We start from the raw sequence: 144179 nt of genomic DNA on the forward strand, positions 1-144179 counted from the left end.
TTATAAATTTTATTAGTATTTTATTTAAATGTTGAATTATTTTCTCTATTAATATTATTTTTAAATATTTTATATTTCATTATTATTATTGTTATTATTATTATGATTGTTATTATTATTATGATTATTATTTATCATATATAAAAGGTTGTAAATTTTAGAAAAAATCAAAAGTTATTTGGTAATTGCATTCTTCGTTCCCTCAAATCACATCAGAGATAAAAGTTCACCTTTCTCCCTCAAATACTATGCCTTAAAAAGAACAGGCATTTAAAGCTTGGCAGTTACTTATACGTGATAAGTGCCATTTAAACGAATTCACTAAACTTCCTTGCTTAGAAATGACTGTTAATTTAGAACTAAAACACTTCAATTCTAACAGTTTTTTAAGATCGCGAGAACAAAAACCAATAAAACAGTTGTAAAAAGCTTTCCTGTACCATATATGTTTGAAAACAAATTACAAATTTCTAATTTCGAAATTACATATTTAATAAAAAAAATTATAGAATTTGACCGAACAAACAAAATTAAACCGATGATTTCTTGCTCACAACTGGAGTATTGATCATCCATGGCATCATTCAGTTTTAATTCAAAACTACACATCAAAGTAAAAGAAAGAACATGACTTAAACTTAAGTAATTATACATATAATGAAAGAAGAAGAAAAAAAACTCTTTAAAATAGTGAAAATAGTTTATCTACATACTAGTCCAACATGGTGCCAACGGCAAAAAACATGTACTCCCCTTTCTGGTAATATTATTTTAACAAATTTCTACAACTGAAGAGAAATTAAACTATATAATATAAATTTAAAAAACCTAAGAAAAAAATTGTATACATTAAGCACAGCCGCCCAGGACATAACTCACCATGCCTTATTTTATTTTGCTTTTCCCACACATCTTTTTGGAAGCAATCATGTTTGAAATACTTTTGGTATTAAATGTGGTTGAGGTGTAGAAATGCAGTGAAAGAAAGTACCTCAAACATAATTGCTGAAAGATATTGCTGAAAACAAAAATAAAAGAAACAGGACATGATGTTTCTCTCTGTACATTATCGCTGAAAATCACCTGGATTAACTTGACTTGGATCAATCACAATTCCATTAATTGGTCCTGGCCGGTTTAAATATCTACGGTTTCTTGCAGAAGGTGAGGATGGTAATTGAAGGCCATGAGGACTAGGAACCTTCTGCGAGTGGCCAGCAATGCATAGGGTCCCAGTATCATCTTGCTCCCAGTAAACTTCTACCATAAACCCTGTTGGGTTTTCCTCAGTCTCTGTTCCTGGAATTCCCACAAACCTAGCTCCTATGGGAATCTGCATGTTTATTGTATTGGTTAGCAGAAAAAGATTAGTTGCAACTCATATTGAAATGAAAAGGGTAATTTCTGCAGCTTTGACTATTGTGATGTGGTATAATAATATACAAGTATTTTATATTGGCTGTTTCAGAAATTCATAGAACCAATTACAACTCAACGCTTTTAGAGGTATATGCCTCGGGGTAAAAATTTGAAGCAAAATACTGTTCCACTGACCTGCACAGATTCCCCAGATGTTAAGGTCAGGGTTGTTAGCCTCCCTTCAGCTGTAGCGTTTTCTAGCTCTGCTTGTCTTGCAATATTCAAGAAAACTTCTTCGAGAGTTGTAAGACCAAGCTGGATGTCAGAAATGCCAAATTCTTCTTCTCTATCTTGGAGCTCTGAAAAGAAATTCTGCTTGGAAAGCAATAGGAATATAAGACAATGTATCCCATATAATTAAGCACGATTTGTGTTCATGTCTGCTATTCCCACTAATATATAGGTCACACTGGTGCAGTGGAGCCTGCCTGTTTCTACGTTACCTAAACAATATTCTGCTTTCTATCAAATACATGTAGTATGAACACAAGATTGTAATTGCAACTTATATGTCCACGGGGAATGTAAATATAGGTGTTATCCTTGATTACAATCATAAACTGTGACATTAAAGAGATACACATGATTCATTTTATATATTTTCTAGAAGAAAGGAAATATTTAGGTAACCAAGAACGTATTCCCAAACTATTAAAACAGAGCAACAAAGAATTTGTTAAACAATCTGTCATTTATAATGAAGTATTGATTTTCTCTGGTAAGACACTAGATAAATTAGCTAAAGTCTATTCAAATTAATTATCATTAAGTTCACCAAGTTTGAAACGGACTAAAGATACAGAAGCTTACATGGTCAGCAAAACCAGAGTAAATATTGTGACTCGGCAAAAATTTCAGACAATGGGGATTAATTTAAAATAGGAAATTCCAATAAAGTTCTGTTTCCATGCCAATCGGTATTTAAACAGTTAATAATATCCAAACCCTGTCTTAGAGAAATTTAAAGGAGATGGACGAAGCCAAGGAAAGAAAGCTTACTGTTAGGAGCGCCTCTCTGTCATGGGGAATCACAAAAGTTATAAAGTTATTGGTCTCCTCTTTTGGCTCTACATTTAAATACTGTCATAAATAATTCAGTGGTTAAAAACCAATACTAGTCATGGAAAATTTTTAAATCATTATAACAATTCATCTCACATTCTTAAAGAATTTCTTCACTTCCTCACGATGCTCTGTAGATATTGCATCACCATTGGTTGGACTGCGTTCAATATTGTTTCCATGGAAGCTGATGTTTGCAATAAAACCAGTACCAAAGCGTGATTTCAATCTGATTGAGGTGCCAATGCATCGAAGCCTTCCTTTTGCCATGATTCCTATGCGGTCACTTAGAATGTCAGCTTCTTCCATAGAGTGAGTCGTAAGAACAATGGCACGCCCTCTTTTTGCGTTTTCAATTATGTCCCACACGTGCCTTCTTGTTATTGGATCCATACCAGTAGTCTATGAAATTAAAATGAAAGATTAATCTTGTAATCATGTCAACAGAATATATGCATGAAAGGAAAATACTGTTGTACATACCGGTTCATCCAAAATGACTAACTTAGGGTCACCAATAAGCGCAATTGCAACACTGAGACGGCGCTTCATTCCTCCACTGTAACTTCCAGCTCTCACTTTGGCTGCATCCGTGAGTTTCACCTCTGATAATGAAGCCTGGATAATCTACATTTTTCCAGAAGAACTTGAATTAAAAGGAATGAGGAGTATTCGAAATAGCTGATGATAATTTCAAATATTTCACACACACATAATCATTTGTTGTACAGAACAATATCAGGCCTGGAGAAGACATACTGATTTTATGGAAGCTGGGGACAGGCCTTTAATAGTAGCAAAGAGTTGGAGGTGTTCTTGGCCAGACAGTGCATCCCATAGTATATCAAACTGCAGATTGGAATAATCAATAACAGGTGTCAGTCATCCGTTAATAGGAAGAGAAGAAAAATTTATTGTATTTGAAAATCATGTTGGTGTGTTGTGAGTATGAGAGAGAGAGAGAGAGAGAGAGAGAGAGAGAGAGAGAGAAACACCTGTGGACATACTCCTATAAGCTTTCGAATGTTTGACATGCCAATAGAACTTCTGATTGAATGTCCATAAATCAACGCTGTTAAAGAAAAAATTAGAAGTGTTAACATACTCTTTTTGACTTCTGTAACTTTGACTAATGAACATTCGATGTAGTAGTTAAAGAAGAGACACGGATAGAAAGTATCACCATCTCCGCTAGTTACTGGAGTTATCCCTGTCAAACAATTAATAGCTGTGGTTTTTCCAGCTCCATTGGGTCCTAGAAGACAAAACAACTGATCTTTTGCAAAGTTTACCCACAAACCCTGAAAATAATTTCAGAATAGCACATTGAACATCACCCAGATAAATCTCCAACATGTTGCCGTAAAGAAACATGAAATATCCACATCCAGATATAACATTAAAGTTGGGGAGGGGGGAGGAGTTCCAGGAAACAAAATATTGATAATCATGTTCCAAAATGAGGTCAAGATGAAAAAAATTCTGCATGTATGTAGTTTTCAAGACTATTCGATTGAACTACACCCATGCTACTATGGAAAAAGTTTTTCATAAACCAACAAATTCCAAGTACTCAACATAGGAGCCCTTTGTAGTCGAAGCATGGATACTACAATGCACAGACCATCTTTGCCTTCTTGTCCTAACTCCTGAGATTTCATTTCTAATGAGAAAATTTTGGCCTTATCACGAACTAACAACCCCAAAAAATGTTTCATGAAAATCAACAAGTTTTCTTCTAATCACCCCTAACTTCAAGGATAAAAAGTTTAACAAGAAATACTTTACCTTAACAGCAGTGTATGGAGCAGTCTTTGTACATTTGCAGCAGCAACCAATGTTACGCGTACCGGCATAGGTCTTCGCAAGGCCATGTATTTGAACAGCAATATTTGCATCAACCAGACCTTCAGCTAGTTGCTGTTTCACTTTGCTTTCTTCATCAAGCACATCTTCATCATCAGGTGTACTTATTTCCTGACGTGGGTTTGAACCTACACAACTACAAAGCCCACCCTCTATGGAAGGAAGATGAGGGACAAGGAAGTAGTGTTAAGCCATAAAGAGCTGGAAGGAAGAAAAAAAAAAAACCAAACCAACAAATTAATCACCTTTCACTTTCTGACCCCCTCTTCCCATCCAATAATTGGGATTTAGAAAGTAGAATATTGACTTCCTCACACCCGATGCATTTGGGATTATATTGTCAAAATAAATGGCCAGAACAAACCAGAGAACGAATGTAGCCGCAAGCCATTTATAAATATCATCCTGTCAATGAAAAGAAAAAAAATAGGGGATAACTGCAGTAAGACAACTAAGGCTGAAGGGAAGGAAGGATCAAAGCAAATATAGAACTATGTAGCAGAAAGAAAAAGGAAAAAGTAACCAAAAGGCTTCTAAAAATGAAGTGGTTTATGGAGTGGGAATTTAGAGGTCAAATCTTTGCATACAATAGTTAACACACAGTCTGAATCGGTATGAGGGCATTCTCCTCGTCTACTCCAGCTAACACCATTGTCTTCGGAAGTATCAACTGCTTCTGAAAGCACTTGTATACCTTGAGAAAAAGGATTGGGTGGGAATAACGACCACAAATTTCGTAAAGTTTTGGAGAAACTATTCGTGTAAGGAAATCCTGCTTGTACCACAAGCTGCAAACAGAAAAACAACAGACAAAGAACGTGAGCATTCACTTTCTGCTACTAAAGAAAACTTGTCTGCAAACTACAACCAAAAGGATTTACACCTGAGTCAAAAAGCCCACAATAAATATAGAGAATCCCATTGTTGTTGCCGAAGATGACTTCTTAATGAAAGCAGACAACATGAAGGCCAAGCCAGTCTAAAATAAAAAGGGAAGCCATATTACACATCATACAAATCTAAATTATGTAACACTGGAATGAATACCATAAATTTCTCACCATATTAAGTTCAAATAGGAAGAAGAAGATAAACAGGACCGCGAAACTGTTTTTCAAGAAAAAACTGAACTGGAACATCATTCCAAAGAGTACTATCAGGAGGGACGATAGGATTGTGACAACCGTCTCCCAAATCAGCCAGGACGACCAGTAAGCAAAGTCGTAAAGGCCCATCATTGTCATTGACTGCACGAACAAAGGAACAACAATTTCAATAATAAAAATATGGCACATTCATAGGGGATGAGCATCTGCAAAATTGATTTTATAAAATTAATGTTAATTTTAAAGTAAATTATTTACATTTGGATATTTTTATTCTGGAAACAAGTTAGTAATAAATTTCACCATGAAAATTCTTATCTGTCGCTACTGTTACTTGAAACTATTTAATTTGAAATCCCTTTTATGGTAAGAGTCAAAACACACCCATATTCATTTAAAATCATCGTAACTACTGTTTCAATACAATTTTAGATGATTCAAGTTGATTCAAACATCCACGTCCGTAAAATACACAGTAACGATTTTATACTACATCCGTACCTGGCGAAGTTTAAGCTCTTTCTCCGTCACCAAAGAGCTTATCTGAAGAACAAAATTAAACATAGCAATGGCGAGGAAAAACGCGGGACCAATTGTACCCACGGCAGAGAAAGGAGTCATGGAAGGGTGCGCGAATTCCCTCAGAAACACATTCCAACTGAAACTCGGGTCTGAAATCCCACAAATTCATCAATTAAATCGAACTAAAATTAAAAAAAAAAAAAAAAATCAACTCTGAATAATTTAATTTTGATACCTCCAATAAGGTGTCTGGCAATTTCCCTCTCGGCGGCAAGCTGAAGAGGAAGTTGAAACGACATAGTGGGGTCCTGATATTTGCCTCGCCACTGAAGACTGGTGGAGTTGGTCTGAAGACCGTAGCTTATAACGGTGTCGTTTAGCTGCGAGAAATGAAGCGCTCCGGGACAACTCATAGGGTTACTGAACAGCCACGCATCCACTTCGGTCTTGTCCTTGAACGACTTCACCTGCACGCAACTATCCGTTATTCGCGAATAATGAATTGCTAATTTCCCTATAAAATCGAAGATTGCGAAGAGAAATGGCGTGCCTTGGAGGGAGGGATGGGTCTGCCGGGGTTGTTGTTCATGATGCGGGTGACGATGGTTTGGAAGTTGGGATTTTGGTCACCGCTCCAAACGAAGTCGTAGCACGGGAGTTTGATGAAGAACTTGTCTTCGCAGGGAGTTATGGGCGGCGACGGTTGGGTGGGAGGGTCGGTGACGGTCTTGTAGGCGGAGGAGGTCGATGTCTGAGCCTTGATCGCCTTGTCGATGGCGAATATGAGGAAAATGAATATGAGAGGGGAAAGCAATTGCAGAAGACTCGCTCTCTTGTTCCGCCATGACAGTAACAGATTCTTCTTCAACAGAGCTCTGAATTGCTGCAACACCAATGGCAAACCGGTGAGGGTGGTCCTCATGGTTTGCGCGTGACTCTGTTCTCTCTGCGTCTGTCAGTCACTGAGTCTGTCACAAGCGGGTGATGAAGGAAAAAAATTGGAATGTGGAATATATAAGAGAGAGTAACGTTTTTCCTCTTTCAGTTTTGAGTTATGCAGGTGAAGCAACATCGTGAATCGTGATCAATTCCATAAAGAGAAAGCGCGGGTTTTCGTTTCACCTCGTCATTCTCAGAAAGGTACTTCCACTTTTGACACTGAAATGCACCCAAATTTACCACTTCTGCCATTGCGTTTTCTTCTAACAATATTTCTTGGTCTTTAAGTTTCTTATTATGTTTAAATATATGATTTTGGTGTCTGAATTTCTTTCATATTTAAATAACATATTAGTACTATTTTTTTTAAACTAATTTTTTATTTATAAATGCTGAATTTAAAAAAAGATTTATAGTAAAAAATTATAATAAAGAAGAAACTTTTTCAAATTAAGTTTTGATTGATAAGGTTAACGTACGTGTAACCATATTCTGTTAGTAGATATCGATTAATAAAAGAATAAAATATAGCTCCAGAAAGAGAGAGACAAATAGCTTTAGAAAGTTAAAAAGAAGATACAGAAAAGATTGAGAAAAAAGGGAAAATTAAGAATTTTAAAAATAATAATTAAATAATTACAATTTTAATTTATATCCTTAAATATGACATTTTTAATATTTACCATCTTGAAAATATCCATTCTAAATAAGAAAATCGGTTCCCACACTTACTAATCTAAATATTAAAAATTTACAATATAATTGTTTATATTATCTAAACTATTTTCATCATACGAAAAAAAGTATTTAAATAAAACTATTTTAATTTCTTAGTTTAATTAAACAATACTTAATTATTGTAGACATCTTAAAGATATATTTTTATTCTTTTAACAGGACTAAAACCTTTTAAATTAAAAAGATAAATAAATATTGAAGGTGTAACAATTAATAAAGCGTGTTTTTTATAACACTTTTCAGTGAAAATAATGTCTACTTTAACCGCATAAAATAAACTTATAGAATATTATTAATGTAAATTTTAATAGTTCGTAATTTATTACATATTTAGCATGTATTAAACGTTTAAAATTTTACTTTATATTTTTTAATTAATGGGACGTTTTAAATTATGATACTGTACTAATCAATAAAGAATTTAGAACAAAAATAGTAATATATCATTAATATAATCATACTATTTAATATATTCTAACAAATATTTTAATAATAGTTTATCACTTTTTAGCTAATATTCTTAAGATTCAAATAACCTTTTCTTTTAGCATCTTCTTTACATTTTCATGATATGTGAATTTTCCATTTTCATTCTCTTTTAGAGTAATAGTAATTAATGATAGGGCAAGTTAGTTGAAGTATAAAGTTAAAACTTATAATGATTATTAGTTGATTCAAATTAGTTCGAATCTTTCACACCATAGGAACTTCAAAACTTAATGACAAACTTCAAAATAATACATTTCCTATGAACTTATCGTTAAAATAATAAAAATACAAACGTAGAAAATAAAAAATATACAGTGAAATAACTAAAAGCTATTAAATAACTTCAAAAATTAGAATTATAGAATTATTTCATAAAACAATTTACAGCATAAAACATATAAAATTACATTACATGAATTTTTTAAACAATAATGAAAACATTAATTGAAGTTTATTTAGTTATATATATATAACATAAATATAAAAGGTTAACTAATTTTGTTTCATTATTATGAAGATGTTTTCATTTTGTTATTCTATTTTAAATATTTTTAATATAGTTATATTTTTCATAAAAATAAGTTAATATAATTTTTTTTCTATTATATTTCAAGATCCGTGTAACGAGTACCAAAGATGATAGAGGGATATAAGTATGTTTTATACAGGGGCATTTTGGTCATTTGGATGCAACACGGTGAAGGACAAAAATGTCATTCCGCATTGATTGTATAACAAGACATTGGAAGTGTTGGGCCAGGTAATTTGATGTGACAAAGAAGTGAGAAAACAAAATTAAAAAACTTAATCAAACGGGATTTTGAGAAATATAGTCAAAACTCAAATAGTTACGTGCTGAGTTTGTAAAACACCGTTTCTCACTATGTATTTAAAAAATTGAGGGCCAACAGGATTGAATTTAACACCTACAAAATTATTATTTTTGTTGACCATTGAGTTTTTTATTTATCACTTTCCAAAAATATTATTCTAGTTTATTAGGTATTATTTTCTTAAATAATATTTCTAAAAAAAGAAAAAACTGCAATGCATAAGATGTCTATACAGCCTTAAATTTGCAGTTTGAAAATTCAGCACGAAAAAAATAATGGCATTGCTTTATTTGAAATTTGCATGTTCCGAGAAACACACAAAGTTTCAAACTTAAGAAGATTCAACAATAAGATCCAATGGTTTAAAAATGCATTAGTCAAGAATTTACATTTAAAAAACTGCCAAATTATAATTCAATTGCAACTCTTCAAATTTGGGTCAGTCACAACATTTAAAATATGATTTAAATGATAAAATTGGAAAATAATTATTTTGATTTAAAATTTACTTAAAACATAAAATTGGAAAGAAGATGCGTACACCTAATAAAAAATCATCTTTATATAATAATAGAATAGATAAAATATTTTTACATAACCTTTAATCCAAAACATTATTATTTACTTCTCTGATCCTTTTTATGTAATTTTTTTTTCAAATTTATTCAATATATGGTTTTTCAGTTTTTTTTCTCGGTGTAGTTCTCATTTTTATTAAAAATAGTTAATATAATATTTATGTTAAATTAATACTAACACAGTTTATAAGATAACATAACATTTTAAGTGACACATAATACTAAATGATTAGTATCTCATTAAATAATTCAACCATATTAGACAATATCACATATCATTTATACTTTATACCGTCTCTTTTGAAAGACATAATAGTGTAAATGACATGTGATATTGAATGATCGATGTCATATTAGATAATCAAAACATCTTAAATAATGTCATGTGTCATTTACACGGTTACATTGTTACTCTCCAAATAATGTCAACACCGATTCAACAAAGGATTCATATGGATTTTAAAAAAATAAAAAAAAATAAAGATTTTGTTCAGACAAAAAAATTAAAATACTACATTAAATAATTCCATTAAAAAAATAGGACAAAAAGACTATTAAATCTATAATTGATTAGACTTTAGAAAATACATTTCCATTCATCACATTGTGTTTTGACTGGCTATTTGTAAAGAATAAGGGTGACAAAACGGATCAATCCAACTTGTTTTGACCCGACCTATCAATGGTTTGTCAAAAATGGATTGGGCCAAACTGACTTGTCAAGCAGAAAAGAGTTAATAATAATAATCCGTCCTGTACAAGATGGGCTAACAGGTCGACCCGTCACTTTATTTCCAAAATTTCAAAATTTGTTATTTTTAAAATTTATTTATACGTACATATAAATGAATATTAAAAGTATATTTAATGATGTAAAATATTTTTTAATTAATTAATTAATGTTTTTAATTAGATAAATTAAAATAATTATTATATTTATATGTTAAATTATTCTATTATATCTAATAATTAAAATTTAACTTGTAAATTTTAATGATTTAAATTATAATAATATTATATATCTACATATTTAAAAAATAAATAGAAAAAATAATATTATTTTTATTTTTATTTTTATTTTTATCTTTTAAGAAAAATGATTAACGTCGAAATAATTTGACTCGCATTTTATTCGTTAAATTGACTTAATGAGTCAGACTAGTACAGACTAATAAATTAAAATATTTAATATCACCGTCTCTTTTAAGATATACCGATGAATTAAAACCCATTTTACCATCTTAGGAGATAGATTGAAACCCATTTTACCAGGAAAAAGTACGATAAAAATTAGTTTTACTTCAATTGTAAATTTTTTGTGTACGTTCTTTTCGAGGTGGATAAAGTCTTGATCAAAGTCATATTCCTGATTGTTAAAATTGGTTATTGACTAAACAAAAAGTAACAATTGGACTTTTATCTTAATTTTGAAGCACTGCAAAAGATTAAAAATAATATTTTTTATATGTTAAACGCGTGCCTCATACAGTGTATGAGTGGTATATCAAAATTTTCTTTCTTCAAAATTCTTTGTTTCTTGTGGAAGAAGCATTTAGTGAATATTTTACTTATTGTTTAACTTTTTTTTAAGGTTAAATTATTCATTTGGTCTCAATATTCGTAAGGAAATATGAATTTGGTCCCTTAATTTTTAAAAGGATTATCCTGGTCCCTAATTTTGATATTTCGTATCAATTAAACCCCTTCCGTTTAAATGAGAGAAACGGCGTTAATAATCCAGTGACGTGGATATATTATGTCATTTATATTTACATACATTTGAAAACGATGTAAAATTTTTAATAGAAACGTGTCATCTGTCATATGTAAATACTCTATTGTTGATGTTCATCCCTCCCAAGTTCTGTGTGTGGAGTAAAAACTTTCGTTTGTGCAATGTTCATCTTTCACATGCAATGTTGGGGGAAATCAAAACCCAAATGCAAACAACATTTCTCGGAGAAGACGCGAAACCAATGCGAACACATCTACATCGCGAGAATCCTCCACCTCCGTTCGAAACAGAACAGCAGGCCACCACGACAAAAACCGATGTCAATCGCGCCACTGCAACAACCACCACGGTACCTGCAAAAAACCCGACCAAACAGACCACCGCGAAGCAACCCATCGTCGATGAGAACGCAACTTCAAGAAAGGGTTCAGTCTTCTTCATCGTGATTTGGTCGTGCTTAATGAAGAATAAGGGTTTGAAACCCACGCGAGAGATGAAAGGTTAAAGAAATTGGGGATTTAGGATTCTTCGAAACCCTCGAGAATCAGATTTGGGGATTATCCTGATTGGGGCTCACAACATTTGGTGACTGCAAATTCGAAATAGACAACCTAAGAAATATTTTTTTTTTTAGTTGATTCTAAACAAAGCATTCATTCATCTTCGTTCACAAAACTAATGTAGTCTCTCAAGTCACACCCTACTGTTTCATTTTCTCTTTCAATCAATTCTCTTATCAATCTATGACACGTTTCAGTATAATATATGAATATATCCACGTCACTGTGCTGTTAACGCCGTTTCTTCCATTTAAACGGAAGGGGTTTAATTGATACAAAATATCAAAATTAGGGACTTGGATAACACTTTTAAAAATTAAGAGACCAAATTTATATTTCTTTACGAAAATTGGGACCAAATGAATAATTTAACCTTTTTTTAATGTGCCGTTTTAATTTAGATGCCTTGTCGGCATCATTTGTTTATTTATACTACGTAAAAATAGAAGAATAGTTTATATAATGCATATTTGGTGTATTAATGTTCGTTTCTTTAGATTTTTGTAGACATGAGCGCAGAAGAAAAAGTGAAAATTTGTTTAGTAAATTTTATTATTGATCCTAAATAATGGGCACATACATGAAATTTGCAAGGATCTAATTCACCCAACAAATATCTATTTAAGAAACGAATTTGAGGTGCTTAATCTAAAGTGTTACGAAAAGAAATTCACTAAAGCCTAATTGTTCAACAGAAGTGTCAGATACCAGTGTCCTGCGTATAAATAATTAGAAAGTATAAAAAGATTTTAGGTTTTGAAGCAAAAGGAAAGCTTTTAATAAGTATATATTTTAGCATTAGAGGAGAGAAGAGAACCTTTGAAACCCTTGGGCCTAAGAGTAATGTTGTGTTTGGACTGAGGTGTAAATTGAGATTTGTTTATGATATATATATATATATATATATATATATATATATATATATATATATATATATATATATATATATATATATATATATATATATATATATATATATATATATATATATATATATATATATATATATATAAAATATGATTTTTATATATATCGGCGTAAATATAGACACTATCACGTCTGTGTTACGTATTTTTTAAATATGAATAATATTATATTAGTAGATGATAATAATATAATATTATTAAATTAATATATAAAATAAATATATTTAATTAAAAATAAAATCAAATGAATAAAAAAAATAATTGTTGATGAAAAAAAAAGAAAAAAAATAAACCGTTTTATTAAAAATAGGTAAAAATAACTTTAATTTTAAAAAAAAATTAATAAATAATTATATTATAAAAAGTATAATTGATATTATAAAATATGGACACAAAAGAGAAAATATCTTTATATATCGTTATATATATATATATATATATATATATATATATATATAATTAATATATAATTATTATAATAATTATAATTATAGTTATTATATATATATATATATATATATATATATATATATATATATATATACTCATTATTATAATATATATATATAGCAATTATAATCAATATTATTTTTATAATATATTTTATTTTTATAATATACATAAAATTAATATATAATTAATATATTAATTGTATATATATATATATATATATATATATATATATATATATATATATATATATATAAGTAATAAATCTATAACAATATACAAAGAGCACATCTCCTTTTGTGTATACATTTCGAAATTCCAATTTTACACTTAATTATTATTTTATTTTATAAATAGTTTAATCTTAACCGTTATTTAAAAAACCTCTTATGTCTTTAACCGTTATCTTCAAACCTTCTTTTCTGTACATATTTTATTTTTCAAATTTTACATTTAACAATTATTTTAAAAATTAGTTATATATTTCTTAGTCATCTTAACTCAAATTTCTATGAAAATTAAGAAAATGCGAACATTCGGCGTGACATCGCCTGTGTTTTCGCTAATATAAATAAATTAAATTGTTAAAGTAACATCCTAATTTTTAGCAGTCTAAAACAACTAATAAAATGTGATGTTTCATCCTAGTGTTCAAAACAGATAATATGTGTATAAAGTATATTAATAAAGTCTTACCAACAATAGGACTATGAAAATATAACCTTTATACAAACCAACTGAAAACCAAAAAGAGATATATACACCAACTATTCACTTACAACAGCTCCTACGACAAACTCCCCCAACCTAGAAGGTGACTCCTCATCCTCCAGAAGTACCTCTGAAACTGCTAACCATATATACTCCCACCGAATAGGTGATCATTGCAAAAACTAGGGATGTCAATTCGGGGCAGACTAGGCGGGCTGGCCCGTAGGCCTGCACAAAAAAATGCAGGGCGGGTTGGGATGTTGAACCCGTTAGCCTGCAATGGCCCGCCCTACAGCCCACGTGGGCTAAAGGCGGGGCAGGGCGGGCTGGCCCACTAACCCACTTACAAAATTACTCGTGGAGAGCATTAGATGAGACACGAAATCTTAACTATGACTTATTGTGGTGGAGAGATATTAGGAGATCATGTGGGGAAGGTACGAGAGAAAATTGGTTTAGTTGTAACATAAGTGGAACTTAGGAACAGGTAATAAAATCAAATTTTGGGAAGATAGATGATTATGTGAGATGCCTTAAAAGAAAAGTTTCCTAGGCTATATATGAATTCAATTGTAAAGGAAGAAAAATTAGGAGATGGCAGATTTTGGAATAGTGACCGATGGACATGGAACTTACCACGGAGGAGAGGGTGGTTTGAATGGGAGAGGAGTATGGTGACTCTCTTCATGTGTGAGATCAAAGGGAGAACTTTGAATAGAGATAGAGAGAATGAGTGGATACAAAATGATGGGGAAACACATGATTATATGGTAAAATATGCATATAAAAAGGTAAATAGTAGAATTAAAAAAGAGGAAGCATTTTTATACTACCTCTTTTGGAAAACAAAGTCTTACCAACACCCTTAATACTTCTCTAGGCACATGATTATTAATAAGATTGCCACACGAGAAAACTTACAACACATGGGTGTAGAACTGGATAGTAAAATGTACGTCATGTGTCAATCTTGCAATGAAACAATTTCACATTTATTCTTTACCTGTAGGATAACCACATACATATGAAATTTGTGCGATTTTTAGATAGAGACATCTTCTATGTCTCATAATAGTGCAAAGATACATTTTTATCAATTTGAACATCTTTGTTTAAATAAAAAGTCTATTACAACTTGGAAATGTATGTGGATGACAATAGTTTGAAGCATGTGGATCCATAGGACAACATTATTTTTAGAAATATAATAGCAGATGTTGGAGGAATTTTTTTTTAGTTGCACAAATTATAGCTTGGGCATGGATTTCTAATAAATATTTATCAACTAGTTTCTCATATCCTAAATGGTGTATGTATCCAACCACATATCTAAAATCGTTGCACTTTTAATCACATAAAAAGAAGCGATTCTAGTCATGTTGGTTATCTTCTTTGGTTTCTCCTTCATTGTATAATACATGTTTGTGTTGCTTTTATCTGAGTGGGTGGTGGTTGTTGTCTTTCTTTTTGGCAGAGATTCATTATCTGGGTCTTTAAACCTCTATGGCACCATTTTGCAGACTTGATGGACCCAAGTTCAACAACCATGAGTAAAAATGCGGCCCATGGAATAACTAATCTTTTCACTACTCCACTAAATACTTAGCTTTTGAAAATCATAGAGATATTAAATGACAAGAAAAAGGAAAGTGAGAACGACATCAATCATGGAGAATCCCACGGGAAGTTAGGTTCAATTGGAATGATATAGAGACAATTGCAACTTTAGATGCGATAAAGACTCTTGTCATTTGTTTGGCTATATCATATATGTTTTTTTGGCTGAGACTGTGATCATTAGGAATTCTTTGTGAGTCTGTGTCTTGTAGGAGATATTTTGTCTTCCATTTTGGACTTGTTAGGAGAAGTAATCATGAGATGAGTATCTTTATTTTATTCTTTTTATTTTTTGTTCTCTTTCTTATCTTGTCTTATTTTTTTTATATTTTTATATAAGAGTTTGGACTAGGGGTGAGCAAAAATTGTTAAACCGACCGCACCCGACCAATCCGATTGAAAAAATAGGTGATGGATCGGTTTGGTACGAATTCGGGTAAGATTGAATGATTTAAAACGGGTAAAACGGATACAAACGGTCTGATTCGGATCAAGGAAAAAAAATTGTCGATACCTGACCCAATCGTATTTTAAGAGTGAAAAATGTGAAAAACCTTGACGGTCCCCTATTTTTCATTTCTTCTCCACTTTCCTGTTAGTCATTCCTCTTTCCCATTTGTCTTTCCACTTACTTTATCCACTTCAATTCCTTCATAGAAGCAACTGCCCTTCCATTTCTTCTATGAAACCTTTAGCATCTCCAAAATCGTGTGATGCTCAAGTTTTGTGGCAGGATCCCGTTCTCCTCCTCCTAGCAAGGTCTTCAGCGGCGTCCACGACCCCTTATCACTGCCATGCCCACCGCGCGCTCTACCATTGTGGATCGAGAGAGAAGAAGAGAAAGAGTGGTTTGTGCGTTTGTGAATTTTAGGGTTTAGGTAAAGGGAGGCTTGAAAGGGGTTCGGTTGTTAGTAATGAGGTTAAATGATTAAATATTTGATTTTTGGTGTGAAGAAGATTTTGCTTCCTGCATCATTGTATCCATTTAATCTACTTTTGTGCATATTATGCTTGTTCAGTGCCATGTCTTTTGTGTGTGATTTCTAGGTTTTGTTAAGTGGATTTTGTTCATAAAAAATTCTTTGATTTTATTTTATTTTTGATAAATGTCATTAGTTTATGTCACGAGAGTAAGATTTTAAATTTAATCATTAACTTTTTAAGTAATTTAATATATGTCATATCCGAATAACCCGACCGAAATTATCCATATCCGAACTTATCCATATTCGATTAATTCGATAAATTAAACGGTTGGGTTAAATTTTGAAATCTAAAGTATGAATTACGTCAGATTGGACAAATCCGACCCGAATCCGACCCCTTCCAACCGCTGCTCACCCCTAGTTTGGACAATTATAATTTTTTAAGGAAATTACCGGAAAAAATGTTAATCAATATCATTAGTTCACGAGCCAATAAAAAAATTGGCATTGTTTAGAAAGATATTGCCCATTATATATTGTAAACAGTTTTTTATGACGTTAGTTTACGTGGCCATAGAAAAAACGCGTCAAGTAAAACGGAACGGGTGAATATCAACGTAACAGAAAAAGTCTACATGGGAAGTGTCATGGAACATGCTTCCAGTAGCAAAGTCAACATTCCTGTAAGAGGACACTCTAGTCATTTAACCAAGGCTATATCCGGAAGAAAAAAAATTCACGCGCCTTAAAAAAATTTAGCATTCACACTCCAAAATACACCATCGTTGAAAATAACATCAAGATTCAGGGACAAAACGGTCACACTGTACAACATTATATAATATATAAAATAAAACACCGTCCGTTTAAAGTTTCGAACAAGTGTGTGTATGTGTGATGTTCGACAGAGAAAATCCAGAAGCATGGCAAACGAACCTGCGAGCTTCTGGACTCAGGCAAACGCTCTCCTTAGAAAGAATTTAACGTTTCAGGTAACTTTTTCTGCGTTTTTGATTTGATGATTGAAACTTCGGAAGCACGTTTAGAAGCTAATTGAATTAGTTTGGGTTTGGTGTGCATTATTGATTATCAGTTTCTGTTATTGAGGTGAGTGTGAGATATTAAGGTGTGGTTTTCATTTTTTTTCAGAAGCGAAATGTTAAAACGAACGTTCGACTCATCATGTTCCCGTTCCTGTTGTGTCTGTTGCTGCTTCTGCTTCAACGCCTGGTGGATTCTCAATTGGACAAGGCAGAGAACAAGTGTGGGTGCGCTTGTGTGAGGAGAGTGGGGGACACGTGTGTGGAGGAGGAGTGCGGGATTGAGCATTCGGATTTGGACCAAGTAACAACCTGCGCCATTCCCAATCCTCCGGAATGGCCTCCTCTGTTGCAAGTGCCGGCTCCGCAGTACCGAGCTGTCAGAACGGACAATTTTCCCTTTTCCGATTATCCAAACGCCTCCTGCAGGAGGAATGGTTCCTGCCCTGTCACTATGCTCTTCACCGGGACAAATCAGTCTTTTGGAGAAAGTAAAATTATGAATTATTGAATTATATTGCTTTTTTTTTTTGTTTTTTTTCTTACTTAACCAACTCTTGCTTTTCTCTTTTGTAGTTATATCTGGGAATATGATCCCAACTTCCTTCACTGCTATAAACAGCTCTTCTGTTATGAGTAGTTTGGCAGCGAATGTGGCTGTGAGTTACTGTTTTAACATTTTACCATTTTCTGTTGGCTAAAACATTCTTTTTGTCCATTTTTTTTAATGTTTTTATCGCTTTATTATTAAATTTGGCTTAAATCATCATTTTTTTGTCTCTATAGTTTAGTGAATGTGTAATTTTATCATGTCAAAATTTGATGACTCATTTAGTCCAACATTTTAAAATGAAACAATTTTATTTCAATATTAATACTTTTTTATGAAATTTTAACAGAAAATGTTGACCTTTCCTTAACGGAGACAAATGGTAGTTATTTATTCATATAAAATGGTAAGAGTCATGTTTAGTATTAAATTTTGACACAGTTAAGAAAATGTTAAGATTTTCTGGTTGTAATTAGATGAAATATTTTGTTAGATTGATTGTTTAATTTTTGTAAATTTATAGGATTAAATATATTTTATTAAAGTTTTATAGATACCAAATTATTTAACGTGATTTCTGTTGTCTATAACATATGGTTTCATCTGTTTTCCGACTAACTAATAACCTTAGTGAGAAAACAAATAAGAAGGGTCACATTGCATATATTTGTCAATTAGAAGATTGTATTGAAAGTTTTAGTAAATGTTGGAAGAAGTAAAGAAAATTTTTAAAAATTGACAAAAAAAGGTAATTTAGAGTTTATTGAGTTTAATAGACGTGCATTATTAATGTAAACGTTTTAAACTATTTACCAATCATAAATATTATAAGTATTATAAAAATCGAAAGAGTTGACATAAATAATGATTTATACTTGCGTAACACCAAACGTTTATACATTGTTCGTCGTGTGTAAGCATTATTTATTCTTATTTATTTAGGTTCATATGTAATTTCATTTTGTCTTCAAAATATAGGGATCAGCCTCAAATACAGAGAACACCAATTTTCTGGAACCTGCTTTCTTTTCGGATCAACCTATTTATTATCTTCAAAGTCAGTGCACGCAGAACTCTACATTTTCCATTTCTTTTGAGCTATCCGCAGCAATTAGCAGAGAACAAGGTACGAGACATCCTTTTATTGGCAATGTAAAGTTTCATCATGTGATAATAGAAAGTGAATGAGTGTGCATAGCTGTGTTGCATACAGCTGTTAATAAAATTTGATAATCCTTTGTGTACTTTGTATCCATATATTTAATCAAGAAGGTGTGATGCTTGATAAAAAATAACTCGATAAACTTGTTTGGACATGTGTTTTTCAGCTTTCATATGATTTAAGTTCAGGTTTTTTTGTTCAAACAAGTAATTAGTAGTATAAAAGTTAAGCCAAACTTAACTTAGTGTGGAAGGGAACGGGGTAAATTTAAACCTTGTAATATTTTAGTGTGGAAGTTTAGTTATAGCATCATTAATAAATCGTTTGCTTGCCGAGCTATTTATTTAGTGATAACAGTCTTTCATTGCTGAATCGCCAAACTAGGAATCATCAAAAGAAAGTATACAATTTGTTTGCATAGTTACATATAATTGCAACCTTTGGGATGCTTTTCTCAGACACTTCTAATGAATGATCTTGTGCTCAAGAAGTGCTCCCAAATGATTTTGAATACGTTTGCATGTTGTATATGCTTGTCTTTTTCTTTTCTGGGTATGCTCAAGGCTTGCATATTTTGTTTAAAATTCTTGTTACTAATTCAAAATTTTGTTTTCCGCTGGATGTAGAGTTAGTATGCGCTGAGGGCTTGCGTTTATGGCGTAATAGTGCTACTGAAGTGAACAATGAGCTATATAGAGGCTACCGGAGAAGTAACCTAGAGGAACAAATCGAAGAGATAGCTGCAGGTAGGTATATACTTATATTTTTATTCACTGTTGAAAGCAATACTTATGTTGATATTCTCTTGACAGGTTATGATTTTTTGAATTCAAATGGAAGAGTGTTTAATGTCAGCATATGGTACAACTCCACCTACAAAAACGACACTGGTTCTACTGAAATTGCATTGGCGCGTATTCCTCGTTCTGTTAATTTGGTAAGAATCTAAAACTTTGTTTTCCAGTGTGCATCCTCTATGCTATTATCTATGATTGATGTAACATATTGTAACAGAAAAATATGTCTCAGTATATGAAACAACTTCGCGCTACTTGCAATATAATTCTCCATGCATTTCAAATTCGTAATTCAAATGGATAAAGTAAAAGCAATTATTCCATGAAGTATTTAATTGTGGTATTTTAGATTTCAAAACTGTATTATTGTAATTTGCTCTGTTTGCATTTTCCTACTTTTCATTTTAAGAACAATTGTGTCTTTATTTTTTAGAATATGATACCGTAGGACTGACATCTATTATCGAATGCAATCGCAGGTATCAGATGCCTACCTGCAGTTTCTGTTGGGACCTGGTACCAAAATGTTTTTTGAGTTTGTAAAGGAAATGCCAAAGCCTTCAACCCCAATTAATTTTGATTTGGCTTCTCTTTTGGGTGGTCTGTTCTTCACATGGGTCATCCTGCAACTTTTCCCTGTAAGTACATATGAAGAAATATATTTACAATGAACTACATTGTTCGTACCAATAGAAGTTAGCATATGAGGAAAGAACTGACATGGATTACAGAATGAGTTTTCATCTCACTAAAATTTGTGTTTAAATTAGGCTTCTCATTCTTACGTCTCCCCGTATCATTTTAGTATGAGTGTAAACATGTAAAGCCTCTTTTTTCTGGACAAGAATTGTTGCACTAAGAAAAATACATGATTTAAAGGCAACAGTTTATCCGATATCTGTTATGTCAATACAGAACAATTAGTTATATATAATGTGTTTTTTAAACTTGTGCATTTATTGATGTAGATTGCCTTGACATCGCTTGTATATGAGAAGCAACAAAAATTAAGAATCATGATGAAAATGCATGGTCTTGGTGATGGGCCATATTGGATGATTTCGTACGGTTATTTTCTTGCCTTATCAATTGTCTACATGCTGTGTTTTGTGATATTTGGCTCACTCATAGGTAAGAGTGCAACCAGTGTGTGTGACTATTTTCTTTCTGGAATTTTTTTCCGTTTCTCTTTAATACAACTGTTTGGTTTTTTTCAGGGTTGAATTTCTTCACAATGAATGACTACAGCATCCAATTCGTGTTTTATTTCATCTATATAAATTTACAAATTGCACTGGCTTTTTTATTGGCTTCCGTGTTTTCAAATGTTAAAACTGCTACAGGTTTGATGATTATATGCTATATCGTTGAATTAGTATTTTCTTCTATCTGATGGGATTACTGACTCATTTTTTTTTTTTTGTAATTGTAGTAATTGCGTATATAGGTGTGTTTGGAACTGGGCTATTAGCTGGCTTTCTTTTCCAATTTTTTGTTCAAGACACATCATTTCCAAGTAAGTAAAAAATATTAAAAAAAATTGTAAGCATCTTGGATCATTCATGTGGTTCTGGACATAAATTTTAGTATGGCTATTCGAAAGTATTGACAGAAATTATACCATATTCTATTGACATAAAAAGAATTGTATTTAAGCCAAATAGTGTAGGATCTTTGGACTTGTATTCGGTTTAAGTAGACTAAGATATTTGAAGTTGAATTGGGTCCTTATAGTGTAAAATGGTAGTGTAGGGTTGTAAATAGTTAGAGGAGTCTTGTTAGGATTTAAATTAAGTTCATCCACGCCCCATAGAAACCTTAGGCCGGTCACGAGAGAAGTTAGGCGCATCGAACACATGTTTAAATGTGTAAAGCATATGTAGACAAATGGAATTCTGATTCGAATTTATATCCAAGTAGATTTCTTTGCTATCATCTTTCTAACCTTCATTCTGGTCTGTTTATTTATTTTCAGGAGGGTGGATCATTGTTATGGAGCTGTATCCTGGGTTTGCTTTATATCGTGGGTTATATGAGTTTTCGCAATATTCCTTTAATGGTGACGCTTTGGGGACTGATGGTATGCGCTGGAGTAATCTGAGCGATAGCGCAAATGGCATGAAGGAGGTCTTAATTATAATGTTTGTGGAGTGGCTTCTGGTGCTTTCCTTTGCCTATTATATCGATCAAGTTTTGTCAACAGGAAGCAGAAAAAGTCCTCTTTTTTTCTTGAAAGGATTTCAGAAAAAGCCTCATTCATCTTTTCGGAAGCCTAGTATCCAAAGGCAGAAATCCAAAGTTTTCGTTCAGATGGAGAAACCTGATGTCACTCAAGAGGTAAATTGTTGTTTGCATTGAAAAGATTCATTAGTAATTTAGTAGTTTCTTTTAGAAATCAAGAAACCTAATATCCATCCATAGGAGGATTTCCCTAACTGGTTTCAGTAATACTAGTAGTGCAGTCGTCCAGTAATCGTTACAGCTTTAGTCTTTTATAAAATTTAAAAATGACTTATATTTTAATATTTCAATGAAATCCGTAATTTATCTCTAAATTAATTATTTTCTGTATCCCAGAAAAATAATGCATATATTAAAATATGTAATTTATTTTGGTAAAATTGTTTTAAAAAGTAATAAGGTTAAATATGTGTTTAGTCTACTCTAACGGGAAATTGGAGTTTGTCATTGTTCAAAACTTTGACATACTTTAAAAATGGTCATTTAAATCCAATTACGTTAAATTTTATTGACCTGAATGCGAGATTGGAGTTCATTATTATTTGAAACTTTGATACATTTTGGTCTTCATTTAAAAATGAATGGATATAATGTTTTGACTCAATTACGTTAAATTTTATTGACGTGTCAACCGTGTTTAATGCTAGCATTTGAGTTATTTTCACAGTTTGACACATTCTTGCTTCAATGTGAGTTGGGAACGCGTCAACAAAATTTAACGTAATTGGGTTAAAAGATTATTCATTCATTTTTAAAGTATGGAGACCAAAAGGTATCAAAATTTCAAATATTGATGAACTCCAATTTCGCATTCTATGTCAAAATAATTTAATATAATTTGGTTAAAATGACTATATCCATTTATGTTTAAAATTTGAGAACCAAAATGTATCAAAGTTTCGAACTTTGACGAATTTCAATTTCTTATCAAACTTTAGGAACTACAAAAAGTAATATATCTATTTTTGTCTGTGTGAAAAAACTTTAAATTAAAGTCGGTAGTAATAGATTATTCTTTGAATAAGTTAGGATTTTAATTTTTTAAACTCTGTGTACTGTTTCTAGGAAAAAAAGAATGACGATGAAGGTAAACTAAGACTATATCAGTTCGTATCTGTAGTCTAAATCTGAACAGTATATTTTTATTGGAAGTCATATCACTACTTGTTTCTTTTTTCTTCCACATTTTATTGTATTTAAGGTAGAGTCAATGATTATTCAGTCATAGTTAAAACAGTTTTGCATTGTCACAACTCAACTGAAATAATCCATAGTATGACTTTTAAAGTAATTAATGTAAAAATTAACAAATATAGCTTAGGATTAGATGACTATGTAATACAGTTCTATGCTGTCTGTGCATAGCCTTTTTCTCTTAAAAATAGGTTGTACCTTAGTGAATTTTTTTTCTCTTTTTCTCTTCAGAGGGAGAAGGTGGAGCAACTGCTACTTGAACCGACCATCAATCAAGCAATTGTATGCGACGACCTGAGAAAGGTCTACCCGGGGAGAGATGGTAACCCTGAGAAACATGCAGTGAGAGGGTTGTCCCTTGCTTTGCCTCAAGGAGAATGCTTTGGTATGCTTGGTCCCAATGGTGCTGGGAAGACTTCTTTTATCAATATGGTTAGTTAAATTTGATTTATCAGCAAGAAACGTTTTTTGGAAACTTCCTTACTTTTCTTTCCCTATCCCTTCCTTCCCCTTTAAATATAACCTGAATCTGAAAAATCTGTTTAGTTTGTCAAGAGGAAAGTACAATTTTAAAAGTACTTTGAAAAGAGTATCTTTATCTATGAAAATTGCCAATTTCTTGATGCTTAGAGATTTGAGTTTAGACATAAAAGTATATATGTATCTGATTGTTTTTCTCTGAAATCCTGTTACTATGCCACGAGTCCATTTTTTTTCCGTTTGTTTGCTCCTCAACTGACCAGCATGGATTGCTTATAGATGATTGGTCTCACGAAGCCAACCTCTGGTACAGCATTTGTTCAAGGTCTTGACATAAGAACTCATATGGATGGAATATATACTAGCATGGGTGTATGCCCACAACATGAGTAAGCTAAATTTCTTCGTATTTATATTTTTTAGTTTAATATTATATTAAATTTGTAAAAATTAAGAAATTTTATATATATTTTTCCTTTATTATTTTAGTTTGCTGTGGGAATCTCTGACAGGAAGAGAGCATCTACTGTTTTATGGCAGACTTAAAAATCTTAAAGGTTCAGCCTTGACAGAAGTAAGTCTATTTGAGATTGTGATTGCATAGAATGTTGGGATTCAGAATATCTTGCATCATAGTTAGAGCAAAGAAAGAAACATACAATTCTTATGTGACGAAAGCATTGGGTAGTTAAAAGTTTGGTCATTCTTTAGTGATATACAGTTCTTGTGTATTATGCTTGTATGACGTAAGTGTATGAAAACATCATGAAGAGTACTTTTGGTTTGTCAATTTTAAATGAAATTGAACTATGATATTAGTTTTATGCTCATTCCCCTTAATTATTCATTTTTTAAAAGGGCATAGATATTTAAAGGTCTTGGATTCAGTGTATGTGTAGATGCAAACTGAATCATTTTCTCTTAACTTTTGTTTCGCTATAAAGACAAGACTTCTGTAATTTTAACTTCCAATCTATTGATGCAGGCAGTGGAAGAATCGTTGAAAAGTGTAAACCTTTTTTATGGAGGAGTTGCAGATAAGAAAGCTGGAAAATACAGCGGAGGAATGAAAAGGAGGCTTAGTGTCGCAATTTCATTGATTGGAGATCCTAAGGTAGCTTTCTTTTCCATTCAATCTGTTTCACTAAACTAACTTCTTATCTTTCTCTAAATTATCTTTGCTATGTTTTCTTACACTAAATGTTTTATTTTTTTAAGGTTGTGTATATGGATGAGCCAAGTACTGGTTTAGACCCTGCATCAAGAAACAACTTATGGAATGTTGTCAAGCGTGCAAAACAAGATCGTGCAATCATTCTTACCAGTAATCTCACTCTCCTCTTGCTTTTTGAAGCACATATACAAGCTTGTTTCCTTTTTGTTTTAAACCGGTGGATGTTCCACGTCTATTAAAGATAAAATAATTTCATAATATATAACTGGGTGCAAACCCCACTTTACTACAAACAAACTAATTTTGTTAGGTTGAGTTAGACCTTAGTTGACTTCTTAACATAATATCGGAGTTGGAGTCATGATTTAGAGTTTATTCTAGCGAAATTTAGTGAAATCTTTATTTACATACCCTTTTCAGCACATTCCATGGAAGAGGCCGAAGTCCTATGCGATCGATTAGGAATATTTGTAGATGGAAGCTTGCAGTGCATAGGAAACCCAAAGGAGGTAACATTGCTTAATAATAACCAATAATGAATTTCATTGGAAATCCAACATGCCTTTGCTATGTTCACTTTCTGTGGCTCTCAAGTGACATTTTTTTATACTCGTTGGTTTATGACAGTTGAAAGGTAGGTATGGAGGAACCTACGTGTTCACAATGACAACATCTGTGGATGATGAAAAGGATGTAGAGAATTTGGTGCGAAGGCTGTCCCCAAATGCTAACAAGATCTACCATATCTCTGGAACACAAAAGTTTGAGCTACCAAAGGAGGAGGTTAAAATAGCAAATGTATTCAAAGCAGTTGAAACTGCAAAGAGAAGCTTCACCGTTTCAGCATGGGGTCTAGCTGATACCACATTGGAAGATGTCTTCATCAAAGTTGCACGTGGGGCTCAGGCATTTGACACCTTGTCATAGTTTCATACTCTGCGAGTACAGGATCAGTAGTGTGTATATATAGCCCCGAATTTTGTTTAGTTTTTGGGATATTCATATGTATTATTTTTTATTTGATGTGATTTTTTTATTATGTAAAAAATAATTTAATATATTATTTATCATACATTATAATTAAAAGATTAATTATATATAATTAAATATTTTAAACACTTTATCTTAATCATAAATATGATATAAACAATTTTTTTTTTTTTGTATAGGTAGAAGTCATGTGTCAGTTTATTTTTCTGATACTTATTAATGTGACTTAAGATATTATTAAGAGCAAAGTATACAAATTTTATGTGCAGTAAATAGAGAAATCTTTATTATATATTAATATATAAATTAATTTCCTGCTTGTAAGTTTGGTACATCCGGCATCCATCTTTTGTAAATTTTTTGCTTTAGTTAGATTTTCTGATGATTTATGCATGTGTGTGATATTTTCATATTTGATACGTTGTATACATAAATAAAAATTAGCGGCTGGTTCCAACCAAAAAAAAAAATGGTTTGTTGTTTTTCTTCTCAGAAAATTATGATTTGGGGATATGCATCTTAAGGTGTTACTTATGTTTTAAGAATTCGGAATACGTAGATGATCTCTTTTTTGATTGCAAGGTTAGTTATGTTATTTCTTGATATGATTGTACTGAATTGAAAGACATAAAGGTTGACTGGTTTTTACATGAAAAATGATTAATTACTCCAATGAATATTATTTATATTATAGTTGAGGCAGGTAAGGCTGAAAATCTATCTTCTACCAATGAAGAATAATAATATAGACGAGTTTGTTATTTTTAAGTCTTCAATATCAATATTTATGTTCGTAAAACTTTTAAAATATCTATAATTGTATGAAAACTTCTGGTTGGTTTTTTTAAGTGTGATGTGTGAATGAGGGTATTTCAATATCAATATTTATATCGCACTAACGGCTGAAATTATGGGTCTTTAAATTGTGATTAAAGGTAAGGAATAATATGGGATTGGGTCGGATACCCATAGTTTTTATTTATTATTTGTCTTAAAAAGATTTTTCTTATTACTAACTGGGTATATGTGAGTATTTATATATTCATGGGTTTTTCTCATACATCGTACTCATAAATGTATGTGAGTATTTTTATGTTTAATTTCTAAAAAATTAAATAAAATTCTTCAAAAACAAATTTTTAAAGTATAAACCTAAACAAAATAGTAATATTTTTTTAGTGCAATTTAAATCAAGTTACTTGATAAAATATGTGTTAAATATTGTTAACATAAAAATGAAAACTACGTCGTGGAAATCCATTGTCTTGAAAGCGAAATTCCGGTATGACCGAGGTGCAATTGATTAATATCGTTTGCTCCCTAAGATTAATACAACAACCCCTAACCCGTGTACTCGTGGAAGGAGTTTTGGGATGCAATAAGTCTATGTCTAATAATGCGTGAATCAAAGGTTTTTAAAACAATCCAATTTTGAACAAAAAATAACCGAAAAATAAAATAAAATATTGTTGAGAAAATGAATCCGAGAAAGAAGGAGAGCGTGATTCATGGAGAAAAACGATTTCTCATCATATAGTCATATCCCAACAATCCTCCACATATGACTATATGTTTAAAAAGAAAAAGAAAAAAAAGGACATTTTTTGGACAAAGGAAAGAGTTAAGTTACTTAAACATTAATATCTTTCGGTTGAATTAAGTATAGTGAAATGAGGTAAAGACATAACTAGTGAAAGTGAAATAATTCTTGATCTTCCAAAAGCTTAGGTTTAGACCCCACAACACATATTAATTCCTTAAAGTTTGTTATCCCGTGATACAATCAAAGCGCTATTAAAGGTCCTACGCTTATACCTTAGTTCCATGAGTGCTCTAGAGAGAAAATTTTGTATTCTAGAAGGCGGCCTACCTTCACACTCATTTACACAATAACTTTATCAAGTCCATCACCATAATAGAACACTCAACAAATAGAGCTATTAAGTCCTTTAGACTTATATCACAATGATCCATCAAGTCCTTTGAGGACCACTCAACACATAGAGCTATGGATTTAAGCACTACCATAGATATAGGGATGGACTGTAGTGCACCACACAATATTCAAGCCAAAGACTTAAGTCCCATCCCTTTAGAAGTCTCTTGAATGACTCTCGTACTCAACCCCTTTGTTAAAGGATCTGCTAGGTTTCTTTCTGATCTCACAAACTCTAGACAAATTACTCCATTCTTGAAAAGTTGTTTAACATCACCATGTCTGATGCGAATATGTCTTCTTTTACCATTATTCACATAATTTTTGGCAACTCCAATAGTGGCTTGTGAGTCACAATGCAATGAGATTGGTACAAAAGACCCCCATAATGGAATATCACCTAACAAGTTTTTCAACCATTCAGCTTCTTGACCTACTAGCTCAAGAGCAATGAATTCAGATTCCATGGTTGAGTGAGCTATACATGTCTATTTGGAAGATTTCCATGAAACAGCTCCTCCACCTAAAGTGAACACATATCCACTGGTAGAACTCACCTCATCATTATTTGTAACACAATTTGCATCACAATAACCTTCTAAAATAGTAGGAAACTTGCTAAAATAGCCTTCTAAAATACTTCACTTAAGGTATTTTAACAATCAATGAAGTGCATTCCATTGTTCATTATTAGGATTATGAGTTTATCTACTTAGTCTACTCAGAGCATAAGCAATGTCAGGTCTTGTGTAGTTCATTAGATACATAAAACTTCCTATAATCTTAGCATATTCCGCTTGTGAAACACTATCACCATTGTTCCTTTTAAGATTCATGTTAGGGTCATAAGGAGTTCTTACAAGCATTTAATCAAAATAGACAAATTTTTTAAGTATATTTTCAATGTAGTGTGATTGACACAATGACAAACCAAATTCAGTTTTCCTTATTTTAACACCAAGAATAACATCTACCTCGCCTAAATCTTTCCACAAATCATGCTCTCCTTCTTTCTCGGATTCATTTTCTCAACAATATATTTTATTTTATTTTCGATTACTTTCTGTTCAAAATGTGGTTGTTTTAAAAACCTTTGATTCACACATTGTTGGGCATAGACTGGCTGCATCCTTAAACTCCTTCCACGAGTGCACGGGTTAGGGGTTGTTATGTTAACCTTAGGGATCAAACGACATTAATTGATTGCAACTCGGTCGTGCCGGAATTTTGCTTTCACGACATTGGGTTTCCACGGCACAACTTTCATTTTTTTCATTTTGTGCTAACAATCTGAAAGCAAAAATCTTCTTTTCTGATCTTCTTCAACGAAGGTTGCATCTGCCTCTGTTCTCAAGTTGCTGCCTGATCTCTCCACGCTTGAACCTTTGGATGGAATCAACTACAGATGTTGGTCCTAGAAAATTTTGTTCTTCTTTGAAAAACTTGAGGTTGATTACGTTTTGTTCATTCTAGTTCCTAATGATCAACCGATTGTTCCTACTACTCCAACTGTTACGCCTTTAACGAACAAAACGAAAAAGGTTGATGAGGAGGCAAAGGTGAATTATGAGAAGGACAATAAAGTGGTCCAGGGTCATCTTCTTAACAACATGGTAAATGATCTTTTTGATATTTTTGTTGAACAAAAATATGCAAAGGAAATTTTGGATACTTTGAAATACGATGCTGGTAGAAAGAAATACGTGGTGGGAAAATGGATGGAGTTCCAAATGGTTGATGACAAGCCCATCATGGAGCATATTCACGAGTATAAGAACCTGGTTGTAGATGTGCTCAAAGAAGGCATGAAAATGTGTGATGTCCTGCAGGATAATGTTTTGTTGGAAAAATTTCCACCTTCATAGGGCGATTACAGGAACCATCTAAAACACAAAAAGAAGGACTTGCCACTCCATGAGCTAATAAGTCATATGAAAGTGAGGCTAATCGTCTGAAAGATAAGAAAAATTTTGTTTCTTCAATTTCAGTTATGGCTAACTTAGTTGAATCTTCTGTTGCTTTTAAAGACAGATATAAAGCCAAAGGAAATAAATTCAAAAAGAGTGGATACAAAAATATTCCAAAGATGACAATGGGAAGAATCAGAAAGCTAAGGTGATTCACTGTTTTGAATGTGGAAAACCAAGCCACATGTCGTACCAGTGTTGGGATAGGAAGGATGAGAAACCTGCTGGTAAGCCTAACAAATATATTGTTGGTCCTTTCACTTTTAGTGAAAATTGAAATTAGTCCCTCTATGAAACATTGACTCAATTTAGTCTTCAAACTTTAGAAATGCGTGAATTCAGTCTTTTTATCCAATTTGTGTAAGTTTATTTGATGTTTCAAATGTGTCAAACATTGTAAATAACTTAAATGCTATTATGAAACATAACGAAACATCAAATAAACTTAACAAAATTTTGTTAAAAAGACTAAATTTACACATTTCTAAAGATGGAAGACTAAATTAGTCTAAAATTTTCAAAATGAACTAATTTCAAATTTTACTGAAAGTTAAGAACTCAAAACATATTTAACCCATAAAATATTAACATAAATAAATTTAGTCTTTTTTAAAAAAATATATTTAAATGAGTTGTACCAATATATCAATCATAAAAAAAAATAATGTTTTACACAAATAACCTCAACTCTAAATGAGAAAATAGAAATATGTGAAATAAAATTTTAAATAATTCTTTCGTTAATAAAATGTTTTCACTAATAATTTTATTTTAATCAATTGAATTTTAAAAATATACTAAAATAAAATTCACTAATAATTATTAACCAATAATAATATCTATTGGTAAGATATCATGATATGATACTTGTATTCACCAGTGCAGTAAGGGCTTTCTGCCTCGATTATTTTTCACATTTTACCTCGGGTCTGGAACCGAGGCATATTGGGGCGAGACCAAAATGTACCCCTTTTGGCCTCGGTTATCACCCGAAGCCATATACCCACTTTTATGCCTCGGTTGTTTCAAAACCGGTGCCATATACCCAGTTTCACGATCGCAAAGAACCACCTTCCAGATGCCCTGCTGGTAAATCTCCGCCATCAGTTTCTTCGGCGACGATCCCCTCTCCACCACCTCATCTCCGCAATCATCACTGATAGAAGCCTCAATCCAGGGCAGATTCCATTTGAATGCCTCTTGTCTTTAACCAGCCTCATCAACCCAACCAAAAGACTATGGCTCCTGAAAATCTCCAACTTGAAATCCTTCCCTTCAATCAATGTCTCAATCAGCCGCGTGCAATTGATCTTCGTCTCAATTGAACCCTCATTCAAAATGTCCACCATCAAGGAAACCCTTGCAGGCTGCAATAGATTCCTCTTGGACTCACAATCAAGGTTCAAACTCACGAGAACACCAATGACCTCGGAGCCAATCGCATGGGAAGTAAAAGGACCGAGCAACGCCGACACCACGGAGACTCCATCGCCATCGACCAATGCCTTGCGGGTAGTGGCATGAGCACCCACCTTCGAAAATTGGATCTGGAATGGTAGCGTTGGAGAGTGTTTGGTACAGCCAGGGTCTGGGCATAGCTAGAGGCTACCGTGGCTGACATTCTAGCGCTCGTGGCGCCGTTGGAGCGGTGGGTGGCGGCGGCGAGCTTGAGCTTGAGGGCGGAGAAAGTGGAGCGGGGAAAGGAGACGGTGAGCGCGGGTTTCTGGGAAAGGGACTTTCCGGGGATTAGAACGTGTTTGGATTGAAGGGAAGCGGTGGGATGCTGCAAGGACGCCATTTTTGCAGAGAGAGAGAGCGCGCGAGAGAGAGAGCAAGGGGAAGGAGTTGCAGAGGCGCAGGCGCGGGGAAGAAGAATGGTTCGCGAAATTCGAACCCTAAATAAACCCTATGGCTTCGGTTGTTAGGGGAACCGAAGCCATAGACCCCCTTTTGGCACCGGGTCTCCTTGGACCGAGGCCAAACAGCTAACGTCCAACCACTTTTTGGCTTCGGGTCTTACTGGACCGAGGCCTATACCACTATTTGGCACCAGTTTTGGGCGAACTGGGGCCTATACCCCTTTTTGGCTTCGGTTATTTGGAGAACCGAGGCCTAAAACTTGGCTCTAATTGCAAAAATGCCACCGCGCCATTATATGTTTCGGTTCCTGGCCAACCGAGGCATATAAGGCAAGGTAAAATGAGAATTCTGCACTAGTGATTGATCTTATCAACAAATAAAAGAGTAATTAAATATTCATATTTATTCATTATTTGAAAATTGTTTATTATCTATGAAAAATTATCTATAAAATATTTTTCTTAAATAATTGTATTTTATTTACGAAAAATGATCGTAGATAAAATTAAAGTTCGTGAGTAAAAAAAATAAATTTTCATTAAAAATATTTGTTTAGCATTATGACATATAATTTTTTTACCATCCTATTAAAAGATAGTCCTAGTTATGGTTGAAAAGTGTCTAGAAGTTAGTGTTGCTTTATTTATTAATCCTAATATCATTTTTTGTTGAACCATTCATGCTCAAATTTTATTTTTAGGTGGTCAACATTTATTCCATGTTATATGATCATCATAATAAAAATTAATAAACACACTCTAAGCTAAAAAAATTAAAATATTTAATATATTACATAGTTTACATCTCATCAGGTACTCATCTTATCATGTACTACTTATTCCCTTTTGAATTATATATCAATTAAAATATCATTATAACAACAAGTGAAGACACGTACAGTTTGATAAAAAGAAGTAATAAAATTATTATTATTATTATTATTATATATTTTTATAATTATAAAATTAAATATAACTAATTTCTATAATTTTATTATAAATAGTTTTTATTTATTTTGGTAGATAATTTTATAATTAAAAAATATTAAGTTTAAAAATGGTCGGTTAAATTAAAAAAATGGTTACAACTAAAGTAATAAAATAATTATTTTAATTTAAAAAAACTTTTATTTAGAAGATATAATTTTAAAAAAATGTGGACATAAAAAAATATTCTTTTTATATAGATATATACATCTCAACATTAGTTAATAGTATTTTTGATATATATTGAAGGTTTTTTCTCAGTCGACATAAAAGTATTTTTTTTTTTAAATCTTCAATCTCAATGTGTTTTGTCTTGTTATTATGTTTCAAATGCTCATATCATATTATATATTTTATTCACATATACGATATTTTTTGGACCTTTTACACTATAATTCAACAAGTTGCATATATTAAAAAAATAATTAATTGTATAAAATAACATGGGATACATATGAAAATATTTATTGGAAAATACTTAAATTCTCTCCTCCCATAACAATTTTAAATTTTCAATCATCAAATAAACTTTTTTGTATCATTTTCAAGTTGACTTCATGTACAAATCCGAAAGTAACTTATAAATTATAACAAAATGGACCATAAACCTAGTGTTAATACTTAAGCTAAACAAATTCATTTCATTAGTAACTAATATAAACATTATACTTTTTTTTATTTGTTATCAAATTAAGAATACGTTATCAATGTTTTTCATTCCAAAGAATTAACTATTTTTGTTACAATAACCCTGTTTTATTGTGATAACAGGTTTTCTATTATCTCATAATAATGTGGATAACTACTGCTTTCATTAGTATTTATTTAACAACCCTAGCCACATAATACATGTTTATTACAAATAACTCAATAAAACATATAATACACATTTTATATTTTTGGAGTCCTTTATCGGTTTACTATACTTCTAAATCAATTTATTACTAATCAATTGAGGATGTCTATATCTAGGGATGTCAACGCGGCGGCTAGATAAATATCCGTTTCGTTCCAGTATTCATATCCGTCACAAGTATATGTTATGCGGGTATCCACATAATTTTTTAATATCCACAGGGTACCGGTAAGTATTTACAAAAAAATAAAAATAAATATTTAACAACATATTTCAATCGTAAATTCAAATAAATTACAATACATAGCATTCATAAATTTTAAACAAAGTTCAAATAACTCATTTAAATAGTGTTGAATGACAGATTACAAATAAATGAATTTTTTTTAAAACTAATTGATAAAAAAATAACTCATTCAAAATCAATATGTTAATATTTTAATTTTTTAATTTAAATTAGAGTATAGCGGGTACGGGTATCTATGGATACAGATACTATGATACCCGTACCCACCCCGTTATCATGCGCGTATTAAAAATATCCATACCCGTTACCCGCGGGTATCCATTTACAATATTTATTTCCTACCCGTTGTGAGTTTTATCCGCCCGGCAGGTACGGATTTTTTTGACATCCCTATCTATCTACATTAGAAATACTAGCGTAAACACAGGCGCTATCACGCCTGTGTGTACACATTTTTTGAATTATATTAATAATTGATGATATTGTAATGTTATTAAGTTAATAAACAAAATAAAAGTATATTTATAAAAAATAAAGTGAAATGTATAGAGAAAATATGAGAAAAATAACTGTTGATGAATAGTAGGAGAAGAAAAAGAAGGAGATAAGTAAATAATTTTATAAAAACTTGTAGAAGTAACCGTTTATTTTTAAAAATTTAATAAATAATTAAATTGTAAAGGGTAAAGTTGGAATTATAAAATGTGGACAAAGAGGGAATCTCCTTTATATATAGTTATAGATATTAAACTTTTGAAGGAAACCAGATCATAACATAAGAAGTAATATCAAAATTAAATATTATTTAATAACTTCTTTTCGCAAATATACGATATTAATAAGTTAAAAAGGTTAATAATTTAATCAATTAATATTATTAGTTTTTTTTTTGGATAATTTTAATATTTTTTTGTAAATTAAATTTCAATAATTAATGTGTAGTAAACAAAATAATAACAGTAATACTAAGTACAACAACAACAAATAATAATAATAATAATAATAATAATAATAATAATAATAATAATAATAATAATAATAATACAAATAATAAATTTTAAATTTATGATACACAAATATTTTTTCTAAAAGAAAAAACTATATCCGATATTAAAACTATAATATAAAACACTTATCTAAATTATATAATTATTATATTTATAATAAAATTATGAAATTTATTTATTTATTTATTTTATAAATAGTAAACTAATTATCTCAAATCTTTTGTCGGCTCTGCTTGTTGCTCTCGCGAAAATGAGAAGGAAATCGGTTTTTATAAGTTTAGAACATATATTAACCATTTCTTAATCTTGATAAATTTAGTTATTTCGTGTTATCATTATTATTATTATAAATAAAAAAATTATTTAAGTATGAATAAATTATAAAAAGTATTTCATGTAATATATTAAAAATTAAATTAATTATTAATTATTCAATTTTAAAATTTTGTTTTCATCATAGCTCGTGTTAACTCAATCAACTTCATCCTTTTCTTACTAAAGTTTTTGTAATTTTAGATTTTGTTTTTTTTTAATGATATGAAAATTTTAAAAATCATTAGTAACGAAGATTAATTTAGTATATTGATAACCTTAAAAAAATCAACTAAATTGAGTCGTTTCCTTTGTACGTGGCATTATATTATATTGAATAAGGAGTATAGTCTCTACATTCCAGATTAACTTTCGCTTAAGATTTGTTTTTTTTGAAGAAATAAATAAATGTAATATATTCTTTTCATTCTAATAAAATATTTATAAGATTTTCTGTTTCATCATTTTTATTTATAAACTATAATAAATACATATACGGAGGCTGATAAAGAAATTTGAAAAAAGATAAGGATATAAATAATAAAAAGGTAATCAAAGTTGTTTTAATTTTGAAAACCATGGTTAAATAAAAATAAATCCCTTTGAAAATACGATTCTTTTTTAAAGTAAACACCAGAAGAATTACATGTTATTTCGTGTAACTTATTCAAACATAAAATACGAAATTGGTAAAAAAAAAGTAGTAATATGTTGAGACCATTAAAAAAAACACCTAAATTACAAAGTAATAATATCTTAACTGCACTTACTTTATTTGTTAACTTAAAATTCTAATAGATATTATTATATTATCAAATGAGTTTTTAATTTGGTGTATTTTTTTTAGAATATCGTTAAATCGATAAAGTATTACTAAAATTGGTGAGTAGGGTTTACAAGTAGGAGTTAATATTATAATAACAGCTAACCCTTCTGTTTAGATTTTATTGTTTTTTCTCTGTATATATAGTATCCGATGTAGGACTACACAAGAACAACAAAACCAAGTTTAGCACAAATTACTTTTTTCATGAACACGATGATGAAGGTTTATCTCACGTTCTCTTTTCTTCTGGCGGTTCTGCTTGTTGCTCAAGCACATGGAAAAGAAAAGGAGATAGGGTTCTATCAGCTCAAGAGAGGAAATTTGAAGATGAACTTGACCAATTATGGTGCAACAGTGGTCTCCGTCATAGTTCCTGATAAACATGGTATGTTTTACACTGTGTTTTCGAATATCTGTGCTCTTTAAACAAATATCACATAGCTTCTTCTCTTATTTCTCTCCTCAGGAAATTTAGATGACATTACTCTCGGCTACGATGACATCGAGCAATACAAGGTATGATCAAAGTCTCAAGAAAAACATGTTTCTCCACCCTAGAAATTTGTATATAAAGTTGAAACTTTTTGCAGAATGATTCATGGTACTTTGGAGCACTTATCGGACGTGTGGCAAATAGAATCGGACATGCTCGGTTTACATTGCACAACCATACGTATAACCTACCTGCTAATGATCACGGAAACACACTCCACGGTATGCATACTTTATTTTTCATTTACAACAATAATGAAATTAAACATAACAAACATAACAAAACAATTTGTCGGAATGAAATACCAGGTGGTTTCACAGGGTTCGGTGATGTTATATGGACAGTGAAAGCCCACAAGGAAGACAGTTACATAACATTTACCTATGACAGTCAAGACAACGAAGAAGGTATATACATTCTTTGACAACTTAGTTATTGCTACATTACAAAATCTGAATGCTAACTTTTTTATTTATTTTGCTCTTCGAATCACAAATTTAGGGTTCCCCGGAAGAGTTGAAGTAGCAGTGACATACATGCTCCTCGGCAGAAACAAATATGTCGTGAAAATGATTGCGAAGCCAGTAGACAAACCCACACCAGTGAACCTGGCACAACACACATACTGGAATTTGGGAGGCCAAAAGAGTGGTGACATTCTGTCACACGAAGTTCAAATTTTTGGCTCAAAGATCACTGCAGTGGACAACAACCTGATCCCTACCGGAAAATTAGAATCTGTGAAGGGCACCCCTTATGATTTTCTTGAACCGAGGACGGTTGGAAGCAGAGTGAACGAGGTTCCTGGTTTGTATGACATTAACTACGTGCTGGATGGAAATAGTTCTAGGCACTTGCAGAGGGTGGCGACGGTGAGAGAAAATGTGTCTGGGAGGAAACTGGAGTTGTGGTCAAACCAAGTTGGTGTGCAGTTTTATACGAGTGGCATGTTGAATGCTACGAAGGGTAAAGATGGTGCTGTTTATGATAGGTATGGTGGCATTGCTTTGGAGACACAGGGTTTACCTGATTCTGTGAATCATCCAGATTTTCCATCACAGATTGTTCATCCTGGTCACACCTACAAGCACTACATGGTTTACAGATTCACAGCTTGCTGCTAATTTTAGGATTCGTTTGTTGTTAGGTTTATTCTTTTTTCTTCTTTATACTGTCAATGATATTTGTTATGGTTTCAAATAAAGGTTCTGTTTAAATTAGATGATCCAAGTGTGTTGTTTTATTTTTATTTTTATTATTATTTTTATTTATAGTGAAGATTTAAAATGGAATTGATTAGAAAACTGACTCAATTTTTATTCGTAAACTTTTAAGTCTGATAATAACATAATTATTTTTTTAATATTCTGAAAATTATTGAAAATAATCAGATTTTATATATTGTTGAGATTATTCTAAACGATCATAATTCGGTTTAAAACTCTTCATATCATGTCACAAAAAATTTAAAACTCTTCAATTATTTGGATTTGAACTATAAAGAGAGAAGTGTGACAAATATGTTAATCTTATTTTATTTACTAAAAACTTAGCGGAATAAATTTTTTAACCAAATTAGCTATCTACATGTGTAGGTTTGACTATTACCTTATATTGTACAAATGCTGTTAAAAGAATTATGAGAGGTAAAGAGTTTACAGTTGTAATTTACAAACTGGTTATAGTATATTATTTTGAGAATTAACAAATTTTTATATACACTTTATAATCATTATTAAAATTTTTAATTTCTCTTTCTCTATAAAATAAAAAAATTAAATTTTTTAATAACTAAAATATCCTTAAAAACAGATCATCAAACTTATGCGTGGTATAAAAAACCATTTTCGAAATCATTATTTAACAATCCCATAATACTCAACTTTTGACACTTCTGCGTAAGGAGAAAAAAATGGAATCAAAGAAAAAAAAAACATAAACGTTAGAGCCTAAATTTTCTACAATCAAATGACACATTTGCAAAACAAAGTTGTATATATAATTGATCACCGCCTAATCGATTATCTCCATGATAATAAACAGCGAATACATAAGCTAAGCGTTGTCTCGTTTTTGGGTGATTTTTTTATATATTTATATAGATAATAAAATGATCACGTAAAAATTATAATATATTATATTATTTTATTATTAATGTTAATAATTTTGTAAAAGTTAAATTATTAATATTTTATTAAAATATTTTTATATTGTAATAAAATAAAATAAAATATCAAATTAAAAAATAAAATTTTTTAATTAATTGATTTGATATTTTATTAATAGTTATGTTTTATGTTATGATTATGATAAAATAAACAATTAAATAAAAATATTCAAATAATAAATAAAATAAAATAATTTAAATTTTGGTATTTTATAAATTAATTTATTTTAATATATTCTTATTTTGAAATATTATTAGCATTGTATAACAATTTTTTAATTACAAAGTTACTTTAAATAAAGTTTATATATTTTTATATCAAATTTTTTTATACAAGAAGGTTATTAAAATATCGGTCCCAAATTTCGTCAAGTTTTGTCAAATAAGTCCTAATTTTGGTTTTGTATTCAAATAAGTCCCAATTTTCGTCAATTATGTTCAATTGGATACTTTTTTACTAACACCGTTAAAATGATTAACAGCCATAAACAGTGACTGCCACGTGTCATCTCGTGATTTTTTTGAATTTTTTTTAAATGTTCACGTGTCAACCCAGCAGCATGTCACATATCAAAGTTAATGTTCTATATTCAATTTGGTCCGTATATTTGTTGTTTTTGTTCAATTTAGTCCCAATTTTTGTTAACACGAACCAATTTGGTCTCTCTCCAAATTGAAACCAAATTTAATTTTTATATTAAAATTTACATTTTTTAATAAATATTTTTATATAATATATTAAAATTCACATTATTATAACTTTGATATAAAAATTAAATTTGGTCACAACTTCGATAGGGATAAAATTGGTCAATTTTAAACAAATTTGGGATTAAATTAAACAAAAATAACAAATATAGGATCAAATTGAATATAGAACATTAATTTTGACACATGACACACTATTGGGTTGACACATGGACATTTAAAAAAAAAAACATTAAGTGACACGTGACTCATGACCGTTAATGATTTAAACGGTGTTAGCAAAAAATGAACCAATTTATCAAAATTGACGAAAATTGGGACATATTTGAACATAACCAAAATTAGGACTTATTTGACAAAACTTCACAAAAATTTGGATCAAAAAGGTATTTTAACCCTACAAGAATTATTTTTAATAAAATTTAATATTAAAAAAATTACATCAATCAATAATACAATTAAAAAATTTCTCACTTTTCTTTTATTTTTTACTATCCCTTCAATACAAGCAGTCAAAAACTTTTCACCATTTTTCATTATTTTTTAAAATTCATTTTTTCCATTTCTCTCTCCATTTTTCTCTAGGATTCCTCCCTAGTTTTAATATGATATTTGAGTCCTCAAAATATTACCTCTTTTAATCATGATCACACACATTGCAATAACTAAAGATTATTTTTAATCGCTTAGTTTTTTAATGAGAGTTATTGTTTATTTTTTGTTAAGGTTCGTAATGTTTTTAATTTCCTTTCGAATTTGTCATTAATCTTGATGGAGTAAGCTCAGAAAAGGTATTATCTCTACTTGGTTAAATTTATACTGAAATCTTGTTATATTTGAATACTCTATTCTGCGATTATATATATATATATATATATATATATATATATATATATATATATATATATATATATATATAAAAGAAAAAATGGCCAAAAGCAGTAAAGGCTTGAACAGAGAGAAAAAAGGGAGAATGATTTTTCTTATTGGTTGTTTTGACGAAAGCTGAATATATACAGCATAGAGGTGGTACACCTAATTTGTTTCCAGAATCATCTCCTATGTACTACCAAATACAGCTGTAGAAACAGACAAAAGAAACCGTTATGCATAGGGTTAAATATTTCTAAATGGGCTGAGAGGCTACAAGCTTGATTGTGCTGTTGTGAGCTTTTGATTTGATTCTTTTTCTTTTAGCCCCTCACAAGCTGGAGATTTGAAGATATCAAGAAGCTCAAGCTTGGATAAATTGGAGTGAAATAGACGTGGAGGAAGAGCTTTAGTGAAGATGTCTGCTAATTGATGTGATGATGAAACTGGTAAGAGATGCATGAGACCAACAAGTAATTTTTTACGGACAATATGGCAGTCAATTTCTAAATGCTTCGTCCTTTCATGAAAAACTAGGTTGGCAGCAATGTGCAGTGCACTCTGGCTATCACAGTAGAGGACAGGACGTTTAGTAGTAGGAATTCTCAAATCTTCAAAGAGGAAAGAGAGCCATTGAAGTTCACAGGTGGCAGATGCAAGAGCCCTGTACTCTGCTTCTGCAGAAGATCGAGATACAGTAGATTGCTTCTTAGCTTTCCAAGACACCAAAGAATTACCAATAAAAAACAATAGCCGGTGATGGAACGTCGTGTGTCAACACATGTGGCCCAATCGGCATCACTGAATCCAAAAAGTTGTGTTGAAGACTTCCGACTAAAAAATAGACCTTTTCCAGGACATCCCTTTAGATAACGAATCACTTTGAAAGCAGCTTGCAGATGAATCTGAGTTGGTGCTACCATGAATTGACTGAGCTGTTGTGTGGCAAAAGTTATATCGGGTCTTGTGTTGGTCAAATAAATGAGACGACCTATTAATCGTCGATATGACAATGGGTCAACAAGAGGTTCACTAGAATCCTGATGGAGACGCAAGGAATCATCCATTGGAGTTGAAGAGGGCTTGCAAGCCATCAAACCACAATCCTTGATCAAGTCTAGACAATATTTGCGTTGACAAAGAGAAACTCCTTTGCTGGAATGAGCCACTTCTATTCCTAAAAAATATTTCAACTTACCAAGGTCCTTTATATGAAAGTGAGAGTGAAGTGTGGCTTTAATTTTAATAAGCTCAGATGTACAGTTGCCAGTAAGTACAATGTCATCAACGTAAACAATGAGAGCAGTGAAAGCAGATCCAATAACTTTGATGAATAAACTATGATCAGCATGAGCTTGAACATACCCAGATGACAATAGTAGAAGAGATAATTTGTCATACCATGTGCGGCTTGCTTGTTTCAAACCGTAAAGAGATTCTTTAAGTTTGCAGCAATGGTTCGATGGATGACCAGAAAGCCCCTCAGGAATCACCATATACACATCCTCTAAAAGTTCTCCATGGAGAAAAGCATTACTTACGTCTAGTTGTTGCAAGTCCCAACCGTGAATGGATGCCAAAGCTAAAAAAACTCTTACAGTAGCCATTTTTACAACAGGAGAGAAAGTTTCCAGATAGTCAATCCCTTCAATTTGTGAATATCCTTTAGCCACTAGACGGGCTTTGTAGCGCTCAACAGATCCATCTGGTCTTCTTTTTATTTTGAAAACCCATTTGCACTCGATGGGTTTGACAGAGGGAGGTGCAGGAATGACCTCCCAAGTTTGGTTCTCCATTAAGGCAACAATTTCAACTTGCATCGCCTCCTGCCAGTGAGGTTGAGTCATTGCCTCTTGATACGTTTTTGGTTCTTGCTCAAAATTGAGACACATCAAAAAATGGGAGTGAGAAGAAGACAGGTGAGAATAATCAACAAAATTTTGGATGGGATAAAGGATCGTTGAAGATGATTGGTGGGGAACAAGAGTCGAATCACTTGAAGAAGTATTGCAATAATAATCATCAAGATATCTTGGGCGATTGGTGACGCGGGTAGAATGGCGTGGTAGAGGTGATATTGGATCTAGGGTTGGAGCATTAGAATTTTGTGAGAAAGAGGGTTGGTGGTGCGGTGAGAGAGATGGAGATTTACTGGTTTGTGATGGGGAAGGCAAGATGGGATTGCAGTTGGGAGTAGGTGAGTTTGGGGGTATGTGAAAAGTAGGTGACTCAAAGAAAGGTGGGGCGGTGCTTGTTGGGCTGGTGTCATAGTCAAAGGTTGGTTTTGGGTTGAAATTATTGGGATTAGATTGAGGAGTTTGGCTGGATGGTAGAAAAGGGAAACACGTCTCATTAAATTGAACATTTCTTGACACACATATTTCTTTGCTGTTGATGTCAAAAATGACATAGCCTTTAGTGCCTGTTTGAAAACCCAAAAAAATCCCACGTCTAGAGCGGGCATCAAATTTTTGACGTGGAGAATTTGTGGATGCATAACAAAGACAACCAAAAATTTTAATCATGGAAAAATCAGGAGGTTCTTGGTATAATAATTCAAAAGGGGTTTTATTTTTTATAACAAGAGAAGGAACACGATTTATTAGAAAGACGGCATGTTTTATAGCATAAGACCAAAAATGCTTTGGGATATTAGATTGAAACATGAGTGCCCTGGCCACATTAAGAATGTGTTGATGTTTTCTTTCAACACGTCCATTTTGTTGAGGGGTATAAACACAACTTGTTTGATGTAAAATTCCTTTTGATGAAAAAAAATCTTTTTGGAGAAATTCTGGTCCATTGTCAGACCGAATACACTTTATGGTGGTTTGGAATTGGTTTTCAATCAAAGTAACAAAATTTTGGATGTGTATTTGGACCTCCCCTTTTGATTTCAACAAAACAACCCATGTGTAGCGACTAAAGTCATCAACAATAGTTAAAAAATATTTATGGCCATGAATAGAGAGTTTGGCAAATGGTCCCCAAATATCCATATGCACTAAATCAAAGGATTTGCAAGATCTATTAAAACTTGGAGAATATGACAAATGTTTTTGTTTAGCTAAATGGCAAATATCACAATTGTCATCAACATGCTTAGAAATGAAAGGAAAGTTCATATGCAAAATATTGAGACGATTTCCGGAAAGGTGTCCTAGTCTATAATGCCAAAGGTTGGTATTGGTAATTGGAGGGATGGTGAAAGTATTGATGGAGGAGACTTTAGGAGATGTCTGACTCTTGATAATGTCCAAGTGATAAAGGCCTTGTTGTAATTTACCCAAACCAATCATCTTCAAAGATCCCATCTCCTGTATGTAACAATTGACACCGGAAAAGGTTATAAAATAATTGAGACAAGAAATGAGTTTGGAAATTGATAGTAAATTAAAAGTAAAATCAGAAACGTAAAGGACATCATGAAGAACAAATTCAGGGGAGAATTGAACTGAACTAGAGAAATGTGAAAAAACAACATTTCCATTGGGTAATTTTATTTGGACAGGTTTGATTTTAGAGTAATGAAGAAAAAGGTTCAAAGAGGAGACAATATGATCAGTTGCCCCAGAATCAATAATCCATGAAATGTTGTTTGGTGAGTGTGTGACAGAGACGGTGTGTGTGTTGGACAGAAAGTGATAATTATGTGGTTGTGTGAGTGAGGTGGTGTAGAAAACAAGCGAAGTACCAGACTTAGAGTTAGAAAACTGTTGTGGGCTTTGTTGAGTGACTTGAGTGAGGTTGGCCCGTGATGGTTGGGCAGAGCTTGTACCATCAGTATCAAGAGGTTGTGACTGCAGGAGGTTGATTAGGGTTTGATATTGGTCCTGGGTCATGTGAAATCCAGAACCAGAGGAAGATCCAGCAGAAGTATTAGAGCCATGGTTGTTGACCTCTTGAGCGACATTGTTCACAGAGACAGTACCATCACGTGGATTGAAGCGAGGACGACCTGGGTATCGTGGATGACCTGGTGGATAGCCGTGTTTAGCATAGCACGTCTCAACGGTGTGACCAGTGCGGTGACAATATGCACACTTCTTGGTGGAAGTATTACGCATGTGAGTACTTGAGGAAACGCCGAGAGAGCCACCACCGCGTCCCTTTCCAGAAGACGTGGACCCCGAGTTGACAAAAATATTTGATTCTTCTGCGACAGGGGGAAGAGAGTGTTGGCGCTCTTGTTGCACAACCATGGAGAACACGCGAGAAATCGGAGGCAAAGGGTCCATGAGTAAGATTTGGGAACGAACGACAGAAAACCCATCCGCCAGTCCTTTGAGAAAACGAATAATAAAGTCCTGTTGGTGATAGGTCTTGGCAGAACATTCACATTCAGGGAATGAGCGATAATTATCAAGTTCTTCCCAATGAGATTTGAGAGAAGTGTAGTATTCGGAGACAGAAAGTGAACCTTGCTTGAGGCCATATATTGTTTCTTGGAGCTCTGCAATACGAAGAAGGTCACTCTGAGAAAAACGATCTCTGATATCATTCCATATGGCGGTTGCACTCTCGAAAAAAATGACACTTTGAGCAATGGGTGGAGATAAAGAATTAAGAAGCCAAGACATGATTAATGTATTGCAACGTTCCCAGGTGGTATGCAAAGGATCTGAATATAGGGGTTCAATAATGGCACCAGTGAGAAAGCCCATCTTATTTTTAGAGATTAAAGCCATACGAATGGCACGAGACCAAGAAGCATAGTTAGGGCCGGTGAGAACAGGGGTGATGTTGAAGGAATTAGGTCCTTCACTAGGATGTATATAATAAGGACTGGAGGGATTAAGACTAGGGTCCGTATTAGAACCAATAGACGGAGAGTGAACTTCGGACATGATAAAAGGGGAAGGTATTAGCAGAGCTCCAAGAGGAGCTCTGATACCATAAAAGAAAAAATGGCCAAAAGCAGTAAAGGCTTGAACAGAGAGAAAAAGGGAGAATGATTTTTCTTATTGGTTGTTTTGACGAAAGCTGAATATATACAGCACAGAGGTGGTACACCTAATTTGTTTCCAGAATCATCTCCTATGTACTACCAAATACAGCTGTAGAAACAGACAAAAGAAACCGTTATGCATAGGGTTAAATATTTCTAAATGGGCTGAGAGGCTACAAGCTTGATTGTGCTGTTGTGGGCTTTTGATTTGATTCTTTTTCTTTTAATATATATATATATATATATATATATATATATATATATTTTGCTTGAGTTGGAACTTACTTAAAAATCAATCTGATTTTTCTAGAGTAGATTGAGATTAATACGTGTATTGTGTTTGTAATTTCTTTGTTGCTTTATACAAATTCATTTGTTGATAATAGAAACCAAATTTTCTTATGGGGAAAATTGAGACAAAATGTAAGACCAGTGGTGACGTGAATCGGTATAATTTTTTGGGTTAAAAACGTTTTAGTTCCTAAACTTTGACGTTAAATTGGAATTGTTGAAAATTTTGATACACTTTGATCCTAAACTTTCAAAATGAATAGAGATATTTTAACCCAATTATGTTTTTTTAACAAGTCAAATGTGTTTCATGGTAGCATTTGACTTATTTACACCTCTTGACATGTTCTTACTTCAATGTCAGCTTAGAAACGCGTTTGACACATAAAAAAACTTAATATAATTAGGTTAAAAAAATTATATCTATTCATTTTTAAAGTTTGGAGACAAAAATGTATCAAAATTTTTAAGAAGGACCAATTCCAATTTCACATCAAAATTCAGAGTCTAAAAACATATTTAACCATAATTTTTTCTTTGATATTCATATTTCTTTATCATCTTTTATTGCTTTTTCAATTCTTGCATCAATTAAAATTCAAGAAAGTTGCATTCCAGCTTTTGTAATTTGAAAAAGATTTAAAGACGAAGTCTTATTTGATTTTTTTTTTAAAGTTAATTCACCCCTTCCTCCCTCTTGATTTAAGTCAACCTCATTTTTCTAATTCTATAAAATGCGAATAATTAAAAAGAAAAATACAGTGAAAGTGTTTTCAATGTACAATAAACCATAAAGGTATGCATAAAATATGTGTCATCAACTCTTGCATTTTATTTGATCAGTAAAAGAAAAAAAAATTACTATATAAGAGCATTGGGATATTCCAAACCTTTAAAAAGTACATATAATAATAAGCATTCCTAAATGTTTTACTCTAACAATACAAATTCCCAAAATAACAAATATCATGTATTTTGTTATCAACCAAACCCACCATCAGCATGCTCATATTAGTATACATATGAAAAATTGAAAAAGAAGATCCTACATCTTTTATGATATAACCAACCTGTTTCTACATTATATCTTTTATCTATTTTGAGTTTGTTGTATATGAGTGACTGTAGATAACTGTTCTCAGCCTAGATTGTTTCCTTGTTGTATATATTTGCTTTGTGTTGTTATGTGATTGGGTATCTTCTTTTAATTACTCTGAATAATTTAACTTCTAAGTTGTAAATTGTTATGGATTCGGTATGCAATTTTTTTTTGACTTATATTTGGTCTAAGTATAATAACATCCGTAATATTATGCAAGAAATTTCTAATGGATGTGTTGTGAAGGACCACTATCTCTCCCCTCTCTATACACTCTCTTCTTCCCCAACTCATATCACAGAACCACACTCCACTCTTCACTGTCTTCCTTCCCTCTGAACCAATTGCACAACCTTCTCTCTAAAGCAGTGCTCAATTTTTCCCCTTTTCTAATCACTCTTCCCATCTGTTACAGTTGCTGAACCCGGAACCAGGAGAAGAACTCCTCCTCTAGCTGAGTCATCTTCCCCTTCCGGTAAGTCAAATTCGGTTTTCCTCAATTCTCTCCAATTTTGGAATTTCTGGAGTTCAATGCTTACCAAAACCGAATTAGGGTCTTGTACTCACTCTGAGTTTATGGTTTTTCAGCCCCTTAGGTTGAGGATTTGAGGTGCCCTTGTGATAGAGTCTTGCTTGTGGTGATTTTAAAAGGTAAGGGAAGCTAACCGAAATTCTTTTCATTTAAGCCGTGAATTATGTTTTGTATGATGTTGGTGTGCTGAATTGATTGCTAGAAATGCATGTGCGAGTGTATGATCATTGTTGCCCTGAAATCAGTGTTCTTGCATGTGAAAACAGTGGGATGATCTGGTATTTTCGCCTAGGCGGGTGGTTCTCGCCTAAGCGAGACTATCAGAAAGACTCACCCCTGATACTGAGCGAAGTCTCGCCTAGGCGAGCTGGAGTCGCTTAAGCGAGAGACACTCTCGTCTAAGCGAGCCAGTTTAGCCTGAGCGAGAGTTCGCCCAATTTTTAATCCTTGCCACTGTTCGAGCCTCGCCTAGGCGAGATAGACTCGCCTAAGCGAGATGGCTTCTCGCCTGAGCTAGATTGTCTAGCTTAAGCGAGAGTCACTGCAGTGGAGCACCTCAGCTTCTGTTTTAGAAAGAAAAATGATATGTTTTAATGTGATTCTGTGCAAGGAAGTTCTTATATGCTTGATAGATCATTATTAATGTATTGTGTGATGAAACTAGAAGAGTATGAGTATATAGAGTGGTGGCTGGAATGGAATTTCAAGGGAAATTCATGTGAATTGTTAATGTGTAAGGATGTGTGGAATCCATATTGGTTGGTATCCTGAAACTCCAATAATCATTCACGCTCAAATAGAGTAGAATGGATTATGTCGTGAGGAGTAGCAGGAGGTCCTAGTCTTTGGACTTGATCTAGTCCTAGACGTGAAGGGGACTTACCCTGGAAACGGTCGGGTGATAACTCCTTGTGTCCAGACTCTGCAGAGTCTGGGAACCGTTACAGGTGCAAGCCACCAAGAGCTCCAATGTCGCTTACACAATCCGGATATCGAGTCTAGAATTTTAATTATTGAACTGTGTGTTATGGATGATGTATATTATGTTTTGCATTATTTTTCTCCTTTTTTAGTTAGCTTACCCTTTTTGTTTATGTTGTTTGTCCTTGTGTGTTCTCCTTTGCTATGATCGCCTATTGTTGGTGTGAGCAGAGCCTAATCCAGATGATGACGCCCCCCTTCAAAGCAGGAATTGACCCTTACTCACTACTATAGTAGTTTTGGGCCAGATTTTGTGGAGTCCTAACTTGATGAGTAGTTTAGGCCTTTTATGCATCTACTCTTGCCTCCCAGGATTTTTTTATGGCAAAATTTTGGAGGACTGTACCAGATTTATATACTATGTGTATATAACTGTTATCCCTACTATCTGCTATGTTTGATCATGTTATAATGTTCTGTTTGATAGTGTGAAAAACTATTAAATGGGATGTTACATGTGTATTTTGTGAAAAAAAAAGAAGAAAATTTGAACATATTTTTTATTTGAGTATGATATGAATAATAGTTACGAATATGATGTTTAGGTATTACAAAACTGGATGATGTTGACAAGGTTATCGTGCTGAGATAGATCAACTTTACCATGACCGATGTACGAAAACACAGTGAAGACGACAAGTAAATGACAATATTGTGAGTGAACAAGCATAAGAAATACGAAAATGATATCCTGACTCCATTTTTTGACCCCTTATTTGACTCCATGAGGTGGCATGCATAGGTGGATTTTATTTTTTAAATTAAAATTAAAAATATTAAACCATTTTACTTCAGACGTGGCACGTTTTGGAGAGTGGGTGTGGGTGTGAAAATTGAAAGGGTGAGAAAGTAGGTTTTCTTTGGAGAGTGGGTGTGCGCAGAGGAAGCAAAATTGAAAGCGTGAGAAGGTAGGTTTTCTCTTGAGAGTGGGTGTGCGCAAAGCAAGCAAAATCGAAGAAAGGGAAAAGAAAGAAAGGAGAAAGGAAGAAAGGAGAAAAAGGGAGAAGACGTGTGTTGTAGTGAAATCGAAGAAGACGAAGGGAGAAGACGATCCTCCCAGAGTTAGGGTTTTTGTTGCTCTCCATTGTTCGATTCAGCATCGTGGTTCGTAGGTCTGTTTTTTGTTTTGCATTTCTCCATTACGCCGACAGGTTTATGGTTTTTTTTTTCGAGATCGTCGTTGTGGGTTTTTTGGTTAAGGAATTGAGATTTTTTTTTGGTGGCATAGTCGAGTGAGTTATTCTTTAAAGGTAAATTTAACATCTATCTTGTACAGGTGAATGACCACAACACTGTAATCGAAGAAGAAAAAGGGAAAAGACAAAGCTTGCGAAGTTAGGGTTTTTGGTGCTTTCAGTTGTTCGATTCAGGCGGTGGTTGGTAAGTTTGTGTTATTTTTTCGTTTCTGTGATTTTGGTGCTTTGATAGGTGCATGAATGATAGTTTTCTAACTAGGTTGATGAAATCTGTCTTATTTTTTTGTGATGACCTATTTGATCACAAGTGATGACTTGTGCTGCATTTTGTGCAATAATGTGGTTTGACTCAATTTTTTGAACTCATACTATAGCAGTCAATAGTTGATTATGGGGTGATTAAGTATGGGTAATATGCGTTGATTTGTAGTTATTTCTTTCATGTGGTTTCATACCCAAGTGGGTTAAACATGTCTGATTTGTTGTTGATGACTTGTGTGCATCCAAGTGATGACCTGTGCTGCATTTTTTGCAATCATGTGGTTTGACTCAATTTTTTTAACTTCCATATTATTTTAGTAAATCATTTGGATAATCTAAGTTAATTTGTAATTATCTCTTTGATGTGGTTTCATAGCCAAGTTGATTACATTTGTATGATGTTTGAGTGATGACCTATTTGCTCACAAGTGATGATCTGTGTTGAATTTTTTGGAAGCATGTGGTATGACCCAATTTTTTTATCTTTCATGTCATACTATAGTAGTCAATATGCGTTGATTTGTAGTTATTTCTTTCATGTGATTTCATGGGGTGATTAAGTATGGGTAATATGCGTTGATTTGTAGTTATTTCTTTCATGTGATTTCATACCTAAGTGGATTAAACTTGTATGATTTATTGATGATGACTTGTTTGCTCACAAGTGTTGACCTGTGCTGAATTTTTTGAAGCATGTGGTATGACTCAATTATTGACTAAAATAATATGGAAGTTAAAAAAATTGAGTCAAACCACATGATTGCAAAAAATGCAACACATGTCATCACTTGGATGCACACAAGTCATCAACAACAAATCAGACATGTTTAACCCACTTGGGTATGAAACCACATGAAAGAAATAACTACAAATCAACGCATATTACCATACTTAATCACCCCATAATCAACTATTGACTGCTATAGTATGAGTTCAAAAAATTGAGTCAAACCACATTATTGCACAAAATGCAGCACAGGTCATCACTTGTAATCAAACAGGTCATCACAAAAAAATAAGACAGATTTCATCATTCTAGTTAGAAAACTATCATTCATGCACCTATCAAAGCACTAAAATCACAGAAACGAAAAAATAACACAAACTTACCAACCACCGCCTGAATCGAACAACTGAAAGCACCAAAAACCCTAACTTCGCAAGCTTTGTCTTTTCCCTTTTTCTTCTTCGATTACAGTGTTGTGGTCATTCACCTGTACAAGATAGATGTTAAATTTGTCTTTAAAGAATAACTCACTCGACTATGCCATCAAAAACAAAAAAAAAAAATCTCAATTCCTTAACCAAAAAACCCACAACGACGATTTCAAAAAAAAAAAAAAACCATAAACCTGTCGGCGTAGTGGAGAAACGAAAAAAAAAGACCTACAAACCACGATGCTGAATCGAACAATGGAGAGCAACAAAAACCCTAACTCTGGGAGGATCGTCTTCTCCCTTCGTCTTCTTCGATTTCACTATAACACACGTCTTCTCCCTTTTTCTCCTTTCTTCCTTTTCCCTTTCTTTCTTTCTTTTCCCTTTCTTCATTTTTGCTTGCTCTGCGCACACCCACTCTCAAGAGAAAACCTACCTTCTCACGCTTTCAATTTTGCTTCCTCTGCACACACCCACTCTTCAAAGAAAATCTACTTTCTCTCCCTTTCAATTTTCACGCCCACACCCACTCTCCAAAACGTGCCACGTCTGAAGTAAAATGGTTTAATATTTTAATTTTAATTTAAAAAATAAAATCCACCTGTGCATGCCACCTCATGGAGTCAAATAAGGGGTCAAAAAATGGAGTCAGGATATCATTTTCCTAAGAAATATTGTACATGTTGCGTCAAATAGAAACTTCTTTTAAAAAAAAGCAAGAAACTACCTATACAAAAAACTTCCAACCTTCCACAAAAGAAATAATAAATGAACCAATTCCACCTCATTTCAATGTCTTAAAGCTCTATCATAAATGCCCCCATCCACCTCTATAAATAGAGCACTATACTCCTCTCTCAAAAACACACTTCCATACTCTTATTCAATTCTCTCTCTATCTTTCATCCTCCTTTTTCTCTTATATATATTTTTCTTGTTCTATGTTTATTTATTTACTCTTTGTAAGAGTTATCTTGCTAGTTCTCAGATCCTCGAAAATTTTGAGAAGTTCCTGCTGTATTTTGGACAACTTGCACAATATACCGTGGATAAATCTTTAAGGACAGTGAATCTACAAGTCTCGGGAAATCTTTTTGTTCGTGATTTTGTCAATTACTACAACGATATGTTCATTGACTCACTTGTGGACACTACATATATTGATTCATTAACTTATACCAATTTCATTTTTTCATTTAGAGAGTTCACTGTCCGGTTTGTAAATAAGAACATGTCTTAAGATAGACAACTTATTCCATGTGAAATAACGATAGGGTGAGTCATTTAAAGAGTACATGATTTCCTTCCTTAGATATTTGACGTGTCTAATTGAAAGATGACGAAATTACAACCTTTCTCTAACCTACCAAAGGAAAGATAACCTCTTTAAATAGACTACTAATTTTGAATATTCTAGTTAAGGTTCTTTTTAGAGATTTTTGTCTAATTTTGAATATATATTATCAAAAGGTATTATAAAAAGAGTTGCTGATTTGGTGTATTTTTTTAGAATATTGTCAAAGTATTACTAAAATTGGTGGGAAAGGTTTACTATTTTAAAGTAGAAGTTAATAATAACAATTAAACAAAAGAATATAAAATGAAGGAGACTAAAATATTCTAAAAACTATTAAATCAAACTAACACTTCTATTTTGATTTCATTGTTTTCTCTCTCTATACATATATATTATCCGGTGTGGGACTACGTAAAGAACAATCAAACCAAGTTTAGCACAAATTACTTTTCCTGAACATCATGTTGAAGGTTTATCTCACTTTTTCTTTTCTTCTGACGGCTCTGCTTAACGCTCAAGCACATGGAAAAGAAAAAGAGATTGGATTCTATCAGCTCAAGAGAGGAAATTTGAAGCTGAATTTGACCAATTATGGTGCAACAATTATCTCTGTCATAGTTCCTGATAAACATGGTATGTTTTATCGTGTGAATAAGTTGTTTTGAATGTCTGCTCTTTAAATAGATATCACATAGCTTCTTCTCTTCTTGTTTGTCTCCATAGGGAATTTAGATGACATCGCTCTTGGCTACGATGACATTGAGCAATACAAGGTATGATCAAAGTTCAATTCCTTTGCCATTCAATCAACTAACTCTGAAGAAAAAAAAAGGTTGTTTTTGTTATGTTCTCCCCAAATTTTTATGTTGTTTATTCTGTGTGTTCTAAGTTATAGTACCTCAATAGGAAACCAAGGTATTGATCACATTTAACCCCAAATTTCCTTCATGCTTTTTATTAGTTTTGTTGTCCAAACTAAGTATATATAAGATATCCAGCATAGTAGTTTTGTAGAACTAGACTTAAAGTTCTATTTCTAATATCATATTGGAGTCATTTGAAATTTATCTGAATTTATTGTTTGCTAGTTGCATCTAATGTGTATATAAAGTTCAAACATTTTGCAGAATGATACATGTTACTTTGGAGCACTTGTTGGACGTGTGGCAAATAGAATTGGACATGCAGAGTTTACATTGGACAACCATACCTATAAACTGCCTGCTAATGATCATGGAAACACACTCCATGGTATTGTAATGCTTATGAATATTTTAAATTTCTATTTACACTATTGATGGAGCTAAACATAACACAACAATTTGATGGAATGAAATACCAGGTGGTTTCACAGGGTTCGGTGATGTTATATGGACAGTGAAAGCCCACAAGGAAGACAGTTACATAACATTTACCTATGACAGTCAAGACAATGAAGAAGGTACATTCTTTGACAACTTAGTTATTGCTACATAATCTGAATGCTAACTTTTTTATTTATTTTGCTCTTCAAATCACAAATTTGTAGGGTTCCCTGGAAGAGTTGAAGTAGAAGTGACATACATGCTGATTGGCAGAAACAAATATGTCGTGAAAATGATTGCGAAGCCAATAGACAAAGCCACACCAGTGAACCTAGCTCAACACACATACTGGAATTTGGGAGGCCAAAAGAGTGGTGACATTCTGTCACACGAAGTTCAAATTTTTGGCTCAAAGATCACTGCAGTGGACAATAATCTGATCCCCACCGGAAAATTGGAATCTGTGAAGGGCACCCCTTATGATTTCCTTGAACCGAGGACGGTTGGAAGCAGAGTGAATGAGGTTCCTGGTTTGTATGACATTAACTATGTGATTGATGGAAAAAGATCTGGGCACTTGCAGAAAGTAGTGACAGTGAGAGAAAATGTGTCTGGGAGAAAATTGGAGTTATGGTCAAACCAAGTTGGTCTGCAGTTCTATACGAGTGGCATGTTGAAGGCTACAAAGGGTAAAAATGGAGTTATTTATGATAAGTATGGTGGCATTGCCTTGGAAACACAGGGCTTACCTGATTCTGTGAATCATCCAAATTTTCCATCACAGATTGTTCATTCTGGTCAGACATACAAGCACTACATGGTTTATAGATTCACAGCTTGCTGCTAATTTTAGGATTCATTTGCTGTTAGCTCACTACTACGTATATGATCTTTAGTAATAATTAAAAGATGTCACTAAATTATAAAAAATGTTGCTAGTATGATTTAGTAACATTATACTATGTTATGTATACCCTAGGGTACTAATAAGACATATTTATGTATCAATTAAGACAATTTTACAAATATTACCATATACCTTTAATAACATTTATATAATAAAAATGTAATAATTTATAAAGTGTTACAATAATTCTTTTTTATAAATAAGTAACATTACAAAAATGTCCCTTCAAACATTTAGTAACATTTTTTTTTTAAATAAAGAGATATTTTCAAATTTTTATTAAAAATATTTTACAGAGGCAACGTTATAAAAATGTTATTGATATAAATCTTGCACACCAATATTTTTTGTGACCAATTGATTTTTGTTGTCATAAAAATTTTTATTTTAGTTTTTATAGATCAATTCATTTAAATCCCTACAACTATTTGTGTCTTTTTCCCATTATTTTTAATTCTGACTCCCAATAATTAAAGAAAACTTTGTAGGTGGATTGGTGAATTATCTTCATCAGTGTTAACAAACAAGAATATGTTTTCTAAACCACAAGGAACATAAAAAAAAAGTTCACCTTATTATAATATACTACATGATAATTCAAAAGGAGAGAAGAGTAAAAAAAGAAAAAAAATGTTTTTGGTCCTTGAAGTTCAATCTTAATTTAAAAATGTCACTGGTCAAAATTTGGTCACTATTTAATCACTATATTTTCAAAATCATTCTTTTTTTGTTCTTATTTCTGAACGACGTTAAAAATAACAAACAATGTGTCACATGTTATTTTTTTATAAAATAAAAAACTTATGTTGCCTAGCCTATTTTTCACGAAAATTGAAAAAAAATATGTTTTTGGTCCATGAAGTTTGAACTTAATTTGAAAATGGTTCCTGATCGAAACTTAGTCACTATTTAATTCCTGCACATTCAAAATCATTGTTAATATATAATAATAATAATATTATATAATAATAATAATATTATTATTATATAATTATTAATAGTATTATTACTAAATATTAATAATAATAATAATAATTATTATTATTATTAATATTATTACTGATATATTAATATTATTAATTATTATTTACATTATTATTGATATATTAATATATAATTATTATTAATAATATATTAATAATAGTTATAATATTTTTTTAATATTATTAATAATAATATATAATAATAATTATTATTGTTATTCTATAATAGTATTATTATTAATAGTAATATTACAAAGGTAAAAATGTAAAAAATAAAATAATTTGAGTATTTAAGTGAAGTGATTTGATGTATATATTAAAAAATAAAATGTGTATATATATATATATATATATATATATATATATATATATAAAAGTTGTAATTAAATTTATTTATTAATTTGGCCTCAAATTGGAGAGGACAAAATCTGATTGTTTTAAAAAATAGGGGTACTACCAAAATTTTAAATAGAAGATTAAATTAAAAATAACTTTTACCTCTGTCACGTGTCATGATGGTAAACTATCATATGGTACGACGATAACTTGACACCTGATAGTTTATAAATTTTTAGAATAAAAATTAAAAATTTCTCGTCTTGACACATGTTTTTTACGAATACGGTGTTAATTCCAACTTAACATAAATGACCAAATTGAATCTTTTAAAATAATTTGAGAATTAAATTGAATCAACAAATAATAAAAGGACCAAATTAAATCAAATAAAAAAATTAGGAAATTAAATCAATAATTATACCATCATCTTCTTTCGAATTTGTCATCAATCTTGATGGAGTTAGTTGAGAAAAGTTACTATCTCTACTTAGTTAAGCTTCTACTGAATTTTTGTTATACTTAGATACTTTATTATAGCACTCTACATTTTATGCGATATCTTGTTTGAGTTGGAAGTTACTTTAAAGTAAAAAATTCCAGATAAGTAAAAAACTATTTAGGCACTTTGCTCTAAATCTCTACATTTTATGTGATTATCTTGAGTTGGAAGTTACTTTAAAGTCAACCTTATTTTTCTAGAGTAGATTGAGACTGATATCTTCTAATGTGTTTGTAATTTCTTTATTGCTTTAGACAAATTCTTTTGCTGATCATAGAAACCAACTTTACTTTTCTTGTGGGGAAAATTGAGACTGAGATGGGTAAGATGAATGGTGATGTGAATCAATATATTTTTTTAGGTTAAATAAGTTTTTATTCTCTAAATTTTGATGCGAAATTAGAATTGGTTATCGTCCGAAACTTTGATATATTTTAATCTTTCAACTTTAAAAATGAATAGATATAGTTCTTTTTAACCAATTACATTATTTCTTTTTACCTCTCAACCGCGTTTTATGCTAGCATTTGACTTGTTTATACCTTTTGACTTATTTTCTCTTCAATGTCAACTGTCAAACGCGGTTGACACAAAAAAATTTAATATAATTGGGTTAAAAAGATTAAATATATTCATTTTTAAAGTTTGAAGACTAAAATGTATCAATATTTTTGACAAGAACTAATTTCAATTTCGTATCAAAATTCAGGGACTAAAAATATATTTAACCATATTTTTTATATAATATTCATTAGGGATGACAATTCAGGGCGGGCCAGGCGGGCTGGTCCGCAGGCCCGCAAAAAAAATGCGGGGCGGGCTGAGATGTTGAACCCGCTGGCCCGTAATGGCCCGTCCCGCATAGGCCCGCAACCCATGCGAGCTAAAGGCGAGGCGGGACGGGTTGGCCCGCTGGCTCGCTTACAAAATTATATGTTATTATTTTTTTAGTTCTCACATCATTCATCACGTTATTTCTTTAAGTTCCTTTTATTATTATTATTATTATTATTATGTTTATGTATAATCATTGTATATAAGATAATGATTTTAGTTTTTGAATATGGAATATCTTTTTATGTATTTTTAGGTACATGTCTTGTAAGGTGACATGTTGCTGTTGTACCTTAGCTATAACCTTCGTTGTTATTTTTTTTGTCTTTGATTAGGTAAACTAATTGAAATTATTTCGATGGAAAATGAATATAAATTATGATGAAAAAATAAAAAAAAAATTATTTTGTTCAATACAAAAAAAAAAAGTTTCGCTCATCACAAATGCGGATCAGCCCGTGGACCTACGGGCCAACCCGTAGGGCGGGACAGGTCAGAAGAGTGAACTTGATATTAAACTGCGAGGCGAGCCAACCGGTCTGCACTTTGCAAGCCAAAATGTGGAGTGGGCCAAAACGGAATGGCTTGGGTCACTTTGTCATCCCTAATATTCATATTTCTTTATCATTCTTATTTCTTTTTCAATTCTTACCTCATTTAAAATTCAAGAACGTTGCATTCCGATTTTTATAATTTGAAAAACTAAATAAAGAAGTCTTATTCGAATTTTGTTGAAGTCAATTCACCTCTTCCTCCGTTTTGGTTTAAGCCAACCTTATTTTTCTAACCACTAATATAAATAATTCAAAAAATTAAAATAAAATATATTGAAAGCTTGGTGTTGATTACTTTCATATTTAACTTATAAGTTGTAAATTGTTATTGACTAGTATGTAATTTTTGTTTGGACTTACATTTGTTACCAAGAATGAAATTTGGTTTGAGCATAACATGTGCAACTTTGTGCAAGAAAATCCTAATGAATGTGTATTTTTGTAAGGAAGTGACGATTTAAACATTCTTTTTATTCAAGTATTATATAAATAATATGAAACTCATGTTTAGTCATTACAAAAATGGGATGATGTTAACAAGGTTATCATTCTAAGATAGATAATGTTTACCACGAAGGATCAACAAGTAAATGGAAATTATGAGTCAACAAACATAAGAAATATTGTGCACTAGAAATCTTATTGTTGCGTTAAAGAATAATTAAGGGCTTATGAGAAACTTCAACTGAAAAACAAGAAACTACAAGTTTTGAAGATACAATGGAGATCAAACCTTTACGACAAAACTTCCAACCTTCCAAAAAAATAAATAATAAATGAACCAATTTCACCTCATTTCAATGTCCTAAAGCTCTATCCTTTCCTAGGATCACAAGATCTAACAAGTCATCATTTTTGTGTCCAAATGTTGATCAAGTGGATTGGATGAGTCACCAAGTAATATGTTATTTCACCCACTTGTGGACATTACGTTGGATTAATTCACCAACTTACCTATACCAATTCCATTTTTTCAATTGAAGAGTTTTCTAATCTGTTCACTACCCAGTTTGTAAATAAGAACATATCTTATTCCGTGTGAAACAGCATAGGGTGAGCCACTTAAAATAGTACATTACTTCCTTCCTCAGATATTTAGGTTCTTTTAGATACTTTTGACTGAAACAAATAATTAGAAAGGAAAGTACAAAGTTAAAATATTAACTCACTTATGACCCCTTTAATTTATTATATATCTCATACTTAAGCTAAGTTTATCACATAGAGAACAACTGATATGATTTTAGGGTAAATGAACATTGTAGCTCTATGTGTTAGTTAGCATTACTAGTTACATATTTATTTAGCTATATATAGTCATTCATTTCCACACCCGAGGCTAAATTATTGGAAGCATTTCTCTATAATAAATAGTGTTAATTAAAAACGACAGGTTCAAACATCAAACCAATTAAAAATACATTATGGATCTAATTTCTGCGTGTGCACAGAAAGAGACAATTTATATTTAGCAAAGCACGAACTCTGAAACTTTTATTTAATATCTAAAGAAACCGGGCTCTGCAGAAGAAGTAATCATGCATATTAGTGAACAAAAACCATAAGAAAAAAAAAAGAAGAAGAAGAGATAAACGAAAAGGGAATAAGAAAAAACACAACTACTGGATCAGTTCAGAAACAGTGAAGTGCTAACTATGAATTATGGGATAAACTAGTTGTGATCTATTGCATAAGTAAATTTCTAATTATTGCAGCTTGTGCAGTGTCAGTTGTAGCCAATAATTCAGACAAACGCTCGCTTAGGTCGTCCACTTCCCTGTGTAAGCTTCTAATATAGTTGCATGTCTCTTGCAACACCTTTGAAGCTGAAACCTGCAATGCATTCACAATTTTCACTTTATCAAAGACCCTTCCACTATATATATATATATATATATATATATATATATATATATATATATATATATATATATATATATTTGTCAAATTTCACTCTGCAGAATCATAACATTTTATATGTGTCAGATTTGTTTTTCGTTTTATTTTTCATTCATTTAGACAGATAAGAACTTTCAACAGCTGCACTGGTTTTCAAGTAAGGAAAACCAGATGGGGTTTCAAAATTATAAAAATGTAGATTTAATTTGAAGAAGGAAATATTTCAAAAGTTCCATGAAAACATTATGTTTGTGGACATACATAGTTATCTCACTGTGTTGTTTATCCTAATTAAGAATGTCTAGGTAACATTATATGTTTATCAAAACGACAAAATCAGCTCCTGCAACATAACGAAAATCATGGTTCACTGAATTGAACTATTACAGCTATACAAACCAACATCATGGTTAAGTAATTAACTTGTACAACTTAATTAACTAGAATAAAAGTAAATGTGGAGTTAAACATAGAAAGAGGAAGAATCTACTATAGAACACAGAAAAAAAAAAAAAAAAGGTAAAAATGTATGTAAGATGAACCTTGTCAGAGCGCCTCTCACGTATCTCTGGAAGGAGCTGTTGCAACTTGGAGACAAGATCGTTGATCTGATCATCGGTGATATTCCTTGAAGTACCTGTTTGCCTTGACCGTGACCTTCTGCTAGACATCTTATATAATATATAAATAAAGCAACAACTGTTAGGTCTAATTGGAGAATCCTATATATGTTTTTAGTGAGTTGGTAACAATCAGTTATGAAAAAAGCTAGTGGCGGTTGAGAATTTGAAAAGGGTTATAGAGAAGGGAGAAGTAATTAAGTAGTAAAATGGGGTTGTAGAGTGTGTAGAATAGGGTGTGATGTTGGGGATCGAGAATGAAATCAAGACAAGTAATGCATGGGAGAAAGAAGAGGTGTATGGTTATCTTTAAATAGGGTTTTGGAGAGAGAAGAATCAACTTTCTAGAGATATGCTATAATATCATCATCCAAGAGTGTTCCTAAATTGGAGTTAGAAGTTTCAGAGTGTTTCAAGTGAGAGAAAATGAAGAATAGAGAGAGAGAGAGAGAGAGAGAAAGAAAGGTTTGTTCTTTTGTTTTCAACCTTCTGGGTGTGTGTCAGCCTCTACACGCAATACCATGTTATCTAAAGATTTCCAACAATGCCATAGTGCAAAAAATTAGTATTATATTAGCAAAATCTTAAGGACTGTTTTTCCTATAATGCCCACAGAGTTGTGAGTGAGGTCACTTGATATTAAAATAAGGAAAATGATTAAGCAGCATTAGCAGCAGTGTAAAGTTTCATCCAAGATCTTTATAGATATTATTTGTAAGGGAGAATAAAATAATGGGTAGACAAAATGGGGGAACAGCAAATTAGGGTAACGTGATCACCCAGAACTTAAGTTGACTAGTCAACGCAAACTCTCTCCATCTATGTTTTTTCATTGCTTAAACAAGGACATGATGATCTTCCAGGAGTTTCAGGAATCACTCTATTTTCATAGCCATACCTGTGTTTCAGATACTGTCATAATAACATTTCTAATGTTTGATCACAAAACATGGCTGATTAAGGTTACAAACTTTTGGATATTGGTAAAATGAAAAGCAGCAAACAGGTTCTCATCATCTTATAATGATAATGATGAACGGTGGTTAAAGCTATCGTGCATTAATTCTTCAAACCTTTATTAAGGAGACTGAAAATTTTGGTCATGAATTGAGACGTTTGATGCAGAAATATCCCAGATACTCTCTGCATAATGATATTTTCTTGAAGAGTATCTATTATCTTGTTTTCTTTCTGATTTGAATGGATGCATTAGAAGGAAAAGAAATGAAAAATAAATTATTTATATATGTAGTGTCTGGTTTATGCATAATACTACCAATATATTGAGTTTTAAGGAATATGAGATTATTTATTCTTGTTTTTTTCCTTCCATTGATTGTTTCACACTTCATGAACGTTTGTTTTCTTATGTCAATGGTTATGCTTCAGGATATAATGAAAGCAGAGCTGTGAACGAATAACAATGGCGGAGTAAGAGGAAGAAAGAAAGACAAAAGGAAACAGAAAGCATTGTCCGAGAAAATGAAAAAAAAAGTAAAAAAAAAAAAAAATAGGAGTATTTGACCACGTGAAAAAGTGTAGTCATGAATAAAAAAAAGGGTAGATATACCACAGTAAGAGAAATGAGGAGTATCTTAATTCAGAAAAAAAGTTATATTTGCAAGGCGACTTAGTACACAGATCGAACTTGTTGTATATATACCTTAACCAAGAGGGTTCACATGTCATAATGCTTTCAAAAGGCTAAATATTAATTTCTTGATTGGAAGGGTCTCAACTCTTAGGTCACCTTAAAATATTAAAAAGAGAGACATATTTGATTATATATACTTTTGTGATAATACATAATTTGTCATTTTATGATAAAAAAATTAAAGTAAATTTTATGTATCCTTAAAGAAAGTATGCAAGCTAATGGAATTACATTTTAAAATAACCATGTAAATTAGTATTTAGTAGACGTTTAAGGGATGACACCTTTTGAACTTAAATTTTTCCTAGTGTTTCACTTTGAGAGTTCACACTTAAGAAAATGCTAATAAGCACTCAAGCAAATGTATGCAAGTTGTTGAACTCACATTAGTGATTATTGAGAACGATCCTTAGTAGACACTTAAACAATGACACCCACCCAACTTAGAATTTTTAAGTGTTTTTCTTAATGTTCATACTTAAGCAAATTGATGTATATTTATATACGCGAATACTTAAGAGAACTTGTGTAAGTACTCAAGGTATGTCATTTCAGAATTACGTATATTTGTATACGTGAATTTATAACAATATATAAAGAGATTTCCCATTTTGTGTCCACATCTCAAAATACTAATTTTACCTTTTAAAATATAATTATTTTGTTAAATTTTTGAAAATTAAGACTGTTTCTTTTATAATTTTTTTTTATAAAATCATCTATTTTTGCTCTTTTTTTTTTCTCTATTTATCAACATTTATTTTACATCTTTTCTGATATATTTTACTTTATTTTTAATAAATATAATTTTATTTTATATATTAACTTAATAACATTACATTATCATTACTTACTAATATAATATCACATATATTTAAAAAATGCGTACACACATGTGTGTACACTAATAATTATAATAGTTATTTTGTGAATTCCTTTTTATTTAAAGTAAAAGTCAACTGGTTAATTCAATGTAAAAAGGATTTACATTAGGAACTCAAAAGGATTTAATCACTACAACAATGAAAAAAAAGAGTTTTTCATATTGAGGATGATGATGCAGAAATTGGAAAAAGATTTAGTAGAATGCTTGATTCAATTTGAAATTACAGTCCACGATTTAATAAGTTGCTTTTGTAATACAAAAATATAGTACTTCAAGATGTTAAGTCAACAAAAAATACTTTGAAAGTTCATAAATTTGTGTGAAAGAAAACAAGTTCCACTGTGATGACCAATAGCTAAACAAACAAGAGGAGAAGCATTTATTGTACTTTTCAGTGAACAAACCAATTGTATTTTTTCTAAAATCTGTTGATGCATTTGCCATGTAAAAAACCAGTGACAAATTTTGAAAAAATATTCCTATGTTTGAAGGATATGTTTACTATAATGCAATACTCAAGATGGTAGATTGTGAGGACAAAACAATGGATTTCATAGGCAATCATTTAGGATAAAGAAATATACAAAAATGGTTTAAGGATAATAAGAAAAAGTACTTAACTTAAAATTTAATCTTTAGAATCTACTCTTTTGAGTGAACTAAAAGTGAACACTAATTAAAATTATTATTCTATCATTTTTAGTTACAAAGATCTATGAAATATTATTTATGAAAGGGACAACCAATTTCATAGACCTTTACATATATAGTGAACTATTCTTAAGCATGAATTGCATTTATTGCAACGTATATAAAGAATGAGCCTAACCTTGAAATTTTGTTTGGTATTTGCTTGAGGCAATTGAGAAAAAGATCCTCACAAGTGGAGCCTCATAGAAATCAACATCAAAATTCCAGAAGCTTTGTCATTTGTGTACTTCATTTGAATGCTGTTTATCTGGATGTGAGCATTACTAAAATTTATTTGAGATTTTAAATTTGTTAACTTATATTAAAACTAGTGAATTAGTAATTAGCTATACATGCTTTACATTTCTGTTTATCAAGTCAACACAAATAGAAGAAATTATTTTAAACGAAAAACTATGTTAAACGAAGATTACATTTATGTTTATCAGGTCATTTAATTGGTTAAAAAGGAAGGAAGGTAAAAGAAGATTTTTTTTTTTATCGGCAAAAAATTAAATTAAATTAATAATAGAGTACTTGAGGGGTGCTTTAACACATTTATAAAAAGATGAGAGAAAAATGCAGTGCATCTCCAAAACCTGTCAAAACAATGATAAATCTTTCACGTACAAAAGTTAAGACAGCCCTAGATATTGGATATAAAATATATATCATGGACTTGATTGTCGCCATTTTGTTTAGGCCACTGAGGCTTAAGTAATCAGGCATTTAAATTTTTTTGTTACTCATGATTCGTTTATGGTTTATGATCTACTTAAATTTGATTAAAATTTTTAAAGGGTGCGTGATATATTTTTCTTTTCTAATTATTTATATTATTTGCACGAATATTATGATCTCAGCATTCATAATTTTGTAATAGTCTTAGAATTATAATCATAATCTTATCTTGATTTTAACCATTACACAAATTGTATGATAAAAATAAAAGAAAAGAAGCTGAAACAAGAAAGAAGAAAGAAAAGAGAGGGAACAAGAATTTTAAAATATCTTAAAATGGAATCAACCGTTTGACAGTCATTATAACTATTTTTATAAGGAAGCAAGATCTAGTATTGCATCTAAGAAATGAGAAAAGAGACACGACATAATAAAATGTTTTGGTGTCCATATTTTAAAAAAAAAGTGATGCTAAGATGTCGCTTCCTTTTATAAAATTACAAGTGATGGCTATTAACTTCTAATATATATATATATATATATATATATATATATATATATATATATATATATATATATATATATATATATATATATATATATAATTATTAAAAATTTGGTAGAACTAAAAAAAATATATTGTTTTCAAAACAAAAAAATTATGCATCAATGTTAGGTTTACAATGAAGGAGTTTTCACTGGAGAAATACAACATCAATGAAACCTAAGCCCAATTAGAAAAGGCATTGACATCATTCTCGATCCAAAATCTTAAGGTTATGAGTTTATGTGTCTTTATCTTTATATAGTGCTCCACTTTTTTTATTTCTAATCGACGTGAGACTTAGATTCACACTTAAATTCCTAAAATATATATATATATATATATATATATATATATATATATATATATATATTATTTTCAAAAAATTATACACCACTCTTGGACAAAAGATCCGATGTGACAATGTTTATGTTCACATCTAATCTAATCTAGGAGTTGTCATCTCATATATAAGAGACATTGACATCACATACCCAATAATCCTTTTTTTTTTCTTTTTATAATTTTAAATTCTTCATTTCTTTGCACTGAAGTTTAAGTCTTCACACATAACAAACTTTCTCTCAATCTTAAAAATGTTCTACCCATAAGTCTTTTACTCGTATTATACTCTCACAAACTTTGTCAATTATTAGTTCTCAACAATAACAAAACAAGAAACACAACGTACTTTTATTAACTTGGAAATTTAAGAGAATTCCAATGTACCATCTCATTTCACAACCATTTCTATATATAAAACCTAAACTAAGTAAATAAAACAAAAACGGTTAAGACAATTTAGGTTAATAAATAATTATATTAGATGATATGTTGTACCACTACTATATTATAAATATTTTTTGGTTAAGTATGTTTTTAGTTTCTGAACTTTAATTCAAAATTAGAATTCGTTTCTAATTAAAACTTCAATACATTTAGATCTCTAAACTTGTTTGAAGGAGTGGAAAGCATTTCCCAACAAATATTGAATTGCAAATATGTCAAACAGTGTAAATAATTCCATACTAACATCAAAAGCATTCGACATGTCAACAAAAGTTAACGTAATTTGGTTAAAAAGATTATATTTATTCATTTTTAGAGTTTAAGGCCAAAATGTATCGAAATTTCGGACAGGAACAAATTCTAATTTTGGGTTAAAGTTCAGGAATTAAAAACATACTTAATCCAATGTTTTTTTCTTATCATTTCTATAAAAAAAAATCAAAAAGTTCTCTATTAAAAAGTACAAGGAAATTCTTTTATAGTTTAAAATTAATTAGTTTTACAAGCTACGCTTTACTCTTTTCTAGCGTATAAAACTCAAATTGCAGTTCAACTACCAGGGTTTTGGATTCTATCGAAAGCATCTTCTTGTAGCCAAATAACAATGCCTACAGAAGATCTTGTCGAAAATTCTTTTTAAAAGTATCACCGAAATAAAACAAATCTAAACTCTTTTTAGTTTACATTATAAAAGTAGTTGAGTTATAATTCCACTCTCGAGCAAGGAATCAATCTAAAAGAAACAATCTGATTGGCAGAAAAGCATGCCCACATGATCATAAATTCTTTCTTACATGGATACTCCTTTATGTAATCATTGTCTTTGTCTAATAATATATAGACAAAAAACAATTAATTTTATAAATGTACAAGATAAATATATAAAAATATATAATAGCCGCCATGATTTTTTATTTTTCTTCTTCAATCTGCCTTGTCTTCCTGTTGTAAATGATGTAAATTCATCTCCATACTCAAATACGATTAACAAAAAATTTAAAATTTCAACTATGATTGCAAATATGTGAAATTTAAAAGTTAATGATCGACTTGCATGTTTACACATATTTACAAAATATCGATACAAAAATTGTAAGAAACACTACAATGTTAAGAAAATACTATATAGACAAATAATAAATACAAATTATTTTATATTTATAGATAATAGGATTTGATGGTGACCGTTGAAAATAATGAATAACTTTATTAACACTCTCAATTGCATGTTTCCAACTCTACTACTCTCAATGACTAACTACTTTAATTTATTTCATTTAAATTTTATGTCCACAGAGTAAAGATTTAATCTATTGACATTCAATTCAAACAGAATTAAAAAAGAGAAACTGAATTTAGTAATTTTTAAACTTTAGTTAATTTTTGTGTACTTTTTAATTTTCCAAAATAAAAAAAAAAATAGTTAAAATTTGAGTAAAGTTATCTGAAGTTTGTGTTGGTTGGATTGAGCGCTTACCACTTGGCAAAAAACTATAATTATTAGTCAGGGTACAACTTTCTACTTAGAAGTGTATGAGTCCAAGCGTCATGATTCGATTGTGACTCGTCCTTCCAGCCTCCGCTACCGGACAATTGCTATCACCCGCAACAGTTTGGTGAAGTGACAGTTACGTATAATCCATCAAAATGATTTAATAAATAAGTAACCAAGAGTTGTTGAATAATTAAGTAAGGATCGAAGAAATAGGTGAATCACAATTATGGAGTTGTTGGGTTGGCATGTTCAATGAAGAAGAACATTTTTAAATGGAAGGAAGATTTTTCAATGAAATTTTGAATCAATAATTTTGCTTCTTTAAAACCTGAAGCTCAAGATCAGTGAAGAAGGAAGTTGGAACCAGGAGTGCACACCAGAAGAAAATTTTTTGAGTTCTAATTAATCAGGTTTCTGCTGCTTCTCTTGCAAAATTCTATTGCTTTATGCACAAGTTCATGGCTTTCTCTTTGCAAAATATGCAGTCTCCACAAAATTTCAACCAAGACCAAAGAGTAAGTTACTTTGGGAAAGCAATAATTACACTGCATCTTCAAATTTTCTGCACATCTTTATTCTTTGGAATTGAATTCAGGTTTGCTTTTAAAATACTTAGCATTTAAGCTTGACTTGGTTGCATGACATTACCTTAAATTTTTGATTGTTTCTTAAGGAATCTGATCAGAGGTAATAAATTGAAGAAAATTAGAATTGTGTCTTCTTTTTCAATTTTTAAAGCCAAAGAGGTCATCCATAATACTATTCTCAAATACCATGCTTAACTATGAAGTTCTTATTGTCTGATGCATTTAAAAGGTGCTTTGATTTGTAATTGTGGTTATCATCAATTTGGTTACTTGCTATAATGAATATGGAGGGAAACTACTGACATTAACAGGGTTCGGATCATATTTAATTGCAAATCATGGTTTTGTGTTACATCTAAGGTACGTAGGTGTTTCTCTTTTCATGTCAGATTAATATATATTTTTACATATATATATATATATATATATATATATATATATATATGATTTTAATTGTATATCTATTAATTTAACCTTTCACTGTAACAACCTTAAATCTTAGAAACATGTTTCTCCTACAGTGCGTGGATAATCACTATATATGCATAAATATATAGTCAAATTTTAAGTCTAATTTAGTTCTATAAAACTGATTTGTAAGGTGAGGTTTATATTCATATATTTTAAACTAGTTTTATCTCTAATCAATATGGGACGTTCGATAATGGATAGAACAATAAACCTAACAAATAATAAATCTTACTAGCATAGCATAGATTCAAATTGATGACTCTAATATTATATTAAAAAGTGGACTTTAAATCTAACTCAATCTCACAAAACTGACTTTTACATCCACTTATACATTCTACATTACATGGAACTTCCGACAAATGCAGAGATCCGGTTAAAGTGAAGGGTACAAACAGAAAAACCCTTTGGGTTAATATGCTAAAGATGATGATAAGTGAAATTAATAAACCTAATGCATGACGATGATGAAGTAGAAAAGACAATAGATGGTGAAAAGCTTAAGATAATTTAGCATGGGATATATAAAATTTGGCAAATGATGATATTCTAAGGCACACATAGTTTACATTAAGAAGAAAACAATGTACAGCTGCCTTTTATAGTAGATATCACATGACAACTAAAAAAAGGTTATTGAAGGCTGAAAAAGTATAAGAAAAGGATGAAGATGAGATTGGTCAGCGTGCATCTCGGTTGCACATGACCTTGGATCCAATTAACAGCGAAGACTCACCAGCATCTCTCATTTCTTTATTTTTCTTTCTGTCATTAAAAATCAATCAAACCCTGAGACTCCAACAAAGATATATCATGCTTTGCGCATATGATCTCTGAACCATTTACTCATTAAACTATACATTAAACTCTGTTAAGTAACTACTCCCTTTTATCATTCACCATTTCTTAATTATCGATCTTCTCGAACTTGCTGAGATTTTGATCTCGATTCTGCACAGTCGGTGTTCTGTAGAACGTAACTGCTTCTGCTTCTGCTTTTTAATAATTCATCCGAATAATTGCACCTCAACTTCGTCAATCCACCCTCAAATATTGCATCATTAATTTAATTTCCCACCACATTGGTTACTATTTTACTGTACGTGTGATTTAGAAATACGCATCCTACCATCACCTTTCTTCTACTGCTAGGTATTATATATATATATATATAGATTTGAGATCACCCACCGACTCGAGAAACAATTAAATACAAATCTCACTTTAAGTGAGTTTTATGAGGTTAAATTAAATTTAAAGTTTATTTTTTAACATGATATCATCAGAGTCGTGACTTTGAAATTATCTTAACAAATTGATTGTTTATGTCATCTGTTATCGGACAGTCGTCATACTATCTATTAATGTCAGTTTCATACTCGAAAAGTATATGTTTTAATGTGAAGAATGTTAAAGATCTTATATTAATCAAAGATAAGACAAATTTACAAATTTACGGTATAAGATGACGAAATATATGGTAATTCATGATGTTGAGGAGTTGAGTGAAAAACGACAAGAAGCACCTCCATTTGAATCGTAATTCATGATGTCAAGCGTTGATAATTCTACAGAAATATGTATAGGAAATATGAAAGAGGCAGAAAAAGGAGGAAAATGGGGTTGAATAATCCATGGTATTTATTGGATGGAGAAAGGAAAAACGTTTAATTATTCCGAAAGACCAGGTACATTGCGAATAGATTGTATTATTAGTTTGGTTTTTGAGAGAGTAACGTTGCATTGCAGAGGAACAAAAATAGATAAAAGGGGAGTGCACGTGTTGAGACTTAGAAGGAGCATCTTTATCTTCACTCCATGCATTGAGGGAATAAAACAAAGGCGTAGGAACAGAACCATACAAACAAAGAGTTGAAACTCAAACCCTTTGTTTAAGCTTTGGACAAAAGGTGAAATCATCCATCGCTGATTCCTGCGAACAAACCGCAGACCCAGAAACCAACAAAGCTTTAATTCCACATTTTTGTATTTGACAAGTTTCTAGGCTTAACTCGTCCCATGCAAACTTCCACTTAGCTTCTCGTAAAACTCATCATCTACACTTTCTGCACTTTTTACTCAATGCAACTGCTCTACATTATCTAATCTTGATGTTCTCCCAAAGAATAATGTCGGTAGTTTTCCTTAGTATACAACACCTACATATGGATATACTTTTTAGGTTTACAAAGGGGTTTCATTGGGAAGATACAACACCAATAAAACTTGAACCAAACCAGATAAGACATTGACACCACTCTCAATCTAAAATCTTAAGATAATGAGTCTATGAGTCTTTATTCTTATATAGTATTATACTTTCTCATTTCTAGTTAATATGGAACGTAGACTCACTCTTAAATTTTTAAGATATAACATATGAGAGTGTAATCGGTAGATGTAACATATGACATTCAGGTTTGTTGGAAAATCCATGTTTTTGTTTGGTTCTTACAAAAAACTATCGTAGAGAAGTCAAATCATAGGTTTGACATGTTTTCGATTATTTTTATTTTTGGTTTTGTCATCTATTCTGTCTTCAAAATACATTGATATTGATACTTTTAACAAAAATTTAATATATATTAAAACATCAAAATAAATATTCATTAATATAGTTTAAAAACACAGTAAAAGACGAGTACAGAAAAAAAAATGTTCGAAAGAGATAACTCAATATTTGATATTTTATAATAAATCAAAATCTTTAAGAAGAATCATATTTCTTTGTATATTTTGAAAAAATAATTGGATTTTATTGATATTGGAATAATTATCCAGATATTTGTAATATCTTAATGTTACTGTTCAAGTTTTTCAAATAAATGGTAAGTTAAGAATAAGAATCGTTACTTACGATGAATGTTAGAAAAAATTAACTTTTAACATCAAATACAAACATAGAAATGGACAACGGTTTGAGTGTGTATGGTTGAAGCAATGCATGTAAGACCCACTTTTATTGAGTGTCCTAATATTAAGGGCTGCCACACTGTTGGGCCTAAAGGGTTGGCCCATAAGTGCCAAGGCCCCTAAAGCAGCCAGGGTCCCTCAATTGTAAGTCATTCTGAAAAATTAGTGCCCCAACTCACCCATTTTCTCTCCACATAACCTCTACTAGGGTTTGGAGATCTACCCAAGTTCAAGTGAGCTCAACCTCCGTCTCTCGTTCACGTAAGTTAGTTCTCGAACCTAACCTTTCTAAGTTGTTTTCGTGGTTTATGTCGGGACTCACTGTGTGAATCCAATCTCCTTTGTCGTGCCAATGTTTCAGTTCATAGATTTGTCCTTGGAGCTACTGGTTTCGCTGGCTTAAGAGTCGAAGTCCAATATTAGCCCTTTTCCAAGTAAGGGAAGTTATGCGTTTTTGAAACATATGATTTGTTTTCGTTTCTATTTTATGCTTAAATGATTGGAAAACGTTAGTTTTGGTATATTTCTGAGTTAGGGGTTCAAATATTACTGAAACGTTATTTCTCGTATTCTGATGCGTCGCACAGTTGCTGGGCGAGTTCCTTGGCTCGCTGGGCGATTGTGTATTTTTCTAATATGCGCAGTTTTAGTATAATTGACTTTCCCGACTCATTAACCGTTGGATTGAGCTCAAATTTTGACATGTGATTCATAACATGCTATTTTATGGTTTGACCGGTTAGATCGTCGATTAGATGTCTGTAGCTTAAGAAATGTGTCACGCATTACTGCAATGATTTTGGTTTCGTGATAATAAATTTTCTTGGGAATTTTGGTGTAAGAATTATGTTTGTGGGTTGTGCTTAATTGTATGGAATTGCAAGTACTTAAACGTTGGCACTCATTTATTTGGGATGAATACTATTTTGTGATATATGTATGTCTTTGTATGCATTTATAAAGTATGAGATGAATGAATTTGCATGAGTGATGTGATTCATGGATTGTGAATGAACTTGGATAAATCTTGGCATGCGATTTCAATGAAATGGTTGGTTATATATGTGGTCATGAATTTGGTATGAACAATAATATTACATTGATGGCATGGTATTGGTATGAGGTGAAGTTCTATATCCCTGAATTGAGAAGAATGGGATGGTATGAAATCAACATGGAATATGAATGAGGATGAGTTACAAAGGATGGCGTGAGGTGTTAAATGCATGATCAATATTATTTGTTTGTTTGGAATGTGATTGGTATGTTGTTAGTACGTAAATCCATGAGTCTCTAGGTGAGACTTCCTGGTCGTACTTCAGTGGTCGGGACGTAATTCCATGGCCCCTGTTAGTGGGTGTCCATAGTGGTGCCCCATCTATATAACTTGGTAAGGATTCAAGATAAGGATTTCATCCTGACACTCTAATAGTTAGTTAGTCTCACTTAGAGCGGACTGACTCCTGTGGTGAGAGTAGCAGGAAGCCTGAAACTCATCAAAGGCTAACCTTATGTGTGAGGGAATTGATTCATTGTAATACTTGTAACACATAGCTCGGGGGTGAGCAGCTCGGGGGAGGTATCCACCACAAGTGCAAGCATTCGCGGAATCCGACCAGGTTATATGTATCTGGATGAGTCGAGTCGAGTCGAGTCGAGTGTATTGATTTGAAGGTCATAACACGCTTGGATGATCTGTGTATATTGGACTGTGAAAGTATATGAAATCTTTTTGGCTCTAGCTTACCCTTTGCTTGTTTGATTGCCTTGTATGTTGTTCTTCTACCTTTGCGATGATCATCAATTTATTTATGGGAGCACATGCGAGAGGTACTCGTGGTCAACAGGAGAGATGACTCCACTGCATAGTCTACTTGGGCTGGACTTCACGTTTTATTTGGGTTTTTCTTTAGGCTAAGGCTCACGTATTGTATTGTCCCTAAGGCTTTATTTTGAATACTGGCTATCTCCTACTCCTTTTGGGTTGTAAGCATTGTAGTCAGCTTTAGTATTTTCTTTTAAGTACCTCTGTAAGAAGTGACCTTATACTCTGCAACTTGGCTCTTTATATTATCCGGTGTAAAATTTCATTTAATTATTATGTTATTATTTAAATGGGATGTTACAATGTGTCATGATGGGCTACAAAGAGAGACCTTTTTTTCATTTGCCTTAAACATTATAACATTCTTTTATATTGAAAACAATTGAAAAGGTAGGTTTGATTAAGAACAAAAGCAATTATTAAAACTGAAATTAAAATAAAATTATGACACTGTCAATAATCCAATGACATAATTCTTTAATACATAATCCATTAAAATTAAAATAAAACCATAATAAAAAGCATATAAGAAGTAAGAGTGAAGCACAATATCTGATTAAACATTTTCCCTCTCTTTCTGTCCATCAAAAATTTTTCCCTTCCAATTTGGTGTACTAAATAAGAACATTTGAAGTCCTTTTAATAATCGCAATTCTAAGACTTGATTTAATAAAATTGGTTTATAACAAAAAAAATTTCAATTACAAGAAATCTCGGTCGGGTCAAATTTAATTTAACTTCGGATTCAATCCAACTAAATTTAATAGGGCTTAGTCGAATTAGAATTATTTATATTTATGAGAAACCTAGAGTCATTAAGTTGAATCATGAAAAAGTTTATCATCTATTAACAGAAAAAAAAAATCAAAAATAAATATTTCCAATCCTTTTTAACTTTAAAAGGTAACAAAACTATTTATAATATTCATATGATAAGACAAGATATATTGCTTAGTAACAATCCAATTTTTAGCATTTTACCCATACAAATAAAAAAGCATTTACATAATTATAACACAACTATATCATGCAAAGTTATCTCACTATGAATAAAATTTCAAAAGTACTTAGCAGTTGAAATCAAAACTAATACATTATAATATAAGTTCTGCCTATTCAAAATTAGTTACTGGTCTATATCTTGATTTTAATTCTATTGATGGAGATATCATATGTATAAGTCATGAGAAAGAAAAAATATGCACACGAGATGTTTGATGAAAAATAATTAAAATATAGCTTTCATATTGATCTATTGAAAACATGTTCAATATATAGAGTACAATATCTCATAATATAAGAGAAAAAATAAAATCTAATATATCATCATAATATATGAATATTTGATAATAAAAGAGAATAAAATATATGATATCTCCATCAATATAATTAAAATTAGGAGATATATGATATCTCTATATATCATTATAATACATGAATATTTGATAACAGTACAAGAGAATAACTATATGATATCTTCATCAATAAAATTAAAATCAGGAGATATATGATATCTCTAACAAAACACTAGTCCCACAGCTACTCCTTTGTCACATTTACATTATCATTTGCTCACACAAATTATCATCATGGTAGACGAATAATAATACCATTCATAAAATACCCAAGGTAAGCTATTTAAAACTTATAAGTTATAAATAAAAATAGAACAAGGCTACTAATTCATAAATCTAATTATTCACAAACAATGTCAAACCATCTATCATCCACATTCATGTTATCAAACTTTTACGAATCATTCAACATATATCATTACTGACACGACCTCCGAATGACTGATGTATTGACTAGCACTTTAAGATTTTGCACCTGTCATTGCTCAGTCACTCTTGCTTCACAAGAGCTATAGCTATAACATGTTCATACTTCTCCCAATCCATAGAGTATGATAGAGTGAATTTTATGTCTATCGAGCTCGACTTTTGCCGACACTCTAGACATGTTGAAAGTCCCACATCAACTAGAGATAAGACTAATTCACAATATATAAGAGGGTGCAATCCTCACCTTACAAGTTGGTTTTGTGGGGTTGAGTTAGACTTAAATTTCTCTTCTAACAAGACAATAATCTCCTTCGACTTTTACCTCTAACCATTTTTCTATATTTGAGTCAGTACATCAGATACAAACCAACATGACAATTTTTTCCTTGGGGAATAACTAACTTCACAACTCTTCATACAATGATTAATCATCCATATAACCTAGAACTTAGAAATAATTTATTTTTATACAATTAAACTGTTGTACGCTTACTATTATTATTATTTTTGTAAGCTTAAGTTTTCTTACCCTTCAACTTTTGTATAATGATATGTATACCTATATATGCATAAAAATTTTTGCAATGTACTCAATTGGTCCCTTCTATACCCATTACTCTATTCTAAATTATTAATTGACACAAAAATATGCATTTAAACTATACCATTAGAGGCTAATTGCTCAAACCTCAATCTCTTCAAACAATTTCTCACAACCGTTCTAAAGACACAAATAGAAATTTTGATTTAATGATCTGAATACACCTTTGCATTTATAAAAGATCAACAATTTTAAAGAGTTTGTTTTACACATGAAACACCCTTATAGTAACATGATGGTCAAACAAATTATCTCAAGAAAAAGAGCAAAATTAGAACTTACTCTATAACTGAAACTGATTGGTTGTCCTAGCTCTTAGGACCATATAGACGTGTTCAAATCTTCAAGAAGATAAGAAACACAATTAGGATTTTAGAGATATGTAAGAGGGTTACCAGAGAACTGTGGAGTTAGAAACTTTCTGAGAAATGAGAGTGACTCTACTTGAAATCTCTATCTATGGTTTTGTCCTTATTTTTTCTAACCGATAATAAAATTTGTATATCCATTTGCTCTTCTAATTATTTTATTTTGTATTATATATATATATATATATATATATATATATATATATATATATATATATATATATATATATATATATATATATATATAATTAATGTTTATTAAGTAAAGTGAAGAGTTTTACGTGATTAAAATGTTAAGAAAAATACGAAAATGAATTTTATTTAATTGGATATTAAATTGTTTATGTTAACATAACTATAATTATAATGAATTATTTAAATCTAAACATTTATACTATTTAAGAAATATTATTAAAAGTGTTAAAAGAGTTAACTTGTAAGACGTGACTCTTGCTATATTATTGTTTTATTGTTCCCAGCAACTCTGAGAAAAGTGAAACTACTTGAAATTCATATAATGCAAGTTGAGAGACGCACACTTAGTGTCACGCTAACTCATTCATGCAATTGGCTCTACCAAATCTGGGATTCTGTCAATGATTAATATAGCATCTTTTGTACCATAAAATGTGGTAAAATTTAAACTTTATTATATGGACGTAGATGATATTGGTTATGACAACATTATTTACGAGTAATTATTTAAACGAAATTATCCCACTAAAACAACATGACATATGTTAGTAAAGTATTAAAATATTCTCTGCTTAGTTAATTTAGACTCACTCAAGTAAGGGTCCATAAGAATATTATAATAAATAAGAGATCATTTATCATGTACATGTCATATGAATCACTAATCTATTAGTTTCACCCTAACTTGATTAAAAAAATGTATATTTTTCTTTATAGGCTACCGGCCAATTATACAATTTAAAATAATACAATGAAAGATTTTCATGAGGGAGACAGAAAGACAATTAATGAAGAAGAAGAAAAGAGAAACTTGTGTATGTAATGCAAAATAGTTAGCTTGGAGAAAAAAGGTCTTATGCCACATTAGCTTGGAGAAAAAAAGGTTTTATACATGTATGGGGTTCCTTTATTGTTTAGTCTGGTATCTATTGGAATTTTCTTATGTTATCCACCTTGTTGGTAAATATAATATTTTTTTTTTTGTTGATCTTTGTAAACTTCAAGATAACTTGTGGTATATCCATTATTTTTTTAGGTTAAATTACTTTTTTAGTCCCTCTATTTGTCATGAAATTTTAGTTTGATCCTTAAGTTTTTTGTTGTCTCAATTTGGTCATCGTCGTTAGTTTGACCAGACGGTGTTAAAGTCAACGCCACGTGTCAATTTTTGGTTTTTTTTTAATTTTTTATTTATTTTTTACATGTGTCACTTCATAGTTATACCACGTGTCAAAGTGACTCAATTTGGTCTCTATATTTATTTTTAGTTTCAATTTAATTCTAATTTTTGTAAAAATGAAGTAATATTGTCCTTCCTTAATTTGACACTAAATTTACTTTTTTTATAAATTTTATGATGATATTCTTACTAAAATTAACGTTTTTATTAAATATTTATATAAATTTTTAAATTAAATTTAAATTCTATACAAAACATTAGACTTTGATTTTGTTTTGAACTTGAAATTTAGTTCCTAAACTTATGTGTGACAAGTTATTTGATTTTTAATCTTCACTAAGTTTGTATAATATAATACAATTGATGTCTTTATATATGATGACAAAATTGTTAATTTTTGAAATTAAGTTTGAGGTTTAACTTTGTTTAATAATAAAACTAAAAAAAACTTATTTAAAAATATTTCTACAAATATTTAATAAAAACGTCAATTTTATTAAGAATATCATCATAAGTTGTATACAAAGATTAAATTGAGTGTCAATCTAAGGAGGGACAATATTGCTTCATTTTTACAAAAAATAGGATTAAATTGAAACTAAAAACAAATATAGGGATCAAATTGAGTCATTTTCACACGTGGCACAATTGTGAAGTGACACGTGTAAGAAATAAAAAAATTCAAAAAAACCATAAATTGACACGTGCCATTGACTTTAACACCGTCTGGTCAAAGTTAACGGTGAGGACCAAATTAAGTCATTTTTAAGAAAATGAGGACTAAATTGAGACAACGAAAAACTTGAGGACCAAACTAAAATTTCATGACAAATAGAGGGACCAAAAGAGTAATTTAACCTTTTTTATTATAGTGGAAGTTTTTATTGGATTATGTTGTGTGAATTTTTTCCTCCATATTGAGCTTTTCCCATGTTAAAAAGAAAAATAGTGTGTGCTAGTTTCTCTCTTCCATGTTTTGTTTATCCCATTGTTTTGCATATTATTTATATAGGGAAGAATTAATCTGAGTTTTGCTTCCACTTGTTATTTTTGTTATCTTCCCAACAACTAGTATCAAAGCTTCGATTAAGAGCTTTGTTTTGTTCTCCAAAGATAGGAGACAATGATGATATGGAAACCATGGTTAAATTGGATTTTATCAATTTTGAATATGGAAATCTGGTATGGAAGATTTGTTATTTTGTAAATACTTGTATTAGGCAATGGATATATTAATCTATTTATCATCATGTATTAGGTGAGATTTTAACTTACAACTTATGAAAGAAATTAGGTTAAGTTGTTTGAGTCTAAATATTACTTGAAAAAAGCATTTCTTATGAACAAGCTAATAAACTTGAAATACAAGGATAGTTCCTCAGTGGTTGAACACTTAAGTAATTTTCAAAATATGGTGAATCAATTGATCATTATGGAGATTGTATAAGATGATGAGATACTAACATTGTTGTTGCTTAGCTCATTACCAGACTATTGGATTGAGTAACTTCCTTATGGAAACTGGCTTTTGATATGGTCAAGATAACCTCTTAGATGAAGAATTTAAGAGAAAGAGTAGCAGTAAAGTTATCTTTTCTACTCAAAATGAAGCTTTAGTTACAGAGTCAAGAGGAAGAAATATATGTATAGAAAATCTCATAAATTTAATAATCATTCTCAAAGATTATTCAATGCACAAGTGATTATTCTCTATTTAGGTTTGGTAGTGAGAACTACATAGTTTAATTGGTAATATATGTAGATGACCTAATACTAGCATGGCCAAATACAAATTCTTTAAACAATTGTCAACATCTTCTTCAAAAATTGTTCAAACTCAACATTGTAGGAGATCTAAAGTTCTTCCTTGGTTTTGAAATTGCTAAGTCAAATCAAGGCATTCATTTATGTCAAAACAAGGATACCATTAACCTCTTAGATGACACAAGATTCAACAATGCAAAATTTAATGGATCATAATCAGCATTTCTCCTCAACTCTAGAGAATCTCTTCAAGACCCTTCTACTTATAAAAGGCTATTAGGAAGACTTGAGTACATAAACATATATTCAAGTTGTTAATCAATTCCAAGATATATAAAGACAACTCCTTCTTTGGCCAAAGGAATTTTTTTTTTCTCTTCAAAATCAACATTAAATCTAAGTGCTTATCTTGGTGCCTGTATTGACAACAAAAGGAGCACCACAAGTGTTTGTATTTTCATGGAGATTCTCTTCTCATATGGAAATAAAAAAGTAAACTACTATTTCTAGATCTTCAACAGAAGCTTGGTATAGGATTATTGCTTCTATAACTTCATAGTTATTATGGCTTAAACAACTCCCCAAATTCTTCTAAAATCAAGCTCAAATTGTCATGGTGTTATGTGATAATATTTATGCTATCTATTTGTCAAAAATCCTATATCTTGCATCATAAATCCATACACATAAACATTAATGTCCATTTTTTTCATAGAATATGTTTAATATGGTTTCATAAGGTTCATCCATGTGAAGTTACAACAAAAACATATTTTCAAAAATATTAAATAAAATGTAATTGAATCATATTCATTATTATAAAAAGGAATTAAAAAGGTATAATAGCTGTGTATGAGTAGGTGGTAGTATGTAGGAATGAAAAAGCATAATTAGAGTCCACATATTGATGATGGAATTCCAGGTGTCAACATATAAAAGAGGGGATTCTTGTACAGTTATTGATTATTTTTTTTCAAAGTTTTAGTCCAATAATTTAGGGATTCATAATGAGACAATAAATGTGCGTAGTTATGAACTATGACCATACATTAAGGAAGTACTTAGAAAAAGTTTGTAACATAAATGTGGAAGAATATGGTAATAGGTTTTGTCGATTTGTTAGCCCAAAATGAGAGAGCAGGTTGAGTAGTGAATAGGAGGGATCGAATCAGCTTCGTATTGGAAAAGGAAAGTTGATAGTTCCAAGGGGATCGTTAATTATGCCACCTTCTTATTTGATGCTAAACCAAAGCTGTCCAGAATAGAATCTTCCTGTCAAATCCCACAAGGAGAGAGAGGGACTAAGAAAGTTTTTTTTTTTTTTAATTTTCATGTTACCGTTTGCAGGACACATTTTTATCCCATATAGAAAAAAAAAATTAAATATGATTTTAGTTTTTAAATTTGGACTTCATTAGAATTCGTTTATGTATGTAACTTTGATACATTTTAGTTCTTTAATTTTAAAAATGAATGAATACATAGTCATTTTAACTTTAAAATGTTAACCTTTTATTACATGTTAAATGACTTATGGCTTTTGGGATTAACATTTAAGCTAGAGTGTGTCAAACGGTATAAACAATTCAAACGTCAACCTAAAACGTCGTTTGACACGTCAAAAAAATGTAATGCAATTGAGTTAGAATGACTATATTAATTCATTTTTAAAGTTTGAGGGTCAAATTATATCAAAGTTTCAGATAGAGACAAAATACAATTTCGCGTTAAAGTTTAGGAAATAAAAACATATTTAACCCATAATTTAGAGTATATAAAATGGATCTAAATCTCACTAATAATTAAAGTTCACTTCTTAATATGATATTAGCATATTCAAAGTATATCTCAGCAATATTGTTAGACTTATCATACTATCCTTATGAGACCATCCATAAATGTTTAGTTTCACATTCAAGATGTATGTGTCTCAACATCAAGAGAGTGTGTAAGAGATATAAACTAGATATAAAAAAAATTTACGATATACAAAATAGATATAAATCTCACTTTACAAATTAATTTTGTAAAATTGAATTAGATTTAAAGTTCATTTCTTAAAAAATTTTAAAAGATTTATATAATATAAAATACTTCTTATATTTTTATATTTTTAAGTGAATAACAAAGGAGATGATTTATGTATTTGAAGTTGCGGATCTTATTTGAATTTTTTTTGGCACAAATCATTTTAAATCCTATCATTTTTCATGTAATAAGAAAATCTAGGTTTTCTTTTTCATCTTTGGTTAATTTAAATTTTAAAGTCCAATACTTCACTCACTCTCCTTCATATATCCAGAGTTCTTTACTTGTTTACTTTCTAGTTGTGTATTCATGGATACCAAACAAGAATTTATTGTAGTACCATGAAGACTTAAATCGTTTAAAAAAAAAGTCTGGTTTGTGTTTATAGATTCTTAGCACAAGAAATAGTTATTGAGCTACTACAAACTATTTATACATGTTTTGAAAGAGGATATTCATACCAATTTGAATTCTTTATCAAGTTTTTTCTGTATTATTTTTCTATTGTGTTTTTAAAATACATTAATTTTAATATTTTAAAATATATTAAAAAAATTTTAATATATCAATGGTATATTTTTAATGATCATGACAACACCAAAATAACTCATATAAGATCTTGTCTCATTAAATCAAACTAATTCAATCGACAATTAATGGACCTTTGATTAAGACAAGTAACTAGGGTTCGTATTTCTTAACCAGGTGATCTAGGATACTATAGTGCATGATGTTACTATAAAAGAAGAAGTATTCACCTTATATACAATCGAAATCTTTGACAATAATCACTGTGTCTGAAAGTAAATAATTTTTTACCAAAACTATGATGTTTTAACATATATATTGGTTCGATGTTGTTCTTGAAAAACCTTGTATCAATATCTGTCTATTGGTAGTTCGGTTATTAGTTCAATCAATGGGTTTCTTACCCAAGAGAATATAGTTGACTTGTTAGAATTTCTTTTCTTTTCTTTTCTTTCCTTCAACTGTACCAAAAAATATTCAGGTTCATTCAATTTGTATATTCCATATGATTATTTGGACCAGTTACTATTAAATTTGATTTTGATGCGGTTTTAATTCAATTAAGCTAAGACTTTGGACCAATTTGGTTGGTTCAATTTAAATGATTAAATCAGTCAATTAATCCAAATAATTAATCACCTCTAATTATTTGGGTATTAAGGTTCACTAAAGTAGAGCATCAAAAAATTTATGTATCCCCTTCTATTCTTTTATAATATATAACATTCGTTTAAGGTCGCACTTTTTTAATTCTACATTTCGTATAAATCCGTATTTAAAAAGGAAAAATTTTCAAATCAATAATTTTAAGACTTTATTTTTATAAAAAATCACGTAAAGTTATTTGACTTTATATTATATTACATTTTATTATATATATTGAAAGAAAATATATGAATAAAATAAAATAACAAGTTTTTTCAGTATCATATCTTTTATATCTCTCATATTTTTACGATTTCTACAAATTCTCGACACTCATAATATTTCATACTGTAATTATATGATATCTAATATTTTATATTGTAATACAACTCTTAAAATTTCATAAGTCTACATCCCAATTAAGTCTGCATCAAATTCTCAAGATTAAAATGCGGACTTAAACGAATGTTTACCATAGTTGATTCAATTTTTTTTTTTAAATAAGGAAAACATTTACTCTTTTCTATTTTTGATACAATCTATTAGAATATCTTTTTAGTTGTCTCACTTCAATGTAGTATTTTTGTCTTATTATATTTTGTCTCTTTTATCTTAATTTGTTTTTTTTTTCACGTTAATTAAATAAAGGCACAATTGAAATAAAAAAGAAACAAAATATAAAACATACTTTTTTATTAAAAAAGGAGAAGAGAGAAATACTGCCTCTATTCCTAAAATGAAAGGTTAAAATACCTCTAATTTAGTAATGATGTAACTAAAAATATGATTAAATATATTTTAAATCTAAACTATTTTTGAAAATTATTTTTAAATTAAATTATATATCTATTTTGTTTCTGATTTTTGTAAAAGTCATATAACATATCCTCTACAACAACAAAAATACAGAAAATATTTTTCATGCAACTCCGACTATAATATATATATAATATGAAAAATACATAGCAAAAGATATTTATAGATTCCTGACCAACAAAATCATCACATAATTATTGGAATCAAACGTTGGTCTCTGAAATATGAATTTGTTCTTTATTGACTAATTTTATTTTATTTTTTGCTTTTGAGAAAGGATGAGATGCTTTTATTCTTGAATGATAATAGTTCCTCTAGGTATTTTTTCTTCTCTCTTTTAGCTTTACCTGAATAGATATGGCAATAATTGTAGGTTGTAGCTATCTAGGTAATTGGGTGGTTGGTTGGGTTCATACTGTTTCATCTTTCTTTCAACTTTCAAAATGCAAGATTATTCCATTTGGTTAACAATTCCACGAAATATCACATCATATAAATTCCCATGCATTCAGTACCTTTTTCTTTCAGAGTTATTATGAATACAAACTCAATGGAGCATCACCATGTATAACTTAGACACGTTTTCTTATTCCCATAAGAATATATACAGAAAGATTGAAACTTTTCCTACATATTCATTCTTTCAACTTCCAAGTTGGGATAATCTCAATGAAATTATTATTCCCATGCTTTTAATTTCATTTTCTTCACAAAGGCAGACACGTAATTAACTAGATTATTTACTTGCTTCCATGTTTACTATTATCTCTCGGAGATTCCATATTGATTAAAGCAGTGGCAGATCTTGATTAAAATTTTTGGAGGAGTCAAAACAATATACTCAATTTATATATTTAAGATTTTTGTCACTAATTCAGGAAAAAATAATACATAATTTAATATAACTATAATTATAACAGAAAATACATATATCTAAATAATATTGTCATTTATTTTTTCATATTTTTGAACTTATCAAATAATTGAATCATAACTACATTTTTTAGCTTTTTTTTCAATGTAAATAACCATATTATCTGCAAAATATTGATTTTCCATTTTACTAATATGCACAAGTCATCACAAGCTTTTGTTCTCATCTTCACTTATTTTTTATCAATTTTAAAAAATAAATTTATTCTTTATTTTTTTATCAATATACCTGTCTATAAAACAAGTTTAAGACTAAAAAAATAATTTATTATAATTTAATCAAAAATTGAGAGACATAATTACTAAAAATAACTATGATAATCAAGTTACACTTAAAAATCTTCTATAAAAAATCACATAATACATTATTTGCTCTTCTTTTTTTCATATAAAATGAATATACAAAAGGGTAATGAGATAAAAAAAATAGGACTAAATATTAAACAAGTATTGCACTACCAAGTGAGATAAGAGAAATTTTTTCCTTTAAGAATAAGAGAAGATATGAAAAAGATGAGGACAAAAATAATGAGTTTCTGTTTAACTTTTTTTTCGTAACAAAAGAAATTAGGTAAGAGTAAGAAATGAGTACAACACGTGAAAAAACACAAAAAAAATAATAAAAATTATCTTAAAATTTTTTTTATTATATTTAATTTATATTGTACTATTTATTAAAATTAAATGATGTACTTTATAAAAAAATAAAAAAATACCTAATTTATTTTTTATTAATTTTTGATATATTACTATCTAATTTAAAATGATACACATAATTTAAAACATTTAAAAATATATAATTTAAAAAATTTTAATACATAAAACTTAAAAAAAAAGTTAAAAAAGTTGGGGGGTCGTGGCCCCCGCCCGCTCCTATGTGGCTATGCCACTGGATTAAAGATAAATCTGTTAGCATAAGTATATGTTTTAAACCCATTTACTTGTTGCTCTTAGGGTTACCTTTGTATGTGTATATATAACACATCTCTTATAACATTTTAAACACACTCAATAATACACAATTTCCTTCTCCATATATATATATATATATATATATATATATATATATATATATATATATATATATATATATTGTTTTCTATATGGTATCAAGAGTCCTAAATGATCCATGATTGAGAAGGGATCCTTACTGTAGTTCCTCTTCCTTAAACCCTTGGCCATCAACCCTAAGCCATATGTCTCTTTTGCAAATTTTATGATTGAGAAGAGATTTTTGCACTAGTTCCTATTTCCTAAGCCTTGAGCCCTAAGCCCTAAGCCTCTTTCTCAATTTTTCAAGTTTCACCTAATTGTAATTTTGTTTTCTGCTTTGAGGCGTTTTTGGAGGTTCTGCCCCAAGTTCTTTATGCCATTTTAAGATATTTGCAATTCTCTAATATTGGGATATGTTTTGTTCGTTGCTTCCATTGTGTGATTCACATCTTTGTTTTGTATTCGATTTATAATGACAACTCGTAAAGATTATTCTCTTTCGTCTATTAGTGTGCAATTGGATGGTAAAAATTATTCCTACTGAACTTATGTTATGAAAAAATTTCTTCGTGGAAAGTCCATGTGGGGTTATGTTTCAGGTGATTGGGATAGGGAGTAGGCAAGGTGGACTCTATAATTAGTTCAAGGAATCAACAATTGCAGTCTAGTATGGATTTATCTTCGTTTTGCTTGTCTTCTTCTTCCTCAGCTTGCATTTGGTAGTGTTACAAGCACCTCAACATTTAGACCTTTCACAATTTTGGCATTTGGTATTTGGTCTTTTGCAATTTTGGCATTTGTTATTTTGACCTTTCGCAATTTTGGCATTCGGTATTTGGACCTTTTACAATTTTGGCATTGGGTATTTGGATTTTTTGTAATTTTGGCATTTGGCCTTTGGACCTTTCGCAATTTTGGTATTTGGTATTTGGACCTTTTGCAATTTTGGTATTTGGATCTTTCACAATTTTGGCATTTGGTATTTAGACCTTTTGCAATTTTGACATTTGAAATTTGGACCTTTCGCAATTTTGACCTTTGCATTTGGGTCATGTGTCTGCATCTCGTTTAAAGTTTTTGCAATCTATTGGAGTCTTGGGTACTTTGAACAATCATGACATTTCTAATTGTAATGGTTGTAAACTTCAAAATTTTCTGCTTTACGCTTTCGTTTTTTTTTTTATTTGACAAACTCTTAATGTATTTTTAGCTGTAGTATTGTGAGTTTGAGGGAATGTTAACATAAGTTCATGTTTTAGGCTCATTTACTTGTTGTTCTTAGGAAATACTATCGAGATGTATATGATTCAGTGTGAGGCCACTCATTAGTATCTTAGTCTTACACTCGAGATGTATATGATTCAGTGTGAGAGGCTCATTAATATCTTAGTCTTACACTCGAGATGTATATGATTCAATGTGAGAGGTGTGTGTTGGAGATTTCCACATTAACTAGAGATAAGTTTATTTCATAGTATATGTTCTGATCCGACCCAAGTTCGTCTGACAATCATCGTTAGGAACAACCACTGCATTCCCGAGGTATTGTCCACTTTGGAGCTGTGTGGAGCTCCATCACAGTTTTGTCCTTAAAAGGCACCTCGGAGGGTGGAGGGGGACTTATTGGTTGACCTCGACTCCTAAGTGATGTGAGACTTATTAGTTGTATCGAAACAAGCCCCCTAGTCGAGGGCAAGGGGAGTTGAAGGGGAGTTTTCGTTCCCACATACGATGTCAATGTTCTGATCTTACTCAAGTTCGTCCGACAACCATCGTTAGGAACAACCACCGCGTTCCTGAGGTATTATCCACTTTGGAGTTGCATGGAGCTCCATCACGATCCGACCCAAGTACTTCTCTTGTGAATGTTTATGATGTATGACTAGTAACATCTTTTCATTTATTTTTTGTTACTGGAATGACTCCAATGTGTCTCCACTTAAGTGTTTAAGTTGAATTGTTGTTTCCTATTAGTGTGATCCAAGAGTTAGGACATATCCTTCTTGATTGCATTCAGAGTTGATCTTGTTATGCTTCTTATCTAGTATATGTTTACATGTAATGAGATACATATACCCTACTTCACTTTTACTCATTCGTAAGATACCTTAAACACATGAAAAGTATCATTATTGTTAGCCAAAAACAATATTTATGTAAATTTAGAATAATCATCAACTACAACCAATCTACAATTTTTTGTCAAACCAAATAGATCCATATGTATGTCAAACCAAATAGATCCATATGTAGAAGCTTTAAAGGTGATGTATTGGAAGCACAAATTTTTCATTTAAAATAACTTTTTTACTATTTTCCTTTTTGGCATACTTCATAGAGAAGATGAGTTTTTTTTATGAATCAACAATACTCTTAATAGGTTCTCCTTGAAAGCTTTGAAATATATTTGATGTTAAAAGGAGTTTTTTATGTCAAAGCCATCTTTCATATTCTAGAAAGCAAACAAGTGATTGTCTACTTATTCAAATCTATCATATCAATCTCATAAACATTGTTCTTTCATCTAGTAGTGAAGAGAGTTTGACCATTCGAGGATGAAACTATACAATTATCCTTACTAAAGGAGACAATATAACTATTTTACATAATTGACTTATGCTCAGTGGGTTATACTTGAGTCTTCGACATACAAAAGCAGTTTGAATTAAGACAAGGGAAGTGAGTCCTATGGAACAAATACATGTTATCTTACCCTTGTTGGCTCATCTAAAGGTTACTTTGCCTCTAATTTTGAAGGTTTAGGGATGTATTGTGGGCATCTATAGTCCTTACTTTCTTCCCATAGAATAAATCTACAATAGTAAATAGAAGTTTTTTTGGTACCCAAACCTTTTGGTTTCTTTCCTATTAGTTTTATGAAATTATTTCTAGTGTTTATATTTGACACTTTTGTGTCCAAACTTGTCATAATGAAGGAAAATACCTTTAATCTATATGTAGAATTCTTTTTCTTTTTATCTTTCTTACCAATAAGATCATATCCTAGTCTAGATTTTTCAAAGGCATGACTGGAAGTAGAAAATAAGTTAAAACTTTGAACTAGTGAATTTTTAACTTTTTCTCTAATTTGAAATACCACTCAAAGATTGAGTTGCAACTCATGAGAAAATTTTCATAAGATACTTCTCATCTTCTTCAGATGATAAATGTGAAAAATAGGTTAAAACTCAAAAAGGATGGTTGAATTGTGCTTTAAAACTTGTTTACAATGTTCGCAAAATATTGTTTAATGATGTATAGTCACATGTTTTACTTGACAAAGGTACTATCCAGTGATTTTCTTAGTGAGATTTAATGAATTTATTGAAAGAATAGAGCTATTATATGTACCAATAGTAGGAAGGAACACTTGGTATAAAGTTAATGATACGACTAAAAGTAAAATAGATAAAGTCTTGATATCCATAGAATGGTTTGAAAAGTGGCCCGAATGTAAATAATAGGTAAAAGAAAGACAAGTCCCTGGTCATTATGCATTAATTCTTAAGTTTACCTCAATTGATTGGGGCCTCAAGCCATTTAGGATGTTGAATGTATGGGTTTGTGATCCGGGTTTGAAAGAAATGGTAAAAAAAAAAATCATGGTTCTCATATATTGAAATCAGAAACACTATGGTATACTACAAAAGATAAATGCTGAGGCAATTAATATTATGAATTCATGAGAATATAGTGCAAGATAGCATTGGATGGTGAGTAGGTACCAAGAGATTTGACGTTTTCCCTCAAATGCAAATTTTCTTTTCATATAAACCAAAACAAAGTGCATGTGTAGACATTAACAAATATCATGTGAATCCTTTACAAATGGTTTAAAATCGAAATTACATAGTACCATATCTATTCATTAGTTTGGTAGTGTCATTGAGTGAGGCTATCTAAATGTTGTCCCTCCCCGTGTGCACTGCAATAAACTAGTTTCATCTAAAAGTCTTTTAGTTCCTGCTAAAAGATAAAAAAAATCAATAAGTGATAAAAAGAATAAATGCTCGTTAATCATATAGAACTAGAGGAAGGGGGAAATTCCCTTGGATGGTGCGGTGATTTGCATTGTGAACATTGAAATTATGAAGTACCTCTCCATGTTGTGGGGCTACTGCATTTTTGTGTCATGAGAGATATTGAAATAGAGGAAATAAGGAAAAGAGGGAAAAGTAATTTATAATATCGTAAAATATCTTTTTTCCCTTTCATTCCTCCTAATTTGCAAGGCAAGAAAAATGAAACAAAACAATGGTATATGTTCCATACCAGTTCACCTTATTGCATCATCTTCTTATATATCCAAGCAATGGAATTTAATCCCATCCCATTTCATTCCACCTTCTTCCACCAATCCAATCAAATATTTAGATTTTTGTATACTTGTCTAAATAATGTGAAAACCATCCCTGGTTATATAGTAAAAATTATAGAACACATAAACAAGTTGAGTGTAAACATCACAAAATGTGCACAAACCTACACCTAAGACTTTTGAAATTAATAATAAGAAAGTAAGTATAACTCCAAAATCAAGAATGTTAAAAGAACAAAAAGTATTATGCATCAACATATTTTAGATATGACACCAAATAATATTATCAACATGTACTAGAAAAAATGAGAACACAAGAAAACAAAGAGCATAACCTCATTGCTTCAAGTGTCTTGTAGTCTCAAACACTTAATGACCATCAAATTAATATCTATGTGTGATACAACTGGTATCTTTATTACTTAGAATGGGTGTTCTGCTATCATGCTTTAAATTTAAAACACAGATACCATGCAAGTTGGGTGCTAAAAAGAAAAAGACAACAAGAGTAATAATACCGTATTATTCTATGAACATTATTTGTATTCCTCAATTATAAAACAAAGCGCACCAAAAGGCTTATCATAACAAAAGTCTTGTTCTGCTAAGCAACCTAAGATGGTATCCAATCTATTCCAAATAAAAGCAAGAAGAACACAGAAAACAACAACTAGAAGCAGCTTCTTCAAATAATAATCTTGTTGACCTTGATGAGTGCGAAGAGGATATCCATGAGCATCGCCATGTTCATCATTGTGCTCACCACAATCACGTTGCAGAGTTTCATCGTGGTTGCAAATGATCTTATGTCACCGACATCTAGAGTTGGTGAATCGGTAGATCTAAGTCGCTCTTGTAAGAATCCAACTACGAAATTTCGCATGAGGATTCAGAGCTGAGGTTATGGTTTTTCCTGTTGAGGTTCAAACCCAATTCACGAAGAGTCTTTCTTCCCCATATTAGGGTTTGCATCATTAAAGGATCTTGATCTTAATTGTCTTTTATTCATGTATTTTGTGTTAATCCCATGAAATAATTTAGGATGTTGTTATTTTATTTCAAAAACAGGTTTACTTTGATGTTTGTGGACTTTTGTAGAAAATAATGGAAGATTGAAGAAAAATCACTAGTAGCTGCCTAGAGTCACTCGCCCAGCTACCTAGACGTGCTCGCTCAGCGACCAAGACTCACTAGCCCAGCAAGGAAGGCTTGTTAGCCCAGCGAGAATGTATGTTGGCCAAGCGAATTTCAATTTTTGCTTAAACATTAAAAGTGTCGAGACTTGAAAAGAAACACACTTCTAGGGCTTAAAGGATTCATCTTTCTTCATTCATTCTACGATTCCAACTCCATTTGTGCTCTAGATGTATATGAGTATCTAAACTCCATTTCATTGGGGTTGGATGTAATGTACCTAAACTCATTGTAGTTTCATCTATACAATAGAATCTCTTTCACTGCTTTTGTGTTCTATCTACATTTTTTTCGTGCATGATGGAATATCTATGCGTTTTTATGGTATCTAATCATTGGAAAGTGTTTTGGAACCCTAGACATGGATAGAACAACCTAGAGGTTTGGTTTTAGACATAGACCAAAGCTTTTGGTCATTCTAGACATCGTTTTTAATGTGTCTTTTGTGTTTAAACATCTAAGGGATTAGTATTTTTACACAAAAGTTCAATACATGCCCCTAAGGGATTAGGGCTTGAATACCTTTGATGTCAATGCTTGAGTAGATGAGAGATATATATTGTGAGATGATTGCTTAGAGTTTTGGTCATGAATTCCAACCCCAATGAGTCTTTGTCTTGATTATTTTATCACTTGCAAGTTTAGAAATATCTATGTTTTCACTTGTTTCAAATTAATCTATGGTTACATTTAATGCTTAAATTAGTAAGTATGCCTAGTTAACTAAACAAACGCAATTTTCGTGGGAAAACGATACTTGGACTTACCATTTTTATTACTTGCATGACTTGGTACACTTGCCAAAGTCTTAACAACTATGTTCTACTGATGGCCCTTTTGACGAGTGAAGGTCTGGCTACTGCGATGACGGTTCAAATGAAGGTCTTAGTGAAAGGAGTCGGTGAATAACAAGGGATTCCAAAGTTTGTTCAGACTTAGCATTTTGCAGTGGAGAGTGTCATTTCAAAGAGGGTGAGACTGTTATTTCATAAGGTTTATGGTTGTTTTGCAATGAAGAATCTAACATTTGTTAGACTTAGAAAATAAAAAAGTATGTTATCTAGATAACATATTACTTTTAATTAAAAAAGGTTAAAATACTCTCTTGGTCCTCGTTTTTGTACCAAAATCTCAATTTGGTCCTCCTATTTTTATTAGTCTCAATTAGGTCCACCCTTTTGTACATCATTAACAATTAGGTCTTTTTCGTTAGTATAGAACTAACACCATTAAGTAGGTGCCACATGTCAGCTCCTCATTTTTTAAAATTTTTTTTTGAATTTCTAATTATTTTTTCAAAAAATTTTAATTTTTAAAAAAAATATTTATGCCACGTGTCACATCTGTAGTGTGCCACGTGTCAATCTAATACGGGGACACGTGTCAAATTAGTGTATGAATCTCAATTTAGTTGTCATATTTGTTAATTTGATTTGATTTCAGTTCTAAATTTTTGTAAAAATTTTCGATTTCAGGCGCTCCAAATTTAAACCAAATTTAATTTTTATATAAATGTTATGATGATATTTTTATTACAAGTGATATTTCTATTACATGTTTTTAACAATATTTAATTTATTTAAATTTATATTTTACATTAAACTTTATTTAAATTTTATTTTAAAATTATAAATATATAGATTTATAAATTTATATTCGAAATATTTGTATAACATTATATATCAACAATTTTTTAGAGTTGGCTTAAAAATAACAATTTTATAAATTCAAATGTAAAATTTTAAAACAATTTTATAACAAATTAAAATAAATATATTTAAAATTTTAATATTAAATACAATTAATATTATTAAAATATTTAATAAAAATATCAATTTTAATAAAAATAATCATAACATTTATATAAAAATAAAATTTGGTCTCGATTTTTAAAAATGTTTGGGACTGAAATCAAATCAAATTAACAAATATGATGACCAAATTGAAATCCATACAATAATTTGACACGTGTCACCATATTAGATTGACACGTGGCAAACTACAAACGTGACATGTGACATAAAGATTTAAAAAAAATTCAAAATTTAAAAAAAATTCAAAATTTAAAAATTCAAAAAAAATGAGGAGGTGACACATGGTACCTACTTAACGATGTTAGTTCTATACTAACAGAAAGGACCTAATTGTTACTAATTTACAAAAATATGGACCTAATTGAGACTAATAAAAATATGAGGACTAAATTGAGATTTTGGTACAAAAACGAGGACCAACAGAGTATTTTAACCATTAAAAAATTTATATATAATCGTTACATATGAGAATAGAGAGATAGCTAGGTTTGAATAAGAAACTCTATGCAAATATAAGGAAGAAGATGGATCGGGTATAAGAGATGTAGAAAACTTTAACAAAGCCCTTCTAGCAAAATGGAAATGGATACTAAGTGTGAAAAACTAGGGTACATGGAAAAGAAGTGTTAAAGTCTAAGTATGGATCATGAAGGGACTTAATAAATAGTGCTAAAAATGAATCCTAGTGGTGAAGAGATCTATGTATGGTAAGTGGGTGCAATCACTAAGGTAAATCGGTTTGAAAATAGAAGAACATTTGAAATGCTTTGGTTTGAATCTTTTGTCCTTCAAGAAATCTTTTGATTAAAGAAGTTTTGTAAATAGTTTTTGGAAAAGGATTAGAGCACCTCGAAGTGCTCTAGTATTAATATATTTTATGCTAATAACATAAAGTTATTTTCTTAACAGGTTATGTTTGATGAGAAAAGTCATACACAACTTCAAGTTCGATTAATGGATTGTTTTTAAGACTTTTCAAAATCTACTTTTATAAAATTCTCTTTTTGAGATTAACTACAGTTAAATACTATGCAATTTAAAAAACTTAAGAGATAAGGATTAAGTTACATTATGTTTTTATATCGGTTCTCCTATTAACAATACATTCAATTCTCAAACAATAGATTAAGTTTCACTAGAAAGACTATTACTTGAAGATACAAACAAATATTATTTAGACCTTATAGTCATTATTGACTAAAATTGAGTATTACTTGGACCGTAACCACTCATGGATAAGACTCAATGTTATTTGAAACATAATCACTCTTAGTTAAGCTTGGGTATTATTTAGAACACAATAATTTTTAACTAAGGCTGAGTATTATTTATAATACAACCATTTTTAGCTAAATTTGAGAATTATTTAGACCATAACTACTATTGGTTAAGATTAAGTTGTTTTGAATGTAACCTCTTATAACTAAGATTGAGTATTAAGATACAACCCTTGTATAGATATATATCGCAAGTTTTGTTTATGGAAAGAAAATAGCATCTTAACACATATCTAAAGTTTATTCACTCTTGCTATGTAAACATAAATAATGTTTTCGTGATAATTTAGTTACCTGATACTTCTCAATCTTACTTTAAGAAAAAATTCTAACTATTTATTGAATATTTGAGTTAAGTTAAAGTTAAGATAATTCACAAATATTTTATATTTAAAATAAGATTTGAAATATACCGAAATAAATCCTAAATCTTATTACATAACAAAATTTGACCTGAACATTTTCTTTGTATTAAAATATTATAGGCAAACTCAATGGCACGAGGAATTTAACCAGTATGTCTATAAAATATATGAAAAAAAAAGTTATTTTTACGTATTTTAACGACTTATTTTCCATAATAAAATTATAATTTGTACATGTTCGATAAAAGAAAACAATTTGTAAATGTAAAGTGCCTTCATTTTTTCACTTTAAAGAACTAAAAATTTAATTCTGATATTTAAATAAAAAATAGTACTTATAATCATTGATATTTTAAAAAAATAATTTTTCCATATAAATAATTATTTTAAATCAATAAATATTGATATATTTCAATTTTAAAATAATTAAATGCTACTACTTTTACTTTAAAATTTTTAATTTTATTTGAATTTTATTAATTATGATAATTAATTCAGTGTTTAATAATTATCATATATATATATATATTTATTAAAAAACTAATGTTAATATTTAATTATTTTAGCCGTTAATAAAATTATTTTTTTTTATTAAACATTTAGTTCATGATACACTTTAATTGATTTAAAATATAAATGAAGCATAGAGTCGAAGAAGCAGAGAGCGTGTTTGCAACACGTGCACAAAACAGCCGTTAACTTAGCCATCCAGGCCAGGCCACAATTCAAACGGCGATTCCACCCGTCCCGATTACCATTACCAATTCATTTTCTTTCTTTGTCTTTTAATAATCTTTTTCTATTTTCTCTTTTATATTATATATATATATATATAATTTAGATTTTTCCCCGTCTTACAATTAGTTTATAATTTTTCATACACAAATAAATATTTTTATTTTTATTTTATATAATTTTATTTATCACATAAAATATAATAATTAAATATATTATTTAGAATATTTTATTTATGTAATTAATTTTTATGCACAGTAAAAATTTTAATATCTGAATTATGTTAATACTCGAAAAATTTATCAATATTTTTTCATGTTGATGTCAAAAAATTTATAATAATTTACTATCAATAAAAATTTATTAAAAAATAAAATAAGAGAATATTAAAATAAAACAGTAGACTCATAATAAAAATTATATCTCACATCACTTTCTAGTAAAATTAAATTAGTTAACTTTAAAGTACATAAAATTCCAAAAATATATTCCTAATAGCATTCGTTTATAGAAAATAGAAAATAGACAAATAATGATGACTAAAATATTCTTTTTTCTTCTTAACTTTATTATTAATTCTTTTACATTGATTTTTTTATCATAAATTTTATAATTTGACTTTAAGATATTACGAAGATAAAATAGAAAAATAATTTATATAAAAAAGAATCTATTACATAGTAGTATATCTAATAATAATAATATTATTATTATAAATAAAGAAATCTCACCCTTGCATCGAGTGTTCTATTGACACAACATGAAACACACACATGACAGAACAGGCTGCAACAACAACATAGCCACAACTAAATGACACCCACGAAGAGGGAGAGAAAGAGAGACGCCACTAACTCTCTGCGTGGCTAGCTCGCACAACCCTGACCCAGAGAAACCCGTTTGGAATTTGTTTCTCTTTTATCTAAATTCGTAAGCTTCTCTTTATGTCTTGTTTTTGTTTTATAATCTTTTTTTGGGAGAGGGGTTAATTGATGGTTTGTTTTCTTGGCTTTTGAGCTTTTGTTGCGTTGTTGTCTGTGTTTTTGTTTCTTTTTTCCAGACTTAGAGCTCGGAAAAGGGGAAAAGTGTATATGGGGTTGCTGCCAATGTAAATTAGAAGTGATCTTCTTTTGTTTTTTTTTTTTGTTTTTTTTTTTCTTCTGTTGATTTATTAGGGATGAGAAACTTCCGGCTTTGAATTTGGAATTACTCGATGTCATTTTGATTCTACTTTTCTGTTTTTAATTCGACTAATTCTTGAAATTTTACGCCTTTTTACTTAGATTTTTATGCCGATTCACCTAATGAGATCTGTTTTTTTCTTTGTGGTTTAATTTTCTCTTGAAGTCTGGTTATTATGTTTGATTGGTTCTTGTGATAACTTGCATGTTTAAAGTAGTGCTTCTGATCTGCGTGCATGCTCTAAATTTTGTGCCACATCATGATTGACCAAGAGGATGTTTCTGAATCATTGTAAACTTTCGAATTCTGGGTGAATATTGTTAATATTCCTTATTTGTTTGGTTATTTGATTGATATCAGAAGTGCATGCGTTGTTGATTAGGGGTATCATCTTGTGACTCATGAAGAATTGATGTTTGTGGTGTTGTGATTTTGGCTTAAATTTGTCATATGTTTCTTGTAAGTATTTTTGTCATCAGTATAGTGGTGTTGTCCTAGTTAATGTTTTTAATCTTGATGAATAAGAAGACTTTTCCTTTGTAACCAGATTGATTCTTTCGGTCGACATGTTGGAGGGTCCAACCTTTCTTGTTTCGAGGGACTTACCGAGCTCTTGTGAGCAAGAGACCAGGTGGATTTACAACTCCTTCTGCGTGATGCAGCTCACAAACAATAAGCGTGGACTGGAGCTAGAGGAAGAAGCTGTGCTGAGAAAGTCATGCAAGCTTTCAGATGCTCTCGAGGAAGGGGAAACAAAAAAGAACATTCAAGATCTTTCCCTATCCCTTAACCAAGCAAATGACCAAAATCATGCAACCGACCAGACAGACTCAACTTCACTTATCTATCAACTTGGTCGGGACATCTCAATTAATTGTCTCCTACGATGTTCAAGGTCTGACTATGGTTCGATTGCCTCATTGAACCAAAGTTTCCGATCTCTCATCCGGACAGGAGAGCTTTACAGGCTGAGGCGGCAGATGGGTATCATAGAGCATTGGGTTTACTTCTCTTGCAATCTCCCTGAATGGGAGGCATTTGATCCAAACACTGGTAGATGGATGCGCTTGCCTAGAATGCCTTCTAATGAATGCTTTATCTGTTCAGATAAGGAGTCATTAGCTGTTGGAACAGAGCTTCTTGTTTTTGGAAAGGAGATAATGTCTCCTGTGATATACAGATATAGCATTCTGATGAACTCATGGTCATCTGGTATGGAAATGAATGTTCCTAGATGCCTGTTTGGTTCTGCCAGCCTTGGAGAAATTGCCATATTAGCTGGTGGTTGTGATCCGCGTGGCAACATTTTGAGCTCTGCAGAGCTTTATAACTCTGAAACTGGGACCTGGGAGCTTCTACCAAACATGAACAAAGCTAGGAAAATGTGTTCTGGTGTATTTATAGATGGAAAATTTTATGTCATTGGTGGGATTGGAGTAGGTAACTCACGACAGTTAACATGTGGTGAAGAGTTTGATCTGCAGACGAGAAAGTGGAGGGAAATACCCAACATGTTCCCTAGGAGAAATGGAGGATCTGAGGTGACTGATGTTTCTGCTGCTGCTGAGGCACCTCCGTTGGTTGCAGTTGTAAATAATGTATTGTATGCTGCAGATTATGCCCTGCAAGAGGTAAGGAGATATGATAAAGACAATAATTCATGGGTGACTATTGGAAGATTACCTGATCGAATAGTCTCAATGAATGGCTGGGGATTAGCCTTTCGTGCATGTGGGAATAGGCTAATTGTTATTGGTGGACCAAGAGCTTTGGATGGAAGGGTAATTGAGATCAATGCATGTGTCCCTGGTGAAGGTGTGCCAGAGTGGAACCTGCTTGCTAGCAGGCAATCAGGAAGCTTTGTGTATAACTGTGCAGTTATGGGATGCTGAGAAGTGTGCTTTTGGTGATAAAGCTGTATGGATTTCTTCTGAATGGAATTAACATTCTTCACTTTCAAGGAGAGATGATTCTGCTAATGGGTAATATGCCCACTTTTTGGGGTAAATGTTTACTCCTATTTAGAGTAATAGATACAGTTTTAGAAGGTTCACAAATATGAGTCTTTTCATTTTAAGTGATCATGATGGTTTTCAAATGTTGACACCATGAATGGTGAATAATTAGCTCTCAGTACATGTTGGGTTTCAATTACCATTTTCATAAGTTCAATTGATGCGTAGCAGAATTGTAACTGGTCTCAGTTTTGTCTGTTCTGCTCTCTCTTACCCTCTTTAAATTTGTATTCTAATTTGTCTTCAGATGCTCGCATACCCTTTTTGTGTTGCCTGGAATTCACCACCTCCTTCCCAAGTTGCAGAAAAAAATGAGACATAAACAATAACCTATTTTTTGTCTTTTGACTGTTCTTTAGTAGGTCTTGATTGTTTTGGGAAACTGGTCAATTGCATAATCCAAGCTGTATCATTCTGTTTGTCTCAGTTTGAGACAAAAAGAACTCAAACAAGGTTCTGTGTGCTTCTATTGTGGTAAATCTTGGAGAATCAGTGATATTGTTTTCAATTCCCGCAATTTAGGAGTTATAGAAAGGAAATTAGGATATTTGGAGGCTTTATTTCATTGTTAACACTAATAATCTAGATGAGGGCTGATTAAGTTAGTCTGCGGCCTGAGCAGTACACACTGCAAAATTTCAGAACGTTATCTATAGATTGTGTTTAGATACTTATTTGATGATTTTCAGTGAAGTTTGTGTTGATGATACTATTGAACTTCAATAACTAGTATTGGTTTGTTGGCATAATAGTTAATTGCAGTTCAACAAAATTGAAACAAGCAAATCATAGTTTACTCAAACAATTTAGATGTAAGATAGAATGGTCTGTGTTTTGAAACTGGCATACCAGTTATTATTGAGTCATAATTATTAGAAAATGACCTAATCAATCTTCTGAGAAGATTCTACTTTTCAGTTCCAGCAATATTGAAAGTATAAGATGTCTGTTTGTATGAAGAATTTTTATAAACACATTTAAAGGAAAATAAAATAAGAAAAAATGAAATAAACTTTTTTGAAAGATAAGTTCAGTTTATGTAAAAGATAATACTTAGAAACTTTCTAGAATTGGTTTTTTTGAGGTAGTTTTTAATGTATACATAAATTAACTTTGGTCTGTTCAAAAGCTTTTTTCTTTTATTTTTATAAGTAATAATGGAAAAATTTATGAAAAAAAAAACATTATTTAGTATGAGAAATGATTGTTTTATGATGGAGCAGTTTTTTTTTTCATTATGTAGGATTAAATGCATAGGAAAAATGTCTGGTCAGTCTTGTTTCTTTGTCTACATCATTGTGGAAAAATATACTTATCATTGATCAAATAAAGTTGAGTCTGGTGATGATATGTTGTTGATATTGGAAAACATTAGGGTTTTAACAGACAACCAAAGACAAAACGTCATCTGCAGTAACTATTTTTTAACAGTATAAAACTTCTAACACATGTATCTGAAACTCATCTTTATCAGTGCTTGCTATCAGATTCTGTAGTCTGTTACTTGATAGTTCTTGATTTGCCAAGTTGGGAATAAGTATTTTCCTTGTTGTGTGAAATGACAGAAGAGTAGTTTCACCAGCACACCCACACCACAACCATATTTTTCTTTTTTTGCTTCTGAGGTTGGATAATGTGTGAGTTAGAAAAAAAGATATAAATATAGTTGTTGGAGACAACATGGAAAGTACAAATTGTACAATGTAACTATGCAAGTAATGGAAACAGATGGTGATGTGTGCCCCATCTACATGTGCACTGACCCATGATGTCACTGTTACAGTGACACGTGTGTAGGGGTGGGTGATAACATCTAATGCTTCACTCATGTTCCAACGTTTTTCCTCTACTATCTTACTTCTTTTGTAATTTGTACTTTACTATCTCTGGATGTTTCAGATTTTGTTTAAATTCATTCAAATGTTTTAAAACCAGCAAAATAAAGCAAATAAGAAGAAACATGCAAACCCATAAAAAAAGAACAATCAAATCTAGACACAATAACCCAAACCAGCATCAAATTTGCTTTCTGGTTGGACTTCACTTTCACCTTGCCCTAGAACTATAGTTATTTTTACTTGCCAAATTATCAGTGTAGAAAGGATTGAATTGATATATGATAGTCATAGAAGAAAACTAGAGATATTATGAGGATGAATGCATAATTAGACATGTCACATTAAATGAGAGAAAGATAAAAAAATTATTTAAATTAAATATATAATTTATAAATAATAATAATGATGATGTATTGACATATAGAACAAATTTGAACAACAAAAGAATAAAATAATTTATTGTATATAATATTTAATTATATTTCATAATCATTTGATACATGTAGTCATTTAGAGCAAATTTATCTGTACAACATAAAAAAAAATGCATGTATAAAAAAATAATTAACACTTAAACATAAACATTAATTATCTTATTATGATTAGGAAGAAGGAAGGAGGTAACTATGTCCAATGTAAATCTTTTTACAATGTTTAACAAAATTTCATTATCCCACATGCACATGATGTGAACTTACTTACCCAACCATTCTTTCATTTTTATTTTTTTTTAACTTTTAATGCTAGATTGTGAAAGGACACTAATGGATAAAATACTCCAAATATTAATAATCCAAGGTAATTATAAAATTCATAAAACTTAATTAAACATTTTTATCAAAAATTTTAATAGTAGATGTAATTTTTATTCGTAATGTTTAAAATTATATTACACTTTAACATCTACAAACAAATCACTAGTTTATCAACCTCCGTCAAATAAATATATTCCACCATATTAACACTAACAGGTCAAGAAATATTCAACAAAAAAAATTGAATAAAATAATTATTATACAAATATTTTATTTTTTCAGAAAATGTAAAAGTCAAATTCTGACATTGTTCTGTACGCCTTTATCGGAAGACTGACCCGAATTAATTCGATCCTTGGGAAGATCAATCATCGTTACATCTTCCAATATTTTTGGCTTTTTCTTACATTAAATAAATAAATTAATTTTTAAAATTTAAAATTAATTTTATAATTGGTTTGAAATAATGAATTATTTAATAAAAATATATATTTTGTTAAGTTTAATAATTTTTTTCAAATTTAATAAATAAATTAAAATTAGGAAAATAAGTATTAAAATATATTTTGATAATAATTACAACTTAATGTTAAATATCAATAATTTATTAACTTAATGAATTGTGTAAATTTTACTGACAACAAAAAATTAAAAATTTATTGTTATATTTATACTATTAAAATTTAAATAATTACATTCAAAAGAAAATATAAACATTAAATTTAAGTTTTATTTAAAACTGTAAATTCTAAGTATACATATACTTGAAATCATTTGCTAAAATTATTATAAAAACAGATTCATTTGATTTTTTTTTCTCTTGTTAAAGTACAACTTATATATTCAAATATGAATTTTAATATAATGAATTGTTGTTATTTAAATACAAGTAAATTACTAACAATAAAATTTTAAAAAAATTAAATAAATGATTTAAGTTCAATATTTTAAATATATTTAAATTTTTAATATGTTAGTAATTATTGTTATATATTAAAATTAATGGATGATATAAAGTAAAAAATTTAATAAAAGTAAAACTCAGGAATAAACAAAAAATATCATAATTTAATTTTGATTTAATTTTAAAATTTTAATTATTATTGACTGAAGTTCTTTATTTTACATATTGCAGGAACCTTGAGAGCACGTTCAATATTTTTGGAAAGAAATCCTTACAAAGTTTATATTGGAAAAATATAACTTGAATGTACTTCTTAATTTTCAAATATGTGGATAAAGCTGAGATTGGATATTCTTTATTTAAAGAAGCGAAAGTCATTAAAAATTGTTTTCATTTTAAAAGTTCGTCTAGTACATCTTTTGTTTCTTGCTCATCTTATTTAAAGAAGAATCATACATCAAATATTTGTTATTTAAAATATATTAGATTTAAGTGAGACATTTTTTTGGATTTCCAAAAACAATATGAATGCTACTAATATGAAGGACCTAAACTCAAATTGGTACCTAACTGTTATTTACTTATTTTGCAGGGGTTATGAAAAGGTCTTAAAATCAATGTATTATCTTATTTTGGGCTATTTTGAGATTTATAAGTAAGGTTCAATTTATATCATTCCTTGCTTCAAATATAACATGTAATTATTAGGTAGTTTTTTATGTGTGATAATTTCCTGAAAACTAATTGAGGAATTTTAAGTTAATGATTTTTCATATTGGTGTTAATCAATCTTTTAGCAGTCTTGATTCTCAAATTAGTAGTATTTAATTTTTTAAATTGAATTAATTTTAAAAGAAGTTGAAGAAAAATCTTTTAAAAATTTTTCAAAATCAATTCACCCCTGGTTTAATTAAGCCATCTACTTCTTTCTAACAAGCCCTATTGGTAGCAAAAAAAAAAAAAAATTAAGAGTGGTTTTAAGAAGAAGGAAGCTCACAGTAGAGAAGAAGAAAATTTATGTTTGCTTGCTGGTCAACATTTAGACACAAAAAGTGTAAGTAACTTAAATTTTTCTAAACACATAAATAATTCTCAACTTCTTGATGCATTTAATGAAATGCTTGAGTTAGAAAAAATGTCTCTCCTTTTTAAACAATATATAATGAAGGGGAAAAATAGGTGACTAGAGAATAGGGTTAAACAATTACAAGAGAAAAGCACAAATCTTAAAATTGATTTGGAAGGTTTGGAAATGATTTACAATTCCTCTTTGAATGCGTTATTAAATTGATGTACAATGATTATACTAATTTATGATGCTTGAAGATGATATCAGTGTCAAATAATATGTAATTTTGATGTTTAATATAATTATTTGCTTTTAGAATTTGTTGCGTTATTGGTGCATTAACCAAAGATCCTTTAGCTAGCACAAAACATGCATTATAAAGTTCAGATAATAAACTCATATCAACCGAGTAAATCATATTTAGTATTTATTATCATCAAAACTTATAGATGGTGTATTGGAATTAGATTGTCTAGATTGGTTGCTTGGGTTAGACCACCTAGGGTATTAACCATTTTTTATTTTTAGTTTCGTTAAAATTCTTTTTATTATGTCCGAGTACGGCTCCAATCATTAATAAATCTCCTTCAATTGGAGATAACTCACTTTTTATAACGTGAAGAATGAAGACTATTGCCAACTTATTTTCACAACATGGTAACCCTTTTGTTTAGGTACTTGTAACGTTTGCTAAAGGGAAAATCAACGTCAAAAATATCGGTGGCATTTTTGTAAATAAAGTTACAATTTGATGTTTGTCTAGTTCATCCCTGATGTCACATAATGTCGGTTTTTTGAATCCCCAACATCACTAAAGCTTAACGTCGACCTTCTGCTGCCCCAACGTCACTTAATGTTGGCTTTTTCACTTATCCGACGTTATTCCACGTTGGCTGGACATAGGGCCGACGTCCCACCTTCGTTTTATTGCAGTCCTGCAACGCGAACAACCATTTTTCCTCTTCTCCGCGAGACCTCCTCCATGTTCTACAGGCCACCGCGACCTCCGCAAGTGAGTTTTACACCATGAAACTTATTGGGTTTTGATTTGTGCACTGATTTAAACATTTTGAACCGATTGGATTTTGTTTTAGTTTCCATTTCACATAAATGCAAAGTTTTCTTCCCCATTCCACCGTGAAGTCTTTGTTTGTCGGCATCCCACCCTCCTCCATCTGCGTCCTTATTTTTGCTACAAGAGGTTAGTTTTTTTCATTTTGCTATGGTTCATGTATGCGTTTATTTTGTTAATTATTTTGGCTTATTTTTTTTATTTGAAAAATTATGATTTTTGATAAATTTGAAATAAAATTTAGATTTATTATTAGATGGGTTGCATGTTAAAATAATTTTAAAGTATTTAGTTGATTTTTTTGACTTATTTTTTTATTTGAAATTTTATGATATCTCATAAATTTGGAATAAAATTTATATTTATTATTAGATGTGTTGCATGTTAAAATAATTGTAATTTTTTTATGTTTTAATATTATTGTTGTATTGTTATTGTATATGTGAAGATTTATTATAATTTTAGTTCACAATATTGAGTGAACCTTAGTTCTCGTTTGAGATCTAGTACAAATAATTAAATTTTTAATAGTTTGTATTAAATCTTGAATTGTCCAATCGGATAGTTTGAACAAAATATTTTTCATAACGTGTATATTGAGATTTATGCATAAATTTGATAAAATTTTGATCAAGGCAATTTTGTGTTGTTCTCTAGATGCATACTTGATTGTGATCATGACTAGTCTCTTTCATTTCGTGTACTTCAGAGACTAATGCGAAATGCTGTCGAAATTTTGTCAAATTGATGATGTTTGACTTCTTCGTATACGTGTTAGGAAATTATGAAAAATAATTTTTTCGAATGGGTAGAGCCTCACCTTGTGAGAATTAAAAGTTTGAGATTGATGGAGTTTTTTACAAAAATAGTATGGATCGAAGCTGGATGAATGACCATCGCATCAATGAAGAGTGTGAAAATGGGGTTTCTAAGTTTTTGCAATATGCTCAAGAACACGCAATCTCTGTTAATGGGACATATTTTTGTCTTTGTGTTCGTTGTCTTAATCAAATATGTCACGACTTGGGCATAATGCATGATCATCTATTCATCTTCGGTATAATGAGGAGTTATACACTTTGGATTTGGCATGGAGAAGTATTAGACAAGCCTACCACGTCATGAGGAACAAATTATGTAGACCAATGGATGAATGATCATTTAGAAGACATGGTACATGATGTTGGGGAAGAAATTTTGGAAAAGCTCATTTTTTTATTCTCTTAAGTTTGATTCAGAGGAAGAGTTGTAGTCAAGATGTACTAACTTTACGACAACTTTGAAATTATTCAGTTTAAAAGCAAGGAATAGATGGACTGATAAAAATTTCACATAATTGTTGGAGTTGCTAAAGGAAATGCTTTTAGAAAATAACATGTTACCTATCCGTAATTACGAGGCAAAGAAAATTTTATGTCTAATGGGTTTGAAATTATGAATTATTGTTAATTATTCGATTAAGTACTTGTGATTTATGATAGGTCCCATTGGCAACTATTGGTCATCATTCCAAATTAATGCACAGTTGTATAGTTTTGTTCGTTGCATTGGAAGATTAAACATGCTTTGAAAAACATGTTACAAGAGTAAGTGTTACTTTTTTTTCATATCATGTACTTAGTTATATTAAAAATAACCTATATTTTATGTTTCCAAAATTTCACTAGAGTTGTGAGTAAGCCTAGAGTACAATAAATTAAAGTATTATACCCAAAAGTTGTAACTCATTCATTTAGCAAGTTATTAATTTTCGCATGTCAAATTATGAACTTGATATGTGATTATTTTCTTTGTCATCTTTAGTGTAACAAGCATGAAGATTCATGAGAATGTGGGAATTATGTCATGTTTTGGATAAGAACAATCATTTGAGTTGCAATTAACTATGATTGGATAGAGGTATTAATATATGTATATTGTAACATCCCTAGGGAATATTACAAAAAAATAATAATAAAAGAAAATAATTATATTAATAGTCGTCTCGATAAAAATTTCAACGCGGGAAAATTTAATTTCATAAAAGCACGTGCCAAAACTTATAACATAAATAGTCAAATGTTACAAGTTCCCATTTTTCGTGTTTATAATAAAGACGTAAAGTAATACATGTAAGAGAAAATCCTAGCTCTAATCCCATGCTAGCCCTCACTCCGCCATCTGAACATCCTCAGCACCACCTGTATCAACATCTGCTCCCGTGTAACGAATTACACGATCATCACCACACACAAACAGAAAGGTGAGCTGAGAAAAATAAAATATCAAGCATATAAAACACAGGATAAATCATATACCCATCTTATTCATTGTATATAACTCTTGGCCAAGACCTTAACCCCAAGACTTATCAGTCTTCAAATCATACAATTGGTTAGCCTTGGACTCGGGAACATGATGCTCACACGAACCTGCCCGCTCGTGGTCTTGCCTCTACGAACCTCCCCGCTCGTAGTCCTGCTCTACGGACCTACCCGCCCGTAGTCCAACACATGTGATCCACCAGCCCCCGTACCTCCCCGCATGTGGCATCTCTCAACGTGAGCACAGAACATACGAACCTACCTCGCTCGTATCCCCACGTGAGAGTAACTAGATATGAACCTCCCCGTTCATATCATCACATGTCAAACACCATCCATGAACCTACCCGCTCATGGCACAACATCTCTCGATCCAAGCAAAGCATCATTATCAATTAAAACAATACACCAGAAAGCAAAGAACAACAACATTCCCGCCTGGCTCGGCCCACACGCCGCCAGGCGAAACTGTTCCAGACTGCCTGGCGGTACCAGCTCACCGCCAGGCGTCCGAGCCCTTCCAGCGCCACTGTCTGACCGCTACCGCCTGGTGGAACACGCCGTGTCACCAAGTGCCACTCAAGGCATAACTCTCTCCTACTAAAGCTACCACCTGGCGGTATTCAGTGAACGCCAGGCGCCATACCAGTAGCTCCCTGCTACTGGTTTTGGCACCCAAAGTGGTTAATTATGCAATTCTAGAATGCTCCAGACGATACTGTACACTTGTTCTATCAGATTATTGATTTCCAGCACTATCCCCTCCCAAGTATAGCTCCTCTACCTAAAATAGAGACATTTAGGCACTCTTTCTCGTTACTCTATCACGGTTAACCACTACTGCAGTAACAACACACTCCGTTCTCTATCACAATCACTCAGTTTAGAAACATTATCAACCCTCTTCTCATCATACTTATCTCACGCTGTGCTGCCATGCATCTTATTCCACTCAACATTACATAATCACATTACTTACATCTAAACCCACAAGTCTCCAAAACACATAAAACCCACAACACACCATCAAGGATATTTAACAATAATTATACAGAATTCTAAGCTTTCAAATCTTGATCCATTGACTAATGTTATTCGATTTCATCCTTTAAGTAACTCAACTCTCAACAACTCATCGCATGAACATACTATCAACCACTCTCCACTCCCATGCTCTCTTACCTAAGCATATTAATCCTTACTGTGTCCTCCTGTAATTACCAATATCCTCTTAACCTCTCCTCTCACGACCACTCGAAAACAACATGCATTAAACCACTGCCCCCATCATCGCCTGGCGGCAAGCTAGACGCCGCCAGGCGGCATACTAGAACCCAGGAAAATATCCAGGTTGCTGCACCTGCACTGAGCCAAGTTGGTCAGAATCCAACCTATACTACCCAGACAATGTCACACCATAAACCATACTTAATTTACTGACCCAATTTCCCTTGACGCACTGTCCTCAAATTCGTACCCACCATGAACCCTAAACCTCAACTCGGGTTCTACCATTCCAATAGCCCCACTCCATTCATATTAACATATAAAGGTATTCTTCAAGCACCATCAGACCCCAATTCTAATCAGTACATATATTCAATACATAAAATCATAATCAGGAGTCTCAATAACCCTGCACAGAACGCAAGTCAACAGAAAACGCAAACACTGACACGTCGCCTGGCGGATATTCATCCCTGCCAGGCGGTTTACGCAACCAGGACCCAAAATTATACACAGACAGATGAACCGCCTAGCGGCTCATGCATGCCCGCCAGGCGGTTTCTGGGCAGAACCCAGAAATCACGAAAAACAGCGCATACCAGTTAGATAATCCATGCAATTACGATCGTACAAGGCACAACAGAGTGTATACTATTAATAGCACGCAAAAACAACTCCCCTTACCTGGATTCCTTGCTAAATTCGGGTTGGTGTGCTTATCCCTTCACCAAAACCTCCCTAGCCTTTGCTTTCCACTCCAACCTTTGTGATTTCAGCCTCACTACCTTACTCTATCAGCCCCAATCCTCTGGAAAAACCTTTGCTTATGATTACCACGAACCCTCAATGCTATTTTCTCCTCTTTTAACCTTCTCTCTCACTATCACTCCCCCTTAATTGCTCCTTTAGTGGCTTACACGAATTTTAAATAAAAATGATACTAAGGCTAACCAAATGTTTAATTAACTCTCTGTTTTCCAGTCCTTAGGTTACCTCTCCCTTGGCTGCTAGGTTTCTAACCCTTCCATATTCATGCACAAGGAAAAATTTGGCAAAAAAAAAGGAATTATTTAGTTCTCACCAAGGTTTGAACCCACACCCATGCACATACCCAACCAAGGCCAAACCATTCAACCAATCCTTATTTCATGATAAGTCTTACAATTCTAAGAGTTTATCATGACACCACGCATTCAATATATAATTACATAAAAGTGCATAATTTAATAACATCCAAGTGACACACATAGGACTCGAACCCAAGTCCTCACACACAATAAAATACTTTCAACCACTTGAGCTAATACTTTTCCACGCCATAGTCTCTCACATTTATTGCTTTAAATGTTCTCACTACCCGTCCTAATTAAATAACTATTTAATTTTCCCGGATCTTACATATATATCTTTAAGATATTAATAATATATTAGCCATGTTTTCTTGGATTATATGGACACTTTCTTGGAAACAATTCATCATATATTGGTGGTGATCATGATGAAACAATTCATCATATATTGGTGGTGATCATGATGAAAACATTGGTTCTTGATTTTACTATGATTGTCATCTCATCGGTTGCTGAAAAAATTATTTAAATATTTGAATACTTAAAAATAAATACATAAATAATTTTGTTTATGTGGATTGGTGAGCCAACCCACTTAACCCACCAACCCGTGATGGGTTGAGCCAGGTTGTAAAATGTTTGGCTCACCATAAAGTGAGTTGGGTTGGATTCACTCATTTTCAACCTGACTTGTAGTGAGTCAACCCATATGAGCCGGGTTGGCTCACTTTGACATGTCTAGGTATTATAAATCATATCAAACTTTAAACAATGATATCCATACATAATGAATTTGTATTATTTTTTCAGTGCTTCAAGAATTCATCACCTTTATCAGATGACACTATCCAGACACTAAGATAGGAGTGGGCAACATATTTATTGGAACAATGGAGTTGGGACCCACAATAACATTAGAATTTTTTAAAAAAAAAAACTTTGTAGGACTATAATTTCTTGATGAAACTTTTAGTTTTTGTGGTAATTGTAAAAGTTTAGACAACTTTACAATTACTAGTTAAAATTGGAAATCTACCACTTTGTTGGAATATTTGTGAATTGTTATGGAACTTTTCTATTTTTCAGGTGTGGAAAATTGTAAATACAACAAAACATTTAAAAAAAATAGTTGGTATTGACATTTGTCCTTGTACTAACAGACGTCAAAGGACGTCGGCTATTGCACTGCCCGACATCCTTTGACTCCTGTCAGTGCAAGGACAGACATTAACTCCAGCTTTTTTTTTGCCTCCAGATGGCGTTAGTTGAACGTTGGGTTGGGTTTGAACTGACATTAGGGGATGTCGATCACTACTATTTCTAACGTTAAATAACGTCAATTTTTCTTTTAGACGTTAATTTTAATGTCACCCAATATGACGTCAGGATTATCACATACGTCAAAAGCCGAAAATGACATACGTTATAAGCACTTTTATATTATTGGATCACTTCCTATGTGTTTATAATTCAAACATTTAAAATAATTTGTCTTGTATTTTTTTTCTTTAAATTCGGCTTAAATGAAAAAAAGGATATTGTGTTTTGTACTTCAAAGAAGAAGAATAAAAAGAAGAATAAGAATAAGAAGAAAGAGTTTTATGAGGGGAAGATGAAGAATGAATTATGAAATACTTATCTCACGATAATCTTTCCTCTTCCTTCTTATCCTTCCATGTGGAATATGAATAGTTCTTTTTATGTATTCATGAGGATAGAAACTACCTACAAATCTTGGAAATTTTACATTTTTTTCATTTAACGAGTCTCATATTCAACACTACGATGGTTTCTTCCTTCCCTTGAAACTCTTTTCTCTTGGTAGAAATCCTCCTTCTCACTTTCAAAATTTGAAGAAGCTTTTGAAGGTCTTTTTTCTCTCCTCTCATTTTTGTTAGGTTTAAAATCTACAATCTTTGGTTCTCCATTACGTGTTGGAGTTGTTCAAGGGTCACTTGTTGCCTTTTCATATTAACACTCCCTTCTTTCTTAAATCTTATTGAGAGGCGTAGAGACATCTTTACAAATTTACACAAAAAGCAACATAAGACAACAAGAAAACATAAAAACTAGTGTATGTGTTGGTAAAATTTTTCCTCGTCACTCTTGTTTCTACTCTAAAAGTGTTTATGCTTTTCTCTAAAAGATGTACTAAAATCTAGAAAAAATGGGCTACACTCAAATCACTCAAAAGAGAAGTTCAAAAGTTCACTAAAATTGCCTCTCAAGTAAAATAGGTACAAATCTAAATGCACTTATGAAACTTTTTAGGGATGAAAACTATAAGACAAAACTTAAACAAATTTGAAAAGGAATTCTAAAAATGGTAAATAAGAAAACTACACACAAAAGATTACACAACAATATATATGATAAAAGACTAGCAAAGAAAAAGGTAGAAAAAGACAATTAGAAAGGTAAAATTTAAGCAATAATTTTACCTATTGGATTCATACAAGAACTTCTAATGAAAGGCATGTAAAACATAAATGAATGGTACAATTGGAAAATCCAAAAGAGAACTTAATGGACAGAATTCAAGAAACTTTGGGACTATTTTTTCAATAGAAATGTGATAATTTATCTAGTTTTTTATTCTGTTTTAGATTTTCTTTGAACTTCTTTTGTGTTTTATGCGCAAATATTTCTTAGTTTCTGAGAATTACTACCATTGTTGATTTGTTTTTTAAATGATTTCTTGAATTCAATTACTAAAAGAAAAATCCAAGTGAAAATAAAATTCTAAGACTTTTAAACTCTACAAAATTTAAAGAATAAAATAGAAACTCAAATGGAACAAAACAAGATGCAAATTAGATCAACCAAGCATAAAATTCTATCAAAAGAAATTGTTGGCCAATAATGGAAGTTACGGATAAATTGTTTGATCGATGGATTAAACTTTGAAATAACAAAGAAGTAAGTCCTATATATGTTACTATGATTCAACCAAGGATAGAATTGGATAGAATTGAGAAAAATTCCAAGAATCACATCCAAAAAGAAATGAGTTATATATATATATATATATATATATATATATATATATATATATATATATATATATATATATATATATATATATATATATATATATATATATATATATATATATATTCTTGAACAACATTTACTTACATTTACTTTGGAATGTGATGACATTTTTTCTTTGAGTAGGTTGATATTCTAAAACTTATGCTAATGAACATTAGAAGCAGGCCAGCTCAAACGTAAATACTAGTTTTAGGTCTCAAGGATAAGAAGGTATCAAAATATTTTTTTACTACTAATATTTTTTTATTAAATTAATTATTAAATTATGTTTAAGAAAAAAAGGCCTCAACATTTTTTTAAGTACTAATTAATATAACTCTATTAAACTAATTATAGAATTATGTTTAAGATAAAAGAGGCCTCAAAAAAATATTTTATTACTAATATAACTCTATTAAATTAATTATAAGTTTATGTTTGGGAATAAAATTTAATTAAATTATTATTAGTGTATGTTAATTTTTATTATTAGTAAAAATGATAATTAACGAGTTAAAACATACTTTTAGTAAATTATAATTTTGTTTACAAGAAAGAGAATTATTAGTTATCTTTATTCTCTCATAATCAATATGGATTTTATTTTCTTCTTTTGTCTTTCTATGACTTCTCTTACCTCTCCTTACTTTGTTTTCTTCTAATAGTCTTTTTTCTAAGGTATTGGCACATTACATCCCTTAAATCTTTTAAATCTCATGTTGCTCGTGTGTACCGATTTTTTCATCCTCATTTATGGTTAGTATGTTTTTTCTTTCTATTTGTGTTATTGTTATTTTTATTCTATTTTGGATTTGTATTAGAATTAGAAATATGTTTCTTTTGCCTAGTTTTATTTTTTGGTACTTTTAGATTTACAAAGTTTTATTTTTATTTTTTTCCATATATCTTGAGGAGAAACTGAATTTTTTTTTACAAAACTATTAATTAGATTATGATTTAGTCTTTTGGTGGATAATAGATTAATTGGAGCATAATTCAAAGTTGAGTTTTCTGTAGAAAGATAATTCAAGTTTAGAAAAAAAAACTTTTTATTGAGTTTAGAAGAGTAGTATAATAATAATTTATAGGTTATTGATGGATTTGATTTAATTTCAAAATTAAATATCTCAAGGGAAATTATAAGTTTGGAAAATGATAAACCAATTGACATTCTTAATTATACAAAAAGGATAAATTCTTTTCCAAATGTATATATAACTTGTAGAATAATGTTAACAATTCTAGTATAAGTTGTTTCACCCGAAAAAAGTTTATCAAAGCTAAAGATAATAAAAACTTATTTAAGACCAACAATGTCTCAAGAAAGATTAAACAGATTAGTTCTATTATGTATTGAGAAAGAAATGTTAAATGAAATTAATTATGACAATTTAATAAATAATTTTACATCAAAAAAAGCTCAAAAATTAAATTTTAAATAAAAGGTTTCATTTTTTAAGTTTGTTTTAGGTCTCCCAGACCGTTGAGCCGCCCCTGATTAGAAGGTTGGTAGGATCATGATCAACTTAAGAGATGTAGACAACTTAAAACCTATGGAAGTAAGGAGATTAATGGGGAAAGAAATAGGTTCTATAATGAAAGCTAGAGATGTCGAAATGAGTTCTAATTTGTAAATCAACTCGGCTCACCAGAGTTTCGAGTTGGGTTAGATTGAAAAATTTTCAGTTTTTTTTTTAATGTGGATTGAAGTGAGCTCCACTCACTTAAACCACAAATCAAACAGGTTTAAGCTAGATTAAATGTAGGTTGATCCTTAACCCACTGACAACAATACTTTATTAGTACTTTTATCATTTTTTTAATAAGTTTTTTATTAAAATCGTTTACTACTAATAATATAAGTTCACAATTTGATATTTTTAACTATTAGAACATTGTTCAATAATATTTGAATAGTTTAGATATTTAATTTATTTGTTTGTCAAGTTATATATGTTAATATTGTTAAGAAATTACGCACTAAAAAAATAATTTCTTCAAGCGAAAGCACACCCACAAATAAGAGTAAAAAAATATAAATAAAAACACACACGTGGTTTGACACCTCATGGCCTACATCCTCAAATACTCAACAAGAAGTATTATCACTCAAGTGCAATTTTTCGGGCAAAAGTCGAAAAATTGCAACAATACTCAAGGGGAATCCATCATAACGCCACCTTGGTCAAGCCACAACACCGTCATAACACCACGACACAACACTCGTTGCTAACGAAGCATCGTGTGAACCACACAAATACCACCATTGAAGATCTTGAGCTCCACCCTCACCATGCAAATTCAACGTTACCAAACACCGCAGTCCACCGCATGCAATAACCATAGCAGATATGTAAAACACAGAGCACTTTCTCAACGCACATGTCGTAAATCGAGATTCACACATATCAGATCTCCATCATTCACCTCCTCTGCAAATTCGTGAGCATCTTGCCACACATGAACTCCACTCTCTCCAAAGGCGTAAGACGCGACATTGATTCTAGCCAGTATGCCAAACTGCTCCTCTTCCTCCCTTGATTAGAAACCCTTGGTTAAAACCTCTGCTCTGGTACCACTATTAGGAAATTACGCACTAAAAAAATAATCTCTTCAAGCGGAAGTACACCCATAAATAAGAGCAGAAAAATAGAAATAAAAACACACAGGAAATTTAATGTTGTTCGACACCTCATGGCCTACATCCATAAATACTCAATAAGATGTATTATCACTTAAGTGCAATTTTTTAGGCAAAAGTTGCAAACCTTCTTACATTTTTTTATGGACCAAAACTGCCAACCCTTCATAGTGCTATTTTTCTGACAAAAATTGCAGACCTTCCAATGACACACAACTACCTAAGCTCCATACACCCAAGAGACCTATTGAGTTGTGGAGACAATTCCAAAACCAACTCTTTACTTTTATAATACTTTTATGCTGCCCTCTTCTTCATATTATTCGATGTGAGACTTTAGTGAATACTCACTTGAGAACCAACAAATACATTAATTTTTCAACTAATACTTTGTATAAAATAAATTACAAAACAAAATATTCATGAGTCAATCCAGTAACTCGTGGAGGTCGAACCGAATTACAAAATTTATAGTTCACCAAAAAGTGAGTCGAGTTGAATTGATTTTTTTTAACTCATGGTGAGCTGAAACAAATAATACCTCAAATGTAATAATACCTCTAATGAAATAATAGTTTATAAATACAAACTTTCATTCCTTTATCTCAAATCTCACTTAAGTACATACTTTCATTTCTTTATATCAAATCTCATATAAAATATGCTAAGTGAAAAAGTGTTCGAGAGTCGAGAAACAATAATAGAACCAACATAAACATTTTTTTTTCTTTAAATCATTATTTCTTATCATTGAAAATAGATTAAAATGTAAAATGAAATCAATTGAGGAGAGGAACTAGTGAAAAATAATAAAGGAGATTCACACATTTTTTAAATTGTTTCTACTCTGTTTTGAAAGTAAAAAATAAAAAAATAAAATTTCGTGTTAGATTGGATTATGAAACTGCTATCTAGTGTTGATTATTGAATGCATTTATAAAAATAATATATAGATCATATCCACTCTCCTTTTAGCTTTTAAAATTATAGTTTTAAAGTATTGAATATTCATTTATTCTCCGGGTAAATTTTTTTTACTAATATTTAGTCAACAAATTGGAGGCTTTATAATAATATTTAATATAATTTTTAATATCCAAACAAGTACTTAGTCGAAATAAATAACATTTAAGAATGAAAATGGTCATCTGATTGTCATATTACTTCGTAACTAAAGAAAAAAATATTTAAGGTTCGATTTAAGTTCTCAAATTTCTTTTTATTTCGGTCCTAATATAAAAACTTAAATAATAAGAAGAAAATACATTCAAAAATAAAAATGAAAAGTAAATTGATTCTAGATATTTCAAAAACATATTTAATTTTTTTAATTTAATAAACTTTAAACTAATTATGAATATATACAAATTTTAAAAACTAAGTTAACCATTTATGCATATAAGTTATACTATTTTGTTTTTTATTTTGTATAAGTAAATACTTAAATTTGTTTCTAAATGTTGATTGTGATAACTAATAGCGCTTTGATTATTGTTTTTATAAAAATAAATGAACATTTGTATTAATTAAAAAAAATCTATATGTATGTATTAAATATTAAATAATAATAATAATAATAAGGTTAAAATACTTCCTTGATATATGTTTTTGTTGAAAAATCTCAAATAGGTCCTAAGATTTTTTTTAGTCTCAATTAGGTTCATATTTTTTAAAATGTGTAACAATTAGGCTCGTTCCGTTAGTATGGTGTTAACGGTGTTAATGATATGTCACGTGTTAGCTTTTCATTTTTTTGAATTTTTAAATTATTTTCAAATTTTTTTTTGAAATTTTTATTTTTTTTAAATTATTTATACCACGTGTCACATTAATATTAATATTGTGGCACGTGTCAAATAAGTAAAGTGACACGTGTTAACCTAATAATAAATAGATAGATGAATATTTCAAGTAAATAAAAATTTTAACTATGAACCTGTAATGAAAACCTATAATAAACCACCACACTCTTTTTTTCTTGTAATTTTCTCATTCTTCACGAAACCCTGTTCAAAGTACCTCAACTGCAACCTTGTTTCTGTCATGAATTCATCTTTTGTTATAGCTTCATGTTCGCCGTACCGGAGGCTTCAATTTTTGCAGTGCTCGTAGATTACGTATTCAGGTTAGTTTCGTTTTCGAGTTTTGGTTTGGTTTGGTTCATTTATTCTTTTCTATTTGTACTATGTGAATCTGATTTCCCCAGCACTTGTTACGGTGATGTTTGTGGACTTGAATATTATTTATTTCTTTGAACCCCATATGAGGTTTTTCTGTCTCTCTAGGCGGAGACTTGCTAATACCCGTTTGATTCTTTGTTTGTGGTTCTGTTGACATTTTCTTTTTGCCCGCAAGCTGTTTGATGTTTGGTTTGAACGAAGGAAAAAATATTTTGTTTACAAAAAGTGATACAGGTATCTCGCTTTTATTTGTCATTGTTAGATAAAATGTTTAAAATGTTGTACTTGAGTTGAGACTCTCCAATCTAATGAACTAGAATCAAGGAATGAGTTTTCCTCAGTCTTCACGTGGTTAAGTCCTAGAAGAGTCCCACTTCATTTCCTGAAACCTCCACTTAGATGTGCTCCTCATGTCTCTTCTCTTAAGTGAACTCAACTACTTTAGGAAGCAAATCATAGTCCCCAATGTTGTTTAGATCCCCATTTTCTTTAGTCTGGTTTCTTGTTGTAACTTTTTCAATCAACTTAGATAACATCATCTTGTTAATAGATGCAGAATTCCTTATATCAAATTTCGAAGGTCTTCACTTTCATGAAAAACTCCCTTCGACTTCATCTCTGCACTTCTTCAGTGGCTTGAGTATTTAATTGAATTAAATACTATTTGTATTAAATTGTCAATTTATTGTCTCTATAGAACGTAGTAGCTTGTCATTTCAGTCTCATCATCACATATTGCTTGAGATTGGGAAGTTGTGCATCCTCAATAATATATGTCGGAGTTGTGGTAGTTGGTCATTGGTGAATAATGATTATCTTCTATAATACAAGTTTGATAAAGCCGTGCAACAGAACATAATTATTATTTAACATTCTCCCGCAAGCTTGGTACATACAAGCCAAGCTAAAAGTTTCTTCGTTTTTCTTTTACTTTATGAAGTGTAGTCAGCACTTATTATTTTCTTTTTCATATAAGGATAAAAAAAAAGCTACAGTCCTAATAACTGAATTTTCACTAAAATAGACCAGTTCGGCCCAATCTTATGCCCATGGCATGAGTTCAATATTCTTATGGTCTTATTTGTAAACACTTACACAGAATTAGTCCATGGATATTTAAAGAGTTAAATAGCTAAAGTATCAGAACTTTTAGAAATAACTTTTGCAATTAAGAACATGATAGAAGCACATGTGGACTGCCAAACTGCTTATCATCTAGGTATTGGATTTAAGTTCTGGTGTCTCGGTACAATTTTAAAAAGGCCAAGAATGCCCAAAAGGGATTGTTTTTTACTTCCTTGGAAACTTTCCTTAAGTCTTTCTTCTTGCACCTGCATATTTTCTTCTTTCACCCCATAGTCATGTGAAAATGACCTAATTACCCTTGACTAAAAATATTAAAAGCCTTAATATTTTGGATTGTACAATTTGGAATGGAAATTTGCACTATCAATTGTGCAATCCGAAATGTAATTTATTGTCTTCAAAATTTTCTTTCCGGATTGTACAATTCTAAATGTGATTTGCATTTTGGATTATCTTTCAAATTTCCATTGCGGATTGTACAATCCATAATGTAATTTATATTTTGAATTGTCTTTTAAAATTACATTACGGATTGTACAATTCAGAATGTAATTTGCATTTCGGATTGTCTTTCAAATTTGTATTATGGATTGTACGATCCGAAATGTAAATGTGCATTATGGATTGTACAATTTGAAATATGTCAAATTAATCAAATTAATATTTTTGAATTCTGGATTGTCTAATTTGAAATATCTATGGATTGTACAATCTGTAATTAAAATAAGAACAAAATCTTACGTTATCCTTTTCTATTAATCTTAATAAGGGTATGATTAGAATTTTAGAAAATATGGCGTACATCAAGAAAACATGGGTTGCAGGAAGAAATTTCCCTTCTCTTATATCTCTGAGCACCTCTATATGAATTTGTGAACTGAAAAATGAAAAAAGAGTAGAAACTCAAAAATGGCGACAATGAAGCAGCTTGAAGGAGGAGGGAGGGAGGGAGAAAGCCTCTACCCAATCTCTTCAACCATCGTAAATGAACAGGTTCTCATTTTCTTTTCTATTATGTTCTGTGTTCATTGACCAATTGAGCAGAATTGATTTTTTTCTTTGGGTGCTCAATTACGATGTGTCTTTGGTGTATTGTGAGAACTAGGATGCGTTCATATTTTGAAGCTTTTTTTAAACTGTCTTTCCATGCTTCTATTTTTGTGTGCGCCATATTGAATCTGAGTCAAGCACAGAAGTATCAAAATCTAAAAGATTAAATAGAAGCATGCTTTACTCAGATCGGAAAACTCGTGTCACTCGTGAACTTCAATTATAAACTGTATCAAAATCTAAAAGATTGTAAAATAAACTTAGCTCCATTTTGGTTAACTTCTCCATAATTGAAAACGCAAGTTAAAATCAACTTATCACCTCAACTTTTGGACAAGTTAAACGGGAAAACTTGTATAAATTTAAAATTGCATAGAGAAACTCTAATCATTTTACATTTTTACCTTCTTATATTCTTCATTAGTTTTGCATGGACAAGTTTACTACTTGAACAACACTTTAATCAATGAAGTTTCTAGAATTTCTAGCATACTGACTAAGCCATCGGTTGCCTTTTCTTATTCTTGTATCTAACCCATGATTCTCCGGCTCGTTTCTTTTCTGATCAGATCAGGCTTCTGACACAAGGAATCAGATTGGATACTCAGATTGCTAGTATATAATTTGTATTGTTGACTTGCTTTCTTGGATTGGGTTCTCTTGTTGGATCTGACCATAGTTGTACAGGGAAACACTTTTCAAATCTTAAACAACTAAATGACTTCGATAACTTCCCAGTTCTCTTGGGTGCTTTCTAGTTCCTCGTCGGTATTGGTAGCTAATGATAAAAGTAATAATGTGAGACATGCTAATTTCTCTCAAATCCCTTCCTGGTTCTCTTTGAAAAGCAGTCCTTCTTCATTGAGGACCAATCCAAATAAACAAGGTGAAGTTGAAAATTTGCATTTGATTTCTTTGACCAAACAAGGGAAGCTTAGAGAAGTGCATGAATTCATTGAAAGAATGGACAAAGAGGGTATTTCCATTAATCCCCAATCTTATGAATATCTCTTTAAAATGTGTGGAACGCTGAGAGCATTGTCTGATGGAAGATTATTTCATAATAGACTGCAGGGATTCTCCAACAGCAATAGATTCATTGACAATTGCATCCTCCAAATGTATTGTGACTGTAAAAGTTTCACAGCTGCAGAGAGATTCTTTGAGAAAATGGTTGATCGGGATTTGTTCTCTTGGGCCACCATTATATCTGCTTACACAAAGGAAGGGCATACAGATGAAGCTGTTAGATTGCTCTTGCATATGCTGGATTTGGGGATTAAACCGAACTCCTCTATCTTCAGTACACTTATTATGTCCTTTGCAGATCCTTCACTGTTAGACCTTGGCAAACAGATACATTCTCAGCTGATAAGGATAGGGTTTGCTGCTGATATTTCTGTGGAGACATTGATCTCCAATATGTACGTCAAGTGTGGGTGGTTGGATGGTGCTGAAGTTTCCATTAATAAGATGACTAGGAAAAATGTTGTTGCATGCACCGGGTTGATGGTGGGTTACACTCAAGCTACAAGGCACAGTGATGCTATGTTGTTATTTGCCAAGATGATAGGTGAAGGTGTAGAGTTGGATGAATTTGCCTTTTCTATAGTGCTCAAGGCTTGTGCTACTTTAGGAGACTTATACACCGGAAGGCAAATTCATAGTGTTTGTATAAAACTTGGCTTGGAATCTGAGGTCTCTGTTGGTACTCCACTTGTGGACTTTTATGTTAAGTGTGCAAGATTTGATGCTGCACGTAGAGCTTTTGAGACCATATGTGAACCTAATGATTTCTCATGGAGTGCTTTAATTGTTGGATACTGCCAAAGTGGTAGATTTGACACTGCTCTAGAGGTTTTTAAGACAATAAGAAGTAAAGGAGTGTTATTGAATTCATTCATCTATACCAACATTTTTCAAGCATGCTCTGCTGTCTCAGATTTGATGTGCTGTGCTCAAATCCATGCAGATGCGATAAAAAAGGGGCTAGTTTCGTTCCTGTCTGGGGAGAGTGCTATGATCACTATGTACTCAAAATGTGGCAAAGTGGATTACGCACATCAAGCATTTTTGACAATAGATAAACCTGATACTATTGCCTGGACTGCAATAATATCTGCTCACGCTTACCACGGCAAAGCTTCTGAAGCTTTGGGTCTTTTTAAAGAGATGCAGAGGTCTGGTGTAAAGCCAAATGCTGTCACATTCATAGGTTTGTTAAATGCTTGTAGCCATTCGGGTTTAGTTAAGGAGGGGAAGCAGTTTTTGGATTCAATGAGCGATGAATATGGTGTGAACCCAACAATTGATCATTACAATTGCATGATTGATATATACTCTCGTGCTGGAATGCTACAGGAGGCTCATGAGATGATAAGGAGTCTGCCGCTTGAACCTGATGTGATGAGTTGGAAAAGTTTATTGGGAGGATGTTGGAGCCATCGGAATCTTGAGATTGGGATGATTGCAGCTGACAATATCTTTCGGCTGGACCCGCTAGACTCTGCTACTTATGTGATCATGTTCAACTTGTATTCTTTGGCTGGGAAGTGGGATGAGGCAGCCAAATTTAGGAAGATGATGGCTGAAAGGAACTTGAGGAAGGAAGTCAGTTGCAGCTGGATTAATGTGAAGGGTAAAGTCCACCGTTTTGTGGTAGGTGATAGACACCATCCTCAAACAGAACAAATATACTCAAAATTGAAAGAACTCAATTTTTCTCTGAAAAAGGATGGGGAGTACCTTCTCAACGAAGAGGATGCTCTATCTGACTTTACTGAACGCAAAGAGCAGCTTCTTGTTCATAGTGAGAGACTGGCTATAGCCTATGGTCTCATGTGCACCGCAGCAGAGACCCCCATTATGGTATTCAAAAATACACGATCATGCAAAGACTGCCATGATTTTGCAAAACGAGTCTCAATGGTAACTGGTCGTGAATTAATTGTGAGAGATGCCACCAGGTTTCATCATATTAATTCAGGGGATTGTTCTTGCTGTGATTATTGGTGATTTCAGCTTAGTTTGTTTAAAGGTCTTATCGGGATAATTTTTCTTAATGCTGCATCAATTACAGTATGGAATCATCTATAATTTTATATTGATAATTGGATATGCAGAGCTTGTGTGGGGTTACTGTAGATAAGGCATCATAAACCACTGCATTGTACAAATCTCCTTTTTGTACTGTAGATATGCAGAACTTTGTCACCCTTCGTGTTAATTCATCTAGGTCGACAGCTGGCTTTTTGCAAAAGTTGTCGGAGAAGGACTATGCATTAGTGCTATCACCATGAGATGCCTGAAAGTCTTCGATCTCTATGGTAGTTATTGATTCTAGTCAATCCAAGAGGCATGATATGCATGTGAAGACACTAGACGTTCAAGGCTTTATAACAATCAACACAGTAATAAATGTGTAATAATATCAACGGTAAATACCTCGAAATAGTTGTTTATCTATATTATTTTTAGTGAAATTAGTATGAATCTTTAAAGATGAGGTTATATCATTCTTAATCTTGGTTTGATTGTTGTTTCGGTATGATAATTAGTTTAAGTGCGTCTTATCACTTGGTGGACTATACTAATTATGTTTCGGTCTTGTTTGGTCCTTCTCGTCAAATTTGAACCTTGTTGATTTGTGAATTCATGTTACAGAGAAATTGTGGAAGCTATTCTTGTTAGTTTCATGTTTATTGCTAATATTCATTTAAAGGTTGATTTCATCTTGTCGTTGAGTGTCACCAATATAATTGCACCGAGCCCCTCATCATTATTGTTTTCTTCTATCATTTCTTGCTGGCGTTGGAGTTGGTAGGATGTCTAATGCCAATGCCTTGATTTATTTCATTGATTTCGCATTGGTTCAGGTAAATACTCATACTCGTAGTTCTCATAAGTTCCTCTAGAAATATGTGAATTTACAGAAATGACTCTGGAAGACAATATTTTCATTTGTTGTTGCTAAGTTCATGGATAAGTGGAGGGTTTTAAAATTATGGGATGAGAGATATTGATTGGGAAATCTTGAGTATTCTTGATTTCCCGAGGAGAGGAAGAGAAAGGGGCATGACACTACCAGTTGTGATCTAACAGGATCAAGTTCAGTGGTTTGATTGAAGTTGTTTTGGCTAATTTTGGTTACCAATTGATAGAATTGTCACAATTTTCAGAAAAAAATGACAGTTATTGCATAGGTTTTCTGCCAAATTCTGCAAATATTGTTGTCTTTCTCTTTTAGAATGATTTGAAACAGTCTTAATACAATATCTCTTGATAATTATCTGTACACAAACATTATGCATGGTTCCATATGGTTCACACGAAAAGAAGAAAAAAAAAAATACACATTATATGTATTAGTCAGATATGTACTCTAAAATGATACAACATCCCTAAATAAGTCATATATGTCTTATATCTTGCATTTTTCCCGAAAAAACATTTCTCAATTGTTCTTCAACATTCAGCAATGGGTCTTTTAGAGGAAAATTTTATTAGAGAAAAACAAAGACCTAAGTCAAATTTACAAAATGAAATCTCCATTCCAAAATTATTCCAAAATTATAAGACAATGAATTTATTTATGAGTGTTTTATTTTATAAAATGTTCAAAATTTTCATTTTAACTTAATATAAAACTTGGATTTACACTTGAATTTTCAACATAATGAAAATTAAATAGAAAGAAAGTGTTTGAATTTCTTCTTTGCATACTTAAAGTAATTACGAGCTGCTTTAATAATTCTTTACAAGTCTTAATTGACTCACCTTTTCAATATAATTCTACAAATTTTTTCACCCAGTTTTAGATATAACTATTTTCTTTCAGAATTACTGAATTCTCCGTCTGTATTCCTTAACCATGTAAAACAGATAGTTACAGTAAGCTATCGTTTAATTTTCTAAACAACAAAGACTTATTAATCCAGTGATCAATACCAATTAACAAATAACATGCTTATTAATAGAAACATACCCTACGCACCGAAGCTAAAGAAACATGAAGCATATTAGGTTATGTAAACCCAACTCTTCTTTTTCTTTTTTTTTCTATAATTTTAAAATGTATTCAAATGTAAAATAGAAATGTATAGAACTTCACTACATTATAGAATAGTGAAGAAGTTATGCATGCATACCTTTCTCCATTTCAGTTTTACTTTAAAAAATGTTCTGTACAAGTATTATTTTATACATTAGATAATGATTTGTGTGAAAGAGAAAACTAAAATAAAGATGTGATGTAGTGGAATATACTCTGTGTACATGGTAATTTAGAAGAAAGAAAAAATCACTTTAAAAAGGTTACACATTACAATTTTTTTCAATCCAATTTTTTCATATATCTGTTATTTCTATTAAGTCGAATTTAGATAAGGGAGTAGCCTTTGCCAACTGTAGTGTTTGGCCTTGTGCTCTTCTGGCCACTGGTCAAAATAAAATAACATAACACATATACAAGCAACTGAAAAGAATTATAAAAGAAAGTCACTAGAAAGGAAACGGACAAATAAATAAATAAAAGTTATCAAGCATGTTCTCACATGTCTCGAGTGTTTTCTTTTGTTATTTCATTAAAGCCAAAATATTTGTCAGACAAAAAATATGATATCACAATTAGATGTGTAAAGATTCTCTAATGAAAGAAAAGTATTTGTAAATAATTACCTATCATTGCATGAGTTATATGACATTTAACATTTTGGTGTTATTAGAACTCTCTCTCTCACACACACCTGTCTTGATAAAATTTGTTTAACTAGACATCAATATTCCTAAACAAAGGCAAAATGTTAATTCAACAACATTGATATAAATTATAACACAAAAGAAAAAAAAATATATTGTTTGTGTTTGTGGTGAGATTGAACTAGTGTTTGAGTTTTCTTATTCTCTTGTAGTAGAGGTTTGTAAGATGTAACTAAATTCTTGTTTTGAAAAGTGTGGGTGTACTTGGGATCAAAGGATTGAAAGTGTTTTTTTTTGTATTGTACAAATTTATACACACCGATTATTCTCTGTGATTGTGTTTTTTTTTCTCTTCCGTATTTAGAGTTTTCACAAGTTTTCACACTATATTATCTGTGTTAATCTTATTTCTCTATTAATAAAGTGGTTGTCGTGATTCTGAGAGAGTTTTTTTTTCAACGGATCCTTTGTTGTTCACTCGAACAACTTCAATAATTACATAAATTGTTTCTTAAATTTACTGCTGAGAACGAGGAACTTTAACTTCTCATCAAACTCCTGCTGTAAAGACTATTAATTTTGCTTAAATTTGTCTTACATCTTCATTTTATGCAAGGCATCATGACTACAAGAGTATGCAGTTCTTGATGATGGTGGACAGAAATAATGTTGGAATCTCCATGCCCCCACTTACATTCTGGGTGCTCTGACAAAAGAATAATGCCTTATGGATCACCGATGCAGTTAGCAAGAAGGTTATCCCAATCTTCGTCAGAGAAAATGTATAAAATGGCGAAATCGCAAAAGAATTGAGAAAGAAGAAGTTTTGCGTAGAAAATGAAATCAAACTTTATATCGGACTAATGAACACTTTCACGTAAATCTTTGAAATTTACGTCAAACGACCAAAGGTCCAACGTAAACAAAGTTGTTTCAATTATAAAACTATCACGCACGTTTTTTACATCATATTCTGCATGACCAGACGTAAAATTTGTGACGTAATTTATCTTCTTTTCTTTCGCTAGTGTTTAAAGTGAAAGCTATAATAATAAAAGTGTTGTTATGATAGTTAGTTAGTGTAAAAAAATATAAAATTAAACAAGAAAAAGTAAATACTTAATAAAGGAAAACATAGAACATTACCAAATGTAACGATAGAATAAAGATAAAAGTAAGATATAATTTAGCCAAAAAAAACATAATAAGAAGGTGATGGACCACATGGATTTTTACTGAAGGGGAATGTATATGGGGTTGGGATTCCTTTATTTGACTTTTTTAATTTTGCCTTAAAATAAATGATTCATTTTCTTTTGAAATCCTTGTCGTGCTATATATGCTTATTCAATTGAAAATTAAAAAAAGAACGATACACATGGCCATAAAAAACTGAGTAAAATAAATAAAAAGTTGCCTTGTGGAGTTGATAAATAGATATAATTAGTAAACTATGTACTAAAGCCAATTAAAAAAAATATCACGTTCATTTTAAGTTTGTTAATTATTTTTTGCAGAATCACGTTATCAAGTGATTCTATATTAAATTAATCGTCTAATGCACGATAACAAATAATATAATGCCATTTTTTTATATGTACATAGTCAATAAATCGGTTTTGGATTCACCTAATTTCTGACGATTTTAGACTGGACTAATTAAAGTTGAGTTACAAATTTCAAATCACCACCTTTTTTAAGTGTTACAAAACAGTGGGTGGACTACAACTTTCTTTAAATGTTATTTATATTTGGACAAGTTTCTTTATAAATGTTTTTTTATTTTTTTATAATTTAAGTTCATTTTATACACAAATTAAAAATAACAATTTAGAAAGGTTCTATTAGAGAGGTTTCACGTATTAATTTTTATAAACTAATTTTAAACTATACAAAATATTGTAATTTTTCTTCTCTTAATAGTGCTTACAAACAAACTTATCTAAACATGATAAAATACTGACACGTTTTTTTTTTTATTAAAAAGGTAGGTAATGAAATGTTGCATATAAAATTACGATGTATTTTAGTAGTAGGTTAAATTTATAATTGATTCGAGTTTATAAAGGTAACTTTTTTTTTATATATTCAAAAGTATAACACGAGTCACCATTAAATTATAATTTGATCCATCTAAATTTTATCAAAAATAATAAATGTCACCTACGTAATAAGTTACTTGAATTATTGTAAGGAGTTGAGTCAAAATATATGTCTAAATCTTACTTTAGTATGATTGAGAAAGTTTCCACCTACGGTCTGAATTCTATCATAGACATATGAATCTATTATTTTAAGATTTTATATTAAAAATAATATTATAAAATTGAGTTTACATTGGTATTATATTTTTTATTTAATTTTCTGTCAAATCACTCATTATGATGATACGATCATAGTTATTTCTAGGAATGCACGTTGAATAATAGTTTATTGAAAGTATGAAAAGAGTAGGATCGTCCACGAAATGAAAGAAGTGTTGTGAAATAAAATAAATATTGCATCGTACTGAAATAGCTAATAGACAAAATGTTTTTCAATTTCTGCCATCAAACTTGTGACTCACATTCGATGAACATGGTCAAAAACTTCCTAATACTACCTCTGTTTTTCAATCCAAAACCAACATAATGCATCATCATTCCATCAACGTTTTTGGCTCACAATCACAACTTGTTTTTCTCAATTCCTAAAATACTTTACAGATTTCATCTGGTTGTCACCACCACTTCTCAATTTTCAGCTTTCAACGTGCTATTATATAATCATATTTTCCTGTGATTTGATTTCTTTCTGATTAGCCTAAAAGTTCTTGACTTCATCTTTTATAAATGTTTAATGTATAGTTTGAAATTTGAATATATTTTTATTTTTAAATTTAAAAAATGAATGGATAAATTCTTTTAATTTATTTACACTAAATTATTTTAACATACCATACGTGTTAATACACCGACATCGAAATGAAAATATGTCAAAACTAGTGTAAACAATTCAAATATTAATATAGAATATATCTGACATATAAAACAAAAATTAACTTTATTAGATTAAAAGCACTACGTCCATCTAACAAAAATATATTACATTTTGTCAGATAAACAAATTTCAATTTTATACAAAAATTCAAAAGTTAAAAACATAATTAAGTATTTAATTAGCTCGTGAGAAAACAAAAAAGTTAGGTGGCACGTATCTAGTTGGCACCAGCTTCCAAATTTAGGTTGTCTTTTTTTGTGGTGAATTAATGTAGTAACCACACATGCTTTGATCTTTTACGAATACTGTTCTTCTGAATAAGAAACGTGGAGCTGAAATCAGGGTCTATGGAGAAACAGTGTGTTTCCAGGCTTCGAATTTTTATTTATTTTTTCTTTCCAACATAATAAGTTCCGATGACATTTAATATTGATATAATTAGAATTTAAATTTAAAGTATCTCTCATAAGAAAATATTTTTAATGCCTATTTATGCATCTTCAATGTATGTGTGTAAATGTTTTAATATTATTTACATTATTGTTCATATGTACGGTATTTAAAGGTTTGAACACTTTTTAAATGATTATTTACATTTTCTAAGTAAATGTTTATAAATCAGTCTTGTCTTATTCAATTCTATGGAGTATGAAATGCATTAATATATGTTTTATATATTATTATGTACGTATTGTTTTTGGAAAAATAAATTAAAATTTAATAAAACATCATTAGACGGATTGTTGTCCTTAATTAATAGTTCTTTGAATGTTGTTACTTCTAGATTTTGTAAAAGAAATTATAACGTCTTAAAGTTGTTTTTGAAACATCGGAATAAGTGTTTCTGGAAACATACATAAGTTGTGGGTGAACAATCAAGATCCTTTTTCTGATATTTAATAATAAATTTTGAATGATTTTTCATCTGATTTGGATATTTTGTTAATTTTGTTAATTCATGAGATCAAGATAAAAGATGATTTAAATATTTTTTTTAGATAGTTAGGTTGTTTATTGGAAGGAAAATGATAAAATAATTTGATCCACAAAAGGTATATTGGATGAAGTATTTTTAAGTTGCGCCTTGATGAAAGTTATTTTTCATCCAAATGATTGAAGATTCTATTTTGTCTTTTATACTAATTTAGATGACTCCTACTACTTTTATGTTTTTATTACTTCTATGTAGCATTTTGTTGCTTCTTATATTCATTCTCTAATTACTGATGATGAAAATAATGTTTTGATTAAATACACCCTAATTAATCTTGATGAGATGAAGAATATGTTTTTTTTTTGTTTAATGGTGATAGCGCTCTTGGTTATCATTCTTTTTGAGATATTGTTGATGTTGATGTTCGTAAAGTTGTCCAACAATTTTTTCAACCGGGTTGGGTGCTTCCGAGTATGAATTCAATATTGTTTCTCTTATTCCTAAAGTTAATAGGATAGAGCATATAACTAATTTTCATTTTACAACGGTGACTAATTTCAAAATCATTACAAAAACTTTAATTGATAGACTTGCGATTTTTTCTAATTAAAATAGTTTCATTATAGAGAAGAGTGTTAAATATTGTATTTGTATTACTTCTGAAACTATTAATCTTCTATCTCAAAAGGTTAAGGGTAATAATGTAGCCATCAAGATTGATATAATCAAGGTTTTTGATACCATTAATTGATATTTCTTAATTCAAATGTCGTGTTGTTTTGATTTTTATGAAAACTTTTTTATAGATTTTTTATATCTTACAATTTACTCGTTTTTCTATTATTCACTTGTGACAGTGAGATTAGATAAAAAATCTTTTCTCTCATTTATTTTTAGTTTTGGTAAGAAGATTTTGAGTAGAACATCTCAATTTATTTCTAAAAAAGCATATAATTCCTATGGTTGATATTGGGTGATATAATAATTTCGTTCTCATATGATATATTTGAATCAATCTCTCGTTAAAATTTAAGGACTATAACTGTATTTAACCCAATAATTTATGAATTAGTTAAAATTGGGCGGCACATATCTAGTTGGCACCAGCTTCCAAATTTAGGTTGTCTTTCAACTAAAAGTTTTGTCGTGAATTTATTGACCACAGATTCGATTCGTTAGAGATATACTGTTCTCAATAAAAAACGTGTAGCTGAAATCAGGGTCTCCGGAAGAACAGTGTTTCCAGGCTTCAATTTTTCTTTTTTCTTTTTCAAAAGAATAAGTTCCGTTGATATAATATTGATATAACATGCAGAAATTGAGGCTAAATTAGAATTTAAATTTAAAGTATCTCTCATAAGAAAATATTTTTAATGACTATTTATGCATCTTATTAAATGTATGTGTATTATTTAGATTATTGGTCATGTATGGTATTTAAAGGTTTGAACACCTTTTAAATGATTCTTCATATTTTCTAAGTAAATGTTTAAAAGTTAGTCTTGTCTTATTCAATTGTATGGTATATGTAATGCATTTATATATATATTTTTTATATATTTGTTATGTATGTATTGTTTTTTGTAAAAATAAATTAGAATTTAATAAAAACATCATTAGTGATGAATTATAAAACTATTATGAATTTTAAAATTAGTTACTAGAGTTGATCAGTAATAGTTACTACAATAAATCAGTCGCTCACATAGGTCATTAATTTTAATAACTAAATCCATCATTAATTTCTATTACTATAAATTGTTAAATCACTAAATTAGTTATTGAATTAACTATGCATCAGGATTAGAATTATAATGACTGAAGTGAGCTGGTGCTTATATTAATTTGTAACTGATTTTATTCATTTACTGTTCCAAGTTCAGTCACTATTTAATGGTTTTATTAATGTAATGAATTTCCTACTATTGATGGGGGAAAAAAAAATCCATGAACAATGCCAAAAATATGCCAGTAACTGGATATTACTAATGGATATAAATCCATGGGATTACTATAATTATTACTAATGGATTTTTATTTTTAATATACCTTTATCGATGGATTATTCCACTACAAGAACAAAAATAATAAGTAGTGATTAAAATTTTGATCACTAGATGAGTAAAATTAGTAACTAATTAATATAATTATCAACTTTCATATGTCACTTTAATCTAGTTAATAATATATAGACTTAATAGTTAAAATTAGTTTACTAATTAGTTTGATGATCGAAAGCGGTGATTTTTTCGGAATTTAAATTAATCTCCCCAATGATTAAAACAATGATCAATATAGTTACTAATTTTAATGTTCTTCATAAATAACATTTACTCAATTAAAAATATAATTAATTATCTCACTTTTTATTTAATTTGTCCATGAATATTGTACTATGTTAATAAAATATTTAAACAAATATTTAGTTCTACTAAAACATTATCAATTATTTTAATTTATTAGATAATTCTTTAAAATAAATACTAATTATATAATTTTGAGTCAACCCATATGATAGAGATGAACATGGTATTCGATCTCTTAATGCATGTGAAGTAATAGGCCATCAAATTTCGTGGTAGAGATTTATCCACGATAGAATGCCTTGTGGTGATAAATTTCGTAGAGTGCCATTTCTTTTTCTTCAGATGCAACTTTTACTTTTTTTTTTTTAATAAGCAATAATAGTTTATATATATATATATATATATATATATATATATATATATATAATAAGGGAATATTTATAAGGATGTTTCAATTCTTTTACGAATTAACTTTTTAGTATAGGATTGTATTCAGAAAGGTTTTAATTGGAAACATTTGACAAATTCTTCTCCTTGATTGAAATCCTTTATACGTTTTGTGGTATTCAACTAAATTACATTAATCTTCTTCGATTTCCATCTTCTACATAGGTTCACATCACTTATTTTAATTTTATTTTCTCTACTACAGAATTCGGTCTTAATCCTTACTACTATAACTTCTTCCATCCTTCATTTTTCTATTACTGGTTGACAGAAAGTTTCACTTAGTTCCTCCTCATGTCTTTCCTCTATGTTTGTTCACAAATTATTCTCATGAAACAATATATCATTCTATAAAACTTTATATAGTATATCAAATACAATATATATGTTTTGTTTGCTAGATCTGTCACAATGGATTATAACCCATGAGCTAACTTGACTTACCATAGGTTCATACTAGGTTGGGTTAAAAAAAAGATGAGAATTTTGGTACGGCCTAAAACTGAACTTGACCCCATTAAGAATTCGGCTCACCAATTCATCCATAAATTTTAAATGTTAAATTATATTAAAATATGGAAATCCTAAATGCTCTTCTCTCCCAAATTCTCTTTCTAAAATTGTGTAACTGGTCCATTTTTACAACTTTATATAAATATTTAGAACAGATACAAATGTGTAAAAATGTATAAAATAAAAATTCAAAAAGTAAAATGGCACACCAAAGTCACAATTATCAACTTAATGTCATTTTTCTTTGATTTTTTGTACATTTTTTTAGTTGAAGGTAGCTTTTGTGAACCTATGAACTTATAATATGCCTTAACTTATTTAGATTTTAATCAAAATTATAATTCAATTTTTTTTCAGGATTGAAGAAAAAAAATTATATATTTTTTTAATTAAATGAGTCAATCTGTTTAACTCACCAACTTGTGATAGGCAGGGTAGAATTCGAAATTTTTAGACTCGCTTTGCCTGATGAACAAATGTCTCATAAGAGAATATACATGCAAAGAGTAGTTTTAAGCTAGCATTGTACCAAATGAAAATGTTATGAGCTTATTCTATGTTGTAAATAATGTTCTTATCTTCTACTAAAAAGATCTCAAAGGCTAGGTCAATTTCAAATATTTCTTGAATGATGCACTAAAGTTACTTCACTCCGATGCATATTTTAATGCCAAAGTTATTTATCTAATATGATCCTACATTTTTCTTCTATTTGGTATCAAGATGTTACTTAAAGAAAGGAGAAGCATTTAACGATGCATGAAATAAATTTAGTGGTTTTCTATGTTCATGTGTGAATAGACATTTTAATAGTTCTCAATTTTCATGTGTGAATAGACGAAGTTGTAAATATAAAGATTTGGATCGAACACTTTCAACGACCATAAAATAACTTGCAATGACTATTTTCTCAACTTCCTATTTAAATATTCATTGCCAAAAGCTATCAATTTCGTTGCCAAAAGCTCCAAGTGCCCAAATATTCATCAGAATACTTTTCATATTCAAATAGGCCACATTTACTTCGTTTTTCAGAATTTATGAAAGTCCTAAATGTGTTCGAAACATAGAAACATGCATTTTGTCAAACTTTAGAGTTTTAATTTTTCTCTATTTTCTCTTTTTTTTCTCTCATTTTTGTTTTCGTCTTTTCTACTACATTTTTTTTTTGTTTCGTTTTCTATTCTTCATAAATTCGATAACTAAATCTTTACAAATCAAACAAACCAAAATTTTCACTTTGAGTTTGCTTTTTCCTTTTTCTAATTTTGATTTTACTTTTTTTTATATCAAATTTTGTTTCTAATTTTAAAATTTAAATTAAAAATCGATTGAATCTTAATATAAAAGGTAAATATGAAATAAATTAAATGATATTAAATTTGATTCGTATAACTGGTTTAATTAAAATTTCCAATAAAATAAATTGCACTATACAAACATTCATTTATTTGTTTAAGTTATTTAAACTCTTGTATATTTGCAATCATCGCTAACACATTCAAAATAATTAAATTTAAAATTTTTAGGAAGCTATTTATTTTCACGATTAGAAAGTAAACTAATTTTATGAACTTCAATGGAATCAATTATATTAAACTAATAATTAAAATTGTTACCTATTTAATTTATATGAAAATAGGAGAGTATTTAGATAGAGGATATCGTTTTATTCTCTGTCTAATTTAACTGATTCCTCATATCTCAAAATAAATTTGATCTAGTAGTCCGTAAACTATAAAATTTGTACTTAAATGCTTAACTGTTTTTTATTTTTTTCAATTTTGTAGTTGTGTTTGGATTAGTGACATATTTAAAAACTGATATCTACGAAGGAATATTCCTTATCATTCCATATCATCATCACCTCTGCGTGGTGTGTGGTGTTCATCTCATGTGGTTGCATACTCAAACAAATCTTCGTTAAAATTCACAAATGCTAAAATAAATTATAAAATAATAGTATATATTGTTGGAAAAACCTCCGAAAATCACTTTATTAACAAAGAAATAAAATAAACACAAGAAAATACATAAATAACTCTTTCATGTCCTTTAACCTCGAATACCCACGCTCTCCAAAACAATAATTTAATCCAAACCTCATAATGCTCTTATTACAATAGTATAAGAAATAAGAAGAGTCAAATACAAGCTTGAAGTATCTTTAACTCGAGGCAAGGAACATCATGGATTTAGAGTCCATTAGATAGTCACTAACACCCACCCCCTTGATTATCCTAGGCGATGTGAGACTTTTCAAGACATGTTATTTTTATCAACCCAACGTTCTCCACCCTGATTAAAATGAACACATCTTCATTGCCTTTACCGTACTCCACCATAAGGGGTATCACTTAGAATCAAGTCGTCCCGAGAATTTTCATTTGGAATCAAACTATCCCAAGAATTTCACTTGGAATCAAACCATCCCAAGAGTTTTCACTTGAAATCAAACTATCCCAAGAATTTTCACTCGAAATCAAACAATCCCAAGATTTTTCACTTGGAATTAAACCATTCAAAGAATTTTCACTTGGAATTAAACCATCCCAAGAATTTTCACTCGGAATCAAACCATCCGAAGAATTTCTACTTGGAATTAAACCATCCCAAGAATTTCTACTTAGAATCAAGCCATTCCAAGAATTTCCACTTTGAATTAAGTCATCCCAAGAATTTTCATGCACCTTGCATCAATGCTAACCAATGTCCGTGTATAATCACCACACACACCTTGCATAAATATTAGCCAATGCTTGCGCATAAACATCATAAACCCTTGTCAGAACCATGCTGCAACCCACAATGCAAAACCACCGAACATTGCGAAAAGCCATAAATCAAACATCCACACTTTGTAGCTGTTGTGTCGTTTGACTCCTTCGCTGGAGAAGCAACACCTACCAGCGTAGCACCTTCATTGATTCTTATCGAAGCAAATTTGTAAACTGTAGAGCACTTCCTCCACGCACATGCCATAAACTGTGACTCACACATATCAGATCTCCATCGTACATCACTCACTAGGCCATGCGAGCACCAATTGCGATGTCCTTCATAGATCTAGGAGCATCTTGCCACACGCGAACTCCACTATAAATCCAGCACAACTCACGGTCCTTGCACCTTCACGAACCCAACTGTAGATTGTGCCAACATAACAATGACAATGATCATTCCATCAAATTTATCATTGGAACTTCAACAACCAAGGATGATTCTCCAACAACAAGGAATTAATCTTTTCTAATGTGAAAGATCATACTACACTGCAACCATAGAGCATACTAAAAAAAAATCCTACCGAACCATAACTCTAATACCACTGTTGAGAAAAATCCCCGAAAATCACTTTATTAACAGAGAAATAAAATAAACACAAGGAAACACATACACAACTCTTTCATGCCCTTTGACCCCGGGTACCCACACTCTCCAAAACAATAATTTAACCTAAACCTCACAACGCTCTTATTACAAGAGTATTAAGAAATAAGAAGAGTCAAATACAAGCTTGAAGTGTCTTTAACTCGGGACAAGGAACATCATAGACTTAAAGCCCATTATATAGTCACTAACACACACCCCCTTGGTTATCTATCCTATAGGCGATGTGGAACTTTTCAAGACATGTTATTTTTATCAGCCCAAGACATATTAGTGTGGGCACGCATGGGTGTTTGTTGGCATGTATGCAACATGTGTGAGGGCATGTGGGTGTGTATGGGCATGCATGGGCGAATGTGGGCGTGCTGAGACATTCGTGGGTACATGTGGGGGTGTGTGTGTGGGCATTCGTGGTCGCAATGGAGTGCTGAGACACTCGTGGGTACGTGTGGGGGCATGTGTGTGAGTGTGCATGGACGCACGTGGTGCTTGGATGCTCATGGGTATGTGTGGACGCGCGTGGGTATAATTAGAGTTTTCCTTCTCATTTTGTGAGATGCCTTTAGGGTTATCTTAGGCTATAATAGAGGTGTCTCCCTCGTGTAAAAGTCACCTTTGAATTAAGTAAAGTGATGCTTGTGCCATACTACTTAACTTAGGTTACTAAGGCTAAAGCGTCCCTTTTAGGTTTTCTTTAGCCATACTTCCTTAGGAGTTGGCCCAACCTCTATTGAGAGCACTCAAACACCGTCATAGCATCTCCGCCTTGATTGAGTCATATAACTTGGAAGAGAAGTCATCATCTCATCACATCAAAACCACACATGCACACCATATTTTCACCACCATTAAGCTTTTGCAAACCACCACCCATTTAGTAGTCTCCCCTTGGAATGAGTCATATAGCTTGGAGGAGCTTATCCCTTTATTTGGTAATCAAAGCTTTGTGTTTGCCTTTATGTTTTCCAAGCCTTGTCTTGTTGAAGTTATCTTGGAATGATCCAAATCAACCCCCCTTACACACAAAACAATGTTGGTAGTCAATGTCCACGATTTTCAAAATTAAACTACATCTAACTCTGAGTTCCAAAAATTATGTGTCTGTAGTAATATGAAAGTTCTTTGAGTATAGTTTCCAACAAAAAAGAATCAACTCATTTGGAGCTTTGGGGAGAAAGTTATGAGAAAAATAGTGAACAAAGGTTAGAGCTACAAAAATGTTGTCATCAACATTTTTCAGGTTTTGTTTTAGTAGTTTTTGCTATTGTTTTATGCGTTCTAAATGCTCCTAAATGTGTTGCATAACATGTTTACATGTGCTTAACTTTTGTTGAGTCCTTATTTTTTCACATTAGGTCATCATATGTTGTTAAGTCATTATTATTTTCAAATCAATCCATGTTATCTAAAGTCATGTTTAGTCCTTTTTATGTCATTTTCTTTTAGTTTAGCTTTTGGAAAAATCCTAAAAATATATGTTCATTTTCAAGACTGCACCATTTATGTTTATTTGAGTCTATTATTTTGCATATTTGAGTTCATACTTGTTAATAGTTCATTTTCAAGTTCATATAGTTAGGTTTCCATTATGTTTGCTCGAGTTTCATATTTGATCTTTTGATTCTAGTAGGTTTCTTTCCATTTTGATTTGTTTCTTGTTCAAGTGCAAAATACATGTTGAAAATATGTTGTGGTGGTTTTGTTTTGGTGCTGGAAAATTATTGAGAAAAATAAAAAATAAGTTCATAAAAAAGAACAATAGAAAAATCAAGAAAAAAAGTGATCAAAACAAGTGCACTAGAATCACTACTACTACCTTCTTTAGGATGTTTTGTTGCATTTGAAACTATTTTGGGGTTGTAAACTAAACTTTCTAGCAGCTACTGGTCTCAGGTTTGAGCTAAAAGAGTGCTATATGCACCATTAGCTATCAACCAAAGAGAACAACAAACATACCCCTCTCTATTCTAGGTTTTTTGTTTTTGATTTATAGCCATTTATTTTCTTGTTTGTCCTTCTTGGTACTCTTGGCTTGGTCATACAAACTCTCTTTTTGAAGTTAGCCTTCTTTGTTTTTAAGTTTTTTTTTTCTTATTTGGCATCTCCTCGACTTTTCCTTGTTTTGGTGTCTAAACTCACTTTTGAGGTGAACCAACTTTTGAGGTAGCATCTTAGGGGTTGGGAAACTAAAGTGGAGTTGAAAGCTTTGGTGTAGAAGACAGGATGAGAAGGAGAGAAACACTTAGGGAGGAGGAGAATCAATTTATTTGTATTTACATTTCCTTGAGTTGTAATCTTTATTTGCTTTTGTTTCTTGTAACTTGGCCTAATTAGGTGTCTTGGGGGAGCCTTTGGTGTTCAATATCATCTTCTAATTAGCACCTTAAACTCTATAGTATATCATATTTTAGTTGGTGAGTGCTTTGAAGGTTATAAGTGTCTTCTAGTTTTACCATTAGGCCGCATAGATTAAATTTATTGATTTCATTAATTGCTTTGATTTGCCTATAGTTTAGTGTGTGTTTAGCTCTCTTCTCAACTTAAATTCCCTTTGAAAATTTTAGTGCAAAAAGGCTTGAGGTAAACTTTGGCAAGGAAAGACTTGATATAAATATAGGTGTCTCCCCCAAGTAAAAATCATCCTTGAATTGAGTACAATTATGCTGCCAATTTTCTATCATACTACTGAGCTTAGGTCACCAAGGCTAGAGCACCCCTTATAGGTTTTCTCTTGCCACCTTTCCTTAAGAGTTAACCTAACCTCTCTTGAGAGCACTCAAACACCACCATAGTCTTTCTTCTTGCTTGAGTCCTATAGCTTGGAAGAGGAGTCATCATCTCATCACATAAAAACCACCGTATGTGCACCATATTTCCACCAACATCAAGCTTCTACAAACCACTATAGCACTACAAAAAATCATGTATATAATGACGTTTTTAATACAACAGTTCTTTAAAGTTGTTGTTTTTTGCAGTATAATACGACATTTTGTAAATTGTCATACATTATGTGCAACATATGGCATTTTTAAATGTCATATTATTAGTTGTGATACCATTATTGAAAAATATGTCATTTAGAACAAAAAAATTATTGTGTATAAGGATATCAGGAAAAGGCGCACTATTCCTCACGTTGGTGGTGCAATGACTTTTCAAGAAGAAGGGAAATTCTGGTATTGTTTTAATTTATATTTTGTTCTCAGTTGAGTTATATTTTAATAGTTGACTTAGATTATTTTCCTTTGAATATTTAGAAATTGGAACTTGTTAATAATATTCGGAGAGTCGAAATGTGGAAGATAACACACAAGAGAAAAAAAATGGAACCTAGGTGAATGACGAGGCTATGAAGATTGGGGTAACTTTATTCATTTCATTAAGTTGTTCAATTATGGATTGCTGGATTATTTAGTTGTTGAATATAGGGTGGGTTATGTTTTGGGTTGTTTCAAATTCTATATTTTGTTTGGTAAGATAGAATAGATGAAAAATGTACTAAATGTGTACTCTGGTAAGATAGAATAGATGAAAAAAAAATAGTAGAAGTACTTTTGATGTTGGAGTTTTGTACTACACTATTAACACCACTACAATTAGTGCACTGGTGTAATCCAATTGCAGCAATATAAGTGTGAACCAATTCTTATATTATATTACTTTCTTATTTTATATTCTTACCTAAATCAGAAATTGACATTAATGCAGTCTTATAATTATTGGTTACTCATAAAAGAATTATATTTCGTTCTAGAAAGATTGATACAAATCTTAATTGTTGTCTATGTTTGAATTTGATATCTTTTTTTCGTAATAGAAGACAAAATGTACAAAATATTACCATTGATATGTTCAAGTATCTTCTACTACATGGGAAAATAGCGTTAGAATAGTTTTTTTTTCTAGACCTAATCAAGGGCAGTAACTTGATGTACTCCGTGGTGGTTTTGATAAATTATTGACTAGAAGTTTATATGAGTTTTTCTAGTGGTATCAAAATATTGAACATGTTGTAAATAAGGTATTGGAGTAGTGTGACCTTTTGTTCTCTATCAAAATCTTGATTGTACTTTTGATAGTAAATTTACATTAGTAAAAAATAAATAAATAAAAACTTTAAAAAAACCAAAAAACTAAAAACCACAAAGTAACGCGTGACAATTACTATTTATTACCGTTAATTATTTGAATGACATTTGCAAAAAGAAATATCAATTTGAACAAAATTGACAAAAATTTGGACCTAATTGAAAAACAAAATATTAAGACTGAATTGATACAACTGAACAAAAATAAGGATCAAATGTGCTTTTTAACCTAAATTTTTTTATATATTTTGAATTATCATCTAAAGTTAATTTTATTGAATTGTGATAGTATAATAAATATTAAAAAATAATAAATATTTAAATATTTAAATTACAACACTTGAATTATGAAAGTATAATAAATATTGAAAAATAATAAATAATAAAATATTAAAATAATGACACTTGATAATAATGTATTTAATTTGCGAATTAATTATAATAGTGACAAATAAAAATGTCATAAAATTTTTTATAATAGTGTCGGTTCTAAGCATTGTTTTTTTTCATTGAATTTGTTTTTCAGTTAAAATATTACATCAGTTTTAATTAATGTTATTTACCTCTTCAAACTGTCATTGTATACGTAGTATATAATGACGGTCGTTGCGATGGCAAGAATTACGACGTTTTTGGAAACTATCACTTGAGTAAATAATGACAATTAAAAACTACGCTAAAATTATAGAAATAATTGTCAGTACTTACACTTTTTTTTCTAGTGCACCCATTTCAGAGTCTCCCCTTGACTTAAGTCATATATATAGCTTGGAGGAGTTTATCCCATCGGTTCCTTACAAAGATTTTTTGGCACAAAAAATAATTTTAAACGTGTTTCAACACTTTGCAAATTATGAGTCAATTTTTTTCTCTCTCTTTAAAGGATGACTTTGTATAGACATTGAAGAAAAGAGTCATTACTAATTTGTTTTTCATTGTTAAGTAGCTTTAACTAATAAGAAGGTCTTCCTTGCATTTGAGTAACTTGAATGTAGAAGGTGCATCAAATATGCAATTTATACAAAAATTAAATGTTACACTCGTTTTTGAAGCAATATCTCGATAGTTGTTAAACTTATCAAAACTAGATCAAAGTGCATTTACTCAAAACTATATAAAGTACTCATATGTAAATGATATAAAGGCTTTTTTAGGATTGACAAAGTAATCGCTAGGAAGTTGTTGATGCGAAGCAACTTTAGCTCATTTGCCAACAAATTATTAATGTGACATAAACTTTTATGAATTTTTTTTTTATAAACAAAGGAAACAAACATTCTCTGCAACATAAAACAAGAAAAAAAATTGTAAAGTACTAGGATAGCTTAAGACTATGCAACAAACAATTTGCTTACTAGACATAAAAAGATACTACATAAGATTGCATCATCAAACAGACAAAACACTTGTATCTTACATGGTCTTCTATGATCAAAAGCATCTTATCTTATAAGCAAAATTAGATCTTATAACACTTAAAACATGGGTTGTTGGAATTTTCTCTAACAAGTTTTAGCCCATATAATTGAATTTTTAAAATGAAAGATTTAAGAATGGCTTTAAAAAGTTAATTTATTGTTAATTCTTAAATTTTAAAAATTCATAAAATATGCAATTTAGTTTTAAGGATGATTTAAAATATTAATTTTAGAAATTAAAACATAAATTTTTAGTTATAAAATTGAATAATAAAATATGAAATAAATAATAAATAAATATCAATCACACCAAATAATATATCTTATCAATACTAATGTTTTCTTAGCATAAATGAGAATTTAAAAGAAAAGATGTTGTTACTCTAGGTTTGTCAAAAAAAATTAAATAAAATATTTTCAATCATTTTATATAAGTGCACTCGCTTTAAAACAAAAGTGTATGATCATGGAAGATCCTACGTCCCTTTTTTTCCTCTTATTTTCACCTTTCCTATATTTTTCTATCTCTATCTTTTATTTTATTTTTTTCTCTTTGCTTTCTTTCTAAATTCTTTCTTCCAATCTTCATCTCCTTCAAATCTAATCACAGTCGCAATAAATAAGGAGTTAGGGATGATTTCTATCCAATAATCTTTTCAAACAAATTAAGTTCATGTTTACTCTAAACTTATTTCTATCTTCCTCTTCTTATGAATTTGTCATCAATCTTGGTGGGGTTAGGTGGAAAAAGTGATCCTATCAACTTGGTTAAGGTTATATTAAAATTTGGCAATATTTGGATACTTTGCTCTAAGCTTTTAGATATTGAGTAGTTCTCTTGCTTCAACTCAAACTTTCTTTGGAATAAAGAAAAGGAAACTTATTTATGTTTTAGATAGAACCTTAGGATAAATGATTCATTTATGAAGCTGACATGGTCACATTGTTTTTAATTTTATGCAAGGTTGTGTATTGTTTCGACATATTTTAGATATTTGAGTTTGAGATTTGTATAGTTTGAATTAATGAAATTGTTGTGTTTATTAGTTTTGTACGAGAATAATGATGCATCTCGGACAAATTGGTTCAAGTCATGGTTATTTTGAAGCAAAGTACTCAATATTAGACATAAGAATGTTTGAGTTTGATGTAAATGAATATACATGTATACACACATATAGTTGTGGATATATACATTGAATTTGAATTATTAAGATTGAGTTAAAATGAGTGAAAGATTAGTTGATAGAGGTCCAAGCCTCACTTTCAGCCCTATTATAATCCAAGTAAAGGTTTTTTTGCTCAAGCAAAAATAGAATTGTAGCTCAACCTATGTTCTTAGCTAGATTTTTTGCTTAAGCGAGGAAATTTTCACTTAAGTGAACCAATTGAAAATATTTTTTTTTCTTTTTTTTATCTTGTAGTCCTTTTAATGAATTCAATGGGAATGTCTTTATAAATGTTAAATGAATATTAACTTGTATATTTAATTGATTAGAAGTTATTTTAAATGAGTTATATTGTATGATGATGATTTTTTTCTGAATCATAAGAATTGTATGAATTTAGGTTACAAATATGAGATGATATGTGAATAGTTTTTTTATTTGTGGATTAAGTATTGACACCTATGTTCTAACGTATATCTCTATATTTAACAAATGGTCTAAGATACACAAACTAAAATATTAAGTGGTGAGAAGTTGAGAAAGTTCTTACACACTGTGACATGTGTAAATGTGCAGACTTGAGTTGTAATGAACTTACCATGATCCATTATTTTTAGGTTCACTTGTAAATATAAGTATCAGTTTGGATCAAGTTTTAGTTTTTGGTGGCATATAGTTACATCAATATTTGTTTTCAAAATGTTTTTTTTAAACTCCATAAAAAAGTATCAATCTCAATCTTTGTATGAACTTTTGCAATTATTGAGAGAGAAATATACACGCATTTTGAGATAAAAAAATTTCTTAGATAAAAATGTAATCACCAAGTGCTTTCAAAGCTTTCAAGATTTCTCAAAAGGTATGTTGTGTAAGAGACTTATAATTGTGTTTTTCTTATTGTAACTTCTTTTCATTTTTATTTCTTAAATTGTTTATAAGTTTGTTTTTGTGTTGTTATTTGTTGAGTTTTTTAATAGTGGTTTTTGGATTGGTTGTTATAGAGTTGATAAGGCTAGCTAGACATCTTCTTAGATAGCCAAAGAGTATATAAGGTCAAGAAGTGAATCACGAGTGGATAAGGCAAAGATCCTTGTTGGTATCTAGAGTAAGGTTGAGGCTAATATTCTCTAAAGTGTTGCAATTGTTTCCTTGTTTTGTACATACTCATTTGTTGTTAGTGAAACATTTTTTCATAAAGAAAAACTAAGAATGAAGGAAAGATGGATTCTAATATAAATTATTATAATTTATTTTACTAAGAGTTGATATTTTACATATATGTTTAAGTTTTGAAATATTTTATCCTTTATAAGGAGTCTTTGTTATTTGTTAAGTTTACAATACATTGGATTTTCTTTTTCATTTAAAGTGTTTCGGGATAACATTTTTATTATATATTTTATATTATCATATTATAAATAAAAAACCATTATTTTCTTAGTAAAAAGGAAGTGATTTATTTATTATTTATAGACTTTCTGTTAATGACTATTATATTTATCTTATCAAAACCAAGTTCTATAGCACCACTAATTCTAATTAATTAAATTACATATTCTATATTAGATAATATATTGTAAGCATTAAATACCATTAATTTGATTCCCTAAATAGATAGTTAGTTAATTAACTTCTAATAAATTTCAGTTAAATAGAGTAATTCTTGGCGCAGTACATGTGTATTTACCAAATTCTAAATAACTTATTGATTCACACAGATTTATGTTTATTTATTAAAACACGTGGCAAGACCAATTTGCCACTCCAACTTGATGCAGCACTAATAAGATAAGACCAACAACTGAATCACACGTTCTTATAATTAATGACTACTTGCATGTAAAATGATTTTATATATGCCAATATATATTCTTTCGTTTTCATTTTAAAATTTTAGTTTAACTTCTTAAATTCAAAATTTTCCTTTGATTTTTACTTATCAGTTTATCTTATTAATTTAATTAACTAAATAATACACAAAAATGATGAAAAAAATGTGGTATTATATGTGTTCGGGCTTTTTTAATACTGTTATTCGTCACAAATCAACAGCTATTAACTCTGTAAAACAATGAGATTGATATAAAAATTCTGTTCTTTTAGATATTTATCCATACTTACAAATCGACATCGTATATCTAACTATTATACGTCTTTACATATCTTTAAAAAAAAAAAAAATTATCTCATAAGATCCCATTAGTTTGAAAAACTTTGCATAAATTTACAACGGATTTATCTAAATATATATTTTAAAATGGTTGGTGTTATATTTAGAACATACTTACGAGTTTCTCCCCAAAAGTTTATAAAGAAAAATAAATAAACAACTTTTCTATGATTAAAAATAATTTATACACTAAAAAAATATATATAAAGAAATTTCCTTAAATTAGTTTCTATGCCCCAAACTTAAATATACGATTTGAATATATTTTGCTTTTGATAAGATAGGGTTAACTGAGTCATATATTATTGGAAGATAAACGAAGATGAATCCAGAAAGATCCAACGTTCTACGCACTCATATAAACCCCCCTTGCATAAACGCAATTTGCATAAGCGAAGGAGAAGAAAAAAAAAAAGTATATATTTTTTTCTTTTCATGGCAGATCCCACCCCTCTTCTCTGCCAACCCAATCAACCATCTGACACAGAAGAACAACCACCATCACCACCACCCAACAAACACCACCCATCCCTGGGATCCACCGTGGAACTCTGCATAGGCGAGTTCAACTGGTCCCAGTTCCTCCAATCACTACTTGTCTCCGTCGCCTGGCTCTTCGACGCCCAACAGACCTTCATCACCGTCTTCACCGACGCCCCGCCCTCGTGGCGCTGCACCAGCGCCGACAATGACTGCGCCGCCGCCGCCACACTCTGCGACCTCCCCAGGGAGTCGTGGGCGTGGGACGGGCCTGCGCATTCTTCCACCGTGTCGGAGTGGGGTCTGGAGTGCGCGAACTCCGTAATCTCGGGGCTTCCCGCTTCGAGCTTCTTCCTCGGGTGCTTGGTCGGAGGATTCCTGCTGGCCTCGCTGGCGGACTCCTCGCTCGGGCGCAAGAACATGCTCTTCTTCTCCTGCCTCATCATGGGCATCACTTCTTTTCTCGCCACTCTCTCCCCCAACGTTTGGATCTACTCCGCGCTCAAGTTCCTCTGCGGCTTCGCTCGCGCCACCATTGGCACTTCCGCGCTCGTCCTCGCCACCGAGATCGTCGGCAAACGCCGCCGCGGCCAGACCAGTGTCATCGGCTTCTTTTGCTTCACTATAGGTACGTAATAAGCACGGTCCTGTCCACGGTTAAAATAAAAACAAAAATCAGTTAATATTGATAATTAATTACTCTTAATAATATAAATTAATTAATTTTTGTAACTTTAAAAGTAAAGTGAGAGAGAGTAAATCGAATTTTGACGTGTTGGTGGTGTACATAAATGTAGGGTTCTTGTCCCTACCAGCCATGGCTTACGCAAACAAGAGTTCTTCGTGGAGGAACCTTTATCTGTGGACTTCGATTTCAACGATTATCTACTGCATATTGGTGAAGGTGTTCGTTACGGAATCACCAAGATGGCTTCTGGTGCGAGGAAGGACAGAAGAAGCCGTGGCCACGCTGAAATGCATCACATCTGTGACTCAAAGCAACGTGGATTTGGCCATTAATAACATGTCCCACAAGGAAGAAAAT

General features: G+C 30.9%; 8 protein-coding genes and 1 pseudogene across 16 annotated transcripts in view; 6 read left to right on the plus strand and 3 right to left on the minus strand.

Annotated features, from left to right (window-relative positions):
- Nucleotides 1-658: 658 nt before the first annotated feature.
- Nucleotides 659-7050, minus strand: LOC114163365 (ABC transporter A family member 2-like). The gene is made up of 16 exons (XM_028047636.2): nt 6526-7050; nt 6211-6442; nt 5955-6124; nt 5409-5594; nt 5231-5326; nt 4935-5135; nt 4593-4752; nt 4270-4499; nt 3665-3782; nt 3477-3553; nt 3241-3330; nt 2965-3108; nt 2578-2883; nt 2419-2499; nt 1555-1731; nt 659-1333 (listed from the first exon to the last, which is right to left on the minus strand). The coding sequence occupies exons 1-16, from the start codon at nt 6895-6897 to the stop codon at nt 1067-1069; spliced, it is 2907 nt and encodes a 968-aa protein (XP_027903437.1). The 5' UTR covers nt 6898-7050; the 3' UTR covers nt 659-1066.
- A 10260-nt stretch (nt 7051-17310) lies between these two features.
- LOC114164215 (ABC transporter A family member 7-like) lies at nt 17311-26231 on the plus strand. Its single transcript, XM_028048793.2, has 18 exons — nt 17311-17469; nt 17627-18008; nt 18094-18176; nt 19046-19193; nt 19856-19975; nt 20042-20166; nt 20506-20664; nt 20995-21157; nt 21244-21369; nt 21459-21542; nt 22002-22363; nt 23693-23893; nt 24221-24330; nt 24431-24515; nt 24927-25055; nt 25160-25265; nt 25536-25624; nt 25743-26231. Exons 1-18 carry the CDS (start codon nt 17368-17370, stop codon nt 26040-26042), a joined length of 2874 nt encoding a protein of 957 aa, XP_027904594.1. The 5' UTR covers nt 17311-17367; the 3' UTR covers nt 26043-26231.
- Nucleotides 26232-36315: 10084 nt separating this feature from the next.
- LOC114163402 (uncharacterized) lies at nt 36316-37719 on the plus strand. The gene is made up of 5 exons (XM_028047719.1): nt 36316-36487; nt 36569-36618; nt 36693-36816; nt 36904-37002; nt 37097-37719. The coding sequence occupies exons 1-5, from the start codon at nt 36316-36318 to the stop codon at nt 37717-37719; spliced, it is 1068 nt and encodes a 355-aa protein (XP_027903520.1).
- A 2894-nt stretch (nt 37720-40613) lies between these two features.
- Nucleotides 40614-45187, minus strand: LOC146883490 (uncharacterized; annotated as a pseudogene).
- A 7271-nt stretch (nt 45188-52458) lies between these two features.
- On the plus strand, nt 52459-54433 carry LOC114164816 (uncharacterized). The gene is made up of 5 exons (XM_028049590.2): nt 52459-52736; nt 52827-52876; nt 53231-53354; nt 53446-53544; nt 53632-54433. The coding sequence occupies exons 1-5, from the start codon at nt 52565-52567 to the stop codon at nt 54252-54254; spliced, it is 1068 nt and encodes a 355-aa protein (XP_027905391.1). The 5' UTR covers nt 52459-52564; the 3' UTR covers nt 54255-54433.
- Nucleotides 54434-58984: 4551 nt separating this feature from the next.
- LOC114164288 (transcription factor PRE3) lies at nt 58985-60522 on the minus strand. Its single transcript, XM_028048896.2, has 2 exons — nt 59965-60522; nt 58985-59356 (listed from the first exon to the last, which is right to left on the minus strand). The coding sequence occupies exons 1-2, from the start codon at nt 60091-60093 to the stop codon at nt 59207-59209; spliced, it is 279 nt and encodes a 92-aa protein (XP_027904697.1). The 5' UTR covers nt 60094-60522; the 3' UTR covers nt 58985-59206.
- A 34338-nt stretch (nt 60523-94860) lies between these two features.
- Nucleotides 94861-97500, plus strand: LOC114164147 (F-box/kelch-repeat protein At1g74510). Of its 2 annotated transcripts, XM_028048692.2 has the most exons (3): nt 94861-95045; nt 95658-95756; nt 95845-97500. In XM_028048692.2, exon 3 carries the CDS (start codon nt 95864-95866, stop codon nt 97187-97189), a length of 1326 nt encoding a protein of 441 aa, XP_027904493.1. In that variant the 5' UTR covers nt 94861-95045; nt 95658-95756; nt 95845-95863; the 3' UTR covers nt 97190-97500. The 2 variants fall into 2 exon arrangements, with proteins under 2 accessions (XP_027904493.1, XP_027904492.1); XM_028048691.2 differs by lacking the exon at nt 95658-95756.
- Nucleotides 97501-115195: 17695 nt separating this feature from the next.
- On the plus strand, nt 115196-121229 carry RARE1 (Pentatricopeptide repeat (PPR) superfamily protein). 8 transcript variants are annotated; one of them, XM_028047458.2, is made up of 2 exons: nt 115196-117483; nt 118110-121229. In XM_028047458.2, the coding sequence occupies exon 2, from the start codon at nt 118258-118260 to the stop codon at nt 120553-120555; it is 2298 nt and encodes a 765-aa protein (XP_027903259.2). In that variant the 5' UTR covers nt 115196-117483; nt 118110-118257; the 3' UTR covers nt 120556-121229. The 8 variants fall into 8 exon arrangements, with proteins under 8 accessions (XP_027903259.2, XP_027903262.2, XP_027903263.2 ...); XM_028047461.2 differs by having other exon boundaries at nt 118115-121229; XM_028047462.2 differs by having other exon boundaries at nt 115196-115349.
- A 21789-nt stretch (nt 121230-143018) lies between these two features.
- OCT3 (organic cation/carnitine transporter 3) overlaps nt 143019-144179 on the plus strand; it is a 2000-nt gene continuing 839 nt past the window's right edge. Inside the window, exons 1-2 of the mRNA XM_028045874.2 lie at nt 143019-143762; nt 143932-144179. The exon at nt 143932-144179 is cut by the window's right edge and continues 839 nt beyond it. Of these exons, the coding sequence (XP_027901675.1) occupies nt 143090-143762; nt 143932-144179 (921 nt within the window). The 5' untranslated portion in view covers nt 143019-143089. The remainder of the gene's footprint in view (nt 143763-143931) is intronic.

The sequence above is a fragment of the Vigna unguiculata genome, chromosome 9 (genome assembly GCF_037176805.1).
Source record: "Vigna unguiculata cultivar grain cowpea cultivar isolate G323 ecotype 2 chromosome 9, ASM3717680v1, whole genome shotgun sequence".
NCBI classification, from domain to species: Eukaryota; Viridiplantae; Streptophyta; class Magnoliopsida; order Fabales; family Fabaceae; genus Vigna; species Vigna unguiculata.

Excerpts from the sequence above, each read along its gene's own strand:
- LOC114163365 (XM_028047636.2), bottom strand. The coding sequence starts at position 6,897 with ATGAGGACCACCCTCACCGGTTTGCCATTGGTGTTGCAGCAATTCAGA. Across the intron at positions 5,327-5,408 it reads TCCTATTTGAACTTAATATG|ACTGGCTTGGCCTTCATGTT; the intron begins GTGAGAAATTTA and ends TTTTTATTTTAG. Across the intron at positions 2,884-2,964 it reads TAGTCATTTTGGATGAACCG|ACTACTGGTATGGATCCAAT; the intron begins GTATGTACAACA and ends TTAATTTCATAG.
- LOC114164215 (XM_028048793.2), top strand. The coding sequence starts at position 17,368 with ATGTGTGATGTTCGACAGAGAAAATCCAGAAGCATGGCAAACGAACCT. Across the intron at positions 24,331-24,430 it reads GGTGTATGCCCACAACATGA|TTTGCTGTGGGAATCTCTGA; the intron begins GTAAGCTAAATT and ends TTATTATTTTAG. Across the intron at positions 24,516-24,926 it reads AAGGTTCAGCCTTGACAGAA|GCAGTGGAAGAATCGTTGAA; the intron begins GTAAGTCTATTT and ends CTATTGATGCAG.
- LOC114163402 (XM_028047719.1), top strand. The coding sequence starts at position 36,316 with ATGATGAAGGTTTATCTCACGTTCTCTTTTCTTCTGGCGGTTCTGCTT. Across the intron at positions 36,488-36,568 it reads CATAGTTCCTGATAAACATG|GAAATTTAGATGACATTACT; the intron begins GTATGTTTTACA and ends TTCTCTCCTCAG. Across the intron at positions 37,003-37,096 it reads CAGTCAAGACAACGAAGAAG|GGTTCCCCGGAAGAGTTGAA; the intron begins GTATATACATTC and ends TCACAAATTTAG.
- LOC114164816 (XM_028049590.2), top strand. The coding sequence starts at position 52,565 with ATGTTGAAGGTTTATCTCACTTTTTCTTTTCTTCTGACGGCTCTGCTT. Across the intron at positions 53,355-53,445 it reads TCATGGAAACACACTCCATG|GTGGTTTCACAGGGTTCGGT; the intron begins GTATTGTAATGC and ends ATGAAATACCAG. Across the intron at positions 53,545-53,631 it reads CAGTCAAGACAATGAAGAAG|GGTTCCCTGGAAGAGTTGAA; the intron begins GTACATTCTTTG and ends ACAAATTTGTAG.
- LOC114164288 (XM_028048896.2), bottom strand. The coding sequence starts at position 60,093 with ATGTCTAGCAGAAGGTCACGGTCAAGGCAAACAGGTACTTCAAGGAAT. Across the intron at positions 59,357-59,964 it reads GTGAGAGGCGCTCTGACAAG|GTTTCAGCTTCAAAGGTGTT; the intron begins GTTCATCTTACA and ends AATGCATTGCAG.
- LOC114164147 (XM_028048692.2), top strand. The coding sequence starts at position 95,864 with ATGTTGGAGGGTCCAACCTTTCTTGTTTCGAGGGACTTACCGAGCTCT.
- RARE1 (XM_028047458.2), top strand. The coding sequence starts at position 118,258 with ATGACTTCGATAACTTCCCAGTTCTCTTGGGTGCTTTCTAGTTCCTCG.